Below are 122,576 nucleotides of genomic sequence, written 5' to 3'. Positions count from 1 at the left end.
ACCCCCTACCTACCCACTGGTAGGTTACAATTTCGCGGTAGCGTTCACGGCTGACACGCCCAGGCCAGTCACCGTCGCTTCGTTGAGATTGTGACAGGGCACAGTGTTATGGCGTTTTCCATTGGAACCCCATCTGTCGGTTCGACACAACGTCGAGAGACCGACAGAAAGGGAACGTCTCGGTTACGTATGTAACCTTGGTTCCCTGATGGAGGGAACGAGACGTTGTGTCCTCTTGCCACAACACGTGCTGTCCTCTGCAGCAGTCGTGAGAGGTCTCAGCCTCCTCAGAACTAAGGTGAATGAATGATGCACGCCGTCTCCCTTTTATACCCGGATGTCCGGGGTGGAGTCCGGGATGCAAATTTCATTTGCCAATTTTCATTGGCCTTTTCTAAGTAGTCGGAAGCGATTGGTTCTCAGTGACGAACCCCATCTGTCGGTTCGACACAACGTCTCGTTCCCTCCATCAGGGAACCGAGGTTACAAACGTAACCGAGACGTTTTCTGTTACGAATAAATTACTCTTCTAACTCTTGTTCTCTTACCTATTTATGTTACCTTTATTATAGGTAATAAATTAATCAAATAAAATAAGCCTTGAGTTAATGACCTCAAAAAAGCTAATTGGAGTCAGGTTTTAGCACACCTGGAGTCTCCTTAAGATAATAAGTTTGGAGTTGTGGACTACAGCTACTTTGACTGATAAAAACCCCTCAAACTTTTGGAGTTTGCACAAGAACACGCTTATGTGAGCCATGCCTCGCCAAAAAGAGCTTGCAGAGGATCTACGATCAAGAATGGTTGATTTACATAAAGCTGGCAAGGGTTACAAAGTTATTTCAAAGACTTTAGAAATTCACCAGTCTAGAGTTTGGCAAACAATCTACAAATGGAGACACTTTGGGACTTTTGCTACTCTACCAAGAAGTGGGCGCCCAGTCAAAATGACACCAAGAGCACAACGAAGACTCATCAATGAGGTAAAGAAACAACCCCGAATTGAAGGCATCATTGGAACTTGCTAACATCTCTGTTCACGAGTCTACAATATGTAAAACACTGAACAAGCAGGGTATCTATGGCAGGACACCACGAAGGAAGCCACTGCTTACTAAAAAGAACATTGCTGCACGCCTGAAGTTTGCAAAAGAGCACATTGACACTCCACAGCGGTATTGGCAAAATGTTTTGTGGACCGATGAAGCTAAGATTGAACTATTTGGAAAAAACACACAGCACTACATCTGGCATAGAAAGGGCACGGCATATCATCATGAAAACATCATCCCAACTGTAAAGTATTCCAGCTTGGAATCATTGAGGGGAAGATGAATTCCCAAGTATATCAGACAATTCTTCAGGATAATGTGTGAGAATGTCTGTACGTCAGCTGAAACTGTGTAGAAGGTGGGTGATGCAACAGGACAACGACCCAAAACACCGGAGCAAGTCCACAACAGAATGGCTTCAGAAAAACAAAATCCGCCCTTTTGGAGTGGCCAAGTCAGAGCCCAGACCTCAACCCAATAGAGATGCTATGGATTGCCTTGAAGAGGGCCATACACATGAGACGTCCAAAGAATATGACCGCGCTAAAGCAGTTCTGCCAGGAAGAATGGGCTAAAATTCCTCCTCAACGATGTGCAGGTCTGATCCACAGCTACAGGAAGCGCCTGGTTGAGGTTATTGCTGCCAAGGGGGGGTCAACAAGTTATTAATTCTAAGGGTTCACTTACTTTTCCACTGCCATTTTGAATGTTGAATGAGTGTGTTCAATAAAGACATGAAAGATCAGAATTTTTTAGTTATTATTTTTAGACACATTGTTTGTCAATACCCTTGACTTGGATGAAGATCAGATAAGATTAATATAGTATATTGTGCCTTGTTTTTACAGATTTTTTTAGTGTAGGCGATGTTTATGATGCACCTGCTGATGAGAACGATTCTGTATGACGCATTTAAAAAAAGAATAGAATTTTAAAAAACATAATTAAAAAGCATATGCATGTTAACGCACAGCTTTATTGTAGGCTAAATAAAGTGCATTCATTGCAAAATCTGCATATCAAGCAGAGCGAGTCTGACTATTGCATTAAAGGAATTAACATACTGTAATAAAGTGCGGGACTTGATTGATGTTAAGGGTTATTCAAAGATGTTAAGACACAACAATAATCTTACTCTGACTGAAACATCCAAAGTGCGCACATCAGAATGTATGTGTCTCGCAAACATAATTATGTCTCAAGTGAATGCTTGGTGAACTGCCGGGGGAAATATTTGATCCGTCCAGGTCTTAAGGCCTTAACTCTCGATGTCAATTAAATAAATGAAATAAAATAAACATAAATAAAAAACATAGACTTTACCTATAGATAGGGGGTTTTGAGTTGGTGTGTGCCAAATTTGCTGGAATTGGATGCAGTAATTTTTTACATAAAATTCACTTGAAAAAAGGATTTTCATAAAAATCTTTATTCCTCTAATCAAAACATAGTAATATCAATGGCCACTACAAGGATTTAGTACCAAGGCCATGGTGAATTAGATCGTGGCTCAGCTCATCAGTGATTGGATGAGAGCAGTTCAAACTTATTGGCTGTGGAAATCAGCGGGTGGGTGGGTTCATTATACAACAGACAAAATGCCGTAAAAGACGCGCGCTCTGTGCAACCAAAACAGCGTTTTTTACGCCGTCATATGGCCAGACAGTGGCGCAAAAGGTGGCGCTTTTCGAGGAGCCTTAAACGCCGTTAAATACGCCGTTATGGACGGCTTTTCGCGCGGTTTTTACGGCGTTTGGATGTAAACGCATTGCGTAATTCTCAATCATTTTGCTTTATTCTTCCTGCATGCATAAAAAAATTATTATTTGTTTATATAGCGCTTTTCGCAATGTGCATTGTTCAAAAGCAGCTTTACGGAAGAAAATCTATAAAAAAACAAACAAACAGAAAAACACTTAAGGTAAAACACAGTGTATGGTGTTTGTAGAACAAGCAAGGTCGTTCTAATTAAGCTATGTTAACGGAATTTAGCGAACGTTAATCTAATAACATAATATATTATTTTATTTGATTAATTTATTACCTATAATAAAGGTAACATAAACAGGTAAGAGAACAAGAATTAGAAGAGTAATTTATTCGTAACAGAAAACAGTATTTACCAATAATGCAGTTTTGCATAAATCAGAAACTCCACCCAAACTGAAACTGAGATATCATCCCATATAAATTAAATTATATGAGAGAATGTGGCGTCATACGTCTAAATGCAGATTAAAGGTTGAAAATTACTTTAATCAAAATAATCATTACAAAAAATTAAAAAAATGAATAAGCTTGATTGCTTAGCAATCTTAAACTGTATTATTTATCTGCCCCATGCCCTGGAGGAGCGCGTTTCTCCGCAGCCGGCCTCAACAGACTGAAAACGGACGTTCACCTAAGCATTTAGATATGATTGATTTTACTCGACAAAGCATATGAAACAAAGATAAATAATGACCACGACTCACTCGAGTATGCATGTTCTCCATTTTACATTTTGCACTGAATTAAATTACATTTTAGCATTAATGGAAATGTCTGTAATATAAAGGAAAATGTACTGGTAATTTTCTGCCAGTACTTCATCTGTTTTAACAGGATTTTTTTACAGTGTATGTAATTACGTTTAATTAGGCCTACTATTCGGAGCAATGGGATCAGTAGGCTTATAACCACCATCTTTGTGCAAACCAACTTTAAAAAAAAAAAAATCCTGTAGCTTGTAAGTAGCATGCCCGCATCTTGACTCATTTTGCCATGTTCTCGCCAGGCTAGGCTGCATGAGTGCGTTGCCAGGCCTGAATCCCACACTTATTTCTATGTGCTGATTAATATTTTTTTCCATTTCATTGTAAGTTTCTTTGCAGTTCCACGCACGATAGCGTCAGTCTCTTCACGGAGGTAAATGGAAAGGAATTTGGCATTGACTTGGGCTGTGTTATATTTTAGTTTATAAGTTCATGCTTGTTACATTACAATCATTGCGCAACATTATTGCGTCTCCTTATAGTCAGTCAATTTTTGTAATATGGAAACTAAAATCACATGGGCTACTGATAAGAGACATGCATAGACTAAAAGGCCCCCTGTAAGTCGCTTTGGATAAAAGTGTCTGCTAAATGCGTAAATGTAAAATCTATTACTGTTCGTTCGTCCTGTTTATAGCACGAAAGTCCACTGATGTGTGAGTTCAGCAGCAAAAATCAAGTGCAGATATGGTTTATAAAAAGATCTGTCATTCCAGACTTTCTTTTCATACTGACCACGCATTAAGTACTGAAATATACGTAAATCTAAAAATGACTAAGCGATACAGATAAACAGAACAAGACCAACAACGTAAAAATTGACTGTTGGTTCGAGCGGATCTCGAACAGGCGTTAGATGCTGTCAGAGATTGCGAGTCTATCATGCTAACCAGCAGACTACCACCCACAGTGCTCAGCCTCCGCTTAAAGGCAATGCAGTTTACTTTTTACCCTGGCTGACCTCGCTTATACCAGGAGTGATTTCTGGTGTTGGAAATTAGCTAATACAATATTTCAACCGATTGCTTTTTTGCTTTTCACGTAGGCCATACGTAATATATGTAATAAGCAGGATACATTACTATGGGATTGGTTGGCCTTTATACAACTGCTGACCACGTTGTGTAACTTTACATTTCCAAAGAGAAGAAGTCGCTTCTTCGGAAAGCAAGCAATGGTTTGTTTAATGTTAGCAAAGGTAACACTGCACACATAATAAAATCCTGTAAAATGATCAGTGGTAAATTGCTCTGGTCTGGCTCAGTTCATCAGTGATTGGGTGAGAACAGTTCGAATTTACTGGCTGCGGAAATCAGCGGGAGGGGCTCATTATACAACACACAAAACGCCGTAAAAAATGCGCGCTCTGAGCAACCAAAACGACATTTTTTACGCCGTCATATGGCAAGACAGTGGTGCAAAAGGTGGCGACTTTTCGCGCGTTTTTTACGGCGTTTGGAATCGCGACGCCGTATTTTGCGGCGCAAATACTGTTTAAAACGCCGTCAAAAACGGCATTCGGATATAAACGCGTTTAATCTATGGTGTAATTCTGACACCATCGGCTTGCCATATCATATTAACGCGAGAGTGATATTCTCGCGTTACTTTCAGTGCATACGCTAAATGATCTGCGCAGCACTTTGTAAACTCCGACACGCATCTTAAAACTGCTTCGCACAACAGAGGTGGCCAGATAGGTAGGTGGCCATCCATCATTCAGGGGTAGCCGTGGCCACCCATGGCCACCATGTAGCTACGCCCCTGCTGTGAATGTTTTTGACCACACACACACACCACATGATCACCACCGTGCGGTGAGCGCACAGTGCTCGTGACGTGCACCCCAAAATCCTGCCTCTTCACCCCGGACTCAGCTCTAAGCTTCGCGGCAGCCGCATCGGCTTTAACCAATTTTTGAAAAACATATAAATAAGTTCTTATTCTCCCCGAGATGCTAGCACCACCACCTTTACTGTACAAAACGTTGGACCGCTACAAGAAAAAGCGACAACAGAGTCCTCGCCACATCGCGTGTGAAAAAACACTTACACTAAAAGGCCATGGAGAGTTGAAGAAATTAAATGGGTAATCTTTCTTTTTTGGTAGAACAGGAATAAAGGCAATTAGCTGTTGTGAAACGTTCTGAAATCCGAACAGTGATTACAGCGAGTGCGAGCACTAAATGGCATTCTCTATTACTGAACGCAGTTCGTCCTGTATATGGTACATTCAGGTTAGAGAGGCGTATAAATGTGCTGCTAGTAATGTATGTGTTTATACAAGCATTGTGCCTATTTATGTTTCTGCTGGGTGTTGACAACCTCATGTAGGATGTTGTAGGGCTTAATTTTCCCAGAGCAATGCGCGCAAGTTTTTAAATGTAATGTGTTATAGAACTTTACCACTAACATAGTCATCCGTGAACAGAAAATGTGCATTTGACATTTTGAGTTGCACAGACCGATCGGCATTCAAGGCGAGAGAAATTTAAGATCAAACTGCTCCATAAGCTTTTGAATCATTCTCGGGTGCTTTGGTGTCATATGCCAAGTGCGGCAAACACATTACAATAGTAATACACTGATGTAGTATCATATAAAATTCTGGATCGGCGCCTCTGTCACATGAGAGCTCTGTCATGTTACCTTGACGTCAGCTGACTGTAGGCATGAGCCGGTATCAAATTTCCATGCTGCGATTAATTGATTAAGGTTTCGTCGCGGTAAACGGTATTATCGCAGTATTCAAATCTATGAGAAATGCAGGTTGAAAATATAAATCAACTTCAGTGTTTTCCTCTTGATAAAAACTTTATTTTAAATAATAAAGAGAACCTCGAACATTTAAATACAAATAAATATAAATAAAACAACACACAGTAATGATGTATAAAGTGAGTTTATTCAAACAGAATAAAGTGCAAACTGCAAAATAACAACTTTTGTTAACTGCTTTTAAATATACTTATGTCTGTGCAACGCTAGTACTACAATTCATATTATTATTATTATTATTGTTTGAATAACAAGCCAAGCCAGTGTGTTAACTATTATAGCTAGCTAAACATTTATAAACAGTAAATTCACTCGCCTTTGTGACAGTGTATGACTTTATTGTGCTCCATCAACGTATAATTAAAATAATTATTCTGCCACACTGTCAAATTTCATTACTCGGCTTACTTTTAACCCGAAATATTTCCAAACCTCAGATTTCACCCTTTTAGAAGGGGGAAAAATCGTCGGCAGCGTTCCTCCTTCCGCCATGCTTCCTCTCCGTGTGGTACTGTTTACATCATAGTGCGCACACACACGCGTAGGCATCTCCACATGGAGAATGGGATTGTTTAGATCAGAGTGCGCATTCCTACGCAGCATACACGCAGTGTACTTTTATCCGGTTGATGAAAAATAAACAAATACGCGTTCTAAACATCAAAATGCTGATCTATATATTTTCGCGGTATTTGAAAGTGCCCGCGATAACAACATCGCGCGAATCTATTACCTAGGTTAATCGCATTACCTAATATCGGCACATGTCTAGCTGACTGTAGGGGCAGATTTAACTTAATAGTGAGAGTATAAAAATGTGAAACAAATAGGCTGTCATGAATGGTGGGTGGTGAGAGACACGGAGACAAGGACAGCAGACAGCGGGTAAGGGGTTAACACAAACTTTAATAAATAATAAGCAACAAAACAAAGACCCACGTGGGGGTAAAGTAACAAACATGGAAACAGGAACAAGACTAACTAAACTAACAGGACTAGACTAAAACACATCACAACTACAAAATAAACTAAACTAACTCAAAGACAGGAACTCACCACATTACACAAACACGACACAGTACAATGAACCAGCACGAGACAGAAGACACAAGGGCATTATAAAGGGGATAAATCAAGAGGGGACAGGTGCAGGACATGAACTAATTAACAAACAATAACGAGGAGACGAAAGGGCGGGAACAGAGACGCCACACCGGAGAGTGGAAGACCAACAGGGACAAAACGTCACTCTCCACATAAAACAAGAGGTTCTACATGGTTCTGCCACTAGGTCAAGAGAAGCAAGACAAGGTGGGGCAGAACCATGACAGAAGCCCCTCCTTAAGGAGCAGCATCCTGATGCTCCTCAAGGAACAAACAAGACTAGACAGACTGGACAAAAAAACATTATACAAAACACGACCAAAAACGTGATACATAGGGAAAAAAAAAGTCCAAACAAAGACATGGTGCCGGCACGAAGGCCGGCTGGACAACACATGGCGCCGGCTGGAAGGCCGGCTGGACAGTACATGGCGCCGGCTGGAGGCCGGCTGGACAGTACATGGCGCCGGCTGGAAGGCCGGCTGGACAGGACATGGCGCCGGCTGGAAGGCCGGCTGGACAGGACATGGCGCCGGCTGGATGGCCGGCTGGACAGCACGTGGCGCCGGCTGGATGGCCGGCTGGACAGGACATGGCGCCGGCTGGATGGCCGGCTGGGAGACCAGCTATCACCGGCTGGGCAGGCCTGGATGTCGACATGACAGGACAGGATGTCGGCGGCTGGGCAGCGCTCTCTGGCAGCTGGGCAGCATCTCCGACGGCTGGGCAGCGCTCTCTGGCAGCTGGGCAGCAAACAAGGACAAACACACACAAACGAGTCAACTCGACAGGCCTGGGCACCAGCTGGGAGGCCGGCAGGGATCTGCAGCGGGAACAGGACACCGGCGGCCTCAACCCTGGAGGGGAATCCGACGACCTCAACCCTGGAAGGGAGCCCGGCGGTCTCGATCCTGGACGGGGTTCCGGCAGTCTCGACCCCGGAAGGGAGTCCGGCGGTCCCGACTCTGGAATGGAGCCCGCGGCCTCTACCCTAAGGGAGTCCGGCGGATTCAACCCTGGAAGGGAGTCCGGCGGCATCGACCCCTCCCGCTGAGATCCCTCTGTCTGCTGGGTCCAAAATGGCTGGTTCATTCTGTCATGAACTGTGGGTGGTGAGAGACACGGAGACAAGGACAGAGGACCCAAGTGCAGACAGCGGGTAAGGGGTTAACACAAACTTTAATAAATAATAAGCAACAAAACAAAGACCCACGTGGGGGTAAAGTAACAAACATGGAAACAGGAACAAGACTAACTAAACTAACAGGACTAGACTAAAACACATCACAACTACAAAATAAACTAAACTAACTCAAAGACAGGAACTCACCACATTACACAAACACGACACAGTACAATGAACCAGCATGAGACAGAAGACACAAGGGCATTATAAAGGGGATAAATCAAGAGGGGACAGGTGCAGGACATAAACTAATTAACAAACAATAACGAGGAGACGAAAGGGCGGGAACAGAGACGCCACACTGGAGAGTGGAAGACCAACAGGGACAAAACGTCACTCTCCACATAAAACAAGAGGTTCTATCATGGTTCTGCCACTAGGCCAAGAGAAGCAAGACAAGGTGGGGCAGAACCATGACATAGGCTATCTACAAATTTCTCCATTTGCTGTGGGTAACATCTGTACCTTTCATTGCACATTATATGACGGTTGAGTTTGCATGAACAGAATTTTGCATGAAATACTTATTTGTAAGCCTTGGAAAATATTTTCAATAAATTATATTCACTTCCACTCTAATGACAGCATTTACAATTAATTACATTTAACTCTATTTATGATGTAGAAATGTTTATGCAGAAACTCAGTCTAATATATTGTAATCATCTTTGGGTAGCATATTAATTCTGTACTTATCTAATCACCGTCATATCTGAGCCCAAAATGTACACTGCTTGGACTGTTTCAAGATAATAAAAAATAAATACATCCAATAATTTCTACATTGTAATATGTGTTTATTCTTGTAAGAAGATTCTATTGTTTTTATTTGCCTAATTATGAACACAAATTATTAATGACAGACCTTGTATGGAAGCACACACTGGCTCACACATTTAGGACTATAAACTTACACAAAATTACTCACAATTTTTTTTTAAGTAAGGTGAATCTAAGAAGCTTTTAAGGTTTTTATTATGCATTTAGGAGAGTATTAAAACTAAGTTCAAACATTCTACTTCACATCGTTTTTGCTCTTTAGGAAAGTATGGTAACATTCCAACTGGCCAATCAAATCTGTTATTTGACTTTCAGTGACATGCTTTTTACATTTACATTTAGTCATTTAGCAGACGCTTTTATCCAAAGCGACTTACAGAGAGTTCAGGGAGCAATAAGCAATATGTCATACAGGAGCAATAATACAGTACAATAGGTGCTAATACAAAGTTACTAGTTTCAACAAAAGCCAGACCAATACCTGTTGAGAGAAAGTGAGAGGGTTAGTGTTTTTTTTCTCATTTACATTCACAGAAGAGATGGGTTTAAAGTAGTTTTTTTGAATGTTGTGAGAGATGTGGTTGACCAGACTGAGTTAGGAAGAATGTTCCACCAGGAAGGAGTTTTGAAGGAGAATGAGCGGGAAAGCGATTTACTGCCCTTTTGAGAAGGCAATACAAGACGGCGCTGGTTTGCTGAACGCAGGGTTCTTGATGGGGTGTAGGAGTATAGGAGGGTGTGAAAGTATGCCGGTGCAGTTCCAGTGATAGTCCTTGTAGGCAAGCATTAGTGACTTGAATCTGATACAGGCTTCAACCGGTAGCCAGTGGAGAGAGATGAAAAGGGGTGTCACATGAGCCATTTTGGGCTGTTAGAAGACGAGGTGTGCTGCTGCGTTCTGAACCAGCTGAAGTGGTTTGATAGCCTTTGCAGGAAGACCAGCAAGGAGAGCATTCCAGTAGTCCAAGCTTGAGATAACCAGGGCCTGGACAAGGAGTTGTGCCGCATGCTCAGTGAGATAGGGTCTAACCTTTCTAATGTTGAATAAGGCATATCGGCATGACCGCGTTGTCTTTGCAATGTGATCATTGAAGGACAGCTGTTCATCAAATATGACTCCAAGGTTCCTGGCTGTTTTGGAAGGAGTGATTGTGGTATTGACAAGTTGGATGGCGAGAGCGTGTTGCACCGTGGGGTGTGCCAGAAACATGAGTAGTTCTGTCTTGGCAAGGTTCAGCTGGAGGTGATGCTCTTTCATCCAAGCTGAGCTATCTTCTAGGCAGGCTGTAATGCGAGCTGCTACAGTGGTACCGTCTGTGTGAAACGAGATGTAAATCTGGTTGTCGTCAGCATAACAGTGATACGAGAAGATGTATGCAAGGATGTCGTGTAGATGGAAAAAAGCAGCGGTCCAAGCACCGATCCATAAGGGACCCCAGTGGTCATGTGGTGAGCAGTGGACAGCGAGCCCCTCCATGACACCCTGAAGGATCTGCCGGAGAGGTAGAATTTGAACCAGCGGAGAGGAGTGCCTAAGATTCCTAGAGATGACAGGGTTGCTAGCAGTATCTGGTGATTGACAGTGTCAAACGCTGCAGATAAGTCTAGCAGAATCAGGACCGAGGATTTAGATTCCGCCTTGGCTAGCCGCAGTGCTTCTGTGACCGAAAGCAGTGCAGTCTCAGTGGAGTGGTTTGTTTTGAACCCAGACTGCTTGTCATCCAGTAGTTTATTCTGGGATAGGTAGGAAGACACCTGGTTGAAAACTGCCCTTTCAAGTGTTTTTGCAATAAATGGGAAGAGAGAGACAGGTCTGTAACTGTCGGTAGTAGAGGGGTCCAATGTGGGTTTCTTAAGTAGGGGCGTGACCTGGGCCTGTTTGAATGTGGATGGAAAAGTGCCACTGAGCAGGGAGGTGTTGATGATGTGTGTGAGTGCAGGTGTGAGTGTGCTGGATATGGCCTGAAGGAGATGGGAGGGGATTGGGTCAAGGGGACAGGTGGTGGGGTGGCTGGAGAGAAGTCTGGTGACTTCAGTGTCAGTCAGTGGGGCGAGAGGTTCATTTATTTTTATTGGTATTTAACGAGACAAAACAAATATACATTTATTGATATTACAGATTATCCCAATTCAGTGACATGCTTTTAAATTATATTATAATAAAAATGATTTATTATTATTATTAAGACATTTAGCCCATTATTTTTGTGGGGGGCGATAAGGGACCTGGAAAATGGATAGGGGGGCGCTGGTCCAAAAAAGTTTGAGTCTTAGTCCTTTGTTAGCCACCGTAGTGCTTCGAAAGGGAGGGGTGGAGTGAGCCATTGGTTGCAATTCGTAGATGCTGCAAAATTTTTATACACTGGACCTTTAAGTCTGTAACATTACAAAAACTATCTTAAAATATATTTAAAAACTGAATATTATACAACCAACATACATGTTTCATATTCTTTCTAAATACTGATCATCTACCACTAGGGTTGCAAAGGGGTGGAAAATTCCCGGTAAATTTCCGGAAACTTACCGGAAACTTTCCATGGGAACTTCATCTGGGGAATTTTGGAAATATTCCAAGTTTGAAATATACCAGGAATTTATGGGAATTTCGGGAATTTACAGGAATTTATGGGAATTATTAAGAAATTTTAGAATTTTATTTGAACTATCATATAAAAACATAAATATAAACATTTTGTTTGGTTATAATCTGACATGCATGCAAACTAATACAGATTATTATTATTTTTACATTTTTGACGGATTTGAATATAAGTAGAACTTTAATTCTGAAAAACTGCAATATTTTGTTGTGGTAAACATATTTTAGTGGTAATGAATATTTTACAATTCATGCAAATGAATAGACATAGGCTATTTGAATAAATACTCCTCAATCAGCATGCTTGCTAAAACAAACTATAATCTAATATATACAATACTGGTCAAAAATTTGTATACATTACAATTTTAAGTGATCATCATTCAAGCCTGCATTTAATTGTTTCAAAATACAAATAGTAATAACAAATAATTTTAATTATTCGAAGAAAAAATTATCACACATTACAAAAAATATTAAGCAGCACAAAATTGATGAAATCAGCATCATGTGTCACTGAAGAATGGCGTAATGGGTATAGAAAATTCACCTTTGCATCACAGAAATACATTAAATATTAAAACAGAAAACTATTATGTTTTACAATATTACTGTTTTGTTCTGTATGTTTTATCAAATAAAAGCAGGCTCGAAATCATTTAGAACAGTATTGTGTCCAAACCTCTGACCAGTAGCCTACTGTACTTCTGTATGATGACAGAAAACTAGCTAGCAGAAAGTAGAAGAAAGAGCATCACAGCTTGTGTTAGCTAGCCTCATAAATTGTCAATGAAATAGTGCTGGCTTACATTTAACATATGTGACCCTAGATCACAAAACCAGTCTTAAGTAGCACGGGAACATTTTTAGTAAAAGACAAAAATACATTGTGTGGGTCAAGATTATCGATTTTTCTTTTATGCCAAAAATCATTAGGATATTAAGTAAAGATCATGTTCCATGAAGATATTTTGTAAATTTCCTACCTTAAATATATAAAAACTTTATTTTTGTGAGTGGATGGTCTGCCACAGTGCCTCTGATTAACAACTTCAAAGGCAATTTTCTCAATATTTTTATTTTTTTGCATTCTCAGATTCCAGAGTTTTAAACGGTTGTATCTCACCCAGATATTGTCCTATTCTAACAACTCATACATCAATAGAACGTTTATTTATTCAGCTTTCAGATTATGTAAAAATCTAAATTTCGAAAAATTCACCCATAAAACTGGTTTTGTTGTCCAGGGTCACATATCTGATTTGCTGGCTAGCTACTGAATAAACACATTTTGGTATTTGCTAGTTAAACTTTAAAACCATAGTTAAATATATTTAACCAATTAATATCAAAACTTATTTGAATGGATGTTCTTCGAACTCAAATGTAGAACTGTGGTTTCAATATTCCTGTGGTAGTCAGAATGGGAAGTGAGGACCTGACAAGAGCTGAGATGATAGAGCTGGATAAAGAAGGACGCGGTCTCTTGACATGTCTTCACCACAAAACTTCAAATGCTATTAGATTATTAATGATAATCTTAAACTATAATTCATTTTATTATTAAGTTTATTTATTTTATTTAGCCTTGTTGTGCAAGTTCTCTGGAGCTTGTGCAGAGGCAGCAGCTTTTGCCAGAGGGGAACTGGAATCCCCTGGTTGGGCCTGGGTTCTCCTGAGGTTTTTTTTCTCGATTAGAGTTTTGGGTTCCTCGCCACCGTTTGCATACTGTTTTTGCACTATCTGCCTGACCGGGGGGGCTGCTTTAGAATCTTAAAGTTTTACTTAATTAATATTGCATATAGGAATTTATATCGTTATATTTGACCTGTGCTTCTCTCTCCTTTATCCTAAATGTGTGCTCTCACTGAGTGTGTGTGTGTGTGCGTACTTGTCTGTGTACGTACGTGTGTGTGTGTGTGTGTGTGTGTGTGTGTGTGTGTGTGTGTGTGTGGTGTGTGGTGTGTGTGTGTGTGTGTGTGGTGTGTGTGTGTGTGTGTGTGTGTGTGTTGTGTGTGTGTGTTTGGTGCGTGTGCGTGTTGTGTGTGTGGAGTGTTTTGTGTGTGGGTGTGTCTGTCTTCTGTTTTCAAACCTTTTCTTGTTTTTGCAGGTACACTTTGATTGTTTTGCTTTTGTCATTGTGTTCATGTACAGCTGCTTTGTAAAATGAAAATTGTAAAAGCGCTATATAAATAAGTTGAGTTGAGTTGAGTTGAGTCAGAGTCTGGAAGATGGGGATTTCCGCCCAGGTGACTACGGGATTGTTTGTGGGATGGTCTTTTTTAGACTGTTTTTTATTATCTCACCTTAATATCTGCTCAGTCAGTGTATTTGTTTTACATGTATAATTTGCACAATAGCTTACAGCACATGGTTTTAAACATAAATTTGTGTAATATTTGTGGCATTTTTTAAATTACTTTGTACAGGATTCAAGAAATTATTTGTGTTATGTTATGGAAGAATGCACAGCAGCGCATGTATGTAGGTGGTTGTGGTTCAATAGCCTGCAGTAAAGGTTCCTTTCTGTCGGTCTCTTTCGACATTGTGTCGAACCGACAGAATGGGGTTTGTCTTGAGAACCTATCATCTTCTGAGTATTTAGAAAAGGCCAATGAAAATTGGCGAATGAAATTTGCATGCCGGACTCCTCCCCGGATGTCCGGGTATAAGAGGGAAGCCGGCGTGCTCATTCATTCACCTTTTGTTCTTCAGAGCCTACGCATCTGATGAGCTTCTCTACGATCTTTGGTGATCTTTTTTCTGCTGGAATCTACGATGTGATGGAGTCGCCACTCTCCGCGAGGCGTCGGCTGACGAGAGAGCGCATCGGCTGTCTGGTTCAGGATGCCTGGGATGTTCGGTGGTCCTGTTGCCTCCCCAGACTCCACCCATTGTACGCTTTGGTACTCCCTGTCCGAGGCAACCCTTGGTACGGATGCCCTTGCGCACAGCTGGCCGCGGGACAAGCGGAAGTACGCTTCCCCCCAGTGAGCCTCATTGCACAGGTCCTGTGCAAGGCCAGGGAAGAGGAGCATCAAGTGGTACTAGTTACGCCCCTTTTGGCCTAACCAGGACTTGGTTCTCGGAGCTAAGGCTCTGACAACAACTCCCCCCTGGCCGCTCCCCCTGGCGAACTGCTTCCCCAGGGGAAGGGGCACGTTACGGCATCCCAGGCAGAACCTGGTCTCTATGTCTGGACGGGACGAGGAGATCCTGAGTGACCCACCCCCGGTCTGGTTGGGACGTCACTCAGGCTAGGGTTTCGGCCACTGGGCGGCTATACGCCCATAGGTGGCGCCTCTTCTCATCCTGGTGCTCTTTTCGGCGAGAAGACCCGCGGAGTTGCTCGGTCGGGTATGAGCTGTCCCTTCCTCAAGAGAGTCTGGGGAGTAACCTCTACCCCTCCACACTGGGAATGTATGTAGCCGCTACGGCCGCTCATCATGACCCAAGTGCTGGGTAGCCTCTGGGACAGCACGACCTGGTCATTAGGTTCCTAAGGGGCGCGAGAGGGTGACCACCTTATCCGTGCTCTGTACCCTCTTTCGACCTAGGTGGCGGGCCTCAAGAGGCCCAGCCCCCTTCGACCCTCTCGGGGTTGCCGCTCTTTCTCAGTCTTGATAAAGATGGCTTTCCGCATGGCGCTCACCTCCAAGAGGTAGGGGATCTGCAAGCACCCTCCGTGTCCACAGATTGCCTAGAACTCGGGGCCGTGATTCTCACGTTATCTTGAGACCCCGCCCCGGCTACGTGCCCAAAGTTCCCACCACTCTCCCGAGAGACCAAGTGGTGAACCTGCAGGTGCTCCCCACTGGGGAGGAAGACCCAACCTATCCGTGTTGTGTCCAGTACGCGCACGGCGCCTCTACTTGGACCGCACGCAGAGCCCAGAAGCTCTGAGCAGCTCTTTGTCTGTTTCGGAGGTCAGCAGAAGGGAGGGCTGTCTCCAAACAGAGGCTGGCGCACTGGATCGTGGATGCCCTCATTAGGGCATACCGATCTCATTCGCCCCTGCCCGTTGGGAGTGAGGCACACCCCTCATGGGCACTGGCTCAGGGCGCCTCTCTGGCAGACATCTGCAGAGCTGCAGGTTGGGCTATGCCGAACAACTCCGTGAGGTTGTAATACCTAGATGCGGAACCGGTGTCAGCCCGCATCCTGGCAAGGTGTAGGACCGGCAGCCGGTAGGGCGTACGCCTGCGAAAGCCCTTCCCCCTTCCTTAGGGGGATCAGTGGCTATTACGCCTCCCCTCTTTCCCCCACTGGGTAAAGAACAGGCATTTTATCCATCACTAGCACCTTCCTCGGGGCAGGCTGGGCAGAGCAGCCCTGCCCCCTTAGGCCGGGGAACAGTTCAGTTATCTCCCACATAGCTCTAACCGGACCTAGTGCTCCAGACGTGGTAACTCCCCCTCCGTGGGCTGTTCCGTCTGATGTATCCTCATGAATTGTTCCCACCTCGGCAACCCATGACCTCCCTAGGTGGACTCCCACCTTGCGGTTAACTCCTGCAGTCCGCACATTTTCCCATGAGTTCTCCCCTGATGGTGAGACCATGTGGTCTCTCCACTAATTCCTCCCTACGGTAGGTAGTGGTCTCTGCAGCGTTTTTCCTCCGGGGGGAATAATGCTTACCCAGTGGCCCTTACGGTGCCGGGCGGCTTCTCGCCATTTAGAGAACTAGGCCTCCGCCCGTGACGGCCGGTGGCAGGGGCTTCCCAACTTTGTGGTAAAGCTCTGGGTCCCCCTTCCTCTCCACTGGATGGTCATAATTTTGCGTTAGCGTCTTCGTCTGACTCGCCCAGGCCAGTCAACGTCGCTCCGCTAGAGATTGTGACGCGGCTCAGTGCTGTGGCGTCTTACATAGGAACCCCATTCTGTCGGTTCGACACAACGTCGAGAGACCGACAGAAAGGGAACGTCTTGGTTACGGATGTAACCTCGGTTCCCTGATGGAGGGAACGAGACGTTGTGTCCCTCATGCCACAACACTGGACACCCACCCCAGCAATCGGGGGAGGATGCTTAAGGCTCCTCAGACCAAAGGTGAATGAATGAGCACGCCGGCTTCCCTCTTATACCCGGACATCCGGGGAGGAGTCTGGCATGCAAATTTCATTCGCCAATTTTCATTGGCCTTTTCTAAATACTCAGAAGATGATAGGTTCTCAAGACAAACCCCATTCTGTCGGTTCGACACAACGTCTCGTTCCCTCCATCAGGGAACCGAGGTTACATCCGTAACCAAGAGGTTTTTGAACATACAATCCGAAATGTTCGTATGCGTTTTTTTCGTATTTGGCGCTCATTTGTTGTACGGTGTCTCTGAATTGTCAAAACACCTTTCAAAATCCTTGCTACGGATGCGAAAAACGCAGAAAATTGAACCCAGTCTGAATTTTTTTATGACGGACGAAAATATCTGAGGCAGTTTGTAAATGTGGTTGACACACCATGAGGTCGTACTTATTCTTTCTGATGCAAATTTCGGATTCTATGTGCAATTGGCTTAAGCAGTGTGCTGTGGGGATGTGATTGATAATTGTGCAGGGTAGACTAGAAATTCAACTGAAAATGCATTAAATCTGGTTGTTTTAACCAAGGTTAATCTGCAAGATTTTTATTCAACTACATTTAAATTCCCCTGTTATAGTGTAACCTGCAATTTTGTAAATTCCTCGTTAATTCCCATATTTTCCCGTTAAATCCCATGGAAAGTTTCCAGCCTTGAAAATTCCCGGAATTTTGCAACCCTATCTACCACACATCATGCACAGTCGCTCTACTATATTAACTTAACTTTTGGAATTTAATTATTTAGTTATTGCAAACCATTGTGATATGCAATATTTCAATAATTTGTGCAGCCCTATTCTGAAACTAATTATAAAGCTGTCCTATAAAGCCAACACAATAACATTATATTTTAAATACATATAAAACATGTGATCTGTTTAACACATGAAAATATCTACAAATAATGTCATATATTATAAATTAAATAATAATATTGAATAATGTTTATGATCTTGCTTATTATATCAATTGTGTGATGGATGAGACTAAAGAACAATGTTATTGTTATGACAGAATGTGGTTGTTTTTGTAGGTGATTTTGGTGTATGCACATTCTGACAGTAAAATACTTCAGGAGGCACAGGCGAGTCTCTTCCCTTTACTAGTATACCATTTATCACACTATTATGACATTAACTGAGGTGCCAGAAACTCTTAATAACCTTTATGAAACCTATACCGTGTTGGAACTATGTAATACGTTGACACATGTGAGCATACTGTTTCTGTAGGTATTTAATGTTAGTTCTCGAGTCAAGCAGACTAATGCCAAGAGGAAGAAAAAGCATTTAGGCTCTGACACTGAAATAATTCAGGAAGCACAGGTAAGTTTCTACTTCCTTCAGCTGTATTGTCAAGCTATTATGAGATTAGTTCATTTCAACATCTGTGATCAGGAAGTCTTTGTATGATCTCTAAATCTTACAACGTCTTTAGACAATGTGTCAGATGACCCTTAAGACCTACAGGATAAGTTATATTTTGTAAATTACAGTAACATAATTTGGTCCTGTTTTGTATAGGTAATCAAGGTCAATTCCCATGCAAAACACACTAACGCAAAGACGAATGAGGATTATTTAGGCTCAGAAGATAATATAATTCAGTATTACACATCAAATAAATTATATCTGGAACCAAAAAGTAAATAATAATCCAAATTGTCTTAACCATCTTACAACCACAAGATAACTGTCATATGAGTTCCATTATGGATATTTTTGTTAATCATGATCAAATATGTAAAGTGCTATTTTCTGTACGTGTTGAAGAACAATTCCCATGTCAAGAAAACTACATTTACATTTACACTTACATTTAGTCATTTAGCAGACCCTTTTATCCAAAGCGACTTACAAATGATGTAACTCGAAAGAAAGGGGTTTATTTAGACTCGGATAATTAAATAAATCATAATGAAGAGGTAAGTCTTCTGATTTTGCCATTCGGTGGTTAATATCCTATCATGAGTTATTTATTCATCTGCCCTATCTCTAAGGTCTGTTTACCTCAGGAGGACTTAGAGGAACACAGGCTCTCTACAACTCACCAGCCTGGCAGACGAGGTAACCAAAGACTGAGTAAAGTTTCTTATCTAGTATAAAATTCTGCCCCAACGTGTTTCATTTCCAAAGAATGAAGAAGACAAAACGATGTACAATTTAATGTAATACATCTCATGCTGTTCAACTGCAAAGAGGTAAAGATGGTTGACCATGGCTAGTTAAAAATTCAGGTGTGGACACCAGCACAAAACACAAAATATGGTGGTGAAGTAACCAGAATGTATCCAAAAAAAAGTGAGTTCAAATTTATTTGGGTTCGCAAACCTTCAAAAACTGTTCTGAGTAGACTCCCAAAAATCTACCAATCCTCTTCACCTCCATCTCCCTTTTTTATCGACACTTCACTACAACCTTGTATATTTAAGCAGGGCGATTCTCTCCGTAGGGGAGGGGACCACTGCAGTGAAAAGAAATAGAAAAGGAAAGACAACAACTTTACGGCCGGAAACAAGGGTGACACTGGGATCAAGGAAGTCCAAAGGTGCAGCATCTGTTATCAACCCAAAATCAACACAATTCACTCCCACAACAGATACACCAGAGCAATCTCTGTCTCCTCACGGATGGGTAGAAACAGGATTACCAGTGGAGGCAGCGTGAGTCTCAGTCTCTTGTGTTTGTGTTTATAAAATCTGTCCTCATATGCAGGATTGGTAAGTATGACTGACATGGTTGTGTATTTGGATATGAATTGCCAATTGCGCATGTAACCTTCTTTCCAAATAATTGGTGAATAAGGCATTGTGTTTTGCTTGAAGTAATTATATTATTTTGCTAAATTGTGACCCGGTCAGAGTAAAACGGTAACAAAATACTGCTACAGTTAGCATAGTACTCATAGTTTATAATAGTATAGTTCCTGTAAACATTCATCAAAAGAGGATTTTTGTAATAAATATAACTCACTTTAATTTCTAGCCAAACAATTCTAAATTGTCCTTCTAATTTCCTAGAATTACTTTGAACCCCCCCTTCATTTTCTGTCACTTCATTGGCTCTTAAGTCTTCAATCATCGGTCCGTTTGCTTTCCTGTTGTGTTTTGGGTGTATACAAACCAGGTTGCGAGTTCAGGTCAGAGGTCAGATTCAGGTCAACCAGCCTGGCTCCAAGGTTTTTAGGACTCTTTAATATCCTGTCTAATCACTGTTTGCATTCCACTCTTGCCCCATCCCGTCATTCCATCTGCCCTGCTCTCCAGTGCTCTTTGATAACAGCTCAAATTTAAGGCAAAGCCCCCTGTGAGCAGTGAGAAAACTAAGAGGAGATTAGGTTATCACTTCACATCTGAGCTCTTATCAGCAAATCTCTCACTCCCTTTCTCACTCCTCTCTCTCTGTCTGGGCTGGATCTTAACCACAATTTTCGACACTCCCTGCCATTTGATTTCAATTAATATTTGATATCCTCTGTTGTTAGTTTTGACAGCAAGGGTTATTCTGAGAGTGCAGGTGGGGCAGAAGATGCAGAACATAGCTCAAGTGTGAAAAAAATAAAGCAAACCAGTAAATCAAAGAGGAAGACTGTCGAAATTCAAAAAGATGATGAGACCAAGTACAGGGTCTTTGAGGACAACACTGCAACCTCAAAGCAAGTGAGTTGCATATTAGTCCTTCTGCTTTTATCTCATGCTTGCAGTTTGTACATTTGTCATAGTATACGTTCAATCTGCAGAAGAAAAAGAAAACTAAAGAAATAGCAGAAACTACAGAATCCCAGAACACAAAAGTAAAGACTAAAAAGAAGAAAAAGGGGCAACCAGCATTTGTTGTAGGTAAGTGTATGTAGAAACAACAGAACAGGGCCCGTATTCACAAAACATTTTATCTTACCACTAAGCGCTCTCCTAAACAGCAGTAAATGTTTTTAGTTAAGTTTCCTCTTAAAACCTATTCACAACGCTGTTGAGAGACACTTTTACTAAGGAGCAGAAAGAAATCTTAAAGGGGTTGTGCAACGGTGTTTCATGCATTCTGACTTCTTTACAATGTTAGACGTGCTGGCTTCTCATGCTTGACATGGTCAACTTGTCAAAAAACAAGTTGGACATATCAGATAGTATTTCTGTTCTCAATACACTCCCCCAGCATTCGTATAGGTTTCAGAAAGTTTTTTCGAACATGAAAATCCGTTTCGTAACAACTTTTCTTAGTCCCTTATTGGACAACATTTTTTAAACATCTCCTTTAAAAAATACAGCTAACAAATTCGTCAATAAAAGTCAAGTCAACTTTATTTATATAGCGCTTTTTAAAATGTTCATTGTTACATGTCATGGCTCTGCGTCCTTAGTCATGTTTTTCTTGGTCCTGTAGCAGAGCCATGGCAAAGCTTTTGGTTATGTGTGGAGAGAAACATATTATTGTCCTTTTGACAATAATATACGTTCTCTCCAGTGTCTTGTCATTGGCCCCACTCCTCTCGTTTCCTTGTTATCTTCCCCTGAATGTTTAATTACCCACACCTGCCCTGTGTCGTTATCCCTCGTTTGTCTTGCCTTTAAATACCCTCTTGTTTCTTTGTCTTGTGTTCGTGGATTACGTTTGCATGTGTGTTTGTACGTGCACCCTGTACTCGTGTGCCTACATCCTGTCTCTGTGGTATCCTGCGGTCCTGTTGGATTTGTGAGTGTTTCGTGTTCACCTAGCTTCCCCTGTCGTGTGATTTATTCCTTGCCTTGTTTTGGTATTTGTTTTGTTTTTGCCCTCTCATGGGAAGTGTTTTGTTTTGAGTTCTAGTTTTGTTCCCGTTTATGTAGTTCCGGTTTTGTTTTGCACCCCATCGTGGGTTTTTGTTTGGTTATTAAAGTATTGTTTTTTTACCTTATCATTTACCTCCTCGTGGGTGTTTTATTTCTGTCCCTTTGTGTGTACAATAAAGTCTTGTTTTGTTAACCCCTTACTGCCTGCCTGCGCTTGGGTTCTCGTTCACCATCAGCCGTGACAGAATCCACGAACCAACACCGAACCCAGCGGGCAGCATGGAGGAGACGGACGAGGCGTTTAGGAGCCGCCAGGCTCACACCTTGTTCGGCTTTCGCCAGAAAGGCATCCCCGTGAAGACCTTCGCCATGGACTTCCTCTCCACTGCGCGCCACTCAGGGTTCGACGAGGCGGAGTTGAAGGTTATCTTCAACAGCTGCCTCGACGAACCCTTTGAGCCTGCGGAGATGCGCAGGTTGAGGCCCCTGGGCTTCGTAGACCAGCTCCAGATCGCGATGGATCGCGAGGAGTCCAGGGGACTGTCCGTGGCGGGGTCTTCTACGGGGCTGGCGACGATCCCGGAGGGCCAGACCCTGCAGCTCGGAGTCGTGGGCATCCCACACCGCTCTCCTCAACCCCTGCAGCCTCCCCACCAGTCAGCCTACGAGGTAGGCGAGGAAGGAGGGAGTCCTGGGGAACACCTCCGAGGAGTCCCAGCCGGAGCCAGCCGTGCCTTTTACCTCCTTCCATCACCCGACCACCAGCCGGGTGGCTAGGCGTAAGAAGAAGAGGCAACGGCGGGCAGCGTGGCTCCTCCCGGCCGGTGCAGCCGGCGTCCAGTCCGGTGCAGCCGGCGTCCAGTCCGGTGCAGCCGGCGTCCAGTCCGGTGCAGCCGGCGTCCAGTCCGGTCAGCCGGCGTCCAGTCCGGTGCAGCCGGCGTCCAGTCCGGTCAGCCGGCGTCCAGTCCGGTGCAGCCGGCGTCCAGTCCGGTGTCCAGTCTTGTGTCAGTCTTGTGTCCAGCTTGTGTCCAGTCCTGTGTCCAGCCTGGTCCAGTCCGGTGTCCAGCCGGCGTCCAGTCCGGTGATCCAGCCGGCGTCCAGTCCGGTGATCCAGCCGGCGTCCAGTCCGGTGCCAGCCGGCGTCCAGTCCGGTGATCCAGCCGGCGTCCAGTCCGGTGATCCAGCCGGCGTCCAGCCGGTGTCCCCGGCGTCCAGTCCGGTGATCCAGCCGGCGTCCAGTCCGGTGATCCACCGGCGTCCAGCCGGTGATCCAGCCGGCGTCCAGCCTGTCCAGCCGGCCTTCCAGCCGGCGTCAAGCCCTGTCCAGCCGGCCTTCAGCCGGCGTCAAGCCCTGTCCAGCCGGCCTTCCAGCCGGCGTCAAGCCCTGTCCAGCCGGCCTTCCAGCCGGCGTCAAGCCCTGTCCAGCCGGCCTTCCAGCCGGCGTCAAGCCCTGTCCAGCCGGCCTTCCAGCCGGCGTCAAGCCCTGTCCAGCCGGCCTTCCAGCCGGCGTCAAGCCCTGTCCAGCCGGCCCCTGGGAAACTGCCAGGGCCAAAGACTGTCCCCCCCAGGACTCCCCCTAAGTCCCCCAGGACTCCGCGCCCTCGAGCGCAGCCGGGGACGGGGACTTCTCCCCACCTCCCTTTTGGACTGCCCCCTATGGGTCCTTGTTTGGCACCACCCCCCCTCCCATGTTTGTTGTTTTTGTTGGCTCACCCTAGTCCTGTTGTTGTTTTGTCTTGTCTGCCACTGATTTTGTTTTCCATGTTTTGTCTTGTCATGTCACTGTCTCAGTCTGCCCTGTCTCGTCCGTCTACCCCTTGGTGAGCACCTGGAGGTGCTCATTAAAGGGGGGGCTTCTGTCATGGCTCTGCGTCCTTAGTCATGTTTTTCTTGGTCCTGTAGCAGAGCCATGGCAAAGCTTTTGGTTATGTGTGGAGAGAAACATATTATTGTCCTTTTGACAATAATATACGTTCTCTCCAGTGTCTTGTCATTGGCCCCACTCCTCTCGTTTCCTTGTTATCTTCCCCTGAATGTTTAATTACCCACACCTGCCCTGTGTCGTTATCCCTCGTTTGTCTTGCCTTTAAATACCCTCTTGTTTCTTTGTCTTGTGTTCGTGGATTACGTTTGCATGTGTGTTTGTACGTGCACCCTGTACTCGTGTGCCTACGTCCTGTCTCTGTGGTATCCTGCGGTCCTGTTGGATTTGTGAGTGTTTCGTGTTCACCTAGCTTCCCCTGTCGTGTGATTTATTCCTTGCCTTGTTTTGGTATTTGTTTAGTTTTTGCCCTCTCATGGGAAGTGTTTTGTTTTGAGTTCTAGTTTTGTTCCCGTTTATGTAGTTCCGGTTTTGTTTTGCACCCCATCGTGGGTTTTTGTTTGGTTATTAAAGTATGGTTTTGTTACCTTATCATTTACCTCCTCGTGGGTGTTTTATTTCTGTCCCTTTGTGTGTACAATAAAGTCTTGTTTTGTTAACCCCTTACTGCCTGCCTGCGCTTGGGTTCTCGTTCACCATCATCCGTGACAGTTACAAAGCAGCTGTACATGAAACATATTGACATTAAAGTTATACAAGTAAAAACAAAAAAGTGAACACACACAGAAAACAGACACGCACACAGGTTCATACACACCCACATGCATAAAACACAACACAACACCACACGCACAGAGCACAAAATACACATGCACAGACACTTTTTCAATAGAATATTTTTGAAGTGACGACATTATGTGCGAAAATATGTCAACCACATGAAATGTTGAACATCATATGGGTGAGTAAAAAATAACACAATTTTGATTTTGAGATTAACTTTTCCTTTAAATGAGAGAGAAACACAGGTCAAATATTATACAGACTAGGGATGCACCGATACCAGTTTTTAAAGACCGAGTACGAGTACCGATATTTTTTCTGGTACTCGCCGATACCTATAACCGATGCATGTATAATGTACAATAATGTTAATAAACCAGTATCTTACTGGTACATTTTCTTTTTTTCTTTTGTTTTTAGGTCTACTTAAATTTAAGTACTATTTTTAAATCAAGTTCTATATTTTATGATAAGTAGCACAATTTTACTAGCACATTTACTTCAGTTTACTAAAGTAAACAATATACTCTGTGGTCAAATTATAAAAAATTTAAGGGGGGGGTGGTGTGGTAAAATGTGAGTTTATTATAACTTGTTCAAGTCAACCAGACTTTTATTTTGACGGGACGCCGCAAAGAGCGTTTGTTTAAGTTAACCAGACTTTTATTTTGATGGATCGCCGCAAATGGTGTTTGTTTATGTGTTTGTGTCCTCGTGCAGTGAAACGCTGGTGATGAAAGCTCCACAAGCACAATGCGTTCAGTACACGCAACCGCACCACTCTTTCACACACGGTAACATAAAACAAGCAGTAGGCCTATCTGAATATTTCTGTATTAGCTGTTCAGCGCTAATTTCTTGTTAGGAAATGCCTGGATTCCTCGATTCCGTCCGCGTTTTCCACATTGCGGAAATCATAGAGCTCTATGTATGTCACGTGAGGTATCGGTCTTTGGTATCGGTGTGTCATTACGAGTACGAGTACGAATACATGAGCTTGGTATCGGGCCGGTATCGGTGCATGAATTCCTATATGTAATAATACATAAATTAAGCAGAATGTTACATTTTAAAGTTATATTAATAAATACGAAAATTTTAAATTCTAAAGCTGATGTCAGCAGCCCCCCCGGTCAAACAGTGCAAAACAGTATGCAAACGGTGGCAAGGAACTCAAAACTCCAATAGAGAGAAAAAAACCTTGGGCGAACCCATGCCAAACCAGGGGAACCAGTTCCCTCTGGCAAAAACTGCAGCATCTCTACAAGCTTGACAGTGCTAGACTAGCACAACTAGATTAAATAAAAAGAAAATAAATATAGTAAAAAGGTAGATCATAGGTTTAATATTATCATTAATAATCTAATAGCAGTTTAAATTTTTGTAGTGAGGACTTGTCGGGACGCCGCTTCCCTCTTTCAGCTCTACCATCTCAGCTCTTGTCAGGTCGCCGCTTCCCTCTCTCAGCTCTACCACCAAGTCTTGGCATGGACTGCATCCTGCTCGCTGTGATAGCCTTGGAACAATGAGAAAAGACAGCTGAGAGTAGAGTACTGTTCTACACTCTTTGATGCAGAAAGTGCATCAGTTGTTATGGGAAGTGTTTCTGGTTCCGGTTGATCTAACTAGCAGCCTAAACCCTCAGAGGATTTGTATTATGGAGGCATTGTATTATGCAAGGTTGAAAAGATGCGTCTTTAATCTAGATTTAAACTGACAGTGTGTCTGCCTCACGGACAGTACAAGGAAGACTGTTCCAAAGTTTAACCGCTAGATAGGAAAAGGATTTACCACCTGCACTTGATTTTTAAATTGACCAGAGCCCTGAGAACGTAGTCATGAAGGACTGTAATACAAGAGAAGCTCACTCAGGTACTGAGGAGCTTAACCGTATAGGGCTTTATAGGTAATCAGTAAGATTTTTAAGTTAATGCGTTGCTTAATAGTTAAGCAGTGCAATGTTGATAGAACTGGGCTAATATGCTCATACTTTTAGTTCGTGTAAGAACTCGAGCTGCTGCGTTTTGAACTAGCTGGAGTTTTTGCCCACAGGACAACCACCTAATAGTGTGTCTAAAAATCTAAAAATCTAGTCTTGACGTCATGAATGCATGAATTAGCTTCTCTGCATCTGATAGTGACAGCATATGACGTAGTTTAGATATATTCTTAAAATGAAAAAAACACGGTTTTATGAGTGTTGGCGACATGGCTTTCAAATGACAGATTACTATCAAATAAAATGCCCAGATTCTTTGCTGATGATGAGGATTTTATGGAACATCCGTCAACAGTTAAGCAGTATTCTTGGTTGTTACATATGGCGGTGTAATAAGAACTTAAACATGGAAATAAAAGGACAAGAACATAAATACAAACTTAACACATGTCCGGGCCCGGTTCTCTCTCGTTCATAGTCCTGTCGCTTGTCCTCTTATGCTCCCAATCTCACGCCACCGGCCCCGCCTCACGGCTCTTGTCCCGCCTTCCTCGTTACAGGTGTTTTTCGGTCCAATAAGTAACACTTCTGTTTTGTCCGAGTTAAATAATAAAAAGTTGTTACTCATACAGTTTTTTATATCGACTATGCATTCCATTATTCTATTGAACTGTTGTGTTTCTTGAGGCTTCGAGGAAATATAAAGTTGAGTATCATCAGCATAGCAGTGAAAGCGAACTCTGTGTCTCTTAATTATATCTCCTAGAGGTAGCATGAGTGCGAAGAGCAGAGGCCCTAAAACTGAGCCGTACTGGACTTGGATTTGTGTGACACCTCATTGTTTATTGCTACATTTAGTAGGGATGTAACGGTATCAACATTTCACGATACAATAATACTTCGATATGAAGATCACGATACGATATTTGTTGGATTTTTGGGCAGGAAAAAAACAAAACAAATGAAGACTTGGAAAAATGTGCCATAAGTGTTTATTAAACAATGACTGGACATTACAATGATTTATTTATCCTCTAATCATAACTGTAGAGGTGTAAGATGGGTCCCATCTCCTTACCTCATAGATTAGGTCATTTTAAAGTGCAAAGAACAGTAAAGTCAGTTTGAAACAGGAACTTCCAGTGTAGTGTTTTCAATTTTCACAACAAGGAAAAAAATATTAAACCATGTAATAACATAAAAATCAAGTTTGAGTTTAGTTCGTCCACTTTTAACAACTCACAACCAGTCAGGTTTTGAGGATTATGAGTCACTCACTCAATTCAGTTGTCCTATTTTAAGGCCCATCCTGTTTTCTTTTGCCTCCAATCACAAGCTGTTGCTTTGTGCTTTCTTGAAAACAAAAACAATGAAAATAGCAGCATACTTATTGCATCTGGACCTAGAGCTGAATGATTGTTACATGCCGGAGAACCTACCGTGCTCCATCCTCGGCGAAACGCGATACCCTCAGTCCTAACCTCCACCTAGGTTACCAGAAATGCTAGGCTAAACCGTCAATACGCAAAATACATAGTCTAGGGGTTACAGTTTACAACCTAACGAGGTATTCCCTGCATGCAACTTTCCCTGCAGTGTGTGTTCGAACTTGACCATGTGACTATATCAGTTATGTGTGTAATGATGTATGGATGCTAAGGGAGACCAACCAGAGAAACTCACTTACCTAGTGGCGATGATCTTTCTCGGCCTTCTGGGCGAGCCCAATCCTTGCTGCCTCATAGCGGCTAGCCCTCGCGTCTTTCCCACGAATCCATGTGCGAATCAGAGGGTAACTCGCCGCGACGATCCCTTGCGCAACTTAAAGTCCAATTGAAAACCAAAACATAACAAAACGAAATAAACAAAAGAAACTCTCTTGATTGGGGGAAGTAAGTCCAGGGGAGGGCGATAGGTTTGAATATCCAACAGCCGTAGACTCGACAGGCTCACACCCTGCCGCATGCCAGGCTGCACCCCGCCATTGTATTGCTGTCTCGTTCTATGTCCACACCACTGGTATTTCACCTGTGACTCATTACTTCACATCTGGCCACGCCTACCAGTCAGCAGATCTCTTACGGCTCCCATATCAATATGTATTTTCCATAGCTTCCACTAATCTCATAACAATGAGTATGTCAACTCACTCACCGATTCACTCACACACTCACCTCTTTCACTGCTTCACTCACACACTCACCTCAGATCTCACTCACTCATTCACTCACTTATGAGACAGATTTTTTTAGGCAAATGAGCATATCAACATTTTCTGGTAAAAGCTGGGACTTTTTTGTCTGTCCGTCACTTTTTCTCCTTTCTCGTTTCTTGTCACGGGGAAACCGAAATGCTTCCACACATCCGATTTAAAATTCGCTTTAGGTTCCACAATTTGTAAATCCGTTTCCTTTTCTTTGCCACTAGCGGCATCCGCCATTTTCGCTCAACTTGATCTGCAGCAGCAGCAGAGCGCTGTGCCACATGGGTTGATGGGAATTGTAGTTCCCTGCTTCCCTCAACTCGCTCCATTTGGCTGAAAAAACTACACTTTGCCTGGAAGATCTATCGTTATGCGACCACGATGATATCGAAAAAAAGTGCTATCTCGATACTTCGATATTTACAATACCGTTACATCCCTAAAATTTAGTCATTTAGCAGACGCTTTTATCCAAAGTTCAGGGAGCAATAAGCGATATGTCATACAGGAGCAATAATACAATAGGTGCTAATACAAAGTTACTAGTTTCAATAAAAGCCAGACCAATACTTGTTGAGAGAAAGAGACAGGGTTAGTTTTTTTTTTTTTAACTATCTGTCAAGTATTCACAGAAGAGTGGGTTTTAATTAGTTTTTTGACTATGCAATGTTGTGAGAGATGTGGTTGACCAGACTGATTTAGGAAGAATGTTCCACCAGGAAGGAGTTGTGAAGGAGAATGAGCGGGAAAGCGATTTACTGCCATTTTGAGAAGGCAATACAAGACACCGCTGGTTTGCTGAACGCAGGGTTCTTGATGGGGAGTAGGAGTTTAGGAGGGTGTAAAAGTATACCGGTGCAGATCCAGTGGTAGTCCTGTAGGCAAGCATTAGTGACTTGAATCTGATAAAGGCTTCAACCGGTAGCCAGTGGAGAGAGATGAAAAGGGGAGTCACATGAGCCCTTTTGGGCTGTTGGAAGACGAGGCGTGCTGTTGCATTCTGAACCAGCTGGAGTGGTTTGATAGCCTTTGCAGGAAGACCAGCAAGGAGATTGCAGTAGTCCAACCTTGAGATTATCAGGGCCTGGACAAGGAGTTGTGCAGCATGCTCACTGAGATAGGGTCTAACCTTTCTAATGTTGAATAAGGCTGTAATACAGTTCAAAGTAGGGAAGGAAGGAGGCGGGAACCGGTGAACATTCAAAAACTTTCATCAAAATAAACAAACAATAACACAGAAGTAAAAGGGCCGACAGCCACCTCACTGTAGACTGCCGGCCACACAAACATAAATAAAATTTAGCACATGTCCGGGCCCGGTCCTCTCTCATCCGTAGTCCTGTCGCTCGTCCTCTTATGCTCCCGATCTCCTCTGTGAGAGATGCGGGACCGGTGTGCGCACAACTGATTTCCACTATCACTCACACCACCGGCCCCGCATTGTTGCCTCACGGCTCTCGTCCCGCATTCCTCGTTACATACCCCCATCGCCCCTCACAGGCCGGGGGTACCACCGAGACTGTGCTTACTCCCCCCCCGGGGAGCCCGTCTCGGCGTCCGCAGCCCCTGGGGTTATGCACCAACGAGACGAGAGAACAGAGACGGAAGCACCAGGAGACCAGCCAAGAGGCTCTTCCTTGCGGTGCTATGCGGTGGTGCTGGACGTTCAGTGAGGCCCGATCCTCCTCCGCCTCCTGGCGGTTGGCGATGGCTTTTCTGGCTGAGGGCAGCCGGCAGCGAGTTTCCCGTTCCCTGCTCCTCCCCTTTTTCACGGCAGACGGCAGAAGGCTCCGGCCCACAGCAAACGGCGATAACTCCTTCGCTCCCTCTTCTACGGCTGCCACACCACCTCGGCCCAGGAGCACGGCAGCGAGCTCTCCGTCCCAGCTGATTCATCTCGCTCCAGCACCACCGCCTCGGGCAGCCGCTAGCAGATGTCCCTCGTCCGCACTGCCCGAACTCCTCAGCACCGCGATGCCGCTCGGCTCTTCGACAGCATGTTCCTCCTTCCTCCTGGGTTTCGGCACCAATGTAATACAAAAACTTTAATAAAATAAACAAACAATAACACAGAAATAATAGGAAATTATGCTCCCGATCTCCTCCATGAGAGATCTCCTCGTTGCCTCACAGCTCTCGTCCCGCCTTCCTCGTTACAAAGACATATCGGCATGACCGTGTTGTCTTTGCAATGTGATCATTGAAGGACAGCTGTTCATCAAATATGACTCAGAGGTTCCTGACTGTTTTGGAAGGAGTGATTGTGGTATTACCAAGTTGGATGGTGAGATCGTGTTGCACCGTGGGGTGTGCCGGAAACACGAGTAGTTCTGTCTTGGCAGGGTTCAGCTGGAGGTGCTGCTCTTTCATCCAAGCTGAGATGTCTTCTAGGCAGGCTGTAATGGGAGCTGCTACCGTGGTATTGTCTGGGTGAAACGAGATGTAAATCTGGGTGTCGTCAGCATAACAGTGATACTAGAAGCTGTATGGAAGGATGTCATGTAGATGGAAAAAATCAGCGGCCCAAGCACCGATCCCTGAGGGACCCCAGTGGTCATGTGGTGAGCAGTGGACAGCAAGCCCCTCCATGACACCCTGAAGGATCTGCCGGAGAGGTAGGATTTGAACCAGCGGAGAGGAGTGCATGAGATTCCTAGAGATGACAGGGTTGCTAGCAGTATTTGGTTATTGACAGTGTCGAACGCTGCACATAAGACTAGCAGAATCAGGATTTAGATTCCCCCTTGGCTAGCCGCAGTGCTTCTGTGACCGATAGCAGTGCAGTCTCAGTGGAGTGATTTGTTTTGAAGCCAGACTGCTTGTCATCCAGTAGTTTATTCTAGGATAGGTACGAAAACACCTGGTTGAAGACTGCCCTTTCAAGTGTTTTTGCAATAAATGGGAGGAGAGAGACAGGTCTGTAACTGTCGGTAGCAGAGTCCAATGTGGGTTTCTTAGGCAGGGGCGTGACCTGGACCAGTTTGAATGTGGATGGAAAAGTGCCGGAGAGCAGGGAAGTGTTGATGATGTGTGTGAGTGCAAGTGTGTGAGTCCAAGTGTGAGTGTGCTGGGTATGGCCTGAAGGAGATGGGAGGGGATTGGGTCAAGGGGACAGGTGGTGGGCTGGCTGGAGAGAAGTCTGGTGACGTCAGTGTCAGTCAATGGGGCGAAAGAGGAGAGTTCAATGTTTGAAGTGAGCGTAGTGTGTACCGAGGTCTGAGGTGCTGAGAATTGTTTGCTGATGGATGATGTTTTCTAAGTGAAAAATACAGCCGCAGTCAAAGATGAAGTGGGCGGGAGAGGAGGGGGTCAAAGAAAAGTTAAATGTCTTGAAAAGCTGCCAAGTGTTAAGTGCATTGCTCACCTTGGTGGTATAGAAAGATGTTTTAGCTGTGGTAACACTAGCAGAAAAAGAGGAGAGTAGTGACTGGTAGTCCCTTAGGTCAGCAGAATTCTTGGTCTTGCGCCATTTCCTTTCAGCAGCCCTGAGTGTACTCCGTTGTTCATGGAGGATGTCAGACAGCCAAGGGCAGGAGGGGGTGGCACGAGCTGGTCTGGAGGACAGAGGACAAAGGTTATCTAGACAGGAAGTAAGTGTTAGAGCATAAGTGTAAAGAGCATAAGGTGTCGGTGGCAGTGTCAACATCTAGAGATGCAAAGTTGGAGGGAAGAGAGGATGTCACTTTAGCAGAGAGGTTGCTAGGGGAGAGAGAGCGAAGGTTCTGTCTAAAATAAACTGGTGGTGGTGTAGGTGTAGTGCATGTAGTAAGATTTAAACCATTTCAAAGCTATTCCATTAATGTCGACGTAACTTTCAAGTCTATGCATGTGGTCAATGGTGTCGAATGCAGCACTAAGGTCTAGCAGCATCAACAAGGAGATACAGTCACGATCAGATGCCAAAAGCAGATCATTTGTAACTCTGATCAAAGCAGTCTCCGTACTGTGATGTGCTCTAAATCCAGACTGGAATTCTTCATTGATGTCATTCCTTTGGAAGAAGGAACATAATTGAGTTGAAACTACTTTTTCAAGTACTTTAGAAATGAAAGGTAGATTCGATATAGGTCTGTAGTTCACTAGTTCTTTTGGGTCGAGTTGGGTTTTTTTGACAAGGGGCCTTATAACGGCCACCTTATTTGCTTCACGGACATATCCTAGTGTCAGAGATGAGTTAAAAATGCTAAGAAGAGGATCTATAATTTCTGGGAGCATCTCTTTCAGTAGATTTGTTGGTATAGGGTCCAGCATGCACACAATAAGCACATGATAACACAATAAAAACATGATATTTTTTATATTTTAAAAAAAGGAGTTGTGTTTTTGCATATAAACTATATGTTCATATAAAGGATATGTTCAGGGTCCGTGTATCTTTTGGTCATTTGTTTTTCAGTTTGAAATTGAACAAACAGGAGTGAAAAAACGGCACCATTTTCGTTTATTAAAAAAAAATGAACAAATTAATAAGCTCTCATTGGGTTATTATTATTATATTTAGACGTACGCTTTTTATTATAAATTTTTTGATAAATACAGAACAACAAGCAGTGATGTGCAATTAGAAAGAAGGTTTTTTTCCTTTATGGAAAAAAGGATATCTCTAGCCATCTTAAACTAAATATAAATTGTCAAACAAAAAGAAATGCTAATTGTTTAGGCTGTTTAGTGCAACTATCCGGAGCTTCAATATAAATTATGACGGAACACAGTGAATTTTGAATGAAATAAAATAAGTATATGCATCTGATGCGTGCTGTCCAGTGTCTCCCGCAGCTTTGCCACGCAGATTTAACCCTGGACTGCTAGAAAGATGTGAACTACATTAATATTTGTGATATACATATTTATATAAAATGGTTGCACAGAAGAAAGTCCAGTCTAGGACCTGTCCTGTTGGTTTGTGTACAGTTGTTTAATGAGAGAAACTAAACGTACTTTAAAGGGAACCCGGTGTATAGAGAAATGTATGGCTTAATGCGTTGTAATAGCCTTACACTACTAGCATTTGTCATTAGAAACACATCAAATATTTTCGGCTCTTAAAAAAACTCAAGAACACCTGGGGGTGTTCATTAAAGGGGGGGGGCTTCTGTCATGGCTCTGCCTCTATTAGTCATGTTTTTCTTGGTCCTGTGGCAGAGCCATGACAAAGCCTTTGGTTATGTGTGGAGAGAAACATATTATTGCCCTTTTGACAATAATATGCATTCTCTCCAGTGTCTCGTCATTGGCCCCGCCCCTCTCGTTTCCTGTATTGTTTCCCGGCCGTGTCTGATTACCCTCACTTGCCCTGTGTCGTTATCCTTCGTTTGTCTTCCCTATTTAATGCCCTCTTGTTTCATTGTCCTGTGCTCTTGCGTTGTGCATGCATGTGTACCGTGTACCTCGTTCGTGTGCTCCTTCAAGTCCAGCCTTGTGTTTTGACGTTTGGTCGTCTTAGTTCTTGTTATTTTGGTCCTGCATTTTTTTCCTCCTCTTGGGAAGTACTTTTGTTTCTGTTTTTTATATTTAGTTCAGTCTTTGTTACCCTATTGTGGGTCTTTGTTTTGTGTTTATTTGTTATTAATAAATATCCGTGTTTAACCCCTTCACCACCGTCTGCCTGCAATTGGTTCTTCCACCACGCAATCCCTGACACCAAGTAATAATATTTTTTCAAAGTTTATGAATACTGTGACAGTTACACTGTTTTTTTATTTCACAATTATAAAGTCAGTGCCATTGTTCATATATTAAGCCATACATCACTCTATACCCAGGGATCCTTTTAAGAATCCGCACTGTACTGCAGCAGAGGTCTATTTATTCGGTTCATTCACTGAACCGAGGGACAACCGAAGACGTTGCTTGCTGATCTTTGGTTGGCCGATCAGCAGAAGGGGGCGTTTCATACTGGCCACATGTGAAAAACGAGTTTTCAAGCTGTTTATTCGTTTTTTATTCGTGAAGCTGAAAACTAAAAATCAAGCCGAATTCTCGTTTTTCATTTTTTTTTAATGACCAAAAATGCTGCCGTTTTCTCACTCCCGTTTGTTCAGTTTCAAACTGAAAAACAAATGACCAAAAATACACGGACCGTTCAGCTAATTGTCAGCATGTTCCCTGTCTGCATCTCATAAACAGTTAGCAGATATTAGTTGTCTTTATGGTTTAGAGATGTAACTGTGTAAAAATTTCTCATCACGGTTAATGTAGTGAACAACATTATCACGGTTATCAATGTTATCACACTCACGGCTTTATTAACATGTTCTGTAGATGTCAAAAAAGTACTGATGTAAACCAAATTTTATATTGAGTTTACCTGTAAATGTACATTTGTTTGATTTACATCAAATGAATAACATTAATATTAATCATGGCACGTTGGGGGCATGAGGTAAAAGTTTCCTAGTTCAGATTAAACAACCTTAAGTGAGTAAATCAGAGTTTCATATAAACACAACACAATTCAGCAAATCATCTGTGTGTGTTGTGAGAACAGAGTTTCAAACTCATCATATCACATCAATTAATGAAAAATTAATAGAAACGATGGGTCTGTATAAAGAAATATGAAGTAAACGTGTGTCAGTATATCTAAATTTCCACAAATGTGCACATTTTTGGATTAAAGTCCTAATTAATGAAGCACTGTCATCACAAACTCACAGGAGCAGACGTGAATAAATAGGTATGTCTCGCGTTATATTGTTCCGAATGTCAATACTCCTGATTTACTCTCCTGACATAAATTAAAGGTTTTTCAAGCCGTAACACTGGTACGGATTAACGGACATTCAAATATGACGTGATAATACTAACCGTTGGACGTTATTATCACAGTAAACCATTAAACCTGGCAATCGTTACATTTCTATTATGGTTAAGCTCACTGAAATCTTTCTAAAATCTTCACTTCAAGGTAGTCTGCTGGTGTTACAACCATTTTAGGATTGTTGTGAGTTGGTCTTAGTGACTTAGGAGTCCTCTTCACTACTCCTAACGTTTCACAGATTTAGGAGCTAGTTTTAGTGCTAAAGCGCTTTGTGAAATACTCTTAGTGCAAAAATGTAGGAGTCCCAAAATTAGGACTGACACGCCCATTATTTCTAAGAGTTTCTCCTAAATTTACATTAACTAAATCAGCAAGTTAGGAGCTACTTTGGCCTTAGGATGTTTTGTGAATACAGGCCCAGAGCAAAGATATTTATACAGATTTGGAACAACTTGAAGGTGAGTAAATGATGACAGAATTTTTTTTGTGTGAACTGTTACTTTAATGTGACTCACATATAAAAATCGGAGGGAAAAAGTTGAAGAAACTGAGATATATATTTTTGTGTGTCCCTGTGGTTTAATTACATTTAAAAAGATTAACATTTAAAAATACATTTGCTAATTACTTGCATGCATTCTCTTTTCTGAGGACCAAGACTAAAATTCTGGCTTTAATTCATTTAAAGTGAGTATTTGAGGAAGGATTGCAGAAATGTCAATGTGGTGTAACTGCAAAAACCTGATACCAAAAAATTTATCATATTTAAAAAATGTGAAATTCTCACTAAACACCATATAAGCTAGCTTGGCATGATTTTACATTAGTCCTATTTAATAGTAAATGGAACACCATTGTTCTAAATATTATAATTAATTTAGGGAATCATGTGAGTCAAGTCAAATTCATAAAGTGTTTAAAAGTCAAATAGTGTTTCATCAAACCTATCTTAATTTCTGTTCTGAAGATGAACAATGGTCTTACGGTTGTGAAACGAGTTGATGATGAGTAATTCACAAGGCCGGACTTACATTGGGCTTGACTGGTCTTCAGCCCAGGGGCCCCGCCCTTCAGGGGGCCTGCCTGCTCTCGCTCGTTTGATTTGTTTAGTTACATGCCAGTAATTTTATTTTTAATTTAAACTTTGTTCATTGGACTACCAAGGTTCAATAGCACTGCCTTATGTAAGGAATGATGTCGTTTAATTGGCTAAACGTTCCGTCAGTCATGTTGGCGTTTCCTGATTGGTTATTTGCGGATTCTATCCATCACTTTTACCGCAGCTGAAACCTGTCTGCTAAGACGCTTGTTCTAATGGCTGACAAGCGCTTAAAGAAAACCAAAAACTGAGAGACAAGAACGCGAAAGAACAGCATTTAGGAAATAATGATTCTTTACACCCATGGCACCACACATTGATCTTTAGGCAGAGAATCCAGAGCATACCTTTCAACACTCCCGTTTTTCACACCCATCTCCCGCCAGGCCGCCACCCTCCGGTTTTATATCAGTTATTTCTCCTATGAAACTCGCGGACCGACGGGAACCGGAATATGGAACTCCAAACCTGACTTAATTAAAAATAAATAAATCCAAAAATAAATCCATGAAGAAATGTTAAAAAACAAAAATAAATGAGTATTTATACTTTTATTTCCTTATTTATGTGTTTATGTGTATCAGACATTTTTTCACATTTATTTATTTTTTCATTTAATTATTTATACATTTATTTATTTCCACTTTTATTTATTTCCACATTTATTTATGTATATATGTATTTATTCCTACATTTATTTATTTTCACATTTATTTATTTCTACATTTATTTATTTATGTATTTCTTGGTCTGTATGCTAATGAGTGGGGACTTGTTTCACCTCAGACATTAGCAATCAATCTCAGAGCGGCGGTGCTGAAGCTTTGAGCTTTTATATGAAACTCATATATTATATATTTCAAGCCTTTATTTCTTGAAATTTTGATGATTATGGCTTACATATAATGAAAACCCAAAATTCAGTGTCTCAGAAAATTAGAATATTACATAAGATCAATAAAAAAAAGGATATTTTAAACAGAAAGTCTTAAACTGAAGCCGTCGATAAACGCGCACAGTTTTTATACTGTTTCTAGAGGAGGAGTCACCTACAATTTTCACGCTTGTGACGCCTATGAATATTCCCAACGAGTTATTACAGAAACAATTTATTAAAGTATTGTTTGTGTCGTCTTTGTCCCCACCACTTTTCAAAACAAAGTTATACCACTAAGGAAACGCGAATGTAAACTGTATTTTACAGTATGGCGTCTGACCGAGGTTGTATCTCGTTATTGGTGCTGCTAGACCTGCTAGACATAGACTCGAAAATTATGTCGGCATTAAGGGAATAGCTTCGAAATGGTTTAAATCTCATTTATCCGACCGTTTTCAATTTGTAGCAATAAACAATGAGGTGTCACGCAAATCGCAAGTCCAGTACGGTGTACCACAGGGCTCAGTCTTAGGGCCTCTGCTCTTCGCATTATACATGCTACCTCTAGGAGATATAATAAAGCGACACGGAGTTAGCTTTCACTGTTATGCTGATGATACTCAACTTTATATTTCCTCGAAGCCTCATGAAACACAGCAGTTCCATCGAATAATGGAATGCATAGTCGATATAAAAAACTGGATGAGTAACAACTTTTTATTACTGAACTCGGACAAAACGGAAGTGTTACTTATTGGACCGAAAACTGCTATAAGTAACAACCAAGAATACTGTTTAACTATTGACGGATGTTCCATAAAACCCTCGTCGTCAGCAAAGAATCTTGGCGTTCTATTCGATAGTAATCTGTCATTTGAGAGCCACGTCGCCAACACCTGTAAAATTGCGTTTTTCCATTTTAAGAATATATCTAAACTACGTCATATGCTGTCAATCTCAGATGCAGAGAAGTTAATTCATGCATTCATGACATCAAGACTAGATTACTGTAATGCACTGTTAGGTGGTTGCCCTGCAGGCTTATTACAAAAACTCCAATTGGTCCAAAACGCGGCAGCTCGAGTTCTTACACGTACAAAAAAGTATGAACATATTAGCCCGGTTCTGTCAACCTTGCACTGGTTACCTATAAAGCATCGCGTTAACTTTAAAATCTTGCTTATTACCTATAAAGCCTTACATGGTTTAGCTCCTCAGTACTTGAATGAACTCCTTTTGTATTACAGTCCTTCACGTGCATTACGCTCTCAGGCGTCCTGTCAGTTGGTAATACCTAGAATTTCAAAATCAAGTGCAGGTGGTAGATCCTTTTCCTATCTAGCGCCTAAACTTTGGAATAGTCTTCCCTGCACTGTCCGGGAGGCAGACACACTCTGTCAGTTTAAATCTAGACTAAAGACGCATCTTTTTAATCTTGCATACACTACTCTTCCATAATATAAATCTTCAGAGGGTTTAGGCTGCATTAGTTAGATCAACCGGAACCAAAAACACAACTGATGTACTTGTTGCATCAAAGAGTACAGAACAGTACTCTACTCTCAGCCAGTCTTGTCTCATTGTTCCAAGGTTACCACAGCGAGCAGGATGCAGTTCATGGCCTGACCTGATGGTAGAGTGGAGAATGGGAAGTGGGGACCTGACAAGAGCTGAGATGATAGAGCTGGATAAAGAAGGACGCGGTCTCTTGACATGTCTTCACCACAAAACTTCAAATGCTATTAGATTATTAATGATAATCTTAAACTACAATTTATTTTATTATTAAGTTTATTTATTTTATTTAGCCTTGTTGTGCAAGTTCTCTGGAGCTTGTGCAGAGGCAGCAGCTTTTGCCAGAGGGGAACTGGAATCCCCTGGTTGGGCCTGGGTTCTCCTGAGGTTTTTTTTCTCGATTAGAGTTTTGGGTTCCTCGCCACCGTTTGCATACTGTTTTTGCACTATCTGCCTGACCGGGGGGGCTGCTTTAGAATTTTAAAGTTTTACTTAATTAATATTGCATATAGGAATTTATAGTCTGTTATATTTGACCTGTGCTTCTCTCTCCTTTATCCTAAATGTGTGCTCTCACTGTGCGTGTGTGTGTGTGTGTGTGTGTGTGTGTGTGCGTACTTGTCTGTGTACGTGCGTGTGTGTGTGTGTGTTGTGTGTGTGTGCGTGCGCATCCGTGTGTGTGTGTGTGTCTCTATGTCTATGTGTGTTAGTACGTGTGCATATTGTGTGTGTGGAGTGTTTTGTATGTGGGTATGTCTGTCTTCTGTGTTTTCAACCTTTTCTTGTTTTTGCAGGTACAACTTTAATTATTTTGCTTATAGTCAATATGTCTCATGTACAGCTGCTTTGTAACAATGAAAATTGTAAAAGCGCTATATAAATAAAGTTGAGTTGAGTTGAGTATTTGCACGCGCGTTTTAAACGCATTGATCACAATGCTTGCGTTTCTCTCGGCGTTCTGAGCTGGTTTGTGCGAGTCTCATAGACAAACAACTCAAGCTCTTATCAGCTCCATCCAGCGCATTTACATTAAATGTGATTACTATCGATAATTTCACGCGCTTCCATGTCCAAGTGTATTCTTCCAAGTGTCTCATAGCAGACCTGTTGTTGTGCAGTTTCTGTTCATGTGTGCCAAGATATTTTAGAAATCTCGACTGGATAATGTTTTACGGCCATGTCCCTAATAAACAGTATGTAGGCTATGTGTGGTAACCTTATCTACATACAGTTAGGGTGATATTAAATGACTAGATTGCCTTCTCTATGCAACTTCGTCAACCTCGTTTCGTTTGGTCACACCACAAGGTGTCCCTGTGGCCTCAAAGCTTCAGCACCGCCGCTCTGAGATCGATTGCTAATGTCTGAGGTGAAACACGCCCCCACTCATTAGCATACAGACAAAGAAATACATAAATAAATAAATGTAGAAATAAATAAATGTGAAAATAAATAAATGTAGGAATAAATAAATGAAAAAATAAATAAATGTGAAAAAATGTATAATTACACATAAATAAGGAAATAAAAGTATAAATACTCATTTATTTTTGTTTTTTAACATTTCTTCATGGATATATTTTATTTATTTATTTTTAATTAAGTCAGGTTTGGAATTCCATACCGGAACACGTTCACGGGGTGGCACTGTGGCTTGAGCCGCTGCCCATTTGCCCTCACAGGCTGGCGCCCTTTGGTAGGCGAAACAGAACGGTAGCCGAAATAGAGTAGAGAGGATTCACATCCCCGCGAAAAACTTTCTCTTAATACACCGCTATATTATTCCAAACTCATTATTGCAAACACTGTTAAATCCATCCATGTAAATAAAAAATGAAAACAATGAAAACTAATAAACAAAGTTAAAACAACCGAACTACGGGACGCGTGAAGGGACAAATTGCTCGTGCATTTTCAAACCGCGTTTAGATGCAAGTTATTTCATTTCTGACGTTGAGATATCTGGCAAGATGTAAATGCTAAATTAAGATGATACCTTGCAGATATACCATTCATGGATTCATGGCCTGTGAGCTGCATTAAGCAGTCACTTAGATTTACATTTAAGAATTTGACATGAAAATTATGTTATGTTAGATATAAAGTAATTAAAAGATTTAAAACGATTTATAACAGAGGGGTGTCCTATTTGCCCTGCACAACCTCAGTTAACTAGACTTTACAAAACTATGGACCCATCTCATTATTATGAAACTATTTAAGCCATAGTAAGACGTTTGATCTCATTATATGAATACAATGTTAATGTGCATTTCAAACTCATAGATCTGTATGCTTTACTGATGGAATTGCAATAGAATACTAATATATTTTAACACTTTACTGTCGTGATTCACGGCAGGATCCCTTGTTATGTGTGGAGAGAAACGTATTATTGTCCTGTTGACAATAATGTTATAATGTTGGATTAGGTTAAATTGTGTTGAATGTGTAGTTCTCTATGCACAAATGCATAGTAGCGTAGCCAATCACATGCTGTTACGTCACTGTATGGGGACGGGTTCAGTTTGTTGTGTTTAGACAGTGTGCTCGCAGGTTCCGGTGCGGATGGTTGAGAAGAATTATACAAGTAAAGTGACTGAAATGATCATCTGTGTTGTGTGCCTCTCTTCACGCCTCCACGGACACACAGAGAACACAAAAAGGGAGCATTACAATAATATGCGTTCTCTCCGGTGTCGCGTCTTCTAGCCCCGCCCTCTCGTTACTTCGTTAGCTTCTCCTTAGTGTTTGATCCCTTGTCACCTGCCCGTCACCCTCCCTGTGTTATCATCCCTCGTTTGTATTCCCCTATATATTGACCTTGTGTCTCTTGTCTTGTGCTGATTCGTTTTGTATTACCTTGTATTGTTCCTTGGCTCAGGCTCTAGTAAATTGTCTCATATATATATATATATATATATATATTGCTCTTGCTCTGTCTTGTGTTTATCTAGTGTTAGTCCTGTCTCAGTTTTATATGGTTCTTTTGGTTACCTCGTCCGCTGGTTTTGTCCCCCTTGTGGGAAGTTTTCGTTTGTTTTATATGTGGTTATAGTCCTGTTCTCTTTTTGTCTTCCCCCATGGTGGTTGTTTGATTTGTGTTTTTTGTAATAAATTCTGTTAACCCCTTCTACGCTGTCTGCATCTGGGTCCTCATTGCGAATCATGACACTTTACAACGTTGCATTTGTTAAGATTAGTTAAGCATTAGATTACATGTCTGCATTTGTTAATCTTTATTTTCAGTATTTACTAATATTTTTAAAAACATGCACCATGAACTAACATGAACAATTGTATTTGTATTAACTAACAATAAACAGGATTAATAAATGCTGACAACTGTATTGCTCATTGTTGGTTTCATGTTAATGCAGGTGTTCCCAAATTTTAGATCCGAGACATATAATCTCTCAAGATCCTCTAGAAATACAGGGAAAACACACACATTTGTTCCTTTTTAGTAGTTTTCTTATTATGAATTAATCAATTTAATTTTAATTTTCACCTTGATATTGTAATGTCGATTATTAATGTATTAATGCACCACTTGTGGCTCCCACCGTCAAAACAAGCATTATAAACGTGTAAACGAAAAAAAACATTTACTATTGCTAACAAACACATGATTTTAAATATTACAGTGGCCCTGAAAACAACTCAAGCCCAGGGGTCCCCATCCTCCTAAGTCTGGCCCTGGTAATTCATGACAGAATTTTTATTCTAACCCTGAAGTAACCCTTTAACTATAGTTACACTACGAGACATGATGATTTTTTGTTATCAGATGTTTATTCAGCATTGAGAAAAATAAAACCACCTCTGCTGAACTTGTTGACCGTCATGCTTGATTTTCAGTGTTAATGTATTCAACAAACAATGGCCTTTGGCTGCAGAAGCAACATGGTCAAGTAGTGTAACTGTCAATTGGCGTAACCAGTATTTTTCATTCAAATATAATTACATACAGGAAAATGAACATGTTATAAAATAGAAGCATCTAGTTTAGTGTATTAATATAGTTTTTAGCCGTTTTAACATAATTTATCCAAGATTATTTTAGAAAACAAATCTGTTTTCAGAATATGTCCCAATAAATGTTGCAAAAACGAATTAAAATGTATATTTTGAGATAACTTAAAATCTATTTTCGTGTGATATATTTTAAAACAAATTATTTATGAGTATGTTTACATTCCATTTGGTGGATAAAATATTTAATATGTCTCATTCTTTGACAGTTACATATTTGACATTTTCAGGTACCTTTAGTATTAACTTTTATACAAAATAGTGCAAATGTTATTTGTAATTAAACAAAATCAACATAAATACATTAAGTACATTTTAAAATATCTGAAGCATGCTTTTAAAACCAGTTTTTAAAAGATTTTTGATTTTCTTATCTTGCCAATCTCTCTTTGTCTCTGACCCGTGCCCATGATTAAACACTGTCATATTATCATATTTAAATAAAGACACTTTGAAAAAAATGCTATTTAAATTTAACATTTTAGGAAAACCTCGAACACAGGAAGTAGAATGGAAAGCAATTCGAGTGGATGAGTCAGAGAGACAGACCCCTGAGACCTATGAGAGAGAGACTTATGAAGAGTTCTATTATGCAACCCATCAGAGAGAGGTGCTGTCCCACAACACAGATGATGATGATGATGAACTAGACAAGAGTGTTTCACAAGAGCAAAAATATACTGACTCTGAGGATGACATGGATGCTGACACAGACTCAGTCAGTACAGAGGCGCATGAAGCACAAGACTCTCCCAGATCAGCATACACCGCTCAAAGATCCCATTATTCCCAGTTTTCAGTGCGGTCACATCCCAGCACACACCAACTCTCACAGAGCTCTCACAGAACTACCTCAGTGGGGATGGTGGCCCAATGTAGCCCAGCACCTCTTTCCCTCATCCACCTACCCCCTCAGACAGCACAACATCCTGCCACTGACCCCACCAAATCTCAGTCAGGCAACAATGTGAGCATTTAATACTCAATATCTCTTCATCTGAGTCAATTGTTCCACTATGGTCCATAAAATTTAAATTTATGATTGCAATGGACAATTTTTTTCTACCTTTTTTACTATTACAAAAATTATTTACAGAAGCTATATTATCACTTTTTTAGTAATTATTTCACATTACTGTGATTAGGTAAAAAGCAGTGAGGAGCCAAATGCCAAAAAGCAAGTAGACACAAAAGCCGCCGCACTGGCTAAAAGGGCCGAGCGGCAGCGTTTGGAGGTGGAGAGAAAACGAAAAGGGAAAGAGGAAGAAAAGAGGAGACAGCAAGAGAAAGAGGCAACAGAGGAGAGGGTGAGGATGGAGCTGGAAGAGGAACAAAATAAGAGAGCAGATGAGGCAAGGTACGATCTACAGCTATGTTGTACACAAACTGTTACACATAGACATCATAAGAAAGCTTTCCTGTGGCTCAGTGGTGAGCATGGCGTTAGCAACGCCAAGGTCATGGGTTCGATCCCAGGGATTGCACATACTTATAAACAAATGTATAGTAATGCAATGTAAGTCGCTTTGGATAAAAGCATCTGCCAAATGCATAAATGTAAATGTAAGAATCTCTCACTGTTGTATGTGCAGGTTAAGAAAGATTAGAGAAGAGGAGGAGAGACAGAGGAGACAAAGGGAAGAGATGGAGATACAGAGGAGAGTGCAGGCAGAGAAGGAAAGAGAAAGACGACGACAGGAGGAGAAGAAGAGGCTGGTGGAACGGCTCCAGAAAGAAAGACAAGATGAGGAGAAACGGCAGGCTGGTAAATACATACCTGCGCAGATATTGCTTCTGATTGGTTGAGACATCTTTGTGACTCTCACTGAAGTTCCGTGTGACCCTAAAGTGAAGTATTAATATAGCACTATTAATATACTGCATGTATGAGTTAACACTGTGCTGATTTAAAGAACGAGATGTTACTGCATTTGATATAAATAAAGTTCTGTTGACAGCAGGCATAATGTTAAGTACCACAGGAAAAAAATCATTTAAACTTGTTACTTACAAAACAAACAAACACACAAGTAGACATGTGCCGATATTCGGTAATGCGATTAATGCGGTAATGGATTAGCACGATGTCGTTATCGCGGGCACTTTCAAATACCGCGAAAATATATAGATTTTTTTAGAACGTGTATTTGTTTATTTTTCATCAACCGGATAAAAGTACACTGCGTGTATGCTGCGTAGGAATGCGCACTCTGATCTAAACGATCCCGTTCCCCACGTGGAGATGCCTACGTGTGTGTGTGTGTGTGTGCGTGCGTGCGTGCGTGCGTGCGTGCGTGCGTGTGTGTGCGCGCGCGCCCTGCTGAACAAAAGACGCGTGCGCACTCTGATGTAAACAGTACTCTCAACTCAACTCAACTTTATTTATATAGCGCTTTTACAATTTTCATTGTTACAAAGCAGCTGTACATGAGACACATTGACTACAAGCAAAACAATCAAAGTTGTACCTGCAAAAACAAGAAAAGGTTGAAAACACAGAAGACAGACACACCCACACACAAAACACTCCACACACACAACACGCACACACACCAACACACAGAGACACACACACACACACACACACACACACACGTACGTACACAGACAAGTACGCACACACACACACGCTCAGTGAGAGCACACATTTAGGATAAAGGAGAGAGAAGCACAGGTCAAATATAACAGATAATAAATTCCTATATACAATATTAATTAAGTAAAACTTTAAGATTCTAAAGCAGCCCCCCCGGTCAGGCAGATAGTGCAAAAACAGTATGCAAACGGTGGCGAGGAACCCAAAACTCTAATCGAGAAAAAAAACCTCAGGAGAACCCAGGCCCAACCAGGGGATTCCAGTTCCCCTCTGGCAAAAGCTGCTGCCTCTGCACAAGCTCCAGAGAACTTGCACAACAAGGCTAAATAAAATAAATAAACTTAATAATAAAATAAATTGTAGTTTAAGATTATCATTAATAATCTAATAACATTTGAAGTTTTGTGGTGAAGACATGTCAAGAGACCGCGTCCTTCTTTATCCAGCTCTATCATCTCAGCTCTTGTCAGGTCCCCACTTCCCATTCTCCACTCTACCATCAGGTCAGGCCATGAACGGAGTACCACACGGAGAGGAAGAATGGCGGAAGGAGGAACGCTGCCGACGATTTATCCCCCTTTTAAAAGGGTGAAGTCTGAGGTTTGGAAATATTTTGGGTTAAAAGTAAGCCGAGTAATGAAATTTGACAGTGTGGCAGAATAATTATTTTAATTATACGTTGATGGAGCGCAATAAAGTCATACACTGTCACAAAGTGCGAGTGAATTTGCTGTTTATAAATGTTTAGCTTGCTATAATAGTTAACACACTGGCTTGGCTTGTTATTCAAACAATAATAAGAAGAATAACATGAATTGTAGTACTAGCGTTGTACAGACATAAGTATATTTAAAAGCAGTTAACAAAAGTTGTTCTTTTGCAGTTTGCACTTTATTCTGTTTGAATAAACTCACTTTATACATCATCTGTGTGTTGTTTTATTTATATTTAAATGTTTGAGGTTCTCTTTATTATTTAAAATAAAGTTGTTATCAAGAGGAAAACACGGAAGTTGGTTTATATTTTCAACCTGCATTTCTCATAGAATTGAATACTGCGATAATACCGCTTACCGCGATGAAACCTTAATCAATTAATCGCAGCATGGAAATTTGGTACCGGCACAAGTCTACACACAATTTTTTTAAAGTATAACCACAAGACATGCGTTGGTCTAAGTTAGAGGAGAACCAGAGCGAAAGTAACACAAGACGAAAGTAACAGACCGATTTTCTCAGAGCCCTGACTACAGTTGCATTCCAAGCTTTAGCATGTTCAGCACACAGCCCTTGACGATGCTGCAGATTATCACATGATTTCATAATCGATTCCTGCAGTTAGGTCCGGAAAGCAGTTTTCGAGCACAGAAAGTTAATTTCTAAAGCACTGCTTTTTTGTGTTTCTCATTTCATGTATCACAGTAATGATCAATCTACATGTAATTTAGTACTGTAACACATCCTGAAGTTAGCTACTTTTGTCCTTTTGCTAATGTCATTATTTAGCTATATTATTAGGGCTGTGACGGTGGCCGTGACAACCGCACCACCGCGGTGGTAAAGTGCTATGACGGTGGCGAACTGCCACCAGGGGTAGTGCACGTCACTCTGACAAATATAGGTGTAATAAATATGAGAGTTGCGATAACGATTGCTAGTTGTGGCCTTTCAGTTGTGGATGGTTTTATTTAAAAGATTTTACATTAACAGAAATTATTGGCATACGTTTCCGTTGGTGCATTCGAGCGTGGACCTGCACGGCAAAACCCAGGTTATTCTGTGGGTTTTGCCATGGATCTTGTTGTGAAATGAACAGATATGTAAAATCAAAACTGGCTGACCCGCTTGCTCGGAGCGCACGCATATGGCAAGCCCTTTTGTCATAAAAAACAGTGGTTTGACTATCCATTAAATGTTTTAGATAGCTATAATTGTTTTTCGACTAGTCATAATTATAATTTGAGATATCTGCAATTATAATTGCGCTAGTACGAAATCTGATTCAAGATATCTGTAAATATGTTTTGACTAGTCAAAACTCTATTTAAGATATCTGCAACTAATTAGAGATATCTAAAATTAACGCGTCACAGATACGCAAAGGTATTTAAAGATATCTCTAATTCAGTTTCGACTAGTCACAATTATATTTAAAGATATCTGAATTGTGCCTACTCCTAGTCGAATCTGCTGTTGTGTGACCTGAGACTTAATTTACTCAGCTCCTCCCCCACACCAGAGCCAAAGCCACTAAGGGAAGCCGGTGCAAGCTTTAGCCAAAAAAGCGCAACGGCTAATGTATGGGATCAGAATTGTTGCAATATTCTGAATAAATAAACTATGATCCGCAAATAAATATAGAGAGTTTCACAAACATTTTTTAAATCCACATATGCACAAAAATCGAACCATAAATATATGTTAGACGTTCCACAAAAAGAAATGGAATTCACAAATAAATACATTGAGATTTGCAAATAAAAAATATTTACAAATTTATTTCAATGGCATTTATTTGTAGATCACTTTCTGCACATTTGTGGATCGCTTTCTGCACATTTGTGGATCGCTTTCTGCACATTTGTGGATCGCTTTCTGCACATTTGTGGATCGCTTTCTGTGCATTTGTGAATCGCTGCACGCATTTGTGGATCAGTGCATGCATTTGTGGATGGCTCTCTGTGCATTTGTGGATTTTGAAACATTTCTAACGTCAATACTCGCTCATAATCCACAAATAGGTGGACTCCGCCCACTATCTTCGCAAGCCAATCGGGTAACTTCCGCTTTCGTTGTCCAATAGGGCACGTTCTAACTTCAGCCAATCACGTTTTGTTCTGCACTAAGATTCAGGGAGCTAACATGGCGGTTAGTGGCGGTCTAAAATTCGTGATATACTAAGAAATGTGAATGGCCTCTTCTTTATACTACTCAGTAATGATTGCTTGTGTTTCTATGCATTGTCCGTATGTTAGTAACAAACGACTGAAATGTTTATGACTTGATAACAGCGTGCACGGACTGGGGTGGGCAATCCCGGTGACTGATTTGGTCTTCTGCAAGCCAGCCGTTTTATTGTCTTTATGTACCAAAGTGATAAATTCCGATTTTGGCATTCGATAAAATATAATCTGTTTCCCCGATACTGCATGGGTAAGCAGCTTGTTCGCGCCGCACACTCAGCGTGGCGTGGAGTTTCAAGGTGCGCACTGCGCAGCGTTTGCATTGCAATGCGCACTGCAGCTGTGGGTGTAGGCTACTACCAGTATAACGATGGCAGAATTAACGTGGGGGAAATCATCAGCACTGTGAATTTCTATGTTATTCATAATTCAAAATAAAACATAATTTAATCAGTCATCTCTGTTTATCCCATTCCTGAATGATCTCTGCTGCTGTGGCTAAACTGTTCTGTATACTGTCTTAACTCTTGTCACAACAAAGTATGTCGATCCTTTGACTATGATCTTGTGCACACAATATATTCTCAAATTCACACAGCAACCCCAAAAGTAAACGATGTAGGCCTAGTAAAATTTGTGTTTTCGAACCTTACCATATTAAATATTGGTATACAACTGCAGATAATCAATTTAAGGGTTGTGGCAGTGCTCTTATATAGCGTGTTATACGATATACGTCTCCATTTTTCCTGGTGCTAAATAAATCAATATTGTTGGGTTATAATTATGTATATATTGCTGCCTTTTAAATGACACATACTGTAGGACATCTTTAAAATAATGTTTATTTCATTTATTAAATAAAAACAACGGGGGAAATAAGAACGCAAGGGAGGCAACAACTTTTCTCTTCGATGAAAAAAGTATGAAGCAAAATATGAAATTGCCAAATAAAAATGAATTGAAGCTAATTGTACAAATTAATGGGTTCTCCATACAAATGCACAACAGGCACTGGATATTACATGGCATTTCAGTAAAGCCCTTTTCATACAGAGATCCCGGAAAATATGCGGAAGATGTGTCGCGGGATGACGGGATCGGTTGATTTTGGTTCACACTGCCAGTGATTTTCTGGAACCTGTGCGTGTGTTCACACACATCCTAAAGACATGTGACGTGTAATGTACTGTAATGTAGTCGGGAACGTAGCACTGTCACGGTGAAGGAATTTTCCTTGCAGTGATATTGGCTTTTTTATAGTTCAATAGCGCGGTTTGCTATATTATAACTGCATTCATTCTATATTCAGTGCCAAATAGGCCTAAAAAAGCTCCTAAATGGGGTTAGCATACATTGTTGGTTTTTAAATGATAAAGATATAAATTTAAAACAAAATAAGTACTTTTTATAGTCTATTTATTGGTAAATGCAGAACACTGAAGAATGAGACGCAAGAACCAAGGTATAGCCCAAACAGCTGAAGTTAAATATAAGAAAAATATGAATATATGAAAACAAAAGCAAATTGTTCGGGCTTGTTGGTGCAAATTTACAGAACCTCAATAAAAATGATAACAGAACGATGCGCAGTTTTAATAAAAAATGTGTCCGTAGCCTGTTTTTACTAGGCTACTTTAACTGCAATACAAAAGGCAATTATTTTGTATTACATGTTTTTCTTTAGAAAAAACAAGCATGCTCAGGTAGGGTCAAATCAGTCTGTTAATAAAAAATCGCTCCTCCACGTCGTGTACATCAAGAGACGTAGAAGACTTGTTTTGAAGGTTGCTAAGCGATCAAGTTTATGAAAGTTCTCTACCATTGTAACTTTGTGTTGATCGATGAAGTCATTTAAAACTTGCTGCATTTAGAGGCGACATATTCTCTCTCAATTTCAGTTTACATGCTCGGGACACATACAAACACTCGAGACCTCCAAAGACTACAGCGGATATTTCGGACTGTTGAGCGAATCACTGGTATACCCTGCCCACTGCAAGAACTGTACTCATCCAGAGTGAGTGAGTAAAAGGGCTCGCAAAATCTCTCTGGACCCCTCACACCCAGCACATTTTCTCTTTGAACTGCTGCCGTCTGGTCGGCGCTACAGAGCACTGAGCACCAAAAAAGCCAAATAAAGTTTCTTCCCTCAGGTCATCTACCCCATGAACAGTTGACCAGTTAAATGTTCTCCCCACTGTTCAATAAATATGTGCAATACTAAACTACTCACTTATACTCATATTTATTTATTATTAGGGCTGTCAACGTTAACGCGTTAACGCATGCGATTAATTTTTTCAAATTAACGCGTGAGAAAATATGTATCGCAATTAACGCAGCATCCGTTTGTTTTGACATCCTTTGTCTAGCGTTACATTATGTAATCACGCTCTTATTCGTGTACAGGCTTTTAAACCACTTAAGCACGATTTGAAACAGTTGCTTTGACGCGTTCAATGGAGATAGACAGCTTCTAAACTCTGGGACGCGGCAAAACGCAACGCGAGGTCCAGTCTGGTGTAAACAGTCGGTGAATCTCTGTCAGACAGTGCATCCGTGTTAAGTTCTCTTTCTGTCATGGCTCTGCTTCATTTAGTCATGTTTTTCTTGGTCCTGTAGCAGAGTCATGACAAAGCCTTTGGTTATGTGTGGAGAGAAATATATTATTGTCCTTTTGACAATAATATACGTTCTCTCCAGTGTCTCGTCATTGGCCCCGCTCCTCTCGTTTCCTTGTGATCTTTCCCTGAGTGTTTGATTAACCACACCTGTCCAATGTCGTTATCCCTCCTTTGTGTTCCCCTATAAATGCCCTCATGTTTCTTTGTCTTGTGCTCGTGGATTGTACTGTTTACCCGGTTTGTTATGGCGTGTTATGTGAGTACTTTGCCTTGCCCGTGGTTTTCCCTTTCTATGTTATTTGAGACGTTGTGTCATTGTTTTCTAGTTTAGGTTTTGTTTTTACCCAGCTGTTTTTGCCCCCTCGTGGGAAGTACTTTTGTTTCTGTCTTTATTTAGTTCAGTCCTCGTTACCCCATTGTGGGTCTTTGTTTTCTGTTTTGTTGTTTTATAAATAAATACCCTTTGTTAACCCCTTCACGTCTGCCTGCGCTTGGGTTCTTCTGCCACAGTCGTCGTGACAGAATCCACAAGCCATAACTGAACCCAGCAGGCAGCCCATGGACAGGCTCCCAACCAGCCGGTGGCCGTGTACCGGCAACCCAGTATGGTGGGAGGCATTAGCCTCCCAGTCACATGCCGGAGGTGGCCCGTTCCCAGCCCAGTGCCATCGGCCTTTACTGGACTATGCTCAGGAGGTCGAGGCCAGGAAGGCATCCGTCCCCGAGGTGCTGGTGAGTGCCTACCTCATGGCCGGGATGGACGACCCACCATCTTTTCTGGAGCGGGAGGAGTTGGTTTACCAGCCGTTCCCACAGTTAGTGGAACGGTTGCAGCTTCGAGAGGAGTGTGGCAAAGACTCCTCTCCCAGCAATCATCCAATCTCCTCTCGTCCCGGTCTGGCGTCCATTCCGGAGGACCGTGTGGTGGGTACTCTCACCTTGGGGAACTCCACGCCGTCATCCTCCTCACCCCCTGCAGCCTCCCTACCACCAGTCAGCCTCGGTGGGAAGCGGGGAAGGCGAGAGTCCTGGGCGTCATCCTCGGAGGACGTCTGTAAACGCCGGAGCAACCGTTACATCGTTTATTGGCAATTATGCGGTGCACCTTGCCGGCAGCGGATCGGTGACGCCGGAGTGGCAGGACTGAGGGAGAATGAAGGGTGCAGTCGGCGTGGCAGTAATTTTCCTAAGGAGGTACTTTCTCTTTCCCATGAGGGTGGCACTATTACGTTAGTGCAGGGAGTCAGTCTGTGTATATTTTGTTTATCCAAGGTCGGCGTCCCAGGCGACGTCCAGTGGCGTGCAGTCCGGTGATCCGCGGCGTCACAAACTCGGTGTTCGTATCCAAGATGGTGCGTTTCTGGCAGTCGCGTGCGACCCTGCCTCAGCCGGCGTTCGGCAGCATCAGAGTGAGTTCAGGCGGCTGGTCTCATGTCACCCGGCTGTCCAGTCTGGTTTTTTTACCGTGAGTCAGCCTGTCCAGTCTGGAACTTCGCATCCAGGCGGCGTACAAAGCCTGTCCAGCGCGGCCTCTACAGCCGGTCGGTGTACAGCCTGTCCAGCCGGCCTTACTTGTTCAATTAGTTGATATGTGCATTCCAGCGAACTAACGTCAGCTTACCTTGATTATCAGTTTCGTTTTGGTCTACCGGTACATTATATTTATCCAAGAGCGGTCGTCCGAGATGTATGACTGTCCAGTCCGGGCGCTTTTCACCAGCCGACGTCATCTCTCCTGCCGTGCGCTCGGTCATTTAACCAGCACGGGTAGACACCTGTCCAGCGCCACGAGCCTTCTATGGTGATTAGTTATCTTAATTATTCCAGACGTCAGCATGTTGCGGTCATAGCATTGGGGCCTGGGAACCTTCCCAGGGCCAAAGTACTTGAGTTTTCCCTCTCATGATGATGTGGTTACCTATAAGGTCGCCGGTGTTACGTACCTGCGTTGGTGACTAGATCGCGACCCGAGTGCTGGGAGCACGGTGGACTGGGACTATTCCCGTTTTGCTTAAACGTTTGGTTCCCCCTTTGTGCCTCTCATGTCACAGACCATATTCTACCCAAAATGACAATTTCAGTGGGGTTGTTACAAAGGATTACATAATTTTTCCTCTGGAAGTTTTCCAGGTTAGTAGCATCACTGCTTATATACGAAGTCTACGTCGATATTCGTTCATGCATTTGTCACATGCATTTTTTCCAAAATGGATTATTATTAGCGATATTATGGCACATTAGCAACTGGGTATCTACAAGCAGTATTTTGTGAAATAATCTGAATGTATTTCTTTTGGAGACAGAGGGATTCTGTTTGGAAAGTCTACACATATTCACTCATTTGTTTGATACACACCGGTCTGTTCTTGCAATATCGGTTGTTTAAAAAGAAAACCCGAAACGGAAAGGAATGGATTTTTATGTCAAATCTTTACTGACTACCTTGTGCCTCTCGACCACAACCAACAGCATTAAGGAGCAGAATTATGCAGAAAGTTAAATCTCCAGAACTGTCAGATCAGATGAAATATTTTTATGTTAATGCTTTAAAATATCTTCAGCTTATCGGCAACCTCGGTTTGAAGTCTTAATTTTAAGGTGCAATTGAAATGGTGTTATCTAAATATTATTTTGTACTTGTGCTAAATTGATGTATCTGTGATTTTTCTGATAAAATAGATAAAGCAGAAACAAACTTTGCCTCCCCTGCCATAATGATAAAAATCTTTCCAGTTTCTCATAGCCTTTCATGTCTTTGTTGATCTTGGAAATGTTTCGTTTAGTAACGTCATTGCTCCCATTCCTCTCTGTATCGTAGAGTCCCACAGTTCAGCCTGTGGCCTCTGGGAACATCCCGCCGGGACCTCCTCCTAACATGAGTCTACCTCCTCCTGCTATGATCACAGGAGATCCTCTTCCAGCGTTCCCACCTCCAGGATTCAACCCCGCAAAGATGCCTGCAGGTACAACCACAGACCTCTCCTCCTGAACGCTTGTGTAGTTTTGATAAGTACTATTATTCTGAAATGTGGAAAAACAAATATTTCCATATTTGACAAAACAGCTGTTAGAGACAGGACCGGTCAGGCACGAACCATACGCTGACGTTTTATTACAAATGTTTTTGTCTTGTTTACAAACACAGGTTTCCCTCCTGCCGGCCCAGTGAGCCGCATGAACACCACAGGTCCACCTTCCACCATCACAGGTAAAGCTGATCAGCTTTGATATGATTGATGCCATTTAAAGTCTTTTGTATCTAACATTGTTTTGTTTTTCCCCAACACCAGAAAACCCAGTGGGAGACGCTTCAAAAAACACACTCGAGGGCCCTATAGCGCCCACGGATCTGACGGGTGGTCCACCGCTGAGTCCTCCCAGGAGCCTTCTGGGTCCCGGACCCCTACTGCCACATCCCCCAGTGGGACCCCGCCCACCATTCATGCCCCCCTTCCCCAATGACATGCCCCGTCCCAACATGCCGCCTCCAAATGTGCCCACTCAGATGATGCCTCCACGAGGCCCCAACCCCATGTATGGAGAACGTCCTGCTGGGAGATTGCGGATGCCCACGATGACCCCTACAGTAAATGATTCCCCCCTCCCAGAGAAAGATTCCCTCCTCGTGGGCCGCCCAGGGGACCCAGACCAGGAGATCGCTGGGACGAGGAACCAAACTGGAATAACCGGCGAGACCATGGACCAGAAAAGGGGCCGGAGAGGTTTGAGCCACCGTTCCATCGGGGAGGGTGGAGCAGGGGTGGCCATCGTGGTCGAGGACACTTTGGGAACTGAATTTGCGTCTTTTAATTTGGTCTGCTGGATGCACGTAGAACCAGAAGAATACAGGACACGCTGTCTCCTGTGGAGAACGAGAGCCGTACACGTGAAAGACCCGGACGCTGAAGTTCACATCTGAGTTCAGAATACATGTGANCTCGTCCGTCTACCCCTTGAGTGAGCACCTGGAGGTGCTCATTAAAGGGGGGGCTTCTGTCATGGCTCTGCTTCATTTAGTCATGTTTTTCTTGGTCCTGTAGCAGAGTCATGACAAAGCCTTTGGTTATGTGTGGAGAGAAACATATTATTGTCCTTTTGACAATAATATACGTTCTCTCCAGTGTCTCGTCATTGGCCCCGCTCCTCTCGTTTCCTTGTGATCTTTCCCTGAGTGTTTGATTAACCACACCTGTCCAATGTCGTTATCCCTCGTTTGTGTTCCCCTATAAATGCCCTCATGTTTCTTTGTCTTGTGCTCGTGGATTGTACTGTTTACCCGGTTTGTTATGTCGTGTTATGTGAGTACTTTGCCTTGCCCGTGTTTTTCCCTTTCTATGTTATTTGAGACGTTGTGTCATTGTTTTCTAGTTTAGGTTTTGTTTTTACCCAGCTGTTTTTTCCCCCTCGTGGGAAGTACTTTTGTTTCTGTCTTTATATTTAGTTCAGTCCTCGTTACCCCATTGTGGTTCTTTGTTTTCTGTTTTGTTGTTTTATAAATAAATACCCTTTGTTAACCCCTTCACGTCTGCCTGCACTTGGGTTCTTCTGCCACAGTCGTCGTGACACTTTCGTGCTTGAATGGATAAAACCACACAAGATTATGTGACTATTTGATATGTGACTATATGATTATTATATTGACTGGATTAGCATTGGCGCTAACAAATTAACACGCAAACAGGGATGTTTATTTTAACGTAACCTTTAACTTAACATATGCTACAACATTCATAATGCAAACGCGAACATAATTTGAAACTTACCGCTTGAACTTGTTAAATTAAATCCGGATGCTTCCTCGTTTCACCACAAAACTCTGTTCGTTTTCTTCGTGATATGACTTTAATCTGAAGTATTTCTGTGCGCATCTCTTGTGGATCGGAGCCGCGCTTATCCGCTCATCACGTCTTATTGTGTCTATAAAAAGTTTCCGACTAACAACCTGTCAGACAGAGCATCAGTACCCGGTTGACCCGGTACGTCGGTACTACCGGGTCTTGTGAAAATTAGGTACCGACAACTTTTTTATTTTTAGGTACCGACTTGGACCCGAAGTACCGGTACTTTTGACAACACTAGTATTGTCTATTACATATTTTTTATTTTCTTACCTGTGTCTCGTCACTTGTCACTTTCAACTGTATGTGCACTGGCAGCTTCTGTCACTAAGACAAATTCCTCGTGCGTAGAGCACATTTGGGCAATAAAGCTCCTTCTAATTCTGATGTTCTTTGCGTTATTATGGGAAACTTTATATGAGCTGTTCATATGATAGTAAATGTATTATACTACTACAGTATTTCTGTGTGGGGAATTGTGGACAGAATTGTCCCACATGGTCATCTTGCAATATAGCCTACTTACGCTGCTACCACTTTAAAGACAACGCTTACTATTGTTAATGTTATGGGTAGTTTTTCTTACAGTGATCATTTTTGTCATGGCAAAGAGTTAGACAGTAGCCTATACAGAACAGTTTAGCCACAGCAGCAGAGATCATTCAGGAATGGGATAAACAGAGATGACCGATTAAATTACGTTTTATTTTGAATTATGAATGACATAGAAATTCACAGTGCTGATGATTTCCCCCACGTTAATTCTGCCATCGTTATACTGGTAGTAGCCTACACCCACAGCTGCAGTGCGCATTGCAATGCAAACGCTGCGCACGTTGAAACTCCACGCCACGCTGAGTGTGCGGCGCGAACTAGCTGCTTACCCATGCAGTATCGGGGAAACAGATTATATTTTATCGAATGCCAAAATCGGAATTTATCACTTTGGTACATAAAGACAATAAAACGGCTGGCTTGCAGAAGACCAAATCAGTCCCCAGTCACCGGGATTGCCCACCCCAGTCCGTGCACGCTGTTATCAAGTCATAAACATTTCAGTCGTTTGTTACTAACATACGGACAATGCATAGAAACACAAGCAATCATTACCGAGTAGTATAAAGAAGAGGCCATTCACATTTCTTAGTATATCACGCATTTTAGACCGCCACTAGCCGCCATGTTAGCTCCCTGAATCTTAGTGCAGAACAAAACGTGATTGGCTGAAGTTAGAACGTGCCCTATTGGACAACGAAAGCGGAAGTTACCCGATTGGCTTGCGCAGATAGTGGGCGGAGTCCACCTATTTGTGGATTATGCGCGTGTCTTGATGTTAGAAATGTTTCAAAATCCACAAATGCACAGAGAGCCATCCACAAATGCGTGCACTGATCCACAAATGCGTGCAGCGATTCACAAATGCACAGAAAGCGATCCACAAATGTGCAGAAAGCGATCCACAAATGTGCAGAAAGCGATCCACAAATGTGCAGAAAGTGATCTACAAATAATGCCATTGAAATAAATTTGCAAATATTTTTTATTTGCAAATCTCATTGTATTTATTTGTGAATTCCATTTCTTTTTGTGGAACGTCTAACATATATTTATGGTTCGCTTTTTGTGCATATGTGGATTTAAAAAATGTTTGTGAAACTCTCTATATTTATTTGCGGATCATAGTTTATTTATTCAGAATATTGCAACAATTCTGATCCCATACTAATGCTATCACATTGGCTTCATCGGAACACAGCAAAGGAGACAACAGGCTAGTTTTTTAAATGGATGTCAATGGGTTTTGTTAGCTTGTAATTTTAATTGCAGTCATGTTACAAAACGGACCAAACAAAGTGTAATGTTCAATAAAGACAAAGAACAGCTAACTGCTCGTTTTGTTTTAATTGATTTTTTATATATATTTTGAAGAGACATGAGTGGAAAACATTGGAATTATATAACCAAAACGTTAAAAAGGACAAATAAACACGCGATGGACAAGAATAATGCTTATATGGCAGACCGGGTAAATAGGTGAAGACTTTTTTAAAGAAGATTACAAGTAATAAAACAGGCATTGATGGCATTTATTATTACGTTACGTTATACATACAGTATGTATTAGGTTCTTTGTTGATGTAGGTTTAGTCGTGTCTTTAGGTAATTACACACAAGGTGGGAGTATTGTATATTGTATTATATTATAGCAAGAGATCAGTGATGGTGATGTTCTGCTGTGTTCAGTGATGAGCGCCAGTGCATTAAAAATATTTAAAAGTGAATCAAAATGTTGCACCAGACATGATGCCTAAATAGATGCTTATCTTAAATGTGTTCATTTAAAATAAAGGCAAACACAATTTAATCCACAGCACACATCTCCAATTTTATGATATTTAATTTAACAAAACCCTCTGCATACCTTATGCTACTTTTACATATGCACCAGCAACGTTTTTATTTTCATTCTTTTAAATGACTTCTGTATAAAGCAGTTTGAATGACACAAAATGTAGGATCTTTATTATACAATTATTTGACGAAATAGCAGATGACAACCGTTTCCAAGGAAGGATTGGTTAAAAAACGCTTAAGGTGGGGCTTAGAAAAAGTGTATTTGCATTCATGCATTTTAACTCAACTCAACTCAACTTTATTTATATAGCGCTTTTACAATTTTCATTGTTACAAAGCAGCTGTACATGAGACACATTGACTACAAGCAAAACAATCAAAGTTGTACCTGCAAAAACAAGAAAAGGTTGAAAACACAGAAGACAGACACACCCACACACAAAACACTCCACACACACAACACGCACACCACCAACACACACAGACACAGAGACACACACACACACACACGTACGTACACAGACAAGTACGCACACACACACACGCTCAGTGAGAGCACACATTTAGGATAAAGGAGAGAGAAGCACAGGTCAAATATAACAGATAATAAATTCCTATATGCAATATTAATTAAGTAAAACTTTAAAAACAGTATGCAAACGGTGGCGAGGAACCCAAAACTCTAATCGAGAAAAAAACCCTCAGGAGAACCCAGGCCCAACCAGGGGATTCCAGTTCCCCTCTGGCAAAAGCTGCTGCCTCTGCACAAGCTCCAGAGAACTTGCACAACAAGGCTAAATAAAATAAATAAACTTAATAATAAAATAAATTATAGTTTAAGATTATCATTAATAATCTAATAGCATTTGAAATTTTGTGGTGAAGACATGTCAAGAGACCGCTCCTTCTTTATCCAGCTCTATCATCTCAGCTCTTGTCAGGTCCCCACTTCCCATTCTCCCTCTACCATCAGGTCAGGCCATGAACTCCATCCTGCTCGCTGTGGTAACCTTGGAACAATGAGACAAGACTGGCTGAGAGTAGAGTACTGTTCTGTACTCTTTGATGCAACAAGTACATCAGTTGTGTTTTTGGTTCCGGTTGATCTAACTAATGCAGCCTAAACCCTCTAAAGATTTATATTATGGAAGAGTAGTGTATGCAAGATTAAAAAGATGCGTCTTTAGTCTAGATTTAAACTGACAGAGTGTGTCTGCCTCCCGGACAGTGCAGGGAAGACTATTCCAAAGTTTAGGCGCTAGATAGGAAAAGGATCTACCACCTGCACTTGATTTTGAAATTCTAGGTATTACCAACTGACAGGACGCCTGAGAGCGTAATGCACGTGAAGGACTGTAATACAAAAGGAGTTCATTCAAGTACTGAGGAGCTAAACCATGTAAGGCTTTATAGGTAATAAGCAAGATTTTAAAGTTAACGCGATGCTTTATAGGTAACCAGTGCAAGGTTGACAGAACCGGGCTAATATGTTCATACTTTTTTGTACGTGTAAGAACTCGAGCTGCCGCGTTTTGGACCAATTGGAGTTTTTGTAATAAGCCTGCAGGGCAACCACCTAACAGTGCATTACAGTATCTAGTCTTGATGTCATGAATGCATGAATTAACTTCTCTGCATCTGACATTGACAGCATATGACGTAGTTTAGATATATTCTTAAAATGGAAAAACGCAATTTTACAGGTGTTGGCGACGTGGCTCTCAAATGACAGATTACTATCGAATAGAACGCCAAGATTCTTTGCTGACGACGAGGGTTTTATGGAACATCCGTCAATAGTTAAACAGTATTCTTGGTTGTTACTTATAGCAGTTTTCGGTCCAATAAGTAACACTTCCGTTTTGTCCGAGTTCAGTAATAAAAAGTTGTTACTCATCCAGTTTTTTATATCGACTATGCATTCCATTATTCGATGGAACTGCTGTGTTTCATGAGGCTTCGAGGAAATATAAAGTTGAGTATCATCAGCATAACAGTGAAAGCTAACTCCGTGTCGCTTTATTATATCTCCTAGAGGTAGCATGTATAATGCGAAGAGCAGAGGCCCTAAGACTGAGCCCTGTGGTACACCGTACTGGACTTGCGATTTGCGTGACACCTCATTGTTTATTGCTACAAATTGAAAACGGTCGGATAAATAAGATTTAAACCATTTCAAAGCTATTCCCTTAATGCCGACATAATTTTCGAGTCTATGTAGGAGTGTGCTGTGGTCAATGGTATCGAATGCAGCACTAAGGTCTAGCAGCACCAATAACGAGATACATTTATTTCAGATATCATATTTCAATTTCAAGTATTTAACAATTTCAAGTATTTAAATAAGGTCTATATTTCTCTTCCACTCGTCATGTGGTTGCTACACGCAAATACTGTATAATATTATTTATATAAATAATATATATTTCTCAACCACCGCACCACCGCGGTCGATTTGTCTATTACCACCGCGGTGGTAAAAAACTGTCACCGTCACAGCCCTAATTTAATTTTTCATATTGTTCATACTATGTTAACATGTTTTATAAAATGCATTGACATTGCCAATCATAAAATATTCTAAACAATTGTAGTTTGTACTATCGGGTTACTTTTGAGACATTTGATAAAACTGAAAAATGGTGCTTTCATCCCTGCTGTCCCCTATATCGAGTGACGAGTGTTTAGAATGATAACTTGAACACAGCGCTTTAGCTGTAAAACAATGTTTAGATGTAGCTAGTCTCACGTAGTCTCGCAGGAACTTTGGCTGCTTTCTTTGGTCAAGGCCTGCCCAAGAGGCCTTATGACTGACAGGTAAATCACATTTAGTTTTGTGCCGCATCATGTTTAGAAGCGTGGAAATGTCCCCATAGTAACAGACCAGTACCAAAGAGAAAAGAATACAAAGGCGAAACTCTGGTGATTCTGTAGCGTGGCCGCCACTTTGGGGTGAAAATGCCATCTGGACAATTGCACAGACATACAGAATAGCGCAATAGAAATATTCTCAAATTAATTAATCAGTAACTTATGACATCTACAGTAAATGTTGTATTGTCTTGTATATACATGGTTGTATATAAGGTTGGATTCCAGAACTGATAACATATGTTATCAGTTCTGGAATCCAACCATTTAGCCTACTTTATTTAGCTATTTTCATTTTATGCAACTTTACACATTTACTATTACTATTATTAGTTAATATTACTCCACTAGGTCTGAAATTAATATTGTACATTTTAGTCCCCTGGAACACACTACAAACAATATGATTTTATAGAGCCATGCTGAAAAAATAATATGGATTTAATGGTATTTATGTTAAATCCAAAAACACACCTACAAAAAGGAATTTTATAATGGTTTTAATGGAAAGGGCTAATGGTTCACAATGGTAATCATTAGAATTTCCGTGATGGTTTCTATTGTTTTTTTTTTGCGAGGACGCATTGCTGAAAAAACAATAGAAACCCAATTCTAAAGGCTTTTTCCATTAAAATTGGGAATTTTACTTAATATGCAAATTTGTCCTATGGTGTGACAGCAAAAATGTAGGAAAAAACAATGAAGAAAAATCTTTCTTATAGTGTTTTATATATAAATATTAATCATATAAAATATAATATTAACAGTTTGTTTTCTAAGTTTTGATATGTCACACCGTAGGACACGGTTTATTCATCAACTACCAATTTATTGTTCAACAATACAAATTTTTCTGAAGCATGTCCTTAATTTGTTGGCATTAATAAGTGTTTATAATGCTAATACTTGATAACTCGTATGGTTTTCTAGAGAGCAAAGGTTTTGCCATTGTGTGTTTTCATTATTCAGGTTGGAGAATAATGAATAACAATGAACAAACACATGTATAAACGAAACGTATATTTGTGGCATTAACGGTCACTCTGATTCTAATCAGACGGTTGATTCGCGTTGTACACTCAAAATCAGAATGCATTGTGGGTAAAAAGTAGAGAACAAATGTAGGGAATGAGTTGTTTACTCATAATTCGGACAACACTACAAAATGGCGGACACCCAATATAGTGCACTTTATAGGAAATAGGGGGCGAATTCAGACACAGGGGCACGTTCAAGCTCAAACCAGGGGTGCGTTCCACTTCACTTTTAGACAGACCCTCGCGAACTTCCCTAAGCACTTCCCTTCGGGGAATCCCCGCTGCCATTTTGAAGTGTCTTCCACTTCGTGATGTGAACTAGGGAAGTTTATATGGACAGACCCTCATTCCCTCGATTTTGACCGACGGAGAGAGTCTACTTGTACACTTCAAGCTGCTCTATATCCCACAATTCTACATGATGTGACGTCACAACAGATCGCTCAACTGTATGTGTCTATGGTGTATTCATTTTTTGTCAATGAAATGCAAAATAACGTATATTACATATATTGTACGTATATACTTTGTATATAACTTATATGTATATAGAATGGTGCATGAAACAAATTCATAAGCGAATAGGGGTTTATTTAAAGGTGTCATGAACTGGCCTTGTTTATTGTTTTATACTGTTGTATGAGGTCTACTTATGACATTCGCGTGATTTTTACATTCAAAAACATCAAAATCAATAACTAATAGGCTATTTGCTATACGGGTTTTGAGGCCGGCTTGACAAATGCTCGGCTTTAATGGGCGTGCCGCATTGAAGACTTGGAAGTAAACTTAGTTGGAGCCTTCTGTGAATTTGGTTAGACACGGAATGTTAGGTTACACATTAGCTCTACTCGCACGGGATTAGTATTATCTGGGGACCTCGTGTGATTTAGAAATTACCTCCCACATCTGTATTTTATGTGGCGCATTCGCACGGGACAAGTGAAGCCTGTGATTTTACTCAAATTTACTGACTTATTTCCTGGATGTGATGGCAAGGCTTTGCGTATAGTTTGTATAGCCTATAGTTGTATGGTGTTTAATGATATATGACCGTACCTGTCAGCATTTGAGACCTGTGATCGCGAAGTAGTCGTTGATATTCTATCTATAGGAGCATTCCAGGACCTGATGTTCACTGGGCCTGGTGTCAATAACAGTTGTAATTTCAGTAACGAGGGCGTTTTCAGTTCTGACACTTACAGGATGTTCGCTTGAATACAATTCCCTCTTACATTAAAAAAAAACTTGGGTTAAAATTGATGTCTTAATTCATGACTCCTTTAATAATTCAGCTTCAGCAGTGAATCCCAAGTGATCAAGGGAATAGTGCGTTATTCAAGAGTTCCGCCAGTAGTGGGCACTCGTGCAACGTAAGCAATGAGGCACATCCGAGTCAACGAGACTGAGGGAAGTTTGCGAGGGAAGGGCATAGAAATTTGGAGTGGAATGAAGCCCCGGTGCGCATCGTTTTGCTACAGTTTCCGGGTTGAACGACACGTTTCCTGGAAACGGTGTGCAACGGTGTGCAACAGGGTTTGAGATACATTTTCTCTTGTTTGGTGGGTGTGTCAGCCCAATCAGCAGCAACATGTATATGACCCACGCGGTATTAAAGACACAGCTCGCACAATGGGTCCAATAAGTCATTTACAAATGTGTCCACATTCAGCTCGGTATACATAACAATTGAAGATATTAGAAGACATGTATTTTGCAGTATTAAACATGTATTTATACTGATTTCATCAGGCTCTGAAAATTCTTCAAAAAGAACACAATGTTCTCAACTGCCATAGTTGCAACTCTTGCGTCATCACAACAGGGTCTTAACCCCCCCACCGTTTCCGTTTAAAAAACGTTTTTCAACGTTTTGTCGGGGCTGAATGCAGCCCAGGTGACGACTTCGAACGTCCTGGAGTGTTTCCAGAAAAGTATGCCAAATGCATCAGACGTTCAGCCAACGATCCGTGAGGCTGAGACTAACATGTAGCAAACTATTCCATATTATGTCACAAATGCTGTCAAGAGAACTTTAAAAATGTTAAAAATGTTCACTCCTGTCCACGAGATGGCAACATATTTATTATTATGTGATTTAAAGTGGTAGTTCACCCAAAAATGAAAATTCTGCCATCATTTACTCACCTTCGAGTTGTTCCAAATCTGTATAAATTTCAGACAGATTTTCCCCCCCATTGACTTCCATAGTAGAAAAAATACAAAGTCAAAAGTGCCCCAGAACTGTTTGCTGTCCAACATTCTTCAAAATGTCTTCTTTTGTGTTCAACGGAACAAAAAATATATTAAGTAGGCCTAATTTTTCCCACTATGGTAGTCAACGGGGCGGGGGGGAAATCTGTCTGATTATCCACCTTATTTTTGGCGTAAATGTGGATGCCGCCATCTTTGAGCTGTTTGTGTTTAGACTTCCGGTGAGCCACTCTAATGACAGTCGTATTGTGAGTGAGACGAGTATGCTATTTTGACTGGCAAGTTAATATTTATTATGGAACCCAAAGGTACAAGTGTAATGTGTGCAGTTACAGTTGCCATAATAGCCGGTACAAACGCAAAAAGTCTACAAAACATTTGCTTTGACCCAGTGGCGGAGCTAGAGTTTTATATATGGGGTGGCCATATACACCATATATGGATTTATTTTACTGTAGCGTTTTGGAGAAATACACATTTTTCCACTTGGGAAATGTGTATTTCTCCAAAATGCTACAGTAAAATAAGTATGTTGTGCAAAATATGGTGTGCATATAGTGTGGGATGGCCCCTATAGAAACCCACCATCAGTTTTTTCTATTTATTATAAATAATGTTTCTATAGGCATTTGAAGTGGAAAAATGTGTATTTCTCCAAAACGCTACAGTAAAATAAGTCCATATATGGTGTGCATATAGTGTGGGATGGCCCCTACAGAAATCCATCATCAGTTTTTTCTACTTATTAGAAATAATGTTTCTATAGGCATTTGAAGTGGAGAAATGTGTATTTCTCCAAAACGCTACAGTAAAATAAGTCCATATATGGTGTGCATATAGTGTGGGATGGCCCCTATAGAAACCCACCATCAGTTTTTTCTACTTATTAGAAATAATGTTTCTATAGGCATTTGAGGTGGAAACGTGTATTTCTCCAAAACGCTACAGTAAAATAAGTCCATATATGGTGTGCATATAGAGTGAGATGGCCCCTATAGAAACCCACCGTCAGTTTTTCTACTTATTAGAAATATAGTTTCTATAGGCATTTGAAGTAGAAAATATTGTATTTCTCCAAAACGTTACAGTGAAATAAATCCATATTGTGTGCATATAGTGGGGTATGGCTCCTACTTAAACCCACCATCATATTTTTTTACTTATGAGAAATAATGTTTGTATAGTCAATTATATTGGAATAATATTTTTCAAACAAAATGCTTTCAAATTACATACTGTAGTTAAACCTGTTCAAATCCATGGGTACTGTAATTGCATAATTGCAAACTACATAAACCGTTTTGTTTGCAGGACAAAGGTCTAGAAGGCATTAAAATAATACATATTTAAGATACAGACAGAGACATTGTTTTCACAATATACAGACAGAGACATTGGTTTCACAATATAACGTTACAGCAATCATAATGCAAACATTCGGAGAAAAAAACCTGCATAAATTACGACAAAAACGAGATATTGTAAACGTAAAACAAGAAATATGTTATTGACAAGAGACGCGGATCATCTACATTTAAATAAAGCTTTACAAGCGGTGTTCCTGTAATTTACCGTAAACCACTCAATAAGCGCGCATCTGAACCTAAACGGCGGCTGGCTTGACCGTGTATTTTCAAACGGCGGCTGGCTTGACCGCACTGAATATTCCATTTGTTTAGCAAATTGCAGCGGTCCCTTTGCTTCTTTTCTCTCTTTTGTCTGTCTTTAAAAATAAATCTCAGATATCGCGCTGTACAATCCATCGCACAACTTTTTTTCCGTTCTCATTCTCAACTAGACTCGCTTGAATTTCGTGTTTGGTGACGTCACGTGCAAGCATGGGCCCCGAACGTCAAAATAAAAGCGTTGTTCAACGAAAGGTGAAATCAGATGTCAATCAACATAAGTAGCGAATCAAATTTTGGGGTGGCACCCAGGGTGGCCAATTGTATGTCAGGGGTGTTCAGTGCCACCCTGGACTCCCCTCTGGCTCCGCCACTGCTTTGACCATAATACACGCACCAGAGCTGAATCTCGATGTCCGCACCCTATGATCTGCATCCAATATTCATTATTTTAGACTGCTGGATGTCCTTTCTCCTGGACAATTTACCTTCTTGACTACAACTATTACTAACGTTTATTAGTAAACGTTCAAAGGCAGGAGTTTACGGGGAGAGTGACACTAAATGTAAAATATCAGATTAAATATAATACTTGTTTATCACAACTAAAACAGTATGCAAATAGTGGTATTATAATATTAGCAGCAGTTAAAATTTAGCTGTTAGCAATTTTAAATGTATATAGCAGTTAAAAACTTAACAGGCTAAAGCAAACCTACTTGCCAGAGGATCACAGCTGCATGACTAACAGTAACAGGTAGGACTTGCCCTGTCATTACATTACATTTTCATTAATTTGGCAGACGCTTTTATCCAAAGCACATTTAACATTTTGTCAACACGCTAAACCAGAGAATTTACCAGGCCATGTTAGGAGGATTAAAGCTGAAGCAAGCAAGGGAGAGAATGAACAACATGAAATATTGTCTTTATTTATACATAATACATAAAAATATACAGGTCGGTGGAGACCTGCGATACAAGGAGAGTCACTCCTGCCTCGCTGCCTGTCACTGTTTTACGTGCCTGCCTTGCGACCAGTCGCTGTTTTACGTGTATATATTGTATATAAATACGTTTTCCTTAAAGAGAAATGTATTAGATAAAAATTATAAAACCAATTATTACATTAAATTTGTGCTTAATATAATTTTAACACGTTTGGTGGTGTACACAGCCAGTATGGAAAAAAAACTTTGAATAGCAAGCAAAAGTATATTACAAATGTTACATACACGCAATGTTTAAAAAAGTATATATGTATTTATTGTGTTTGACTATCTTAGTCCCGCCAGTGAATCTCAGCAACTTCCCCCTCAGGGTGTATTTATTTGAAATTACAGTTCAGTTATTTATTTTGTTACAACAGTAACATACAATGATACAAAATGCACTATATTACAAAATATTTACATATATTTACATTTCTTACATAATATTTTACATATGTAACATGAAACATATTTATGAACTCCCATCTCCTCAAAAGGGGTTGGGAAAAGTTTCTGGCTGACGTTCAATCAGAACCATTGTGGATTAGTACATTGCACCCTGTGAAAGTCAAATAGTACACTTAAATAAGCATTTCATAAATGTGTTAGCCAGAAAGGAATAACAACAGAAAAGGAAGACTTACTCCAAAGAAATGTTTGACTGTAATGCCATTTCTGCCTGGTACCTGTGAAAGCCCTCAGTCATGGAGAATAATGAGGGTTACCTTTTAGAAGCCCTTTTTCTACCATCTCGTTTATGGAATTACTGCTTAGTGCTGGTGGTGAAATATATGGAACTGCTTTCCTGGTCCTCTCAAGGTGGTGGTAGGTTTCCACTCTGGTCTGCTATGCCCATAAGTCCCTACACTCATCCATTTTGCAATCATAGTGCTGTGCTGGTAAACACTTCTGTACATGTATGGGAAGTCTCAGACCATGGGAATGTTTGGTTGTAACAAAGTCCATTCTTTGGGTCAATGCATATCATTGGTTCCTGTCCAGCGTGCTGCTCTCTTTCATGTCTTCTTAAGTTTGACATGCTGCTGAAATGAATGCCACATTTCTGGCACATTCTTTTTCCTTGTTACTCCTGATGTAAATTATCAGTCTGTTCACAGGGTTCTTCCTCATCTGAGAAAAATATGACAGATTCCACTGTGGTTATTATAATTTTAGTTAAAAGGATTTTTTTCAATCTGTTGATTGGTTGAGTTACATTTGTCAGTGTACTCACCAGGTTTTGCTGTCACTGTCAGCCCTGTTGTTGAACAAATTTGAAATGCGCAGTGTAGTAATTACCTTAATTTGTCAGAGGCAAAATAAATAATTTAAATGGTTTTCAATACCTTACCATGATTTTGTAAGTGGCATTAAAAATCTGGAGCTCCATTAATTATTTTGGCACACTTAGGACAATGCCAATGGCTCCTTTTATCACATTTTCGCTCTGGGCAATTGCAAGGTATGGTAAACTTGCCTAAAATGGCAAAAACATGTTTTTAGATTTTGTAATAACATTGCATATTTTGTTTATATTTTTGGAAATTAAATTAATTTACAGAGATTACTTACTGTTGCCTCCATCTTCAAAGTATATAGCAAACCGAATATGCCGAATAGACAAATGATGTTCTGATGCTGTAACCGATGTACAGCAGTAACAACAGTCATGATCACCTCCAATTTTTAAAAACTCATCTTTGCTGAGAAACTCAAATTTTCTTCCTGTAAATAAAATATAGAAGAGATGCAAAGCAACATTTTCATTGATCATTACTACAGTCTTTTGTGTCACATAGTCTTTCAGAAATTAGTTGAATGTGCTCATTTGATGTTCAAAAACTTTTTGACATTTGTTGCATTACACATTTAATTTAACTCTTTTTGGTGGGGGGGCAAGTAGTTAACCTAACTCTAATTACTAAGCAATGTCAAAAAATTAACCCACTTTAATTAGACAACTGACTTAACTAAGGACAAAATCCTTAATAATGAAAAATTAAACAAATTATTAAATAATTCATAATTAAAAACGTATAACTTATATATGTAGTGTCTACTACGAACTTTCAATTGTAAAACTGTTTGAACACTTATAAGTATCTACATAAAGTGAACATAATGAAAATAATCTTTAATGGCAACGTGACAATGTATAGTATAAACAAAACCATAGACTACATTTACTTTAATAAGGATAATATATTATAGGCCTACACTATATTTGGTCAAGTTACTGTGTTGGGTGAAAATTTTATTTTTACAGTGTAGGCCTACTGTTTTTACAGAAGTTTTATCAGATAAACGCAGCTTTGAGAGACCATGAAAACAAGCAGAGAAACGTAATTCTCGAGTTATCCACAGTCGTGCGACACCGAGTCAATAGGGGTAAACAAAATTTGACTCGGGTTGGATGTAGGCCCAAAATTGACTGACAACATTGACTTATAAAATGGTTTCACTGACACAATCAACAACTTTTCGCAGTGCATCATCGCAACTGCGTTTTCTAGCAGTTTTACCCGAGGCACCCACAATCAACCCTCAGTGAATAAAACGCTTTGGAAAAGGCGTTTAATACAATTTACTTGAAGTACCGATTGACATACAAAAATAAATAAATAAATAAACATATATAACAACCTTTAAAATAAAACGTATGGCTAAACTGTCACGGAATACGTGGAAGAACCCAAGCGCAGGCAGCGGTAGTGACGGGGTTAACAAAACAAATACTTTATTAAACACAACACAAAAACCCACGAGGGGGTGTTAAACAGAAACAGAACTAAGATCTAAACATGAAACAAAAACTTCCCACAATGGGGCAGAACAAGAACTAAAAAATCCAAAACTCAAACTTACAAACACGGGCAAGACAAGGCAGGAAACTCGAGGAATAATCACACGCAGAATTACAGGACATACAGAACGCAATGAACAATCCAACAGCACAAGACAAAGAAACATGAGGGTATAAATAGAGAAGACAAACGAGGGATAACGAGCAGGGGCAGGTGTAGAACATAAGACACAAGAGGGAGACAATACAGGAAACGAGAGGGGTGGGGCCAATGACAAGACCTGAGAAAACACATGAGATGTCAAAAAACAAACATCTCATGGTCTTCTCACATAAAACCTAAGGCTTTGCCATGGCTCTGCTACAGGACCAAGAAAACCATGACTAAGGAAGCAGAGCCATGACAGAAGCCCCCCCTTTAATGAGCACCTCCAGGTGCTCACCAAGGGGTAGACGGACGAGACAAGACAGACTGGGAGACAGACAGGACAAGACCAAACAAAGAAAACAAAATCAAGGGCAGACAAGACACAATAACAAAGGGACTAGGGTGAGACAATAAAAACAACAAACATGGGAGGGGCCAAACCAGAGCCCATATGGGGCAGTCCATGGGGGTGGGGAGAAGTCCCAGTCCCCGGCTGCACCTGAGGGTGCGTAGTCCAAGGGGACTTAGGAGGAGTCCTGGGGGGAACAGTCCTTGACCCTGGGGGTCTCCCCGGGGCCGGATTGGCTGCCGGACTAGGGGCCGGCTGGAAGGCCGGCTGGAAGACCGGCTGGACAGGGCTTGACGCCGGCTGGACAGGGCTTGACGCCGGCTGGACAGGGCTTGATGCCGGCTGGAAGGCCGGCTGGACAGGGCTTGACGCCGGCTGGACAGGGCTTGACGCCGGCTGGAAGGCCGGCTGGACAGGGCTTGTCGCCGGCTGGAAGGCCGGCTGGACAGGGCTTGACGCCGGCTGGAAAGCCGGCTGGGACGCCGGCTGGATGGCCGGCTGGATGGCCGGCTGGGACACCGGCTGGATGGCCGGCTGGACAGGGCTTGACGCCGGCTGGATAACCGGCTGGAGCTATGACATAAACAATAAGAACAATTTAATATTTTGCTTACCTTCCATTGTCGGCTCTTCAAATAACTGTCAACACCTAAACCTATTAAAAAGTGTTTTAAGTTGCGATAGAAAAAGTATATATATAGGCCTATATTTCAAAGTAGCAAATTGGTTGACAAAATCCTCTTCACAAATTCCATAACACATCATACAGAACCAACAATGTTTAAAATAATCAAAAATATTATATTATAAACTATTTTTGTTACATAACGATTATGAACTTACGTTGAAAATGATGCACTGTACTTAGTCCTTGAAGCTCCTTGAATCCTTCACCGCTGTCTCCGACATAGGCGTCTTTGTTCGACCAATCAAATCGCCAGGTTTAACGCACATACAACAATCAAATAACTTACTTTGAAGGTAGCCTAGGTAAAGGCGACATATAGGGCAACCTGGGGGAGGGTAGAATGTACCTCACTTCTGTGCATTATGGGTGGGGCATACTTTGTGTCACTTTGGGGCTGTTTACACCTGGTATTAAGATGCGTTTGTTTGTGCAACAAAGCATGCATGTATCGTTAATGAAACTATCCATACAGTTTGTGTAATAAATATATTTACAAACGTAGGCTATTATTTATGCATTTAAAAATATACATAGATATTTAAGTAACATTTTACGTTTTCTAATTTATAAAACATGAAATACATCAAGTTTTGTTGTATAGAATGTTAAACTGTTTCTCTACACATTTTTTCATCAGGTAACGATCAGAAGTACAAAGCAGTATATAATATGTGTTTAGTGCAAACTTTTTGAGTGTTAGACAACTTCAGTTTCATAGTTCGTTATTGACATAAGAAACATTTTACAGTTCATAAAGCCATAGCATTTGCAGCATTCATTTGTACTATTAAATACTACAAAACAATCTAACATAAGAAATGCAAGTAATGTAATGAGAGGAAGCAGTGAAGCAGAGTATAAAATAAAGGCCTGTTTTAATAGATTGGATAACAAGCAGAATCGGAATGTATCACACCCCAGAACATTCACACAACTTCTTAGAAAAGCATCAAAACCCCCAAAGCCCCCACCCAGACACAAACACCACCTCTCCTCCCCATGATGCCATTGAATCGGAGAGGTCTGTGAAGTTACCACAATAATCTGTGACAGCGAATTTCATAGTCAAGTAGTTTATTGTCATATTTGCCCAGCATTGCAAAAGAGAGAATAAAACACACCAAGGACAGTTTAACATTAAGGTGTAATAGATCTAACTTTAACACCCTTATTAACAATGACATGTACAGTAAATGAAAGATGCTACAAGTAACATAACATTTTACCAACATATAGGCTATAACTGTTTTTTAATAGTATTTACAGTTGGGTAAGGATTTTGCTAACTTTTGTCTGTAAATAAAATATTTACCTGTAGATTATAGAAGTTCACAATCTTTCAAACATTTACAAGCAGCGTGACAGGTGAATAAAACCACTGTTTCAGGCAGTGTAACATGAATAAAACAGTGACAGGCAGTGTAACATGTGAATAAAACAGTGACAGGTTGCGTGACAGGTGAATAAAACAGTGACTGGTCACGAGGCAGGTGAATAAAACAGTGACTGATCGCGAGGCAGGTGAATAAAACAGTGACTGATCGCGAGGCAGGTGAATAAAACAGTGACCGATTGCGAGGCAGGTGAATAAAACAGTGATTGGTCGCGAGACAGGTGAATAAAACAGTGACTGATCGCAAGACAGGCACATAAAACAGTGACAGGCAGTGTAACATGTGAATAAAACAGTGACAGGCAGTGTAACATGTGAATAAAACAGTGACAGGCAGTGTAACATGTGAATAAGGCAGTGTAACATGTGAATAAAACAGTGACAGGCAGTGTAACATGTGAATAAAACAGTGACAGATTGCGTGACAGGTGAATAAAACGGTGACTGGTTGCGAAGCAGGTGAATAAAACAGTGACTAGTCGCGAGGCAGGTGAATAAAACAGTGACTGATCGCAAGACAGGCACATAAAACAGTGACAGGCAGTGTAACATGTGAATAAACCAGTGACAGGCAGTGTAACATGTGAATAAAACAGTGACAGGTAGCGTAACATGTGAATAAAACAGTGTCAGGCAGTGTAACATGTGAATAAAACAGTGACAGGTTGCGTGACAGGTGAATAAAACAGTGACTGGTCGCGAGGCAGGTGTATAAAACAGTGACAGCTAGCGTAACATGTGAATAAAACAGTGACAGGTAGCGTAACATTTGAATAAAACAGTGACTGGTCCTAAGGCAGGCACATAAAACAGTGACAGGCAGCGAGGCAGGAGTGACGGGTCGCGAGGCAGGTGCCACCTGACACGCAAAGATTTTACCCCTACTGGATACAAGAGCAACCTGCCGTCTCCATTCTTCCGTTATAAGTTGTAAGGATTCAGTAATGTTTGCTCCACTTTGACTGGTATTCAAATCTGCACTGTAAAAAATGATTCTGTGTCGTAGTAGATTTCATGAAATTAATTGAGTAAACTTGACTTAATACAATTGTGTTCTTGTTTTTTTAACCAAAATTTAAGTTAAAATTATAGAAATATCTTGGAATTCTAAATCACAAATAATTTAGTGAATTCAACTTAATTTTATCATGTTCAGCCCACTTAAAATTGTATAAAGGATCTTTATTTAATTATTTTGTGGTGGACATTAATTATTTAAGTTAATTTCCCTAACTGAGCAGTGAATTTAGAGTTCCCAGCATGCTCTGCATGCGACAGCATTAGGAGAGTCATTTTTGTGAAAAAGTGCTATTTTATGTGCTTTAGAATAAAATGAAAGACTTGATAGTGTTTATTGTTCAGTTGTCTTTAAGATTTAGAAGATATTCTGTTTGTATTTCTGAGTTCCGTGGTTACCATCTTTCAGAAGAGTGGTGCTTGCGCTTAGGTTGTGGGAGAGCTCAAGCTGTATGTTTTTTCACACAGTGAACAGTAATGCTGCTAATGTCAGTACTGAGTCAACTCTCAGCTTACTTGTACATCTTATATGTTATAAACAATAATAAATGTTAAACTGAAGTTAAAAAAGATCAAGAAGTTATCTCCAATGCTCAAATTAGTATTTCTTCTTGATTTTTTAGTTTATCATGTACCGTGCTTAAATATTTTAGGTAATTTTACTTGATTTATTCGTGGAATATTGTGTTAAAAATATGCTTTAAAGTACTTTAAAAAATTAAGGTAACAATATTACACAAAATATTTTTAAGTAAATATCTGTCATTTTTACAGTGTGCTTTTAAAAACACGAATTCGTGGTCTGTCATGTACAAATTTCGACTGACTTTCCCACTGCGCATGTAACGTTACTCGTACGTCTGTGCTTTTATGGTTGTGCTTTTATGGTTGCGCATCGAAGACTCGTCAACTCCGAGAGAAAATACGAAATAATTGAATAAATCCACTTCATCCTCCCACTGTGTAATAAATTGCGGGTGTGAAAAATATTCATCAGAGATGTTTTGAAAGCTTTTGTGTGTGCTCCCACTGCAACACACTTCCATTGTTTTCCACCGGCCGGCTAATAAAATGGAAGTCTTAACACAAAAAGGAAGTACGTCACATCGTAAATAAGGTGGATAAGCATTCTTCCAAATATGTTTATCTGTGTTAAGGTCTTTGCACATACAGTCCGAAATTTTCGTATGCGTTTTTTCGTATTTGGCTCTCGTTTGTACGGTGTCTCTGAATTGTTAAAAAAGGCCACTCAAAATGCTTGATACGGATGCGAAAACGCAGAAAATCGAACCCGGTACGAATTTTTTTATGACAGACGAAAATATCGGAGGCAGTGTGTAGGCTAAATGTGATTGATACAACGTGAGGTCGTATTTATTTTTTAACGTGTGTAAATTTCGGAGGCAAATTTCGGACTCAATGTGCAATGGGCTTTAATCAGAACAAATAAATTTATATTTTATATGTTTTTATTGACGTGTTTGCGTCATTAAACATGTTGACAACAAGCTTCATAAAAAATTATAACTTGTAAATATTAGGCTTTTTGCATAAGTGAACATATGAATAAATGATTTACCAGCTGACCTGGAACGTAAACGTTTGGAGGAGAAAGCTGGGGAAGAGGAAGAGCACAAGAAGCTCTTAGAGATGGGGGAGGCTGAGAGACTGGGGTATCTGCGCAGACGGAAGGAAGAAGAGGAGGAGAGGAGAAAGGCTGCAGAGGAGAGGAAAAGGAGGGATGAAGAAGCAGCGATGCGAGCTGAAGAAGAGGCCAGACTGCAGGCTGAACTGTTTGCCAGGTATATCACAGGTGTAACACACAATTTTACAAAGTGTTTGTTCTTGTGATCATAATTTACTCCAAAATGACAGCAAACTCTATAAAACAGCCAGTGTAGTTGCATTTATTTATTTTTTAAGATGCTAATAAAACGTAATTGAGATTTTATTGTTGTAAAGGGCAAAATATTCTCTAAATCTATAAACTTCTCAAAAATAGTGGGTTGTATCAAACTGTCAGAATACTTTTGTGATGCGTTTTGTATTTCTCTGTATGACAGGCAGAGGGCAGCATTGGCGCAGCACCTTAAGTTTCATCGAGGTCTGTTTGTGGAGGCTGGAGGGCTGGACCAGACACAGGATATCTCTCGTCCCTGGGTTTTCTCCTATTTTGCATTGCTGAAGCTGCTTGGCTTGAATCACACATCTGCTCATGAAGACGCACTCACAGATATACTTTGATATTTTTATTTAAACCAATAATTTCTCACCAATACTTTCAACTATTGGCTCAGATATGCTTTTTCATCTAATGAACAGTTTTGACTTGAGTAAAATAATAAATTGCTGGATTGTTCACAATGTCAAACTGTGTATCTGTGTATATCTTCAACAGAACTTTATGTTGTCCTAACTCAAGGCACAGTTTCTTTTTTATATAATTATTTATTTTAAGTTTTTCTGTAGCAGAGATCAGGATAATCATACATTTCTTAGTGTCATTAAAATAAATTGTGCTTACAATTGACAAAGAATAATGTCCAATATCATCACGTGTGGTCAAAAGTATCCTCATGGAACATGAATTCACTTAATATCCTAATGATTTTTGGCATAAAAGAAAAATTTTATAAAGTTAATTTTGACCCATCCAAAGTTTTTTTGGCTTTTACCAAAAATGTTCCCGTGCTACTTATGAAAGCGTTTGAAATGTTTTTTTTTATAAAGATACAGCTTAATGTGGAGATATAACCTTCAAATCTTTTCTTTACATATTTTTTCTATTATGCATTATTTCAAATAACAAAGACACGAGTCTTTCGAGAAGAGCCCGTGTGCACTCCTTCTCTCTCTCCCCGTTCAGCGTTTCCTGTGTCTTTATATATTGTCTCCCCGCGCCCTTACTGGAACGAGACACAGGTGTTGGTTGTTTGTATTTACTCCACTCACTTACCGCTCGTCTCCCGGCTCTCTCTCCTGCCGCAGACCTCGCTAAACCATGCCCCCCTCGCCACATAAACATTTTGTAAAATAACTGCAATTTATGTTTCCTATACTTTTAATTGCCTGTCACATCAATATTTTATTTACACATCTCTTATAAACCACTTCGCAAGATGTAAACACTGGTCCAGAAGCATTTCCGGTTTTAGTTTTATTTATTTATAATAATTATATATATATATAATTAAATATCCTTAAGATTTGTTTAATATTGTTGTTTGATCATTTGTTTTTGATTTTAAATCGGTTACAAATATTCTGTTGGTGGTTTTTATTCAAACGTTTGTGGAAGTCTGGACCTTAGGAAAAACCATATGGAACATTGATATAGCAGTTGAACATGGTAATGCAGTCTAAATTCAGAATATTGAAGAGGCAAGTTTAGCCAAGTAATGGTTCTTATAATCGGTTTCTTTTGCTTGTTATATCTGAAGGAAATCTATTCTTTGCGGATGGGTAGTGGAAGTTACGTTTGGGCCACAAAAGCGTGCATGCACACACAGTAACGTTTGTTTATGTTGTTGCTTTGAAACCGTCTACAAGAACACACAAGATCACATAAGAAAATGACATTATTGTTTATGTGGAAAACATAATTACATAACTTATAGCTATACATAATTCATTTTCATGTCAAGTCACTTGAATAAATTAAAATAGCAAAATGAGATCATAAACAAAAAAAATAATAATAAACACTGCATGTACTACAATGTTCACATAATACTGAAATAACTATGATTAATCAGTCCTTCAGTGATAAAACAATTTCACAGTGAAGCACCGTTTGCAGTCACAGACAGAGAAAAGCAAAGTGTACATTTATTTCTGTTCTCGTCTCATTGTAAGTGTCTATTTATATCCTGTTCAGGGCTCTGCTAAGCCTATACAACAACAGAACAATGAATCTACCTACCAGCATCACTCTGATTATTTAAAAACAAAATAATTTGTTAAATAATTAGTTAAATATAAATGGTCATGTACAATATTAACATTATGATAAAGATATACATGCTAACTCACTTATACTAGATGCGTCCACAATCTGGACTGGAATAGTCTGTCCGTCCTCCAGCAGGATCTGTGTGATGCCACCGTCTATTTCAGCGTTAGTCACTGAGGTCACACTCACCAGCTGACTCGTGCTGAGCCGGGGAGTCAAACAGAGCTTTCCTTTCTCCAGCGGTGGGATTCGATTGGAGGAACTGGGATGGACTCAGCAGGAGAGCTTGTGGTGGTGCAGGACATGTTGGATGGACAGGTTCTGGTGTTGCTGTTGGATGCCGAGCAGTAGATTCTCCTGGAAACAGGGCAGGTTGTAGCTGGATGTAGCTGTAGCTTTGTAGCTGGATGTAGGTTGTAGCTTTGTTAGAAAAGAACATGAGCCAAGTGGTCAATATGTTCATTATTTTTATTTATTTGCTATAATCATGCGAATGTAAGTTTGGTCAAACAGATACAACAAAGAACTGCATGGAGTTTATAATGAAATTTATCGAGGTTACCTGGAGTTGTGCAAAGATCTTGGGCTGCAGTGAGGTCAGAGAGCTAAAGACCTGTACAGCTTCTGGAGAAAGTGTGTCGATCCCTTCTAAGAGTGCCCCCTTCTGAGAGGATACTGTCAATACAACACCATATATGAATGTAGTATGGTAAGCAACAACAGTTTTGTAAAGATGAGTCATATTTTCAATTAAAGGAACAGAAATAAAAATTCTGTCTTCATTTACTCACCCTCAAGTTGTTCCAATTCTGTATAAATGTCTTTCTTCTGATTAACATAAAAGAAGATATTTTGAAGAATGTAGGAAAGCAAACAGTTCTGGGACACTTTCATTACCATTGTCATTTTTCCTACTATTGTAGCAATGGAACTCTTTGGGTACAAGCATTCTTCCAAATATCTTTCTTTGTGTTCAAACAAAAAAATTATACAGATTTGGAACAACTCGAGGGTGATTAAATGATGACAGAATTTTTTGGGTGAACTGTCCCTTTAAGCACAGTATTTTACCATCCACAGTAGCAGGAGTCAATGTCACATTGTCTGGTATCAGGTTATAAGGATCTGCTTTCCACTGTGAGAAAACACAAACATGAAAGATGTTTTACACCTACCATAAAAAATGATTTTACTGAATGAATGTAATGCTTTGGAAATGCATGTTGTGTACACCTCTGTATCTGAGGTAACTCCCGCTGTCATCTGAAGAGATTTCTGAGCCTCATGAATGTGGTTCTTGATGTCATTGACAGTTGGAAAGTAACACAGATTGTGTCTCTCAGGCACTTTATCTGGCTTGAACATCTCACGTTCCACAAACTTCCTAGAATAACGCAAGTACCCGACATGCCACTGTGTTCAGATTTACGCTTTTTTTGCAGGTTTTTAAAAAATGTAATGCTGAATCTGTACCTGAGCTGCTTGCGGACAGTGTAAACCTGGGTATGGCCTTGTGCCACCAAATTGCAGATCTTCTCTGCCACCAGTGGGTGCAGTCGAGAGGGGACATATGTTCCGTCTTCCATCTGGATGTCCTGCATAACATCGATTCCCTCCTCCTCTGTGTTGTCCTCTCTGTTTTGTTGTTCCTCAGCAAAGTTGATCTGTTCTGGAAGTGGAAGCAGGTTTGCAGTCTCCACATCATGGTAGAGATGAGCTTTCTCTGTAGGGAGCTGGATGTAATATCTATTTATGAATGCGACAAATAGTAAACAAAACAGTGAGCACTGAAATAATGCTAATGCTAATAAAACTGTGAAGATGTTATACTGTACCTCAGAACCCCTCCAACATTCCACAAGCTCTTCTTGAGGTTGAAGAAGGCTTTCTCCTGTTCCTGCCGCACTACTTTCTTGTCCACTGTGGGATCCGTTGGAACCTTGTACTCAGGGAATTTTCGCACTTTTTTAATATACTGTATATCCTGATGGATGAATTTTGTCTGTTTAATCAACAGCATGAATGATTCAAACAAATCTAAGCACAAATCTGGTATTTGCGTTTGCTCAGACTGTAGGTTGGGTACCTGGCAGGGCAGGTTGCTTTGTAATGGATGTTTTGATGTGTTTCTGGTCCGTTTTTAAGATGAACACCTTTTCTCCGTGGACCAAATTGGCATTCCATCACAATGGCTCTGCTGCCTTACAACCCACATAAAAAAAACAAAGATGAAATGACATGACAAATCTTGAAAAACTATTACACGATCTGTAACAACAGCATTAGAATAAAATTTAGAATAACCAGATTGAATTGACCAGAAATGGATTAAAAGCAACAAAACCCCAATTTGGTTTAATCGGTTCTTTAACTCTTCCATTAGAACAGCAAAAACATTTTAGACTTAAATAATTAAGTGAGGAAATCTGATTACCTGCATTAACAAAAGGAATTCCATCATAGGGCACATACTGGGATTTCCACATGAGTCGGGTAGCAGGTTTTGCAGGTGAGGGTGATTGACGTGTGACAAACACAGTGTGGGTCTGTTGCTTGTGTAGACGCAGAATTGCCTCCATCTCTACCTCTGTGTTACAGTAACCGCGATACGAGTCTCCAATCTTCTGCTCCCCATGAAACAATCACAAAAACACTTTAGCAAGCCACATTAGTGTGAGTTCAAAAGGTTGTGTTACTGAAATGAATGTGTTATTTATGTTCTGTCATAAAATATGCAACTTTCTATTGCACACACCTCACATTCACGCAGTCTCAAGGCCCAGTTTGGTGCTCCTGGAGACAACGCCTTCACCGGGGGCGCAAATACATAAGAAAAACTGAAAGAGATGAAAAACAATAAAAAAACTGAACTCAAAGAGTGACATTTATTTTGTACAACAAGGTCTTAAATTGATCTGAAACACACACACAAAAATATCCTTTTAGCCAATTCCATTTCCTTTCAAATAACAGATCATTGTTAAATATTTTAAATAATCAGTGCTTCTTTAAAAAAACGTTGTGAAGAAAAATTGTTAATAAAAAGCAATAAACATTTTGTTATAATCAATGCTCAAAATGGTCGGAGGGACTCTCCACTGTATTTTTATATGAAATTTGCATAGCATTTATCTATCTGTGTAGAAAAATGGAAATTCTCTACACATTATCCTCTATAATCCACTACAGGTAGAACTCCATCCCCCTTAAAATTCACTCTTTGGACTCCTACGCCTACGTTCCCCTCTATTTCCAGCCCTTGATATAACAGATTTACTCACCCTTTACTTTGAATCTTAGCATCAGTGACATTCTGTGTTATGACTGTAGATGAAGTATTAGTTCCACTGCCATCGCTGTCTTTCATGGAAGTAACAGTTGCCTGGGGTTTTGTTTTCTCTAAAAACACACCTGTTTAACAGAAGACATAGCAGAACTGAAGCGTAGTAGCATGTATCTTTTGATATCAATGATGTACATTTATCTATATTTCATTATAATAACACATGATCTATATGATAACACATGATCTAGATCATATCTCTGCTGAACATCTTAAATATGGAAGTAGGAGGATAGCCCCTCTTTTAGCTGTCTGTTTTACTGCTTTTATGACTCATGGTTTTTGACTCGATGTTGTCTATTTTATTAGTGCCAGTTATTAAAGATAAAGCTGGTAAAGTAGGTAGCCTGGATAATTACAGGCCCATAGCCTTAGCCAGTATTTTACCTTATGTTTTAGAAATTATTTTGTTGGATAAGTTTAATGCTAAACTTACATCACACGACAGCAGTTTGAAGTTATGGCTGCACTCAGTGACTTTGATTGGAGGTAGCTGGGTGGGTGTTGTGGGGAGTGGGGGGGCTTGTTGGTTGTGGTTCGGGGCGTTTCATTTGTTGGGACTGTGTGGATCTGGTCTGGTTGGTCTTGTTTTGTGGTCGATGTCGGACAACAGAGGAATAAAGTTAATTATGCCATTACTACTTTTCCCTGGTTGTTCCTCTGTTGTCTGTTGTTGATCGCGGAATGAGACCGGGTTGGACCTGCACGGTTTCGGCGGGTGGGGCTTCCTGGGTCGCGGCTCGTGGGCTCTCCCTGTTCTTCGTGGACGTTGCTCGGTGGCTTTGGTCGGGGTCACTGAGTGCAGCCATGACACGTCAGAGGAGATCTGGCCCTCCCGGCTGAGCCTGGTTTCTCCCGAGGTTTTTTTTTCTCCATTATTCAGCATTGGAGTTTGGGTTCCTCGCCACAGCAGAGCAGTGCAGTGTTGGCTTGCTCACCGGGAGACTGCATTTATTTATTTATTTATTCATTTATTTATTAGATATTATTTATTATAATGATCTTGCTTGGTCTATAAACACCATGCACTGTGCTGTGTTTTACCTTTCTGTGTTTTTCTTATTTGCTCCTGTAAAGCTGCTTTGGAACAATGCACATTGTGAAAAGCGCTATATAAATAAAATTGAATTGAATTGAATTGAATAAGTGTGCTTATTAACTCGGCAGATAATCAGTTTGGGTTTAAAGCAAAACATGGCACTGACTTGTGTATATACATGTATGCTCTTAAAGAAATAGTAAATAAGTACAGAGATAAAAACTCATCAGTGTTTTTGTGTTTCATTGATGCATCAAAAGCTTTTGATAGAGTAAATCATGAAAAGCTATTGCTAAAGTTGATACAAAGAGGAGTGACTAAATATATTGTGAGAATTTTGAGTTATTGGTACAGTATGCCCACCAGACATTGTAAGTAAAGTGGTGCAATAAAATCTCTGCTCCTTTCAGGGTTAGTAATGGTGTGAGACAAGGAGGAATTTTGTCCCCAGTCTTGTTCAATCTCTATATGGATGATTTATCTAAATATTTGAAAGCCTGCAAAATGGGTTGTATGATTAGGAATATTTTAGTGAATCATATCATGTATTCAATTCAATTCAATTTTATTTATATAGCGCTTTTCACAATGTGCATTGTTCCAAAGCAGCTTTACAGGAGCAAATAAGAAAAACACAGAAAGGTAAAACACGGCACAGTGCATGGTGTTTATAGACCAAGCAAGATCATTATAATAAATAATATCTAATAAATAAATGAAAAAAAAAATGCAGTCTCCCGGTGAGCAAGCCAACACTGCACTGCTGTGGCGAACCCAAACTCCAATGATGAATATAATGCAATATAATGTATGCAGATGATCTGGTTGTGTTCAGTCCCAGTAGTGCTGGTCTTCAGCAGCTTTTGAACATATGTTCTGATTATGGCTTTGAACATGATATTATATATAATGCTAACAAGATTACTATTATGATTTGTAGAACTAAGGAGGAAACTAGTTTAAATTTCCCAGTTTTCACACTGTCTGATAAGAATCTAATGGTGGGTGTGAAAGTAAAATATCTTGGGCATCTTATTACTGAGCATTTGACAGATGATGATATAGAGAGGCAACATTGAATGGTGTATATACAGGCTAACATACTTTTACGTAAATTTGGTTTCTGTTCAGATTAAGTGAAAATATTATTGTTTAAAGCATATTGCACACCATTATATACTGCTCACTTATGGTCAAGGTATAGTGCGGCAATCTTGCAAAGGCTCCAAGTAGTCTATAATGATGCAATGAGAATTTTTCTGCGGAGACCTAGGTGGCATAGTGCAAGTGAAATGTTTGTGGGACTACACGTAAATACTTTCCAGGCTGTTTTACGAAATCTTACAGTATGTATAAATGTATCTGTCGGCTTAATGAGTCAAAAAATGAAATTATTGATGGCCTAACTAATATTAACCTAATATAAGTGTAAGTTCTACACCAGTGGTTCTCGACCTTTTTTGGGCCAGCGCCCCCCTATCCATTCTCCAGGTCCCTTACCGCCCCCACCAAAAATAATGGGCTAAATGTCTTCATAATAATAATAATAATACATTATTTGTTATCATAATATAATTTAAAACGCATGTCACTGAATTGGGATCATCGGTAATCTCAATAAATGTATATTTGTTTATCTCGTGAAATACTAATAAAAACAAATAAAAAGCATGTCACTGAAAGTCAGTTGGAATATTACCATACTTTCCCAAGGAGCAACAACGATGTGAAGTAGAATGTTTTAACTTTAACTTCAATACTCTCCTAAATGCATAATAAAACCTAAAAAGCTACTTATATTCACTTCACTTAGGTGTGTAATTGTGTGTAAATTTAGGCCTAAATGTGTGTGCCAGTGTATGCTTCCATCAGAGGTATAATGAAAGGTTTGCCATTAATAATTTGTGTTCATAATTTGTCGGGACCCGAGGCTAGCACTGTTCGTTTGTTGTGTGTGTGCACGTATGTATACTGAGCTGGCTGCGGTTGTCTTGGCAACCGCACACGCTTACTGTCCGCGTGTATATGTGAATCACCTGTCGCCCCGCATCTACCCTCGTTAATCTGTGTTCTCACCTGGTGGTCATTAATTCAGCCCTATTTATTCTCTGTCACTTTCTCACTTCCCTTGTACGTTCGTTGACTACAGTTTATGCCGTACCGTGAGTAGTAGTATTTGACTACCTCTTGTCTTGCCCTTGATATTTAGTGTTCTCTTGTCGTGTCGTGTGGATGTTCGTGTGTTGGATTACTATACCTTGTGGATTCCTGTTCTGTTTACTCCGTGTCACCACCTATACCCTGAGGATTGCTTTCACCAAAGCACCACCCGTTACCAACCTCGCCATCGTGAATGGCACCTGGACTACGGTCTCTTTCCCCTGTTGCTGACCACGGGCTGCCTGTTCCATCAGAGAGGCGGTTTTCTGCCCGCTTCGTCCTCGCCGCTGTTGTTGGAATTATCCACCGTCTCCCGACCTCATCTTGGTGGCCGGTCTACACATCACCTCTTCCGCCGTCCTGCTCACACCGTGCTGACGCTGCCATACACTGGGTCTCCCAGTTGGCCTTGCAGTCAGCTAGGACAGTTGGACTCTTTCAGTGCCTGGATTTTTGAACTCTCTCAGTACTCTCTGTGTATCTTTTGCTAATAAAACCTTGTGACCCCGCTATTGGATCTGAGTGTTTCTCTGCCCTGACAGAACGAATGTACCAGAGATGGATTCAGCGGGGCCAAGTCCGCTACATACGGCCGTAACACAGCAAGGGGTGTTATTAGGACAGCAGGTGTCTCGTCTCAACGCAGCGGCACAGTAGATCGGCACGCTGCACGCCCAGATTATGGACCTTACTGCGCGCCTTCAGGCTGTACAGACCGGAGCCTCCGCCCAGACAGAACCTCTTCGGCACGATCCCGAGCCACATGTAAACAACCCCCCCCCCCATCTACAATGGCGATCCCAACTCGTGCCGGGCATTTTTATCCCAGTGCTCCCTGGTGTTCAGCCTCCAGCCGAGGCGCTACATTTCTGAGGCGTCCAAGGTGAGCTTCGTCCTCACACTCCTCTCCGGTCCGGCTCAGGAATGGGGTATGGCCGTTTGGGATGCCCAGAATCCTTGTTGTGCCTCGTTTGAGGAGTTCCGTAGAGAGATGGAAAGACTGTTCGATCGCTCAGTTCGGGGGGACGAGGCCGCCGCCAAGCTCTTGCGTCTGACACAGGGAAGGGCATCCATCACCGTTTACGCCATCCAGTTCCAGACCCTCAGTGCCGCTTTCGAGTGGAATGCAGCAGCGCTGCGGGCATGATTCTTGGAGGGGCTAAACAACACCATTGCAGATGAGCTGGCCGTCATGGAGGTTCCCGCGGACCTCGAAAATCTGATTTCCCTCGCTCTGTGAGTTGAGACTCGGCTGGATTTACGCCGAAGACGAAGAACGGCGGCCAATTCCTGGCGCAGGATGGAACCTCCCTTCCGATCCACAGCCGCCGGCCCCCATGGACGCGGAACCCATGCAGTTGGGGCGGCTCCGTCTTCCTCCTCTCCAAAAACAGCAGCGTTTGTCCCAGGGTCTCTGCCTCTACTGCGGGAAGCCGGGGCATTTCGCCATCAGATGCCCGCTAAAAGCCAATGCCCACCAGTAGTACAGAGGGTACTGGTGGGTAAGCTCAGTTGCCCCCTCCCAGACACGTCCCGCACCCAGTTGGCATTTACCCTAGAACACCAAGGAGTCACGCACTCAGGACTAGCCTTATTAGATTCCGGGGCTGAAGGCAACTTCATTGACCGCGAGACGGCTCGGCGTTGGCAACTTCCTTCCGTCTCACTCTCCAATCCGGTGTCGGTGTGGTCGCTGGGTAGGACACTCCTCTTCACGGTCACTCACTGCACACCTAGCGTAAGTTTATTTATTTCTGGGAATCATTGTGAGAACATCGTGCTGTACATACTCGAGTCCCCCAACAATGTTATTGTCCTCGGGCACCCATGGTTGCTACAGCACGGTCCTCACGTTGATTGGGTAAACAGCACTATTCTTGCTTGGAAACCGTCTTATCATGTGTCTTGTCTTGGTCCTGCGTTGTCTCCTGTTTCTGTTTCTTGTGCTCCCCAGGGTGAACCAGCCGACCTGAGCCCCGTTTCCGGTGGAGTATCGCGATCTCGGCGCGGTGTTCAGCAAGTCCCGGGCTGCCTCACTTCCTCCTCATCGCCCCTACGACTGCGCCATCGACCTCCTTCCCGGCACTTCTCCTCCCAGGGGACGCTTATTTTCCCTGTCCGGTCCCGAGAGAGAGGCCATGGACCAATATATTCGCGATTCTCTGCAGGCTGGACTCATCCGCTGTTCTTCCTCCCCCGCTGCCGCCGGCTTCTTCTTTGTCCAAAAGAAGGATGGCTCCCTTTGCCCCTGTATTGATTATCGAGGTTTGAACAACATTACTGTTAAGAACAGGTATCCCCTACCTCTCATGTCGTCTGCCTTTGAGTTATTGCAGGGAGCCAATGTCTTCACCAAGCTAGACCTCCGCAACGCCTATCACCTAGTCCGCATCCGGAAGGGAGACGAGTGGAAGACTGCGTTTAACACCCCCACGGGACACTACGAGTATTTGGTGCTTCCTTTCGGTCTCACCAATGCTCCGGCTGTCTTCCAGGGCCTGGTCAACAGCGTTGGGTGACATGATTAATCAGTTTGTCTTCGTGTACCTGGATGACATTCTTATTTTTTCCCCCTCTCTCCAGGTGCACACCCAGCATGTAAGACGGGTCCTCCAGCGCCTGCTCGAGAATCGACTCTTTGTCAAAGCGGAGAAGTGCGAGTTCCATGCCGAGTCTGTGACGTTCCTTGGCCACATATTATCCACTTCGGGTATCCAGGCTGATCCCGCCAAGACTGAGGCTGTCGCCAAGTGGCCCGTACCCGACTCCTGTAAGGGACTGCAGCGTTTCCTGGGATTCGCCAACTTCTACCGATGTTACATCAGAAACTTTGGTCAGATTGCTGCACCCCTTACTGCGCTGACCTCCACTAAGGCTTCCTTCAGGTGGAATCAGCAAGCTCAGGCTGCCTTTGATAAGTTGAAGTTTCGTTTTATCTCTGCTCCTGTCTTGTCTATTCCAGATCCTGCTGGCCAGTTTATCGTCGAGGTCGACGCTTCCGATGTTGGAGTAGGCGCAGTCTTGTCTCAGCGATCGATGCACGATGAGAAGGTTCACCCCTGTGCCTATCTCTCTCAGCCCGGCAGAACGTAACTACGACATCGGTAACAGGGAGCTGCTGGCGGTCAAGCTAGCATTGGGCGAGTGGCGTCACTGGTTGGAGGGAGCAGCGCAGCCCTTTCTGGTCTGGACGGACCATAAAAACCTGGAGTACATCCGTTCGGCCAGGAGGTTAAGCTCTCGTCAGGCCCGTTGGGCACTCTTCTTTGGGCATTTCAACTTCACCCTCTCGTTCCGGCCCGGGTCTAAGAACACCAAGCCCGACGCCCTTTCCCGCTTGTTCGTGACCCTGGAGAATAGTGCCTCTAACGACACCATCCTCCCCGTGGGGGTGGTGGTTGGGATTATCTCCTGGGGAATTGAGCGGCGGGTAAAGGAGGCCGGTCGAGGGGTGCAAGTCCCAACCGAGTGTCCGGCTGGTAGACTATTCGTGCCGGCTGCGCTGTGTCCTGAAGTCCTTCAGTGGGGGCATTCGTCCAGGCTGGTTTGCCATCCAGGTACTCGGGGAACGAGGGCGTCAGTTCGCCAGCGTTTCTGGTGGCCGTCATGGTCCAACGATGTCAGACAGTTTGTATTGGCCTGCCCGACGTGCGCTCAGTCTAAACCAAGTAACCGCCCTCCCGCTGGTCTGCTCCGCCCCCATCCCCTCCCGCCCATGGTCACACATTGCCCTCGATTTTGTCACTGGGCTTCCCTCCTCTGGCGGTAACACTGTGGTTCTCACGGTGGTGGATCGCTTTTCCAAGGCGGTTCATTTCATTCCCCTACGTAAACTCCCCTCCTCACGGGAGAGGGCGCAACTGCTCATTGACCACGTTTTCCGGCTCCATGGCTTGCCGGTCGATGTGGTCTCTGATAGGGGCCCGCAGTTCACCTCCAGCTTTTGGAAAGAATTTTGTAGACAGATCGGGGCCTCAGCAAGTCTGTCTTCCGGTTTCCACCCGCAGACCAATGGGCAGTGCGAGCGGGCCAATCAGGATTTCGGAAGAATGCTCCGCTGTCTGACATCGTCTAATCCGGGTTACTGGAGCCAACAGCTCTCGTGGGTAGAATACGCCCAAAACTGGCTTCCGTCGGCTGCCTCAGGTTTGTCTCCTTTTGAGTGTTCTATTGGTTATAACCCTCCCCTCTTTCCCTCACAGGAACCCGACGCTGCGGTACCATCGGCTCTGGCTTTCGTCCAGCGTTGCCGGCGTACCTGGCGGAGAGCCAGAGAGGGGTTGGCCCAGACCTCGAGACATACCAAAGCAGCGGCCGACCGCCACCGGTCCTCTCCTCCGACCTATGTGTGTGGTCAATGAGTGTGGCTCACCACCAAGGACCTGCCTCTCCGGGCGCCTTCCTGCAAACTGGCACCCAGGTTCATAGGGCCCTTTCGCATCACCAAGGTGGTTAATCCGGTGGCCGTCAGGCTCAGACTTCCCCCTTCTCTTGGTCGGGTCGTCTCCCGGGTCAAACCTGTTGTTTCTTCCCCCCTCAATCCTGCTTGCAGCCGACCACCCCCCCCCACCCCCTCATGTGGATGGCGCTCCCTCCTACTCGGTTAGGAGACTCCTGGACGTGCGTCGGCGGGGTAGAGGGTTCCAATACCTAGTGGACTGGGAGGGCTATGGCGCAGAGGAGAGGAGTTGGGTGCCGTCCCGGGATATTCTGGACCGCTCGCTGATCGTGGATCTCCATCGGAGACGAGGTGAGCCCCCTCTTAGACCGCCTGGGGGCGTTCGTGGAGGGGGGGTACTGTCGGGACCCGAGGCTAGCACTGTTCGTTTGTTGTGTGTGTGTGCACGTATGTATACTGAGTTGGCTGCGGTTGTCTTGGCAACCGCACACGCTCACTGTCCACGTGTATATGTGAATCACCTGTCGCCCCGCATCCAGAGGTGGGTAGTAACGCGCTACATTTACTTCGTTACTCTTACTTGAGTAAATTTCTAATAGAAAATCTGTACTTTTACTTCGTTACATAACTTACATTGCGTGACGTTCCTTCGTTCCTTCATTTTAAAATATGCTTTTTAAAACGCGTTGTTTATTTCAAGGTTGTCGTCTCTTTTTACGGGAATTCCCGAGTGATCGATTCTTTTGAGTCGATTCTTTTGAAAGCATTAATTGAACAATGGGCAAAACCATTTGAATAGGCTAATGAATCAGTTCAAATGATTTGTTCAGTTCGCAGCATGATCTGAATCATCTGAAGCAGGATTACTCACTCCTCGTAGCGCGAAACTTAAGAACACGCAGAACACAAAGAGCATTGGATGAAGTGGATATTAATCTATATATATACAATCAAAACTGCAAATGTGTCATATTGTTTGCCAGCAATGATAAATGCCCGCCATATGCGCGCACCCGCGCGACCTGTTCGTCAGACACAGCAACATGCGCGTTACCTGTCAGACACAGAGACGTGGGCTTGCAGAAATATACATTTGAAGAACAGAAGGAAGAAAACTTGTTGATGGGCGTGTGGTTCACTGTTTACTGTTTGTTTACAAGTAAGAGCGTTTCACAACACACACGTGACACAACACGAGAAAACATGAGCTTTGTTCAAAAATGTGTATTTCATTTAAGAGAGCACTGCAGATGTTCTAGATCATCTTAGGAAATGCTCTGAGTTTAGTTAATGCTTTAGTTTGACATGGTCTATTATTCTAAATAAGTTGTGTAAACTACATTGACATCAGGACTAGATGAAATTTACAGAAATGCTTGTCTCTTCTGTGTTTGTCTATTCTTTAGTCTCTCTAGTATATTGCAAAGATATCTGCTTATGATAATTAAAAATATTGATTAAAATGTAATATTCAAATATTGGCTTTAATATTAATTTTATGTAGTAGGCCTATATAACCAGATACAAAGTAACTAAGTAACTAGCTACTTGAGTAGTTTTTTCATTGCATACTTTTTTACTTTTACTCAAGTAGTTTTTAAAATAGTGACTTGTACTTTTACTTGAGTAAAGATTTTGGCTACTCTACCCACCTCTGCCCGCATCTACCCTCGTTAATCTGTGTTCTCACCTGGTGGTCATTAATTCAGCCCTTTTTATTCTCTGTCACTTTCTCACTTCCCTTGTACGTTCGTTGACTACAGTTTATGTCGTACCGTGAATAGTAGTATTTGACTACCTCTTGTCTTGCCCTTGATATTTAGTGTTCTCTTGTCGTGTCGTGTGGATGTTCGTGTGTTGGATTACTATACCTTGTGGATTCCTGTTCTGTTTACTCCGTGTCACCACCTATACCCTGAGGATTGCTTTCACCAAAGCATCACCCGTTACCAACCTCGCCATCGTGAATGGCACCTGGACTACGGTCTCTTTCCCCTGTTGCTGACCACGGGCTGCCTGTTCCATCAGAGAGGCGGTTTTCTGCCCGCTTCGTCCTCGCCGCTGTTGTTGGAATTATCCACCGTCTCCCGACCTCATCTTGGTGGCCGGTCTACACATCACCTCTTCCGCCGTCCTGCTCACACCGTGCTGACGCTGCCGTACACTGGGTCTCCCAGTTGGCCTTGCAGTCAGCTAGGACGGTTGGACTCTTTCAGTGCCTGGATTTTTGAACTCTCTCCGTACTCTCTGTGTATCTTTTGCTAATAAAACCTTGTGACCCCGCTATTGGATCTGAGTGTTTCTCTGCCCTGACATAATTAGGCAAATGAAAACAATACAATCTTCTTACAAGAATAAACACTTATTACAATGTAGAAATTATTGGATGTATTTATTTTTTATTATCTTGAAACAGTCCAAGCAGCGTAAATTTTGGGCTCAGATATGATGATGATTAGATACGTAGAGAATTAATATCCTACCCAAAGATGATTACAATATATTAGAGTTTCTGCACAAACATTTCTACATCATAAATAGAGTTAAATGTAATTCATTTTAAATGCTGTCATTAGAGTGGAAGTGAATATAATTTATTGAAAATATTTTCCAAGGATTACAAATAAGTATTTACATTTTTACACTCTCACTATTCAGTTAAAACTGCCCCTACAGTCAGCTGACGTCATGGTTACATGACACAGCTCTCACGTGACAGAGGCGCCAATCCCGAATTTTATATGATACTACATCAATGTATTTTGGTGTGTTTGCCGCACTGCACATATCTATTGGCATATGACATCAAAGTACCGCGAGAATGATTCAAACGCTCATGGAGCAGTTTGATCTTCAATCTCTCTAGCGTTGAATGCCGATCGGTCTGTGCAACTCAAGATGTCAAATGCACATTTTCTGTTCACGGATGACTATGTTAGTGGTAAAGTTCTATAACACATTACTTTTAAAAACTTGCTCGCATTGCTCTGGGAAAGTTAAGCCCTCCAGCATCCGACATGAGGTTGTCGAAAACCCAGCAGAAACATAAATCGTCGCAATGCTTGTACAAACACATACATTACTAGCAGCACATTTACACGCCTCTCTAACGTGAATGTAGCCGATACTGTAAAATTTGGTACCGATACCAATACTTTTAGAAGCATTCACTTGAACTTACATTTACTTTCCTGTAGCTGAAGTGTCATGATTTATCAGATGAATGCATCATTAATATGCTAAATCTGAATACATTTTCATGACCACTAAAATATTTTGTGATTTGTGTGCCTGTAGGCTAATTTATCATGCGCATGTTAAAACACAGGACATATTTTAAACCAAATAAATATATTTATTTATTACTGTAATAGAATTTGCAAACATGAACTTTGCACCAAATTATTATTGGAAAATAGTAATAATAACAGATTGACAGGACAGAAAAACAATATATAACAAAACAATTTCTCCCTATCCCAGTACTACTTCTCTAGCTTTAAAAAAATCAAAGTGCACAAAATTATTACTGAAGAACAAAGATTTTAAAACTTCTCTTCCGTTTTTGTTCAGTGTTATATTTAGACACACTAATAGAACAAATTAACATGTCTCCCTTTCATTACACTTTTTAAGTGAATTTATGAACAAAGTGCACACAATTGTTTGAAAAACAAAGTAAATTAAGTGCTTAAATAATAAAGTAATTTAACTCTCAATCTCCCCCAAAGCCCTACTGCCATACATCGCAGTGTTTTATTCGCAGCAGTGAAATAACTCCACACGATGCTCATCTTCTTTCTCCTCTGCTCAAAGATATTAGTATTAAAACAAGCGCCACTGCCGTTACAATGAATGGGGAGGAATGACAGCCTGTGCGCAGGCGCAGTAGATGAGGCGACCTCGAAAAAGGTGATTTTTTTAGCGCAAATTAAGCTTAGCAAACCAAAGTTATGGCACGTGGTTAACTATTGATCGGACATATGCTGTTTAGTTGTGCTTTTTGCCAGCAATTTTAGAAATATCTACCTTCCCCCATTCAAGTAGATAGGCCTGTGGACTTACGTGCGTGATGTAAATAGCTGCCCAGAGGCGTTGCGAACATGGCTGCCTTTGCTCTGCTTGCGCTTGGCGCAGGGAGGAGCAACGTGCGCAAAACTAGGTGTATGGGGAAAAGGTTTTCTATATTATACAATTATTAGCTACATTAATAAATAAATAAAATCAGTAGTAAAAATACATTAGTATCGATATTTTTATGTTAGGATCGATCCTTTTCGATACAACCTCTGTATCGATAGTATCGATACTTCAGGATCGATCCGCCCACCCCTAATACAGTAGGAACTGCGTTCAGTAGTAGAGAATGCCATTTTGTGTTCGCGTTCGCTGTAATCCCTGTTTGGAATTCATAACGTTTCACAACAGCTAATAGTTGCCTTTATTCGTGTTCTACCAAAAAAGAAAGATTACCCATTTAATTTCTTCGACTCTCCATGGCCTTTAAGTGGACTGTTTGAAGTGTTTTTTTCAAACACGATGTGGCGAAGCCTCAGCTGTCCCTTTTTCCTGTAGCGGTCCAAACGTTTTGTACAGTAAAGTTGGTGCTCACATCTCGGGGAGAATACAAATTTATTGATAGGTTATTAAATATTTGGTTAAAGCCGATGGGGCTGCCGCGAAGAACTGTGTCCGGGGTGAAGAGGCAGGATTTTGGGTGCAAGTCACCAGCACTGCACTCAATGCGCAGTGGTGACCACGTGGTGTGTGTGGTCAAAAACATTCACGGCTAGATTAAAACCAGTTTGCGCCCTAGCTGCTCCTGATGCAGATCGTAATCTTTTGCAGGTAAATGTTTAAACTTGTCTTGCCTGGATATTTGGTGCAAACTTGCAAACGCCCCCAAAGAACACCTGACACTCACCCCCTTTCAAAGATCTTGCTTCCATCGCCCCCCCCCATTCTCTGAACGCCCCTGTTGAGAAACACTGTTCTACACATATCAGTCCAGGCTGTGGAGGCATTGGTATCACTGTTTTATGTAATACATTGATTTCTTATGTGGTTACTGCTGTACAGTTTTTTGTGTATTTATGTGTTTTATATCATTTGTTTGTTTGTATTTTTTTAATTGGACTTCGAGTCTGTAATAAAAGTGATGATGATGTAAGTAAGGGATAATGTACAGGCAGACAGTTGTTATCGCAGAAATAAGCCCAGACAGTGTGATCAGGACACGACACAAAGCGGAGGGTCTTGTATCACACTGAAGGGTCTTATTTCGCAATGAGCCCTTTTCACATGACGTCACGCATCTTCTGTTCTGCCGCGAAGCAGTGTATCGTTACTTCCGCTAGCACCTCAGAATGGAGTTTACCAAGTCCCTTGCACAGCTGCCACAAATACGGCTAGATGATGTACAACATCTTGCAGACAAATTTTCGCTTGCGACAAGATCAAAGCTAGATAAAGGACACAAATTCTTTGTTGAACAGTACCTGTTTGATTATGAAGGTAAGTGTTTTGTTTTCTTTTTGTGTTAGCGAAGGTGCTAGGATAAGTAGCCTACTTGAATAAGTGTTCTGTCAGTTTTCTTTTTCACTGTTGTTAAATTCCTGCACGACGGCAAAACGGAAGTTCTTATTCTTCATGTTTGTTGCAAGACGGATGTTATGATACACTGCTTTGCGAAAAGGCGGAAGTTAAGTGACGTCATTGTGAAAAGGGCCTATAACAACCGGCTGCTTGTACATTATCCCGCTTATTACATGGCTACTTGCCACATGAGAAAAAAACTGGACATAAAATGTGAATTGGAAATATTTTATTAGCTCATTTTTACCGAATGCAGACCTTCCGCGAGGAAAAAACGTTTACTTTCGGTTTTAAAGAAAGAAACGACGTTCAAACGTCACGAACAGGCAAATTGGTTTAATCATTTGTAAATATAATGTCATATATGTTATTAAAAGACATGTTTATAATTATTTTTTGTGTAATATTAAACTGCCCCTCTCAAAATGATTAGCAGCATACGGGTTACGGGGTGTTATTAGTTTTGATTATTTAATTTGAAAATAACAACCCTTGGAATGTCGCGACTGGCCAATCAGAATCAAGCATTCAAATGAGCCGTGTAATAATATTCAATAACTGACCTTGAGGTAGTAACATTTGAACGCCCCCTAGAGTGAGAGGTGGGACACCATACAACTAACTGTCCATCCTGCTCTGTCAAAATCACCTGTAAAATCAAATAAAAATCTGTTTAGTGTTCATGGCAGGAAACAAAACAGGCCATTAATGTGCATTATAGTGCAATGTCCTCACCACCCGCTCATAGCGTAAAGAATGTCCATTTTGGTCATTTTGGTTTTATGTTTGTACAGGAGCTGCAGAGAACTTCTGACGGTCCGTGGTTGGAAGGACTGGTGGATGTTCTTGAGCATTTGGGTATTCTGTTGTCTCAGTTTCTGAGTTTTTGTCAGATTCCTTACACAACATAAAACAATACTCAGAATAGTTAGAACACAAACCACTAACAGCTAATACTTTACAATAAGGTTAACATTTTAGATTCATCCATTTAATCATAAATTATAAATCTCAGAAAACCCGTCCACAAAATGTTCATGTCATGTTCGATGCTCAGGTCATAGTTTAAGCAAAAAAATTACACACATATGAAATGTTACTTTAATTGTACATAAAATAATTTTAATTTCTTTATACAAAATACACTTTTATTGAGTCTTTAATTATTTGTCGCTTTTTAAATTTGGAAAAAATATGCCCAGGACTTTTTCGATGGGTTGAGAATGATCAAATATATTCTCTTACCAGCTGACTTTTAGTCACTACAGTCCTGTCTTCTCTCTCATCGGACTGAAGCTCATCCTGCACATCCCTCTCCTCCTCCTCCATCTATCCTCAATCTACCAGACATACACCGGTTTAGATCAAGACAGAAAGATGGAGACCAGCTGGGGTGTATGAATTAAAATGTGGGTTATATTTTATAGTTTAAAAAAAATAGGATGTGAAGATGGTATAGAATAGTCACTTTTTATGTCCAATTAGATGTTTTTAAAATAATCATCTCCATCTTTTTAATGTACAGTTGAAACTGAACAAAGCATCAATGAAACTTGATTATGTGACTATGTTAATCGATAAAATGTCTACATATAAGCTAATAGCATTTCACCTTGAATTGAAACTATTTTCACTAATTGTATTTTTTTCTTTTTTGACCAGAATTCAGGTTCAACTGAGTTCGCGTAGTTAAGCAGACGTGATAAATTAATATTATTTTAAGAATAAACGCCATGTTGGATTGCCGCTGGCTAACGCAGCAAAACACATACATGGTGTAAATGACAGCACATTGCTAGACAAGCGCTAGACTACATTTGCATTCTTGTTACGACTCTGTCCGTCTGACTACATATCCCGACACACGGGACTCAGTGAAGTCCGCGCTTTAAATCCAGGAGGAGGTTACAATGAAAACGAGTCTACTCAACCTCGTCTTCGTTTAGGATTCCTCGCGTCGACAAAAAGCAGAAACCTGCTCGTCAGCTGCATGTTTTTGTAGCTTCGCGGCTTCCGTAAGAATCACGTTCTTTTTGTTTGGAGCTGTTAAACTGTTGTCATGCTTTTTATTTTTATTTTCTTATTTCTTGATTTAAGAAAGTGTTTAAAATAAGTGGCATTGTTTCCATGCATTGTTTTGCCTTAGACATTTTATTTTAAATCTTATGTTCTTTGTGTGAAGAGTTGTAAACTAGTAACCTTTTAAGTAACTGTTTTATTATCTGTATGTATTCCATTAAACCGTACGCACTATTTGTCGTCACAGTATACTTGTAAGCAGATTTTGTTTAACGTTATACTTACAAACTGCAATTTTTCTATTCCTTTGGTTGTGAATATGGATACCCGTTTACAACAGGCTAACGTTACATGAAATACTTTTGGGAAGTTGATATTGTGTGACATGCTGTCCTCCGTATAAAGCTATATTACAGTATTTGTATTATTTTAAGCTATTTGAAATACAAAGAATAGGTTTACTTAGAGCAAAAAAATTTAAACTGTAAAAACGTGAGTATGGTGATCGGTTACAGTACCGAAACTACACCGTTTTTTCTAATACAATCATATACGTTTTAAAACTCGAACATGTTTATGCGTAAACTAAGTTACCTAAATATATAATGAATGCCTTTGCGAAATATGTAAAACATTTATATCATATGTGCTATACATACTTCTACCGACAAGTGGCACTACGTCTTAAAAAACAAAACCAGGATCATCTCTACCATAATATACATGATGAATACTGATGTTTTACTCATAACAAGAAATATTTACCTGTATTTGAATTAATGTAAGACATATTTAAAGTTCTCAAATGCTTAGTACAGGAAGAGCATATCTTGCATTTCTTAAAAAAAACTGAAAAACATCTATGGAGCCAGCTGATCCTTTGTCGAGTTTAAACCAACAGGACAGCGTTTGAGCTGAGCTTGTAACAATAAGTCTAGCATGCTCAGAGCATAGAGAAATGCAAGGAATCTGTCTGGGAGTCGACCCTGGTCCAAATTTCCCCACAGTGTGAGAGATTATATTGTGGGCTGCCCCAGGGCCTCAGAGGGGAGCTCGGCTCTGTAAAACGCATGTTCACACTTGGGCTCAGAGTCTCACACTGAGGTTTTGATAGAACATATCAACAGGCCCATTTCAAGAAATAAATAGTGAATAGAGAACAGAGAAAATAATTTGCTGTGTAAGGGTTCTTTTGTAAGAGATCTGCCACTAAGCATTTACAAAACTTTTAATCTCAATAATGCCTTATCATACAATGCATATTAAAAGTAAGTGGTGTTTCATAGTTTGTTTGATCAATAACCTCCCCCTATGCTAAACACTTTCATGTCCAATTGCTCAGAAAAAAGTTCTCTGAGGATTTATTTTAGTTTTAAAGGGGTGGTGCCACAGTGTTTCATGCATTCTGACTTCTTTATTGTTGGTGCAAGGTATGGTTTTCGATCACATTCATTGATCACTTATGGTGATTACGGCACCTGGTGGAGGCGGAAGTGGGAAAAGTATATCCTCTGTTCACCTGTGTGTTTAGAATGAATGGAGAGAGGGGGTGACGGGGAAAGGCTTATTTTTTGTTGACCGCCACCAAGCTTCTAATGCAATTATAACGACTTTGGATGTATGTATTGGATACACATTCTTGTTTGTTCCCTATGCAAATAAAATCAAAAAGGAGAAACGAAGTCTTCGGAGTTATGATCATTGCAAGTAAGCGCGTCTGACAATAGGGTTCCCTTAATCAGCCTCTCGGCGGCGAAGTTTATGGTCAGCCATATAGTCGCCAACATTGTCAACAAAAAAGTCTCCAGACCTAAGGAAAGAAAGCCTCGCTCATCGGCCATAACTATTCATGGAGAAAAGGATTAACATCGGCCATGAGATGACACGCGGTTCCGGTGTTGTGCCGAAAACACACTCCCCGCCAGATTATGCACCCCCTTCAATAACACGCTGTCCGATTGGCTAATTCTAACCCCTCCCCACACCCAATCCTAATCCCTCCCCTAACACCTAATCCTCACCCTAACCATTGTGGGGAGGGGGGGTGCATAATCTGGCGGGGTGCATAATCTGTCGTGTTTTCGGCACGACACCGGCTTGATCAAGTGGAGAGCGGCAGCCGCCCGATAAAAACGCACACAAACAGTGGTATGTAACCTGAGTTTAGTACTGTGTTATGGCATGTTTGAACGCAGTTTAATGGGGTTACTGCCACTTGTTGAAGTTTGGTGCTGTTATTGTTCATACCGGGTTGATTGCCGCTGATCGGGTTGTGTTTACTGATGTGTTGTTGGCTTTACATTGGATTCAGCGCGTTGGTTATTATATCGTGCCTGCATGTGATTGCTGTGGCTATTGGTTGTTGGCTTTACGTTGGATTCAGCGCATTGGTTATTATATAGTGCCTGCATGTGATTGCTGTGGCTATTGGTCGTTGGCATTACGTTGGATTCAGCGCGTTGGTTATTATATCGTGCCTGCATGTGATTGCTGTGGCTATTGGTCGTTGGCATTACGTTGGATTCAGCGCGTTGGTTATTATATCGTGCCTGCATGTGATTGCTGTGGCTATTGGTCGTTGGCATTACGCTGTACCCATACCGTGGTGGCTACTTGCATCTGCCTGTATGCACAAAATGAGTGGATCAAATGCTGGTTCTTCCTCTACTTCCTCTAAAACGGAGAAGAGAAAAATCACTCTAACTGCAAAGGCTTTGGCCAGCAAGATTGAAGCAATTCAGAAACAGCGTAAAGAAGAAGTAAACAAATTAAAGGGCCAGATATTGTCTCTCAAAGAGCTCATGAGAGACGGTCAAAATGTTTCACAAGTTAAAGCACAGTTTGATGTTCTGCTGCATTTGTCTGAAAATGCCACTGCATTGCACAAATCTCTAATGCCTTTAATTCCATCAGAGGAACAAGAAAGACAAAATGCATGGTTCGCAAGCATCACCGTATACAATCAAGGATTTATTAATGATGCCAAAGTGTGGATTTCAGAAATTGACAAGCCGCGTTCAGAGCGAACTCATGATGCTGAGTGTCACCAGGAGATTCTATCAGAGGAAGAAAGCGGAATTCATGAGGCTGTAAAAAAGGGAAAACCGCAACCATCTTCTCAACATGATGACCAGGATGACATACTGCCACGTGACAGTATATCAAACATAAGCAGTAGAAAACAAGGTACAAAATCAAACATTTCCACTACTTCATCAGCACGTCTCAAAGCAGAGGCGGAGATAGCTGCTCTGCTTGCCCGTCAAAGTTTGCTAAAGGAAAAACATTCTCTTGATGAGCAGGAAGAGAAATTAAGACAACAAAAGGAACAACTTCAGCTTAAGGCTGATATAGCCGCATCCATGGCGAAAGTGAATGTTTTAAGGACCTCTGAATCTGGTGTGCGGAGTGCTGCTTCTCATCGATCTGATGGCATGGAGTCATATTTTAAGAAAAAAGGAATAACAGTGACAGCTCTTAACGTTGACGCAGAGACTTTTGTTCCACAGAACCCTGGAGAGGATGAAAATGGAAAATCAGAGACTGGAAATTCTGATTTATGCCTTGACAGGCTAAAGCAAAAAAGGCCCTCTGTGTTCATGAGACCGCTTATAGTTCCAAATACTACTGCACCTCCAGTGTCTCATCATGGAGATGTACATATACCCTTTTCCACGAACATTAAAAGTGACCAGAACCACATGTTGTCTGTAATGGAAAGGCAGAATGAGATAACAACAGTGCTGGTGCATCAGCAATGTCTTGCATCACTGCCTAGGAGAGACATCCAAATATTTGATGGCGACCCTCTACAGTACCACTCTTTCATACGGTCATTTGAACAAGTAATTGAGAAAAGGGCTGACAATACCGAGGATAGCCTACACTTTTTGGAGCAGTACACTAGGGGGCAACCACAACAACTTGTCAGGAGCTGTCAACATGTGACTGATGGCTCAGGTTATGCAAAGGCAAAGACTTTAATGCATGAACACTTTGGAAATGAGTATATGATTGCATCTGCCTATTTGAATAAGGTTTCTTCATGGCCAACAATCAAGTCAGAAGATGGTGAGGCTTTACATGCATACAGTCTGTTCTTGCGTGGATGTTACAATTCCATGGATAAGGTTCATAGTCTGTGTGAATTGAATACACCTGCCAATATGATCGCTGTGATTAAAAAATTACCATATAAACTGAGAGACAAGTGGAGAACAGTATCATGTGATATTCAGGAAAAGCATCATGGGAGAACTAAGTTTGTTGATATTGTGACTTTTTTGGAGCGCCAAGTGAAAATCATGACAGATCCTGTGTTTGGAAACTTACAGGATGCACCAATGTTGATGGCAAATAATGAAGGCAGCAGGACAAAATTACATCGCTTAAGGGCTAAAGGAAGTAGCTTTGCCACTGCTGCGACTGCAGTTAAAACGACACCAACAGAACACAAGGTTAAAATTAGTAATTTACCTGAAAAGACTTGCCTGTACTGTCTGTATGTCTGTCTACTGATGATCTCCATCCAACCTGACAGAGTTTGAAAGGATCTGAGGAGAAGAATGACAGAAAATTGCCAAATGCAGATGTGTAAAGCTTTTCACATCATACCCAAAAAGATTTGAGTCTGTAAAGGCGCTATAACCATTTTCTGAGTTGAGGGTATGAATACTTATCCAATGTACTTATTTTTAAGCTGTCAAAAATTCATTTAAAGTAGTTTAAGATAAGGCAGCAGCATAACAAAATGTGAATAAAATGAAGGGGGGTGAATACTTTTGCAAGCCACTGTACATTACCGGTTAAAAGTTTGGGATCACTCAATCATTCTTATATTTTTCACATTTTAGAATAATAGTAAACTCATCAAAACCATGGAATAATACAGTTGTAACTGTGGCATTTATGTTGTGACTAAAAGCATTCAAAATAAATTAACTACATTCAATTTTAGCATAAAGTCACCATTTGACTAGAATTTTCAAAATCATTCTCTTGGCATTTTATAAGCCAGCTTCTTGATGTCTCAATGCTTTTTAAACAGCAGTGAAGGAATTTCCATCTATGCTGGACTGTTATTGGCTGCTTTTTATTCATTATTTTGTCCAAGTAATCCATTAAAAAAAATTAAATGTAGTTTTATAGAAATAAATAAATATGTTGGCACAATTATCTGTATATTTTTGTCCACACAAGTAATTTCAAACATCGAAACATACAGTACACCTTCAGATTAAAATATTTTTAGGAGCATGAGAAACATTTTTGTCAAGTGATCCCAAACCTTTGACTGGTAGTGTAATATTAGTAGATTAAATTATTTTATTTTAATTATTATGTAATGTTTTACTCTTAGTGTTTCTGTCAGTCAGGTGAAGACATGCCCCTTTTTTGCATGCATTGACCACAAGGTGGTATTTGAGCTCATCCCGTTTTTGCCAGTGCATAAAATTGTTTTGTTCATTTTGTTCTTACTGGGAAGTGAAACACTTCCAATGATGATTATAGACTTGGGCTGTCTTTGATATACAGCAAGCACAAAGTAGCTGACACTTTACATCCAATATATGGGGATATACTGGAAAATATATTGCAATATATTAACCAAGTGCTTATATCTTTCAATAGACAGTTTCATCGAACGCACATGCCTGGCCCGAAGCTAACTTCCGGTCAGTGTTTGGTTATAAAATAATTTATTTTATTTTTCATTTATATTATTATTTTATTGTATAAAATTACTTGACAGTTATTGATTCTTTGTGGAGGTCTACGGGAAGTTAAGTTTGAGCCACATAAAGTTAATGTTGTTGCCGCTGAAATCGTCTATAGGCCTATATGAAAAATGGAATTTCTTATATAGAATAACACATTGTTAATATATAATGATTTATTGAATAATGCAAATTTAAAAAATGTATAAGAAAATATACGTTCTTTGCGTAACACATCATATCAATAAAAAACAATCAGTTCAAGCAAGGCTTGAAATAACACTCTCAGTCATTTAGCGCGAGTGCAACTTTATTCCGTTGACTTTCATACAGCCACAACAAGTGGTGTGTGTAATGAGACAAACAACATACATCATAATATTCCATCATACATAACTGTCCCCGTGTTAATAAAACTGTCTGTATGGATTGTTAATATCTGTCAGCTGCACCGCCATGTAACTTTGCCTCTTACTGACTACATGTCACACTATGTAGAAAGATAAATGTAAGGCCACTATCCATTTAAAAGTATATTAATATACTGGACCTATGGCGAGAAAGTTCTCTACTTCAAAACATATCCTAAGAAGATATACAAAGCGGTTGATAAAACATCAATTTGTATTCGAGCGAGAAACGTTTGAATTCTTGTGTGGTTGCCAGAGGAGATTGCTGCTTTTACAATCCTGAGTACTTATCTACACTAGTAATCACAGGCCGGGAGCTTATTTTAGTTTTAACAAAGGCTATGAGATGCAGGACCCTTAGATGGAGGACCCTTGCTGATTCATAACGCTGGTAAAAGTGCTAAAATATGCCAGGTTCATGTTGCTGAAAAGAAACCTTAACTAGAACTTTACAGAAAAAAATACAGTAACTACAGGAGGAAATTCCTCCCAACAAAACAACTGGGAGGAACTCCACCCCGCATACAAAGCACATAAACGGAGGCACTGAGAGATGGTCACAAGCCGCTGGTATGAAATCCAAACAAACTCCAACTCCACTTTTGAGCTACAATGCCTACATTTATTATTTACTTTAATGACACAACAGTTCATGTTACATTAAATCGCCTTATTCTGCCCTTTATATTTAAGAGCCATAGGAAGTTCTCTTTGGCCAAGTCTTCAAAAGCACTTGTGTGAGTCACATAAAATGGTGGCCTGTTATCACATTCAAATTATGAATTTAAAGGGGTCAAATGACACGGTTAAAATGAATATTATCGTTTGTTTTAGATGTAATGTAATGTGTATACGCGATTTAAGGTTCAAAAACGCAGTATTTTCCACATACCGTGCATGTTTGTATATCCTATTTGCCCCGCCTCTCTGAAACACGCTGATTTTTTAACAAAGCTCATCGCTCTGAAAAGCGAGGTGTGCTATGATTGGCCAGTTAACCAGTACGTAGTGATTGGTCGAATACTGCAAGCGTTGACGGAAATGTTACGCCTCTTACCATATCCGGAACATCATGTCCCAAGCAATTGTACTGACAGGTGATAAAATGTCATCGGTACTTATATCAATTCGAGCCCGAATCTGATACGGAAAATGAAGATGATCAAGCCGATACATCAACTTTGCCAGCGCGACTAGAGCAGGATGTGAAGGATTGGTAAGGTTTTATTAAAAAAATATTATGTTAAATCGTTAAAAACTATAGCTAGCTGTTTTACCTTTTATATACAAGGTTATAAAGACTATAAACAAACAACCATATACATCATACAGAGTTTTTTTGAGATAGAAACATGCATTCGTTTTTAGTTGTCTCATCTTTTGGCAGTGCAAACGGTCTTTCTTTTCGCAACGAAACACACAGCATCTCCGCGAGATGTCTGCGACAGTGACGATACAATGAGATTTACAGGTAAATCTAGGCCCACCTTACTTGCGTTTAGATTTGGGCGGTCTTAGTCAAGTCATGTTACGAAGTGACGTACATTCGGTCTCTATTTTCAATTAAAAGCACCATTAAAGTATCATTAAAATTGTGACTATGATTTAAATGCTATATTTCAAGTTATCTAAAGCCATATGACATCTTTAAGAAAAAGACAGAGCTAATTTTAACTTGCTATTTACTGAAAATCCTTCTCTCCTGTGAGATGACTGGATCAGTCAGTTAAACTTAGATATCTGGTCAGATGTCAAGATTTTCTGTGAATAAAGCTCACTCAAAGTTATTGTATAATTCAGAACACATGATGACATTATGGACAATTTATATAGAGATTTTTTTATACTTCTATGGTGCTTTTGAAGTTGGAAAGCCCCAGTCACCATTAACTGTAATTGAATAGAAAAGTGCGACCATGTATTTCAAATTACTTTGGGGGAATTTAGTCAAATTCTGCAAAATGAAGTCAGACTGGTTTGGAATGACATGACTGTGAGTAAACAATGACCCAAATTTTCTTTTTGGGTGAACTGCCCCTTAAAAAAGCATAATTTCTATTCAATGATGTGCTGGTCCTCTTAATATATAGAAATCATTTCACGCAAAAGAGATCCACTGCAAACTATTATAAAATATACATCAATGTCTCACAAAAATCTGCTCCATGCAGCCCCTGAAGAACCGAGGAAGCTCATGTAGATCTGGGCCCGTATTCTTAAAGCTTCTAAGAATCCTCTAAGAAAGCTCTTAATTTAGCTTAAAAACTTCTGCGTAGGAGTCTTAGTTTAAAAGTGATTCAGGACCAATCTGAGAGCAACTCTGAGCAAGGAAAAGACAAAAACTTTTATCTTAGTGAGGAGGCGGGGCTGACCCCGTTGCTATGTCTTTTGAAGACTGTGATTGGTTTGTTGGCCAAGAAGGAAAAAAGAGCACTTTTAAGTATAGGGTCATTAGTTTGAAATTGCACATGTATTTTTTCCTGTTTTACCATACTCACACGCACGCAGGCACACACGCACAAACACACACACACACACACACACACACATACATACATATATATATATATATATATTGTGAAGAGTTTGGTTCCAAAATGAGATAACTCTGTTTTAAAAAAAAATCAAAAATCATGTTTTTTTATTGTGCATTCCAATTAATATCATTCAAACCGCAGCCATAAGCCATAATAACTAAAAAATACAGCTAACTAACACAATAAAAGACAATAAAAACACGATAACATAATAAAAAACATGATTTTTGAATTTTTTTTAAAACGGAGTATTTCATTTTGAAACCAAACTCTTCATATATTCTTTTTTTTTATTTACCATGCTGTTAATGTCAACGTATTTAATAGAAAATTAACAGTGACACAATAAGTTTCTGTAAGGGCTGTTTGTGTGATTAGATTGTGACCGTTGTGACAGAACCAAATCATCTCTGCTACATAGTTGCATTTCTCCAGTTGATAAATATGTTAATGTGGTGATTTCTTCTATTTCTGGAGCCATGGCATTTTCTGCGCTGTCTTGGAGATGTTAGCGTGTCTCTACTAGGATCGGTCACAAACATGAACCCTGCACGATCTAATGTGTCGTGTCTTATTAACTCACTGTCATTCAATTTAATTTAATTTTATAGTGCTTTTACAATTTGCATTGCATCAAAGCGGCTATACAAGGAAACCGAAACCAAAACCAAGATAAACAAAAGTTGAACACACACAAAAACAATAAAAAAATTCTGATAAACCTTAAAAGTAATATGGAAATTGTCATGCATTGCAACACATATCGTCTTACTTTTTGTGTTTCGTCCATTTTCTCTGCTGCTAAAGAAACTCTTAAGTCTCTTAAAAGTCCTCCTCGCAACTAAAGTTTTGGACCTTAAGAGCTCTTTTAAGGGTTAAGATGCTTTATGAATTACTTTTTCTTTACTAGGATCTTTTCTGTCATTTTAAGGGGAAACGCCCACATTTCTAAGAATTTTCTTAGAATTTTGTCACTAAGAGCAACTCTTTGCGCTAAGATTTTTCGTGAATACGGGCCCAGATTGTGCGAGTGTGCGTTCATAGTGATTTCATAGTGACACATTCTCAGTCATATGAATGGTAGAGGAATAATACAAAACTAATATATTCATCACAAATATGTTTATCAAAAACCCAACCCCAAAACTGCCTTCTTACTCTGAGAACACGCACAAACCTACACACTGCATAGCAAAGCGCAACCTCATCAAACACAAGCAGACGTCATTCATAATCACTTCGTCCTCTAAGTGTCAACCACTTTTGATTATTAAAATGTGTCGCTAGGACGCTTGTTGAGGAGGTGTGTCTAACTCTGACAGACAGAAGGAGGAGCCTGAGGGTTGCTGGGAAGGCAGGCAGGTTCTCCATGACGCTCTCTGCTCAGGTTCCGGCACAAGACGGTTGTTGCTTTGATTCTTGAGGTTGTTGAAATCCTGTGTGGGCATTGGTGGTTTGGCAATGCTGACCACGCAGAAGGCAGAGCCGCTCTTGGGGATGAAATTGACCTTGTTCTTATCTGGGCATAAGAACTGAGGGATCTCCTGCGGAGGCCTGGCCCTGAGCAGATGAAAATAAAGGAGAGATAAGAGACAACTGAAGGCACGGACTCAACTTTTAAGTTACGCTATCATCATTTCAAGGCTCTGCGGAGCAGAACATGACGCTGAAGAACAGAATGCAAAGAGAGAGAGCAGATAAAATAGTAGATTAGGAGAAATTCCAGCACTTACTGTGTTTCTTCTGTGAAGACCTTAACTCGCTCACAGCCCTCAGGTGGCTCGCGTTTGAACATGTAGCTGTTGTTTGGCTTTGGGGAGGAGGCGTACTTGAGCTGAGGTGAGCCAGGGGCGAGATCTGTGGATGTGGTACAAGAGTGAATTAGGATAGTGCAACCTGTGCATATAGTGCATATAGTGGAGTGCAATAGTGTCTGTCAATCAGATTTCCACAGAAGTGAAACCCCCATTATTAAACTGCACATTCCTCGGCCTTTAAGTGAAGTTTAAGGGAACTGATCTTTTCTACTAATGTAATGTAAAATTTGCTGTCATTTTTATACGATTCAGATCGCACAAATTAGCCACCTTATAAAATAGTTACAAATACCTGTGAGATCAGGCTGGTACAGCCCTGAGTGTGTTTGTGTGTGAGTTGTCGGTATGTCTACGCTGTACCTTTCTCATGGCCATCAGTCAATGGTTCATCCTCGTTGGGAGAGGGACTATCGCTGCAGGGCTCGCTGGGAATATTCAGGAACGTGGGTGAGATGGACTGAGAACGGCTGCTGCTGTTGCTGTGGTTATTGCCCGCCGCTGTGTCCAGAGGCGTCTGGGTGTCAATGCTGCGGGAGCTGGCGCTGCGCTGGAAGAGGGGAGGAGGGGCCCTGTGCCCATCTGGGGCCTCCTGAGGCTGGAGTAAGAGAATAGGGGTCAAGGGTTATATAGATGTGTTTTGAGCGGTAGATACAGTGTTTCAGTATTTGGACATACCATAGTAGGAAAAATTGCTTTAATAAATTTCTTTGTTCTGTTGAACGCTAAGAAGATATTTTGAAGAATGTAGAAAAGCTAACAGTTCTGGGGCACTTTTGACAACTATTTTAATTTCGCCTACTAAGTTAGTCAATGGTGGCCACTGTTTGGTTACAAGCATTCTTCCAAATATCTTTCTCTGTGTTCATTAGAACAAAAGAATCATACAGATTTAGAACAACTTGAGGGTGAGTAAATGATGACAGAATTTTTGGGTGAACTGTCCCTTTAAGTAAGATATAAGTCTGAAAACCAAAAAGCTAAATACCTTTTCTATTCCAGTTGTTTCATATTATAAAACTTATTTTAATGTTACGCTTAAAAACCATGTGTATCTTACTGCCATGTCTTTGGATATTTTGTAATACAATATAAACCGTAAGCGTCTAAATACTTACTGAGTTACTTTGTTTTCTATGATGACCCAAAGTTGTACAATACAGTCCATTTGAAAAAAAACCCCATCTGAATTACATTTTAATTACTTACAATAAACAGCTCCTCTCTGTTGCCTGTGTCTCGGATAATGATGCGCTCGATCTCCTGATTTAGCCCTTCCACGCTGTTCCGAAAACGTGAGACGGAAGACTTAGAGATGGGAATTGAGATCAGAACACTCTTTGGAATAGGAGCCTGGAACAAGAAGATTATGTGTGTCATTATTTGTTGTATGTGTTCTTTTTAAAATGAGTCACAGCTGTTACACTGTGTTTTCTGTATTTGTTCTAACATGTTGAGCTGTTGTGCTCATAATTGCAAAGGCTGGTTTGACTCAGGCTCTGAACATGTTCCCATCCAGTTCCTCCCATCATCCCTATTCCAATAACAATAAAATATATGTACCAGGCAGAAAAGGTTTTTTATTAAGCTGTATTTTTTTAGCTCCACATGGACATTTTCACTTTTCTGAAACCTTGTGTGTGATACTTGTGTGAAATACAAAAATGTTATATACTAATTAAAATTGTTATGTGTTGAAGCACATGGCCTTTGTTTTGTTGCTTTGGGCCATGTGCTTTCCTGTCGGTTGTCTTGGCCCTGCCCCCTTGTTTCCCTGTCTATCTTCCCGTTAGTGTTTCACTACCCTCACCTGCCCATTGTCATTATCCCTTGTTTTTTCCCCTAATAATGCCATTGTGTCTGCTGTCCTGGGGCCTCATTTATAAAACTGTGCGTAGAAACCTTCCTAAAAGTGAATTTACGCCAGAATGCTGAAAAGGGCATACGCAAACAAAAATTGGAATTTATAAAACCTTGCACACGCACACCTGCATGCAATTTTCCCTTTATAAATCACAGATTACCTGCAAGTGTGCGTACGTGAATCAGCCTCATATCCCGCCCTGTACACGCCCATTTTACCCATAAATAGTCAATGCAAATCACCTCATGAATGCTTATTCGTATATTAATAAGCCTGACATCCAATCCGCTTGTTAAGCCTGGCGTCACGCACCATTATGGACGTATACCGTTTCCGGGTTCAACCGCTATCAGATGCCATAGAAAAATAACAAAAACTTATGTAAAACCCCTGATCCTTTATCTCCGTAACGAAATCACAAATGGCCACACATGAGATTTCCAGATTAATAATTGTTATAATTATAATTATATTAAAGCCAAAGAAGGTCTCTGCAGCATTTATATGTTTACAACATTTAGACTGATCATTAACACCTCATTAAAATGACATCATTAATTACTGGTGTCCTTCACCTGAGATAAAATTTGAAGACATAATTGTTAAAGACGAATGTTTCTTCATTACGGTTTTGTATGAACTTTTAGGACATTTAGAGAAACGATTGTGCGAGAGTTTAATGGCTGTATTTCCAGACTTTGACATTCAATGATTATGCACAGTAAGGAAAATATATTTAGCTATTTATTTACACTGTGTTATTTGATGCTGTCCTATATTCTATGCAGTCGGATCATCTCCTCATGCGCTCATAGTGTGATGGTGATACAGCGCTGATTACATATTTAGATTGAATTTTTATTTAAGATTTGAGTTTGATTTTACAAGAGCTGCATGAAACAAGTATCACTCAATACAAGCGCAAATATGCAGATTTAATCTTCGTGATAATGAGGATATTTAAGGTCACATTAAATGTGTGTGAGGGATTAATGCTTATAATTGTTTTTATCACACTTACCTTTTGCAATCTAACTTGAGTTCACTTACTCACCATCGGTGTCGCCTAACTGCTCTGTCTCCAAAATGTCCGTACGCATGGGTCAGAGTTTGCTTGCAGGTGCGCACATTTTTCCGTTAAGTTTGTTTTTATAAATCCCATCTTTTGCGTGGGAAGTGGCGTACGCCTCTTTCAGGGCATGTTTTGTGCGTACGCAACCTGTTATAAATGAGGCCCCTGGGCTGGTTCGCTCCTGATGTCCTAATTGCTGAGTCTTGTTGCTGTCTTGCCCAGTTTTTGTACTGAAGAGTTGTTCCTGTTCTTGCGGTTTTATTGTCATGTGTTTACCCCGTCGTGGGAAGTTTTCAGTTGTGATTAGTTTTTCCCCATCGTGGGTTTTTTGCTGTTAAAGTTTTCTTGTTTGCAACAATTGCTGTCTGGATTTGGGTTCTCTGTCCGATACCCTGACAGAGCGAACCAGCCCATTATGAACCTAGCAGACAGCACCTCATCACCTGCTAGGCGGGAGTCAGCTGTTCACCAGCATTGATGGCAGTCAACTTCTGCCATGGTCCTGAAGAGTGAGGGCTTGTTTCCCCCCAGGTCGGATCAGCCCTTTGGGGAGTATGCCCGGGCCTCTGCGGCGAGGAGGGATCTTCTTCCCGAGATCTTGATGAACGCCTACTTCATCGCAGGCCTCGGCCACCCTCCTCCTCTAGCGGAGCGGGAAAGGATGATTTGTGGTTCGTTCCGGGAGCTGGTGAACGACTTCAGCCGGACCAGGAGGGAGGACTCCAGGGCCCCTTCTGCCCCCTCATATTCCTGTCTGCCTCCCATTCTGGAGAACTGCACCCTGGGTAGCATCATGCTGCCCTCAGTCTGTGGGGAAAGCGGATCAGGAGGATATCCACGGAGTCTGTCGAGTCACTTGCTACCCCTGTGCCAGCACTTCCCTCAGCTACCTCCTTGGAGGCGGGCAGGATTATCTCAGGAGCCCGCCCTAAGAAGAAACAACGCAGGAAGGGGTCACTGACACCGCTGGCATCCAGTCCCGGTTCAGCCCGGCTCTCACTGCAGCACCGGTCCAGCTGGCATTCATGTCAGCCCCAGTCATGGCTGGCCCTTCCTGCTCTGTCACCCCACCTCTGTCTGTTGCCCCGGTTTAGCCCGGGTTACGAGTTACTGTTTACCCTAGGACTTTCCCCCCGCCCTCGCCCAGTCCCCTGAAGTTTGGACTTCCCAAAACTTTCCAATTTCAACGAACTGACAGCACTACAGCTGAGCATTGTTGCGTGCCTCTGTGATCAAGTGCAAAAGTTTTTTTTTAAATTATTTGTGGATTTATCTTCAAACGAACAGCCTGAAGACTTTCCCCTTTTTGGTTGTCGATGTATGATGTAGTGTTTGGGTAATTTGACCCAAAAAGCGATTTGTGCATAAGAGTCTATTTCTGGGATTTCCCCCCCTCTTTATTTCTGTAGCATTTTTGTCATTTCTAACCCTGGTAACAGATGACCTGCGGGTGACCCAAGAGGTCAACCTCAAAACCACGGTCTGAATGCCTGTTAAAGTAATAGTTCACCCAAAAATAGAAATTCTGTCATCATTTACTCACTCTTTTATCATTTCAAACCTGTTTGACTTTTTATTCCACAGAACACAAAAGATATTTTGAAGAATGTTGTTAACTGGCCCCCATTCACTTGCATTGGTTTTGTGTCCATACAATAGAAGTAAATGGGGGACAGTGCTGTTCGGTTACCAACTTTCTTCAAAATATCTTGTTTTGTGTTCTGCAGGGTGGGTAAGAGGGTGAGTATATAATAACAGAATTTTTACTTTTGGGTGAACTATCACTTAAAGGAATGTTCTTTGTTTGTTACGGTGATAATCAGCCAAAAGCATAAAATAGTAATAGAGTATATGTTGGTTGGTGTGTGTGTGTGCATAACATCGGATAGAGAGAGGACTTTAAATAGAGATCAGACAGGGCTAATTTCAAGTAAAAACAGCCATTGCTCTTCAGTATGTGTGCAGCAACAGCATCTCTCAGCAGCTGAATCAAGCCTCACATATTCTCACAGTGTCAGCAGTAGGGATGTCAATTTAGACAAATTCCCATAATCGATTTACATTAATGATCAATTGATTGATTACTCGTTAACATTAATACTGAAATATGCCTCTGCTGTGGCATATAGGCATGACAGCGCGCAAAAGCCACGCAAAACGCCATCTTCCTCACCTGAATAAACAGGTTTCTAAGTTTAAAAAAATGCCTAGTAGCATTGTTAAAATGAATCTGTGTGATTGATAATATAATAAAATTATGTATTTGATAATTAACATATGGACCAATATACAACATGTCGCCACCTCAGATGTGCACTCTGGTAATTGCATACAAGCAGACTCATATCATTGCGAGAGTTGTTACTGAGAGAATAGGTTAATTTGTTATTATAAGCGTGTTATTTTCTTTCTAAATGTTCACAGGACATTACAGGAGGATTACAGAGAATCTGTTGAATTCGAAAAAGGGCATTTTAACTCACAAATGTCCATAACGTGTTACAACCTTTAGCGGTCCTGAAGTTGAGACTTGTGTCTCACCTGAGGCATAATTTGCAGGTGGGACGAGTTGGACATGTCGCCACCACTTTTTGCCAAGTCTATTGTGTCCCGAGCACTTATTTGTATAAAACTAAGCTTGTGGAACAAACATGCTGTGAATGCGCCGCTTACGCATCCATTGTCCAAGCACAAAAAATGTGAAAAACTAGTGTAATTTTTATTATTTTAGTTATATTTAGTTATTATATAAATATTTTCGTTATTAAAGTATTGTTTTCCATTGATTTGACCGACCCCAGCGGGTGGGGGGCCGACTTTGTCCCCACCACTTTTGAAAACAAAGTTACGCCACTGGTCTCACATAAATAACATTGTAATAAAGTTCAATAGAAGGGAAGGAAGGAGGCGGGAACCGGCGAACATTAACATACTTTAATTCAAAAATAAACAAACAATAATCCAAGAATAAAAGACCGGCAGCCACCTCACGGTCGACTGCCAGCCACACAAACATAAACAAACTTAACAGTTTCCGGGCCCGGGTCCTCTCTCTCGATGGTCCGGTCGCTCGTCCTCTTATGCTCCCGAGCTCCCCCATGAGGCAAGCGGGGACCGGCGGTCACACAGCTGACACTCGTTGCCACTTACGCCGCCGGCCCCGCCTTACCCGCCCCACGGCTCTCGCCCCGCCTTCCTCGCTACAAACATCATTATTTGTATTACATGAGCAGAAGCTAAAATAACAGTTAAATGATGTGCTAAACCATTTCGAATAAAATAACTGATAAGCTGTCCAGATGCGATCAATACAAAACTAAAAACCCTGATGGTACTGTACACTTTAGGAATGCCGATGAGGATGTAATAAACTTGTGACAACATACGTTACCGATACCACGCATTATAAAAGTAAATATATTTGCATTTTGCATCTATAGTGCTTATTTTGATCTGCAGCTTTAGATCATTTTTCTTTGACTAAAACAAATGCTTAAAATGTTTCTTCATTATTATTCTTAACGAAAAACTCAACAATCATAAAATAATGATCTATTATTAGTATCATTACAAACGCACTTATGGTAAACTTTTACTAACAAAGGCGGATGGTATCCAAAGGAAAAACAACATTTGATATCAATAGTTATTCATTCATTATTTACTTTTAATTAAACAACAAAAAAAATAGTACACTGACAAACTTGCTTATATGAAACAGAATGTTTATTAATAAAACGAATAAGACTGTTAACATTGTACCTGTTTTGTAACATAAATAAATTCAAAGATTTTCGGATTTTCCCCTTACTTCAACACAGTTTGTGGTTTATTATTATTTTAAATGAGAATGCAACAATAAAACAAGGACAAGGCTACTTATATTAAACAAAGAAATAACACTTTTATTAATAAAAGCTCTCCTCCGCCTTGACCTGTCAATCATCACGCCTCACTCCTGCAACGGCTGCAGCTCCCGCTGACAGACGTGCGCCTCGCAAACTCTTGCGTCCATTGTTCAAATGAACTTTCTTTTTATTTCTATAAAAGAAAAATGCTAAACTAAGGTGTGTTGATAGCCAAGTAATGTAATAAGTGGATAGCCATTGCGTTTTTCCATGAGTCTGTTGTATGTGTTATGCGCATGAGCCACACGCACATGCATGACTTTGAACTCGATCATCATTAAGTTATTTCAAATAAACTGTTATCGACAATTAATCTATCGTCAATGAATCATTAACATCCCTAGTCAGCAGACATCTCAGTTTGAATGTAAAACTAACAAGGGATATGTGTTATCAGACCACAACACACATAGAACATTAACTTCAACCAAAGATGCGTTTCTCGATAATCTGCCTGAATTGTCTCAAATCTCTAGCATGAGTAATAACATTGAAGATCTTGACATCACCACTGAGAATTTTACCTCCACCTTCTCGGAAATGCTAGACACAGTTGGTCCTCTACATTTAAAGAAGTTTAAAATGGCAGCCCAACACCGTGGTATAATGAACACACTCAGGCTCTAAAGAGAGCAGCCCAAAAAATGGAGCGCAACTTTTTAGGGTATTTCGTACAGCATGGAAGGATAGTATTCAAAAATAAAGGAAAGCCCTAAAAACGTCTAGATCCGCCTACTTTTCATCACTAATAGAAGAAAACTAGCACAACCCTAGCTTTTTATTTAACACAGTGGCTAAATTAACAAAAAATAAATCGCCAGCGACTTCTGAATCTGGATATCATCATAGAAGTGATGAATTTATGAACTACTTCACAAATAAAATCCAAGATATTAGAGAAACAATTATAACAATGCAATCAGAAGTGAAACCCGCTGAACAAACTAACTACAGTGCCCCTAAGGAGAAATTGCAATTATTTTCTACCGTAGATCACGATGAACTGTCTAAAATCATTAGATCATCTAAATCAACAGCATGCATGCTAGACTCTATACCTACAAATCTATTCAATTCAATTTTATTTATATAGCGTTTTTCACAATGTGCATTGTTCCAAAGCAGCTTTACAGCAGCAAATAAGAAAAACACAGAAATGTAAAACACAGCACAGTGCATGGTGTTTATAGACCAAGCAAGATCATTATAATAAATAATATCTAATCAATAAATGAATAAAGAAATAAATGCAGTCTCCTGGTGAGCAAGCCAACACTGCACTGCTCTGCTGTGGCGAGGAACCCAAACTCCAATGATGAATAATGGAGAAAAAAAAAACTCGGGAGAAACCAGGCTCAGCCGGGAGGGCCAGATCTCCTCTGACGTGTCATAGCTGCACTCAGTGACCCCGACCAAAGCCACCGAGCAACGTCCACGAAGAACAGGGAGAGCCCACGAGCCACGACCCAGGAAGCCCCACCCGCCGAAACCGTGCAGGTCCAAACCGGTCCCATTCCGCGATCAACAACAGACAACAGAGGAACAACCAGGGAAAAGTAGTAATGGCATAATTAACTTTATTCCTCTGTTGTCCGACATCGACCACAAAACAAGACCGACCAACCAGACCAGACCCACACAGTCCCAACAAATGAAACGCCCCGAACCACAACCAACAAGCCCCCCCCACTCCCTACAAACACCCACCCAGCAACCTCCAATCAAAGTCACTGAGTGCAGCTATAACTTCAAACTGCTGTCATGTGATGTAAGTTTAGCATTAAATACCAAGTATTGTAAATTTAGCATTTATGTGACAGGTAGTCCGTCTTTGCTCTCGGTTGGGGATGGAATTGTCTGAGCTGGGCTGGCCAGATGGTCGCCTTTTTCTTGGGTGGTGAAGGAATGGCCTTGGATGGAGCTGGGATGGTCAGTCAGTCCGCAGGCTCTCGCAGGAGGATGGCACGGGATTTTCCGATGTAGCTGGCGTAATCTCTAGTTGTGGATGGGCATATGACGTTCATCTGGGCCTGGCGGAATCTCTCCCTACCTCGGGATGGGCATCCCGAGGCGAGGGCAGAAAGAGAATAATTAGCGTAGCTGCTGTTCATTAGCTATGTATTAGTGAATGCTTGGCTGAAAAGATGTGTCTTTAATCTAGATTTAAATTGGGAGAGTGTGTCTGACCCTCGAATAGTATCGGGGAGGCTATTCCAGAATTTAGGTGCTACGTATGAGAAAGCTCTACCCCCTTTGGTGGATTTAGTTATTCTAGGTGTTATCAAAAGTCTGGAGTTTTGAGATCTTAGAGAGCGTGATGGGTTGTAGTGTGGTAGAAGCTCTGTTATGTAGGTAGGGGCTAAACCGTTTAAGGCTTTATAAGTAATTAAAATAAGTTTTAAGTCAACAAATCTACTGAAAGAGATGCTCCCAGAAATTATAGATCCTCTTCTTAACATTATTAACTAACCTCTGAGATTAGGACATGTGCCTAAAGCATATAAAGTGGCTGTTATAAGGCCCCTTGTCACAAAAACCCAACTCGACCCTAGAGAACTAGTTAACTACAGGACTGTATCGAATCTACCTTTTATATCTAAAGTTCTGGAAAAAGTAGTTTCAACTCAATTATGTTCCTTCCTCCAAAGGAATGACATCAATGAAGATATCCAGTCTGGATTTAGAGCTGGATTACAGAGACTGCTTTGATCAGAGTTACAAATTATCTGGTTTTGGCGTCTGACCGAGGTTATATCCCGTTATTGGTGCTGCTAGACCTTAGTGCTGCATTCGACACCATTGACCACAGCACACTCCTACATAGATTAGAAAATTATGTTGGCATTAAGGGAATAGCTTTGAAATGGTTTAAATCTTATTTATCCGACCGTTTTCAATTTGTAGCAATAAACAATGAGGTGTCACGCAAATCGCAAGTCCAGTACGGTGTACCACAGGGCTCAGTCTTAGGGCCTCTGCTCTTCGCATTATACATGCTACCTCTAGGAGATATAATAAAGCGACACGGAGTTAGCTTTCACTGTTATGCTGATGATACTCAACTTTATATTTCCTCGAAGCCTCATGAAACACAGCAGTTCCATCGAATAATGGAATGCATAGTCGATATAAAAAACTGGATGAGTAACAACTTTTTATTACTGAACTCGGACAAAACAGAAGTGTTACTTATTTGACCAAAAACAGCCATACATAACAACCAAGAATACTGCTTAACTATTGACGGATGTTCCATAAAACTCTCGTCGTCAGCAAAGAATCTTGGCGTTCTATTCGATAGTAATATGTCATTTGAGAGCCATGTCGCAAACACCTGTAAAATTGCGTTTTTCCATCTTAAGAATATATCTAAACTACGTCATATGTTGTCACTATCAGATGCAGAGAAGTTAATTCATGCATTCATGACATCAAGACTAGATTACTGTAATGCACTGTTAGGTGGTTGCCCTGCAGGCTTATTAAAAAACTCCAACTGGTCCAAAACGCGGCAGCTCGAGTTCTCACACAGTTCTGTCAACCTTGCACTGGTTACCTATAAAGCATCGCATTAACTTTAAAATCTTGCTTATTACCTATAAAGCCCTACATGGTTTAGCTCCTCAGTACTTGAGTGAACTTCTCTTGTATTACAGTCCTTCATGTGCATTACGCTCTCAGGCGTCCTGTCAGTTGGTATTACCTAGAATTTCAAAATCAAGTGCAGGTGGTAGATCCTTTTCCTTTCTAGCGCCTAAACTTTGGAATAGTCTTCCCTGCACTGTCCGGGAGGCAGACACACTCTGTCAGTTTAAATCTAGACTAAAGACACATCTTTTTAATCTTGCATACACTATACTTCCATAATATAAATCTTCTGAGGGTTTAGGCTGCATTAGTTAGATCAACCGGAACCAGGAACACTTCCAACAACAACTGATGTACTTGTTGCATCAAAGAGTGCAGAACAGTACTCTACTCTCAGATGTCTTGTCTCATTGTTCCAAGGTTACCACAGCGGGCAGGATGCAGTTCATGCCCAGACCTGATGGTAGAGCGGAGAATGGGAAGCGGCGACCTGACAAGAGCTGAGATGATAGAGCTGGATAAAGAAAGACGCGGTGACTTGACACGTCTTCACTACAAAATTTCAAATGTTATTAGATTATTAATGATAATAAAATGCATACTGTTTTGCACTATTTGCCTGGCCGGGGGGCTGCTTTAGAATTTTAAAGTTTTACTTAATTAATATTGCATATAGGAATTTATAGACTGTTTAATATTTGACCTATGTTTCTCTCTCTATCTTAAATGTGTGCTTTTCACTGTGCGCGCGTGTGTGTGTGTGTGTGTGTGTGTGCGTGCGTGCGTGCGTGCGTGCGTGCGTCTGTGTGTGCGTGCTTGTCTGTGTGTTTGTCTGCGCGTCCGTGTGTCTGCGCATTTGTGTGTGTGTGTGTCTATGTCTATGTGTGTTAGTACGTGTGCATATTGTGTGTGTGGAGTGTTTTGTATGTGGATGTGTCTGTCTTCACCTTTGACTTGTTTTTACATGTACAACTTTAAATGTTTTGCTTATAGTCAATATGTCTCATGTACAGCTGCTTTGTAAAAAATTTTACAATTTTTTTACAATGAAAATTGTAAAAAGCGCTATATAAATAAAGTTGACTTGACTTGACACAGACGCACTGTGTGCTAGTGCACTGGCAGATTGGCTGCAGCAGATGTGAGATTAGGTAATGGGCAGCAATCACACTCATGCAAAACACATGCTTACTGTGTTAAATCAGCATGCATGCAAAACATGGAGTCTATGCTTTCTTTGGTGACATCAGATACAAACTGAACAAATGTGTCATCTTTCCTGAAATCTCACTTCCTGTCATCATGCGAACAAGTCCTCTTGTAGCTTGTCCCCCGGCTTCTGGTGTCTCTTTATAATTTCTCATTTTTCGGATCATTCCTCTGCATTTCTAAATTCTACCCTCTTTATTCAAACATGGACTACCGCTGTCCCCCCTCGGGCCCTCCTCCTATGAGGGAACAATGTAAGGGCATAAGCAGTGTTGTGTGACCCTGCAGTGGCCCTCGCTTGAAGCACGCCAGATCTGCTTCATTAGCATGTAAATAGAGCGGCCCGGGCTATAAACTCACACGCACTCCATCCCTCCTCACTGACCTTAACATGCATGTGTGGGTTTAATCGAACATCATACCGTTCCGCATAAAACTCCTTTCTTCTAGGTGGTTTGGTTGTTTATAGGCTCATCAAAGCACACAGAATATAAAACAACTGAGAGAAACGTTCTGACCCGAGAGGTCACCTCAAAACAATGCACAGTTTAAGTGATCTGGTCCATTTCCTAGCAACTACTTAGTGTGCGGTTGCTAGGAGACAAATATTTGTTTAATTATCAGATTTCCAGGGGCGTGCTGTGACATTCACAGGAGTAATATATGACCTGACCGACACGTGGTGCTTTAGGACCCTCGGGTCATTCCCACACCATCAGCAGCATCATTCCCACGTTGATTGCTGTCATCTTCAGACAGAGGAAACATGGATCAGCACTTAGTGGGATCCATAGAGACTGTAGAGTTAACAAACCCATCCCAACCGCTCCACCACGGATGGCAGGCTTTCACATGTCCACATTAACCAAAACGAGTGAAAAATCTTTCTGATAGAGAATCAAAACACAAAGCTTACTGGACTCAAACCTGCACATGAGTATTAATTTATTCAATATTTCAAAAGGTTTAAAATAAAAATCAATTAAAAGTTCAATGTAGTCCATCGGGACTATTGCAAACTATTCCAATCGGATATGCACAAAAATCTGATTTGGACCGACAGTGTGAACGCAGTCAATCTGAACATAGACAAAATGACCAGGATGTTGTCTATGTAGGGAGCAGACAGCAGAGCGGCTCACTACAGCATTTGTTTTTGTGACTGCTGCATTCCAAAAGTAAACAAGTACTATGTAAAATAAAAAGACTAGAATTACAGGGGTGAACATGAACGCAATAAAACCGAACTTCATTTGCGGGAATGTGACATCTGTGGGTGAAAAAGAACAACAATTTGTTTCTAACTCTATAATTACGAGAAACTGTGTCCATGGCCAATGAATGTTTGGTAAAACAGTTACTGAAAGTCTTCCTGACAGCATGTAAAAGTCTTTCTGTACTCGTATGGAGGTTTGTATTGGTTACCACAGTCTTCTTTTAAAACAAGAGGTTAGACAGAAGAATCTCTTTGAAAGGTCTCCAGGCCTTGATAGCTATACTGAGCACTTTCACGTCGGCCTGTCTCTGACCAATGTGGTCTTTATAAAAACAAGAGATTCATGGGGCTATAGTTGTTGACCAGTGCTAACTAAAGGTTTGTTGAGAGACTCAAAGGCATGACCCCTCCAAAGCCTCACGCAACTCAAGTACAAATGACTCAAGAATACATACAAGTCTCCCTGGATTCACAGCACACCCTAAATTCTAGGCTGTCCCTCACAAGAGATCAAACATAATCTGACAGCGCTCCGTTGTTGTGGTCACGGTTTGTATGCAAAGTTAGTCATAAATCACCAGAAAAGCTAAACCATCTGAAGAAATACATAAATCGAAACCTCTCCATCCCCTCAAAAACATAATGAGAAAATATTCTTTATATATTTATATACATTCTCTTATAATTTTGCGATTTCATCCTTAAATTGTGCATACGTACAGTCAAAAGTATCCAATCTGTGTGCACATATTTTAGCTGTTTAAAAAAAATGCATACGCACAAATCAATGACCATTTTGTTTAAAGTTGTGTTTAAGACGGCATATTTCTTTACATGGTGTCTAACTCATTCCTAAATGCAAGACTGCAATTTGATCAGACTAAAGCTAAACATAGTAGAATGCTTCATCATTTCCTTTAAATGATCCAGGGATGGCACAAACACTGCCTCTGCACATCTAATTTCTGACACTAGTAGGCACTGTGGACTCCACACATAGAGAATGGCAAGAATGCAGGGAAAGACATGCTCACATAAACATATAAGCAGTCAAGCTCAGAAACCAAAAACTGGTTATTATTCATCATCGTTCATAGACGGGAAGAGCAGAGGAGATAGAGAACAAAGCCAAAGGTGTTGTGTGTTAAGGGGCACAGATAGGATTTTTTATTACCTGCAATCCGTCACACATGAACATCAAACTCAAAATATCTTTGAGATTTAACATTCTGCCAATATACGTTGATTGACGAGAAAACTAAACGTACAGTGTTCAGATTATATACCTGTGGTACGACAAGAGCTCTATTATTGATTTTATTTTATTTTTGACTAATGCTAATACACCTAGCATCAGAGGTGGGTAGTAACGCGCTACATTTACTTCGTTACATTTACTAACATTTTAGTAAATGTTAGTAACATTTTGGAAAATATGTACTTTTTAAGTAAAATTAAAAGTGTGTACTTTTACTCTTACTTGAGTAAATTTCTAATAGAAAATCTGTACTTTTACTTCGTTACATAACTTACATTGCGTGACGTTCCTTCGTTCCTTCATTTTAAAATATGCTTTTTAAAACGCGTTGTTTATTTCAAGGTTGTCGTCTCTTTTTACGGGCATTCTCGAGTGATCGATTCTTTTGAGTCGATTCTTTTGAAAGCATTAATTGAACAATGGGCAAAACCATTTGAATAGGCTAATGAATCAGTTCAAATGATTTGTTCAGTTCGCAGCACGATCTGAACCATCTGAAGCAGGATTACTCACTCCTCATAGCGCGAAACTTAAGAACACGCAGAACACAAAGAGCATTGGATGAAGTGGATATTAATCTATATCTATACAATCAAAACTGCAAATGTGTCATATTGTTTGCCAGCAATGATAAATGCCCGCCATATGCGCGCACCCGCGCGACCTGTTCGTCAGACACAGCAACATGCGCGTTACCTGTCAGACACAGAGACGTGGGCTTGCAGAAATATACATTTGACGAACAGAAGGAAGAAAACTTGTTGATGGGCGTGTGGTTCACTGTTTACTGTTTGTTTACAAGTAAGAGCGTTTCACAACACACACGTGACACAGCACGAGAAAACATGAGCTTTGTTCAAAAATGTGTATTTCATTTAAAAGAGCACTGCAGATGTTCTACATCATCTTAGGAAATTCTTAGAATCTAAAATCTTAGAGTTTAGTTAATGCTTTAATTTGACATGGTCTGAAATTCTAAATAAGTTGTGTAAACTACATTGACATCCGGACTAGATGAAATTTACAGAAATGCTTTAGTCTCTCTAGCATATTGCAAAGATATCTGCTTATGATAATTAAAAATATTGATTAAAATGTAATATTTAAATATTGGCGTTAATATTAATTTTATGTAGTAGGCCTATATAATCAGATTCAAAGTAACTAAGTAACTAGCTACTTGAGTAGTTTTTTCATTGCATACTTTTTTACTTTTACTCAAGTAATTTTTAAACTAGTGACTTTTACTTGAGTAACCATTTCTCTAGTTACTTGTACTTTTACTTGAGTAAAGATTTTGGCTACTCTACCCACCTCTGCCTAGCATGGCTAAGAAGTATGAACCATGGACTAAAGATGGATGTTGATGTTATGAACATTAGTCTGTAAACCCAAATTTATTTTAAAGTTTAAAAGTTAGGGATGGGAGTCTGTTTAATGTGGTATAATTTTACATTCCTATGAAACAACTTTTGTCAGTCTGATCTGTGATCAGGTGTTTAAATTCTAACTATTGAAACAGCTGTCAGAAATTCCATAACGTGAAGAAGAGATGCACGGCTGTTCACCAGTGTTTTCTGTCCCATCTCTGATGTTCTCTTTTCTTCTCAAGAAGCCTCTGACATCTGGCCGGATCACACATAAACAGTGTTGGGAGTAATGCGTTACAAAAGTAATGTATTACAGTTAGGGATGCAGCGATTACCGAGGTTTACTATTAACCGCGCTTAAAAACGTGACGGTTAATTAATCGTAAAGGCTCCGTTACACCGCATGTTTCTGTTGCACGGAACGGAAAGTTGCAACTTGCACAAACTGAAAACAAAGTTACACCAGCTTAGGGGTGTGCGATATTGGCAAAAAATGATTATCTCAATGTGTTCTGGGATTTTGCCGATAACGATAACCAAACAATATTTTAAATGCATCCTTAGAAAATATGTTTGTAAGTCTTATATTGTACTACTAGCTTAATTTGCAACACGCTAACAGAATATTGATTATTCATAATAGTAATAATGAAAACAATAAATTGAAGAGAGGTCTTAAGGTTTATTATTTTAAATAACAAAAAGAAATTACAAAACACTGCTCAATGAAAATATTTTT

The 122,576-nt window shown here is 40.9% G+C and overlaps 3 protein-coding genes across 6 annotated transcripts; 1 reads left to right on the top strand and 2 right to left on the bottom strand.

Moving 5' to 3' along the window:
• The first annotated feature begins 19,565 nt into the window (after nucleotides 1-19,565).
• Nucleotides 19,566-76,395, top strand: LOC130550138 (uncharacterized protein KIAA2012 homolog). 4 transcript variants are annotated; one of them, XM_057327518.1, is made up of 9 exons: nucleotides 19,566-19,661; nucleotides 20,598-20,772; nucleotides 20,856-20,952; nucleotides 42,525-42,579; nucleotides 43,398-43,879; nucleotides 44,058-44,269; nucleotides 44,505-44,677; nucleotides 74,950-75,169; nucleotides 75,431-76,394. In XM_057327518.1, exons 5-9 carry the CDS (start codon nucleotides 43,610-43,612, stop codon nucleotides 75,609-75,611), a joined length of 1,056 nt encoding a protein of 351 aa, XP_057183501.1. In that variant the 5' UTR covers nucleotides 19,566-19,661; nucleotides 20,598-20,772; nucleotides 20,856-20,952; nucleotides 42,525-42,579; nucleotides 43,398-43,609; the 3' UTR covers nucleotides 75,612-76,394. The 4 variants fall into 4 exon arrangements, with proteins under 4 accessions (XP_057183501.1, XP_057183502.1, XP_057183504.1 ...); XM_057327519.1 differs by lacking the exons at nucleotides 20,856-20,952; nucleotides 42,525-42,579; XM_057327520.1 differs by lacking the exons at nucleotides 19,566-19,661; nucleotides 20,598-20,772; nucleotides 20,856-20,952; nucleotides 42,525-42,579 and adding an exon at nucleotides 19,662-19,776.
• LOC130550140 (calcium-responsive transcription factor-like) lies at nucleotides 31,964-94,504 on the bottom strand. The gene is given in 15 exon segments (XM_057327522.1): nucleotides 31,964-32,180; nucleotides 44,690-44,755; nucleotides 77,400-77,527; nucleotides 77,529-77,722; nucleotides 77,882-77,994; nucleotides 78,391-78,454; nucleotides 78,553-78,703; nucleotides 78,793-79,065; nucleotides 79,155-79,294; nucleotides 79,365-79,368; nucleotides 79,406-79,520; nucleotides 79,754-79,943; nucleotides 80,075-80,156; nucleotides 80,601-80,730; nucleotides 94,419-94,504. Coding segments are annotated over 15 exon segments (1,782 nt in total). The 5' UTR covers nucleotides 94,435-94,504; the 3' UTR covers nucleotides 31,964-32,064.
• Nucleotides 94,505-101,885: 7,381 nt separating this feature from the next.
• LOC130550136 (protein FAM117B-like) lies at nucleotides 101,886-108,998 on the bottom strand. The gene is made up of 4 exons (XM_057327517.1): nucleotides 107,562-108,998; nucleotides 106,716-106,950; nucleotides 106,272-106,395; nucleotides 101,886-106,098 (listed from the first exon to the last, which is right to left on the bottom strand). The coding sequence occupies exons 1-4, from the start codon at nucleotides 107,730-107,732 to the stop codon at nucleotides 105,822-105,824; spliced, it is 807 nt and encodes a 268-aa protein (XP_057183500.1). The 5' UTR covers nucleotides 107,733-108,998; the 3' UTR covers nucleotides 101,886-105,821.
• Nucleotides 108,999-122,576: the final 13,578 nt, after the last annotated feature.

The sequence above is a fragment of the Triplophysa rosa genome, unplaced genomic scaffold (genome assembly GCF_024868665.1).
Source record: "Triplophysa rosa unplaced genomic scaffold, Trosa_1v2 scaffold243_ERROPOS425983+, whole genome shotgun sequence".
NCBI lineage: Eukaryota > Metazoa > Chordata > Actinopteri > Cypriniformes > Nemacheilidae > Triplophysa > Triplophysa rosa.
The sequence above is the reverse complement of the archived record's forward strand: the minus strand, read 5'-3'. Positions and strand labels throughout refer to the sequence as shown.

Coding starts and splice junctions, on each gene's coding strand:
- LOC130550138 (XM_057327519.1), top strand. CDS start 43,610: ATGGATGCTGACACAGACTCAGTCAGTACAGAGGCGCATGAAGCACAA. Junction 44,270..44,504: donor AAGAGAGCAGATGAGGCAAG/GTACGATCTACA, acceptor TTGTATGTGCAG/GTTAAGAAAGATTAGAGAAG. Junction 44,678..74,949: donor TGAGGAGAAACGGCAGGCTG/GTAAATACATAC, acceptor ATGATTTACCAG/CTGACCTGGAACGTAAACGT.
- LOC130550136 (XM_057327517.1), bottom strand. CDS start 107,732: ATGACACACATAATCTTCTTGTTCCAGGCTCCTATTCCAAAGAGTGTT. Junction 106,396..106,715: donor GACTGATGGCCATGAGAAAG/GTACAGCGTAGA, acceptor CCACATCCACAG/ATCTCGCCCCTGGCTCACCT. Junction 106,099..106,271: donor GTCTTCACAGAAGAAACACA/GTAAGTGCTGGA, acceptor TCATCTGCTCAG/GGCCAGGCCTCCGCAGGAGA.